The 120,282-nt window shown below is 44.8% G+C and overlaps 6 protein-coding genes across 14 annotated transcripts; 3 read left to right on the top strand and 3 right to left on the bottom strand.

Annotated features, from left to right (window-relative positions):
• Positions 1-1,464: 1,464 nt before the first annotated feature.
• LOC140125765 (tetraspanin-1-like) lies at positions 1,465-19,482 on the top strand. Its single transcript, XM_072144636.1, has 8 exons — positions 1,465-1,627; positions 5,676-5,740; positions 8,096-8,302; positions 13,311-13,385; positions 13,635-13,742; positions 15,383-15,517; positions 18,704-18,787; positions 19,042-19,482. Exons 2-8 carry the CDS (start codon positions 5,684-5,686, stop codon positions 19,093-19,095), a joined length of 720 nt encoding a protein of 239 aa, XP_072000737.1. The 5' UTR covers positions 1,465-1,627; positions 5,676-5,683; the 3' UTR covers positions 19,096-19,482.
• Positions 19,483-21,353: 1,871 nt separating this feature from the next.
• KLF1 (KLF transcription factor 1) lies at positions 21,354-54,495 on the bottom strand. Of its 4 annotated transcripts, none has more exons than XM_072149571.1 (4): positions 52,236-52,338; positions 40,642-40,764; positions 29,786-30,530; positions 21,354-21,816 (listed from the first exon to the last, which is right to left on the bottom strand). In XM_072149571.1, the coding sequence occupies exons 2-4, from the start codon at positions 40,693-40,695 to the stop codon at positions 21,626-21,628; spliced, it is 990 nt and encodes a 329-aa protein (XP_072005672.1). In that variant the 5' UTR covers positions 40,696-40,764; positions 52,236-52,338; the 3' UTR covers positions 21,354-21,625. The 4 variants fall into 4 exon arrangements, with proteins under 4 accessions (XP_072005672.1, XP_072005674.1, XP_072005676.1 ...); XM_072149573.1 differs by lacking the exon at positions 52,236-52,338 and adding an exon at positions 46,358-46,479; XM_072149575.1 differs by lacking the exons at positions 40,642-40,764; positions 52,236-52,338 and adding an exon at positions 54,461-54,495.
• On the top strand, positions 54,492-63,753 carry GCDH (glutaryl-CoA dehydrogenase). Of its 5 annotated transcripts, none has more exons than XM_072149566.1 (12): positions 54,492-54,640; positions 56,877-56,983; positions 57,595-57,630; positions 58,286-58,426; positions 58,507-58,569; positions 58,642-58,812; positions 60,721-60,850; positions 60,923-61,139; positions 61,211-61,314; positions 62,842-62,967; positions 63,078-63,238; positions 63,329-63,753. In XM_072149566.1, the coding sequence occupies exons 2-12, from the start codon at positions 56,884-56,886 to the stop codon at positions 63,400-63,402; spliced, it is 1,323 nt and encodes a 440-aa protein (XP_072005667.1). In that variant the 5' UTR covers positions 54,492-54,640; positions 56,877-56,883; the 3' UTR covers positions 63,403-63,753. The 5 variants fall into 5 exon arrangements, with proteins under 5 accessions (XP_072005667.1, XP_072005670.1, XP_072005669.1 ...); XM_072149568.1 differs by lacking the exon at positions 54,492-54,640 and adding an exon at positions 54,674-54,693; XM_072149567.1 differs by lacking the exon at positions 54,492-54,640 and adding an exon at positions 56,606-56,690.
• Positions 63,754-66,040: 2,287 nt separating this feature from the next.
• SYCE2 (synaptonemal complex central element protein 2) lies at positions 66,041-75,928 on the bottom strand. Of its 2 annotated transcripts, none has more exons than XM_072144638.1 (4): positions 75,710-75,928; positions 73,687-73,828; positions 67,849-68,059; positions 66,041-66,424 (listed from the first exon to the last, which is right to left on the bottom strand). In XM_072144638.1, the coding sequence occupies exons 2-4, from the start codon at positions 73,782-73,784 to the stop codon at positions 66,233-66,235; spliced, it is 501 nt and encodes a 166-aa protein (XP_072000739.1). In that variant the 5' UTR covers positions 73,785-73,828; positions 75,710-75,928; the 3' UTR covers positions 66,041-66,232. The 2 variants fall into 2 exon arrangements, with proteins under 2 accessions (XP_072000739.1, XP_072000738.1); XM_072144637.1 differs by lacking the exon at positions 75,710-75,928 and adding an exon at positions 75,571-75,703.
• Positions 75,929-77,610: 1,682 nt separating this feature from the next.
• Positions 77,611-80,978, top strand: SMIM44 (small integral membrane protein 44). The gene is made up of 3 exons (XM_072149576.1): positions 77,611-77,765; positions 78,616-78,859; positions 80,245-80,978. Exons 2-3 carry the CDS (start codon positions 78,619-78,621, stop codon positions 80,478-80,480), a joined length of 477 nt encoding a protein of 158 aa, XP_072005677.1. The 5' UTR covers positions 77,611-77,765; positions 78,616-78,618; the 3' UTR covers positions 80,481-80,978.
• Positions 80,979-81,614: 636 nt separating this feature from the next.
• Positions 81,615-90,895, bottom strand: FARSA (phenylalanyl-tRNA synthetase subunit alpha). Its single transcript, XM_072149577.1, has 13 exons — positions 90,692-90,895; positions 89,864-90,001; positions 89,315-89,413; positions 88,895-89,013; positions 87,499-87,591; positions 87,270-87,398; positions 87,071-87,186; positions 86,703-86,787; positions 86,180-86,279; positions 85,913-86,081; positions 85,101-85,178; positions 82,559-82,673; positions 81,615-82,118 (listed from the first exon to the last, which is right to left on the bottom strand). The coding sequence occupies exons 1-13, from the start codon at positions 90,839-90,841 to the stop codon at positions 82,013-82,015; spliced, it is 1,497 nt and encodes a 498-aa protein (XP_072005678.1). The 5' UTR covers positions 90,842-90,895; the 3' UTR covers positions 81,615-82,012.
• Positions 90,896-120,282: the final 29,387 nt, after the last annotated feature.

The raw sequence follows: 120,282 nt of genomic DNA on the forward strand, positions 1-120,282 counted from the left end.
CCCAGTTGTTATATGATGTACTACACCCAGGGAGACACCTAGTGGTTATATGATGTACTACACCCAGGGAGACACCTAGTGGTTATATGATGTACTACACCCAGGGAGACACCTAGTGGTTATATGATGTACTGCACCCAGGGAGACACCTAGTGGTTATATGATGTACTACACCCAGGGAGACACCTAGTGGTTATATGATGTACTGCACCCAGGGAGACACCTAGTGGTTATATGATGTACTACACCCAGGTAGACACCTAGTGGTTATATGATGTACTATACCCAGGGAGACACCTAGTGGTTATATGATGTACTACACCCAGGAAGACACCTAGTGTTTATATGATGTACTGCATCCAGGGAGACACATAGTGGTTATATGATGTACTGCACCCAGGGAGACACCCAGTGGTTATAAGATGTACTGCACCCAGGGAGACACCCAGTGGTTATATGATGTACTACACCCAGGGAGACACCTAGTGGTTATATCATGTACTACACCCAGTGAGACACCTAGTGGTAATATGATGCACTGCATCTTGGGAGGCACCTAGTGGTTATATCATGTACTACACCCAGGAAGACATCTAGTGGTTATATCATGTACTGCACCCAGGGAGACACCTAGTGGTTATATCATGTACTACACCCAGTGAGACACCTAGTGGTTATATGATGTACTGCACCCAGGAAGACACCTAGTGGTTATATCATGTACTACACCCAGGAAGACATCTAGTGGTTATATGATGCACTGCACCCAGGGAGACACCTAGTGGTTATATGATGTACTACACCCAGGGAGACACCTAGTGGTTATATCATGTACTACACCCAGGGAGACAACTAGTGGTTATATGATGTACTGCACCCAGGGACACACCTAGTGGTTATATCATGTACTACACCCAGGGAGACAACTAGTGGTTATATGATGTACTGCACCCAGAAAGACACCTATTGGTTCTATGATGTACTACACCAAGGAAGACATCTAGTGGTTATATCATGTACTGCACCCAGGGAGACACTTATTGGTTATATCATTTATATCATGTACTACACCCAGATAGACACCTAGTGGTTATATGATGTACTACATCCAGGGAGACACCTAGTGGTTATATCATGTACTGCACCCATGGAGACACCTAGTGGTTATATCATTTATATCATGTACTACACCCAGATAGACACCTAGTGGTTATATGATGTTTTCCCCCTAAAATACAGTGGCCTTGCAGCATATAAAATAAATGCTTATATAATGGATCATGAAAGGTACTTATGGGTATAAGAAAAAGTTCCACTGAGGCCTCACAAACTTTACACAGATTTAATATGTCTGACTCTGACCTTAGGTTATTACTTGTATTATCTCTGTACCGGGTTTCAGACTATAACAGAGTAGATGGACCGCGCTCGTAGTTGCCATGTCGCCCTTGTCTGCAGCTTTCGTGTATGCAGGGATTGCCAGGAATACAATGTCCCTCCCAGCAGGCAGCTCCCAGGTGAGCAGCTCAGGTGTTCAGCCAGCGGCAGTCTCCGAGAGGAATCAGAGCAAGTCACAGTCACCTGAGAGGCGCCAGCAACAAACAGGACTCCAGGAACATCACCCCAGGTAAGGACCACTCCTCACCTCTCACCCCACATCATGGGGACCCTCTTGTCACTGCTTTTGCTCTGATCCACAATGTTTTGCCCCTTGTTTGTAGCCTATATAGATCTGACAATAGTAATAATAATAATAAAAAAGGTTTATTTATAGAGCATTATCATATTCTGCAGCGCTGTACGGATCATGGGGTGTCTATACTAACAAAACATTACAGAGCAATAACACAATCTGATCAAACAATAGGAGTTAGGGCCCTGGTCACAAGAGCTTACAATCTATGATTTGATCATGTATATCTTCTTGTGGGCCCCTACATAGGACATTACCCTTTCTCTTATATATAGCAGCTGTGATCCAGTACAATGGCTTCAGAGAGGTCATTTTTATACAAATTGTTTAGAGATTGAACAACACTCAATAATATGCAGGGTTCCCCTATGTATATAGTATAAGTGAAGTGATAAGAGAAGGGCTGGTTAGGATATAGGTGCAATAAAATGCTCTTTGATGGGGAAAAATGGGGGCGTATTGTATATATGGGTAGAACTGTGTGGGATTGGAGAAAGGGGCTGCAGTGTATAAATGGTAAAATTGGGGATGGATGGGAGGGTGTATAGTATAAGTGGAGAGAAATGCTGGGTAAATTGGAGGTTGGTAATATTATGGGTGCAAATGGGATTAAAGGCCTGGGATCGGACAGGAGTGTAATGGGTGGGGGATTGTGAGAATGGGTGCAATGTGTGGATATGGGTGGTGATGTTTAGCATAAATGTAGTGAAATGTGTATGGATATGAATTTTTTCTGTTTGTTTTTACTGCAAAATTTGAGGTTCGTGGAAATCTCAATGCATTGCATTATCTGTCTGGTTCATATGAAAGCTCCTGCGCTCAAACTACTAGGGGATGATAAGAGTTGTAGTTCTATATCTAAGATATATAACAGTAGAGAGATTTGAGTGAAACGTGTCGGATGTATCAGCATAAGACACAGGAACAAGATTAAACCTTCTTAAAACAGAAACCAGTAACGGAGATAGAAATAATCCTGGAATATTCCAAGTATTTACACAAAAACTGGAAGATCAAGAAACACGTCACGTTATTAGACATCTGCTTAGTGTATAAATATTAGGCGCTCTCCTCAGCCAAGATCCAAGGCAGAACACAGCGGCCTCTGTGACGTCTCGGAGAGTCACTTTTTAGGTGCGGTCCCTTATACTGCCTCCATTTTGCATATTTATGGGGTAATTTGCCTTTTCGAAAAGTTTCAGTAACCTAAAATTTTCATATTCTTTATCCTTCACACAAAGTGGAAATATTTCCATGATGCCCTTCTGGACCCCGGGTAATATTACACCCTGCTGCAGGTGGCATCCAGTGGTCACATATTTACCAGGGTCCTCCATGGGTTACATATTCTGTGTTTGGGCCGTCAATGATTCAGAGGGGTCCGTTAATCATAAACTGTGTGGTCCAGTATTCAGATGACGGTGGGTGGGTTTAAATTCAAGGTGGTGCCCCATAAATTCAGAAAATTCAGCCATGGTACCCCAAATAAAGGGGTATTATTTGGCTCTAGTCACAATGACTGGACCCACCGATGACCACGGAAATGGAAATACACTGTAGTGTATGTGCAACCACTTTACACAGTGCTAGTCATAGTTCCACAAGACACATAGGGGGTCATTTACTAAGGGCCCGATTCGGGTTTTCCCGACGTGTTACCCGAATATTTCCGATTTGCTCTGATTTTACCTGTATTGCCCCTATATTGGATTGTGGCGCATCGGCGCTGGCATGCACGCGATGGAAATCGGGGGGCATGGCCGAACGCAAACCTGACGGATTTGGAAAAACCGCCGCATTTTTTAAAAAAAACTGTTGCGGGACTCGCGCTTACCTTCACCAGGAATAGGCCGATGAACTTCAGTGCATTCCGGCGGGCCTCGGGGGAACTTTAGCGCAGCAGCGCCACCTGGTGGACGTCGGAGGAACTACCTTAGTGAATCCCGGCTGGACCCGAATCCACCGCAGAGAATGCGCCGCTGGATCGCGAATGGACTGGGTAAGTAAATCTGCCCCACACTTCCTTGTACCAACCAATCTGAAAGGTGGTGGAGGTCAGGGTTCCCCATCATCAAATATTTGTAGTTTCACTTTTTTCACAAAAGTGCTTGATAGTTACAATCTCATACACAAGACACAGCCACTTAGTGGTTGCAGTTCAATCGTTTTACAGAAAATACTGTGTTTTCATTTGACTCTAGGTGGCGCTAATACTCACTTTATACACACCTTAGCTGCTGGAGAACCTCATAATACATACCTCAGCCGCTGCAGAACCTCATAATAAATACCTCAGCTGCTGCAGAGCCTCATAATACACACCTCATCTGCTGTAGAACCTCATCATACAAACCTCAGATGCTGGAGAACCTCATAATACATACCTCAGCTGCTGCAGAGCCTCATAATACACACCTCAGCTGCTGGAGAACCTCATCATACAAACCTCAGCTGCTGCAGAACCCCATAATAAATACCTCAGCTGCTGCAGAGCCTCATCATACAAACCTCAGCTGCTGTAGAACCTCATCATACAAACCTCAGCTGCTGTAGAACCTCATAATACACACCTCAGCTGCTGGGGAACCTCATAATACACACCTCAGCTGCTGGAGAACCTCATCATACACACCTCAGCTGCAGTAGAACCTCATCATACACACCTCAGCTGCTGGAGAACCTCATCATACAAACCTCAGCTGCAGTAGAACCTCATCATACACACCTCAGCTGCTGGAGAACCTCATCATACAAACCTCAGCTGCAGTAGAACCTCATCATACACACCTCAGCTGCTGGAGAACCTCATCATACACACCTCAGCTGCTGGAGAACCTCATCATACACACCTCAGCTGCTGGAGAACCTCATCATACAAACCATACAAATGGCTTCCGTTACTCTGACGACTTTGACGTAATGGACACAGTAATATTATAGTTTCAGTCGTTATGACCGAGATGGAAATAACACAAACTTTTCCATGTGATAGAATATCCAAAAAGTCGGCACCACGCACAGAGGTGTAATATTAATTAATCTTTCTATCTCCTCCAGCAATAAAAAGGCTCATAAAGCTTAAACATGGTTGTGTTGCTGAAGCTAATAAAAGGATGAATAACACATGTAGCGTATTATAAGCAGATTTGCTGTACGGAGAAGTCTCTTTCACACTGTTGCAGTCAGTCCATGAATCACAGACTGTGGCACGTACAGGGGTAGCAGCCATAACATTTGCTATGGGGCCCGCAGTGTCAGGGGGCTCTGGCATTTGACCTGCCACACTAAAGAATGGAGCATGTGTGCCATTATATACATATTATCCTGCATACTGTACACCATAAGGGTATTTGACTCAGCTATGGGGCAAAGATGGGAACAAGTTAGTCTCCGCCCACTTCTCTGCTATTGAGAAAGATTTCTGACAAGTAGCTTCAGAACAGAAAAATGTTATAACTCTGGAAAAAGAAAAAGTTGAGCAGCACAATATGGGCAGTACAGTGGCGTTACTACAGTGGTAGCAGCCATAGCAGCTGCTATGGGGCCGGCAGTGTTAGGGGGTCCTGTCATCCGACCTGACACACTAAAGAGTGCAGGATGTGCATAATATGTATATAACAGTGTATAAATATATGTATAAATGTGTGAACATATAAATATGCATATTTTTTGAGGGGATGGGGGGGGGGGCATTTACAAGTCTGCTATGGGCCCTGCCTTTCTTAGTTACGCCCCTGAGGCAGCATTCTGTTATGGAAGGGTGAATCACAATTTGGTAAAACTCATTATGAAATCAGAGTTAAAGGACCAGCGATGTAATAACATGCACAACCATGAATAAGAGTGGCGCTATTACTGCATAAGCAGAAACTAAAAAATTCACGATCCTTCAATGTCGCTGGAATCCTTGAAATGTGAGATGTTTGATTTCTCATCATAAGACTTAATATTCAGCTGAAATCAATTTATTTTTTACTTCTAGTTCTCAAAATGAGCTGCTTTTCGTTCCTAAAAACTATGATGTTCATATTCAACGGGATTATCTTTGTAAGTATCTTATAACTGAATAAAAAGATGAAAAATACATTGTGGAAACCATCAACAAGCAGGCTGACTGCTCATGATAGAGCAAATTATGGTTTATTATATGAGATATACAGAAGATATAGGTGAGGCTACCTGTTCTATCCCACTTTCTATGAGCCACTATAGTCCACCTGTTACAAATTTCCCAGGGCAGCCATTAGGGGGGGGCGGGGTTATTGTGACCGTTTTCAGGGGGCCCCAAGAAGGAGAAGGGGCCCTAAGTCACAGAAAACCCTCCCCCCTTTCCAGATGCAGGGAACTCACAGTGTACACAGTGGTAAATGATCAATCTGTGGGGGGCCCACAAAATTTGCCAGTCAGGGGCCCCAAACTTCCTAGTGGTGCCTGAGAGCATTCAAGTTACTTATAGTGGAATTATAATATCATCATATTCCATAATCTAAGCATCCAGGCTAAAGATAACCATTCACATGTTAACATATAAGGAATTTCTTAAAACTATTTGTGGAGCTAAGTTGTTAGATGGTATTGGAGGTGTCCTAGAATGTCTATTCTTAGATAAGGTCATAGGCCAAAGTTACTGACACAGGTCAATACTTGTGTTCATATCCATTTATTACATTTAGTCTGTGTCTGCAGTTGTAGACTCTTCTGGCTGTGCTGCCCGTCATCCCATTGACGCCTGACCTAATGGCTTGGGGGTAGCTGGATTCCTCTGGTACCTGAGTGGCTGGCTTTAGTGCGGCCTAGCTCTAGACTAGTCACAGTCACTTGGTCCAGGTGGAACAGGCCTCATCCACGCCGCGCGGGTCCAGTGAGGTGATTACAAGAAGAGGCCATAGTAGTGAGATGGAGGTTTCACCTCGGGTCACTCCCGGTGTATGCGTGTGTTAGGGATCCCCAGTTAGAGGGGAGACCCATGATGTTAGTGGCTGCCAGGGGTCACACATGAAGACAAGATGTAGAACATCAACTTGCAGTTTCTTTATTCCAGAACTTCAATGCAACAACAATAACAGACTGAGGTAGTATTCTATCTGCCAATGTCCAAGGTAGCTGGTTGGATGTAGTCTGGAATAGAAGTTCACAGCCCAGATTCAGGAACTTGGGGCTGGAGAAGGTAGAAGCAGCTTTGGCAGCAATCTTAGACAGGCTATGTATAGGTGCTGGGCTGCAGCAAGCCTGATGGAGGGCGATTACCTTCAGGCGAGACAGCAGCAGCAGTAGTGGCAAATATACAAGGGACTTAGTCCGGAAACACCTAGATCTGTACAATGGAATTGGCCAGATCGCATAAAATTTTCAGGGACCAAACAAGTTAAACTGTGTAATGACTGCATTGGCAGGGCCATTACACTTATATCTATGAAACCATAGCTTGTTTACTGATAAAATTCTACAGATTCTACAAATTCTACTCCTGGAGGGGCTCAAATCGGACAAAAGTGTAGGGTCATGTGATGCTGTGTGTAGATAGCAGGAGAACCTTGTGTCTGCAGCTTTGTGGATACTGAAGCCTCCTGCAAAGAATAGTGAGGTAGAAGGACTCCCTTCTTTCCTATCAGTCCCTTCACAGAACCTTCTCTGTCTTTCTCTGGACCTCGAAGTTCTGTCATAGACTCCACTGCCACCTCCACTCCCACCCTCAGCTCTCTGGACACTATCTACACAGCAGGGAGCCCTTAGTGCTCACACAACACAGACTATACAGCTGTTTCACTTCTGGTTTCTACTACTTATTGCATACTAAAAATGTGCACCAAAAGACGTTGTGTTAGTGCTCAGTCGGAGTTATTAGTAATGTGCACAATAATTCTGCCGGTGACAATTCTGCAGCATGAACAAAGTGCACCAAAAAATGGCGCATTCTGCACACTACACAGAACAAACTGCACATGGTACGGACTGCACTAGTTGTGATAAATGTGGCCCTATGCTTAGAACAGAAAAAATGTCCTAACCATGAAAAGAAAAATGAAAGGGGGAATCACATATTAACAAATTGGTAAATATCATTATGAAATTGGATTTATATTTAAGACTATATTGGAGGTAAAAGTATCTCTCTTTTTTCTAGAACAGAATATAAAAACAATATTATTTGTATATATTGTTATATATTAAAAAAAATAATATACCGTATACATATATATATACAGAGAGACACATTTATTTTCATTTTATTATGTTCACTGTATTGGGTCATTAAAGACATGGAAATGTTTCTTGTTTTTTTGTGGAGGGTATGTTTGTTTTTTTTATTTTAAGTTTTTTAAATAAAAAGTTTATTGTTTTTAAAAAATATTATAGTTTTGTAAATTTAATGTGTTAATTGACTCCATCCTCTCCCTGCAGCTCGGGGGCATTGCTGTCCTAGGTATTGGGGTCTGGGTAAAGGTGGATGGAGGGTCTTTCCTGAAGATCCTTGGCTCAGCCGCACCACAGCTCATGCAAGTCGTGAATGTAGGTTACCTGTGCATGGCTGTGGGGGGATTCCTAATATTAATGGGGTTCCTTGGCTGCTGTGGAGCTGTGAAAGAAAGCAGATGCCTACTAATGCTGGTAAGTACAAGGTTATCTCCATATATCCTCCCTATATCTCCTCCTATTACTCCATATATCCTCCCTATATCTCCTCCTATTACTCCATATATCCTCCCTATATCTCCTCCTATTACTCCATATATCCTCCCTATATCTCCTCCTATTACTCCATATATCCTCCCCTATATCTCCTCCTATTACTCCATATATCCTCCCTATATCTCCTCCTATCACTCCATATATCCTCTCCTATATCTCCTCCTATTACTCCATATATCCTCCCTATATCTCCTCCTATTACTCCATATATCCTCCCTATATCTCCTCCTATTACTCCATATATCCTCCCTATATCTCCTCCTATTACTCCATATATCCTCCCTATATCTCCTCCTATTACTCCATGTATCCTCATATATCTCCTCCTATTACTCCATATATCCTCCCCTATATCTCCTCCTATTACTCCATATATCCTCCTATATCTCCTCCTATTACTCCATATATCCTTCATATATCTCCTCCTATTACTCCATATATCCTCCCTATATCTCCTCCTATTACTCCATATATCCTCCCTATATCTCCTCCTATTACTCCATATATCCTCCCCTATATCTCCTCCTATTACTCCATATGTCCTCCCTATATCTCCCCCTATTACTCCATATATCCTCCTATATCTCCTCCTATTACTCCATATATCCTCCCTATATCTCCTCCTATTACCCCATATATCCTCCTTATTTCTCCTCCTATTACTCCATATATCCTCCCTATATCTCCTCCTATTACTCCATATATCCTCCCTATATCCCCTCCTATTACTCCATATATCCTCCTATATCTCCTCCTATTACTCCATATATCCTCCCTATATCTCCTCCTATTACTCCATATATCCTCCCTATATCTCCTCCTATTACTCCATATATCCTCCCTATATCTCCTCCTATTACTCCATATATCCTCTCCTATATCTCCTCCTATTACTCCATATATCCTCTCCTATATCTCCTCCTATTACTACATATATCCTCCCTATATCTCCTCCTATTACTCCATATATCCTCCCTATATCTCCTCCTATTACTCCATATATCCTCCCCTATATCTCCTCCTATTACTCCATATATCCTCCCTATATCTCCTCCTATTACTCCATATATCCTCCTATATCTCCTCCTATTACTCCATATATCCTCCCTATATCTCCTCCTATTACTTCATATATCCTCCCTATATCTCCTCCTATTACTCCATATATCCTCCTTATATATGCTCCTATTACTCCATATATCCTCCTATATCTCCTCCTATTACTCCATATATCCTCCTTATATATGCTCCTATTACTCCATATATCCTTCTATATCTCCTCCTATTACTCCATATATCCTCCTTATATATGCTCCTATTACTCCATATATCCTCCCTATATCTCCTCCTATTACTCCATATATCCTCCCTATATCTCCTCCTATTACTCCATGTATCCTCCCTATATCTCCTCCTATTACTCCATATATCCTCCTTATATATGCTCCTATTACTCCATATATCCTCCTATATCTCCTCCTATTACTCCATATATCCTCCCTATATCTCCTCCTATTACTCCATATATCCTCCCTATATCCCCTCCTATTTCTCCATATATCCTCCTATATCTCCTCCTATTACTCCATATATCCTCCCTATATCTCCTCCTATTACTCCATATATCCTCTCTATATCTCCTCCTATTACTCCATATATCATCCCTATATCTCCTCCTATTACTCCATATATCCTCCCTATATCTCCTCCTATTACTCCATATATCCTCCATATATCTCCTCCTATTACTTCATATATCCTCCCTATATCTCCTCCTATTACTACATATATCCTCCCTATATCTCCTCCTATTACTCCATATATCCTCCCTATATCTCCTCCTATTACTCCATATATCCTCCCTATATCTCCTCCTATTACTCCATATATCCTCCCTATATCTCCTCCTATTACTCCATATATCCTCCCCTATATCTCCTCCTATTACTCCATATATCCTCCTATATCTCCTCCTATTACTCCATATATCCTTCATATATCTCCTCCTATTACTCCATATATCCTTCTATATCTCCTCCTATTACTCCATATATCCTCCCCTATATCTGCTCCTATTACTCCATATATCCTCCCCTATATCTCGTCCTATTACTCCATATATCCTCAATATATCTCCTCCTATTACTCCATATATCCTCCCTATATCTCATCCTATTACTCCATGTATCCTCCTATATCTCCTCCTATTACTCCATATATCCTACCTATATCTCCTCCTATTACTCCATATATCCTCCCTATATCTCCTCCTATTACTCCATATATCCTCCCTATATCTCCTCCTATTACTCCATATATCCTCCCTATATCTCCTCCTATTACTCCATATATCCTCCCTATATCTCCTCCTATTACTCCATATATCCTCCCTATATCTCCTCCTATTACTCCATATATCATCCCTATATCTCCTTCTAATACACCATATATCCTCCCCTATATCTCCTCCTATTACTCCATATATCCTCCTATATCTCCTCCTATTACTCCATATATCCTCCCTATATCTCCTCCTACTACTCCATATATCCTCCCTATATCTCCTCCTATTACTCCATATATCCTCCCTATATCTCCGCCTATTACTCCATATATCCTCCCTATATCTCCTCCTATTACTCCATATATCCTCCCCTATATCTCCTCCTATTACTCCATATATCCTCCCTATATCTCCTCCCATTACTCCATATATCCTCCCTATATCCCCTCCTATTACTCCATATATTCTCCCTATATCTCCTCCTATTACTCCATATATCCTCCCTATATCTCCTCCTACTACTCCATACATCCTCCTATATCTCCTCCTGTTACTCCATATATACTCCTATATCTCATCCTATTACTCCATATATCCTCCCTATATCTCCTCCTATTACTCCATATATCCTCTCCTATATCTCCTCCTATTACTCCATATATCCTCCCTATATCTCCTCCTATTACTCCATATATCCTCCCCTATATCTCCTCCTATTACTCCATATATCCTCCCTATATCTCCTCCCATTACTCCATATATCCTCCCTATATCCCCTCCTATTACTCCATATATTCTCCCTATATCTCCTCCTATTACTCCATATATCCTCCCTATATCTGCTCCTACTACTCCATACATCCTCCTATATCTCCTCCTATTACTCCATATATACTCCTATATCTCATCCTATTACTCCATATATCCTCCCTATATCTCCTCCTATTACTCCATATATCCTCTCCTATATCTCCTCCTATTACTCCATATATCCTCCCTATATCTCCTCCTATTACTCCATATATACTCCTATATCTCATCCTATTACTCCATATATCCTCCCTATATCTCCTCCTATTACTCTATATATCCTCCCTATATCTCCTACTACTACTCCATATATCCTCCCTATATCTCCTCCTATTACTCCATATATCCTCCTATTACTCTATATATCCTCCCTATATCTCCTCCTATTACTCCATATATCCCCCCTATATCTCCTCCTATTACTCCATATATCCTCCCTATATCCCCTCCTATTACTCCATATATCCTCCCTATATCTCCTCCTATTACTCCACATATCCTCCCTATATCTCCTCCTATTACTCCATATATCCTCCCTATATCTCCTCCTATTACTCCATATATCCTCCTATTACTCCATATATCCTCTATATATCTCCTCATATTACTCCATATATCCTCCTATATCTCCTCCTATTACTCCATATATCCTCCCTATATCTCCTCCTATTACTCCATATATCCTCCCTATATCTCCTCCTATTACTCCATATATCCTCCCTATATCTCCTCCTATTACTCCATATATCCTCCTATATCTCCTCCTATTACTCCATATATCCTCTCTATATCTCCTCCTATTACTCCATATATCCTCCCTATATCTCCTCCTATTACTCCATATATCCCCCCTATATCTCATCCTATTACTCCATATATCCTCCCATATCTCCTCCTATTACTCCATATATCCTCCCTATATCTCCTCCTATTACTCCATATATCCTCCCTATATCTCCTCCTATTACTTCATATATCCTCCCTATATCTCCTCCTATTACTTCATATATCCTCTCTATATCTCCTCCTATTACTCCATATATCCTCCCTATATCTCCTCCTATTACTCCATATATCCTCCCTATATCTCCTCCTATTACTCCATATATCCTCCCTATATCTCCTCCTATTACTCCATATATCCTCCCTATATCTCCTCCTATTACTCCATATATCCTCCCTATATCTCCTCCTATTACTTCATATATCCTCCCTATATCTCCTCCTATTACTTCATATATCCTCTCTATATCTCCTCCTATTACTCCATATATCCTCCCTATATCTCCTCCTATTACTCCATATATCCTCCCTATATCTCCTCCTATTACTCCATATATCCTCCCTATATCTCCTCCTATTACTACATATATCCTCCCCTATATCTCTGCCTATTACTCCATATATCCTCCTATATCGCCTCCTATTACTCCATATATCCTCCCTATATCTCCTCCTATTACTCCATATATCCTCCTATATCTCCTCCTATTACTCCATATATCCTCCCTATATCTCCTCCTATTACTCCATATATCCTCCCTATATCTCCTCCTATTACTCCATATATCCTCCCCTATATCTCTGCCTATTACTCCATATATCCTCCTATATCGCCTCCTATTACTCCATATATCCTCCCTATATCTCCTCCTATTACTCCATATATCCTCCCTATATCGCCTCCTATTACTCCATATATCCTCCCTATATCTCCTCCTATTACTCCATATATCCTCCCTATATCTCCTCCTATTACTCCATATATCCTCTCCTAGATCTTTCATTATTACTCTGATTAAAAGTAATATTGTTTCTTGTCTTTTGTTTTAGTTTTTCATCATCATCCTAATAATTTTCATAGCAGAAATTGCAGGAGCTGTAGTAGTTCTGGCCTTCTCTTCTTTGGTAAGAGTCTAGTTTATTATGTGCTAGCCATGATTTGTAAAGCGATGCGTAATATGATGGAGCTTTATAAATAAAGATTGTTATAATATATTGATACTATTATTATGTGTGCACAGTGATAGTATATGAACCAGGTAGTCAATTCCAATTCTAGGAGGAAACCCCCTTTAAGGGGTGATCATGGGTCACAGTTTAATATGATTGTTGAAGACATTGACATTATAAGTCCTGTGCCTTTTTCTCTTTCAGTCTAAAATCTTCATCGAGTACCTCGGTAATGTGGCGGTGAAATATCTGCGGGAAGATTATGGCAATAGCAATGAGCTGACAACAGTATGGAACACAACCATGAAGGAGGTAAGAGGGGGAAGACCCCACTGTAGCCATTGTCTGATGCAACTGATATGGCCAGCTTAAAGGATGTTAAGGATGTAAACTGATAATAGATGTGCTTTAAAGGGCTTGTCCACTTTCAGAAAATAATTGATATAATTTGTGTATTGAAAAATGTAACAAATTTACAATATACTTAGTATATATAGTATCAATTCCTTGCGAATTACTAGATCTCCGATTGTTGTCCTTCAACAGGAAGCTTCTTTGTTCACTTCCTGTGGATAGAAAACGATCCATGGTCATGTGATGTCACACAGGTGCACGGCTCTTTATATCCCTGGTCATGTGACGTCACACAGGTGCTCGCCTCGTTATATTCCTTGTCACGTCATGTCACATAGGTACCCAGTACCTTAGTATCACAGAGAGTCATCAAAGCTGTATATAACGAGTCTGCACCTGCGTGGCATCACATGACCAAATTTATAACGAACTGGGCACTGTGTGGCATATTATGACCAGGAATATAACAAGCCATGCACCTGTGTGACATAACATGACCAGGAATATAATTGCAACATCCCCCACCGGGGCCTAGCCTTTCTTCGGTGGGCCCAGAATACAAGAGTGGCTGGCTTATGCGGCCTTGGGTACGATATAGTCACAGTGCTTGGTTATGGGACCGGAGGACGAGCCTACAACTCATGGTTCTTTATTTTAGCTGGAACAGCAGGCAATGGCCTAACATCAGCAGGCTGGAAAGCTGGTAGGAGATAGTTGGTCCACAGGGAGGGTTTCTCACAGCCTGATAATAGTTTCAGGCTGGGCTGGTAGATGGAGCCGAGTCCGGACAGTGGACCTCTGCTCTGGGGCTTAGTCTCCTGACTTGCCCAAGGTGTCAGGTAGTCGACCCGAGACACCTCTGCATCCTGGTAATGTGTCTGGATGGCAGCTCTGCAGGAGCTGCACACTGGACTTGTTTCTGTTTGTGCAGGACTGACTGAGTCTGGCGATGTGCTACCGCCCACCAGGGGTTTTTATACTCCCCTGGTAAGGTGGCAGCACTGTCCAATCGGCTTCCATCTTACTTTACAGTTGTACAAAGGATATCATTGGTTAATAATATTTCACATGTTAATTCTTGCCTTACCAGGCAGTGGCTACAGATGCAATTAAAAAGTTTAGGAGGGCAGTAGCCTCTGAATGAGTTGTACAGGCTCACCAGACAGCTCCTGACAAGGAGAGGGCACTATTTGCAACAGCCACCTAGCCTATGCATTGGCAGGGGTGTTGCATAATGATCTATGCACCTTTGTGACATCACATGACCAGGGATATAACAAGTCATGCACCTGTGTGACATGACAACAAACTGTAGTTTATCTACTGTAGGTAAACAATAAAGCTTCCTTCAGAATGACAACAAGCAGAGATCTAGAGAACCATGAGGAATTGATACAGAAAGCATATTGGAGAATTGTAATCATTTTCATTACAAAAACAATATGAATTATTTGCTGGAAGTGGACAACCCCTTTAAGGGCCTGCATTCTAGATTAGAGTATGGCACAGTGTACATTCTCTAGTACAAGTAAATGTCAGCTGATTTATGACTGGTTCCTTGCTTGTCACCATATAACATGTCTGTCTCACCTTCTTAGCTGAAATGCTGCGGGTTTCACGGTTATGAAGATTTCAACAACTCCACCTACTACCGAAATCACCAGCAATACCCCTCAGTGTGCTGCGCCAATGTCAGCCCCTGCCAGCAGTACAATGTCAGCTCTGAGGTCAAGGTATGAGGGTCCAACAAATCCTGAGGGGGTCAAAAACGTCTAGACGTCTATTGCCTGGGGGGTAAAAATGGCAATCCTGTGGGGTAATATCTATACCTGGCGATCCTGTGGTGTAATATCTATACCTGGCGATCCTGTGGTGTCATATCTACACCTGGTGATACTGTGGTGTCATATCTACACCTGGCGATCCTGTGGGGTAATATCTATACCTGGCGATCCTGTGGTGTCATATCTATACCTGGCGATCCTGTGGTGTCATATCTATACCTGGCGATCCTGTGGTGTAATATCTATACCTGGCGATCCTGTGGGGTAATATCTATACCTGGCGATCCTGTGGTGTCATATCTATACCTGGCGATCCTGTGGTGTCATATCTATACCTGATGATCCTGTGGTGTCATATCTATACCTGGCGATCCTGTGGTGTCATATCTATACCTGGCGATCCTGTGGTGTCATATCTATACCTGGCGATCCTGTGGTGTCATATCTATACCTGGCGATCCTGTGGTGTCATATCTATACCTGGCGATCCTGTGGGGTAATATCTATACCTGGCGATCCTGTGGTGTCATATCTACACCTGGCGATCCTGTGGTGTCATATCTATACCTGGCGATCCTGTGGTGTCATATCTATACCTGGCGATCCTGTGGTGTCATATCTATACCTGGCGATCCTGTGGTGTCATATCTACACCTGGCGATCCTGTGGGGTAATATCTACACCTGGCGATCCTGCGGTGTCATATCTATACCTGGCGATCCTGCGGTGTCATATCTATACCTGGCGATCCTGTGGTGTAATATCTATACCTGGCGATCCTGTGGTGTCATATCTATACCTGGTGATACTGTGGTGTCATATCTACACCTGGCGATCCTGTGGTGTCATATCTATACCTGGCGATCCTGTGGTGTCATATCTACACCTGGCGATCCTGTGGTGTCATATCTATACCTGGCGATCCTGTGGTGTCATATCTATACCTGGCGATCCTGTGGTGTCATATCTATACCTGGCGATCCTGTGGTGTCATATCTATACCTGGCGATCCTGTGGTGTCATATCTATACCTGGCGACCCTGTGGTGTCATATCTACACCTGGCGATCCTGTGGTGTCATATCTATACCTGGCGATCCTGTGGTGTCATATCTATACCTGGCGATCCTGTGGTGTCATATCTATACCTGGCGATCCTGTGGTGTCATATCTATACCTGGCGATCCTGTGGTGTCATATCTATACCTGGCGACCCTGTGGTGTCATATCTATACCTGGTGATACTGTGGTGTCATATCTATACCTGGCGATCCTGTGGGGTCATATCTATACCTGGCGATCCTGTGGTGTCATATCTATACCTGGCGATCCTGTGGTGTCATATCTACACCTGGCGATCCTGTGGTGTCATATCTATACCTGGCGATCCTGTGGTGTCATATCTATACCTGGCTATCCTGTGGTGTCATATCTACACCTGGCGATCCTGTGGTGTCATATCTACACCTGGCGATCCTGTGGTGTCATATCTACACCTGGCGATCCTGTGGTGTCATATCTACACCTGGCGATCCTGTGGTGTCATATCTACACCTGGCGATCCTGTGGTGTCATATCTACACCTGGCGATCCTGTGGTGTCATATCTACACCTGGCGATCCTGTGGTGTCATATCTACACCTGGCGATCCTGTGGTGTCATATCTACACCTGGCGATCCTGTGGTGTCATATCTACACCTGGCGATCCTGTGGTGTCATATCTACACCTGGCGATCCTGTGGTGTCATATCTACACCTGGCGATCCTGTGGTGTCATATCTACACCTGGCGATCATGTGGTGTCATATCTACACCTGGCGATCCTGTGGTGTCATATCTATACCTGGCGATCCTGTGGTGTCATATCTATACCTGGCGATCCTGTGGTGTCATATCTATACCTGGCGATCCTGTGGTGTCATATCTATACCTGGCGATCCTGTGGTGTCATATCTATACCTGGCGATCCTGTGGTGTCATATCTATACCTGGCGATCCTGTGGTGTCATATCTATACCTGGCGATCCTGTGGTGTCATATCTACACCTGGCGATCCTGTGGTGTCATATCTATATCTGGCGATCCTGTGGTGTCATATCTATACCTGGCGATCCTGTGGTGTCATATCTACACCTGGCGATCCTGTGGTGTCATATCTATACCTGGCGATCCTGTGGTGTCATATCTACACCTGGCGATCATGTGGTGTCATATCTACACCTGGCGATCCTGTGGTGTCATATCTACACCTGGCGATCCTGTGGTGTCATATCTACACCTGGCGATCCTGTGGTGTCATATCTACACCTGGCGATCCTGTGGTGTCATATCTACACCTGGCGATCCTGTGGTGTCATATCTACACCTGGCGATCCTGTGGTGTCATATCTACACCTGGCGATCCTGTGGTGTCATATCTACACCTGGCGATCATGTGGTGTCATATCTACACCTGGCGATCCTGTGGTGTCATATCTATACCTGGCGATCCTGTGGTGTCATATCTATACCTGGCGATCCTGTGGTGTCATATCTATACCTGGCGATCCTGTGGTGTCATATCTATACCTGGCGATCCTGTGGTGTCATATCTATACCTGGCGATCCTGTGGTGTCATATCTATACCTGGCGATCCTGTGGTGTCATATCTATACCTGGCGATCCTGTGGTGTCATATCTACACCTGGCGATCCTGTGGTGTCATATCTATATCTGGCGATCCTGTGGTGTCATATCTATACCTGGCGATCCTGTGGTGTCATATCTACACCTGGCGATCCTGTGGTGTCATATCTGATGCTGTGGTTAAACAGCTACACTAATAATAGTATTACATAGTTTAAATTCTATACTTTGTGAACCACTAATTGTTTTAGTAGCTGCTACTAAGAATTCTAATTTATACTAGTAGTTTAGTATCTATATCTGATGATTTGGTGGGTTACTAACTATAATTGGTGATTTAGTGGATCAGACGTTTGTAGTTGCGCAGCTATTCTTGGGAAGTCATCTGTCTACTAACTATACTCTCTAATGAGTATTATTATCTGTTAGGTTGGAATTATCCTTAAGGCAAGAATATATTTTAAGACCTACAAATCAATTATTTTTTTTGCTTTTACTTCCATTTTTAGGGCTGCTTTAAAGCCTTTGAACATTTTCTGTCTCAAAATGGAAAGATTGTGGGCGGTGTAGCTCTGGGAATCTGTGGCCTAGAGGTAAGTTACTGACCTGCATCCTATACCTCCATTCAACACATTGGTCATATGCTGTCCTCTACCATCTACTGCTTTAGACTGCAGAATCAGACTACACAAGGTGTTTTTGTAGTCTGTAACTATGGAGACACATGGATCTGCATATGAGGTGTATACATAAAACGGTGTTGCTGTGAAATGTTGCTACATTTTTTTTATGCACTTGGAAATATTATATAATACGTCCCCCATCAACTTCTGTCTCCTCTTTCCAGCTTGCGGCCATGATCGTCTCCCTCGTGCTATTTTGCCAGATTGGTGACAAATAGCCTCATCCAACGCTTCAGGATTTCATGGCTGTGATAGAATGACTTACATGGGTGCAGACCTAAACGACCTACTACACCTGCAATCCTACTGTCACTACTTTCCCATCATCTTCCTGTGGACTTGGCATAAACGGAACGTACCACGACCCAGCAGTTTCGCCCCGGCGTTCGCTGTCCTGGTTCGGTAGAGATGAAGTTTATCTAGAATATACATAAAATCTATTTTCTTACTGCCATGAGGGGTAGCACATCCCCCATCATCCTCCTCATGATCCCCATCAGTGCTACACCCTGCTTCTCGTAGTAGTATGTATAAATATTGTACATAGAGGACATGATTATTATAATGTGTAAATTCTGGATAATAAAATTGGTTTAAATTCTTTACATCGAGTCAATTTATTATAAGAGGGGTCAGATAAATCTTTAGTTTGACCATATCACTATGATATGATACTCAAGACTAGTAAAGACTGTAGACTAGTGATGATATTATCCCCTAGACCACCAGGGACAATATTGTGAACCAGGATCATCATATAAAGCGATATATAAATAATATATATATATCTCCCAATAAACAATCAAATACATATCTTACTATTATCTCACTGGACTATTGGGATGTTATACATGAAGCCACTGGACCACCAGGGATATAAGCTGTTAGTCCAATTGTAAAATGAATTGAATACCTAAAGAAGTGATACATTTCTATGTCTGGTCATGTGTGTTACCATTCTTGTGATGGGTGAAGATCCAACCACTCGGCACCCAATCTTATCTCATACAACCACTTTACCACCAGGTCACAGGAAGTCATAGAGATGAGGTCAGGACTATTTTCTCATTAGCCCGGAGGGGAATATGGCCTTGGATACAGTACAATACAGTCAGGGCGAGGAGTTGAGGGTTGGTCCCCGAGGACATTGCTCCTCCATGACGCAGGCTGTACACATGGCTCCGTACATCGTGGCCGCGCTGCTGATTGACAGCTCATTGGCCGTTATATCCCAGAAGACTTACAATGTAATTGCCAAGAAGTGTTTATAAGACGGGTGACTCTCCAGAAAGGGGAAATATCCATGTTATGATATGTTATACACCAACATATCTACAAACAGAGCATGGCAACCATGTCAGGAGCATCACAGGTCAAATACCTGCATCACAACTTACTAAGACATAAAAGGGAACCTGTCAAACCATTTTGCACAGATACAGCTAGTGACGGGTTCCCTAAATATCACCTTTTTTTTTAACTAAATCTTGTGTACCTCACATCCCCATAAAATCAACTTTGTTATCTTACCTGGTATCGACACCGAGTCAGAGTGTCCAGTAACTCCTCCTTATGCTTCCTTGTAAACATTTAGCACTTCATGTCATGTGATCAAGGTGATGTCATCTGAGTATGTTTCCATGGACTCTCACTCCTTCCCTTGCCTCCATTACAGCATGCTGTGATTTCATGAGATCAGATACATACATGGAGTAGATTTTGCAAATTTTAGCTAAGGATTTTAGGTGACATGACCACATGAGAAGCAACTGGACTCAATGGAGTGGGACCCACCATCCCTCTGCCAATTTTTATATAAAAGAAGGGCGCCGTTTAGTTAATAGGGTTCTATGGGAACATGGCTGCATTTGTGAAAAATTTGGTGACAAGTTCTCTTTAAAGTGAGTCTAACATCTCCACTGAGCATACTGATCTGTTGGCAGCATGTTGTACTGAAATTGATTTCCAACATACCTTTATTACTCCAAAATATTCCCACTTTATTCTGTATGCTAATGAGGTAGTTAGTGCACTTGGGCATGTCTTCGACACCTGGAGCATTGTTATTCCTGCCTGGACCACTACCTTCTCCATCCGGTTAGCAGGAGACTTGAGGCTCATGGAACAACACTGTGCCTCAGAGTTCATGGTGCTGAGGACACCAACTGGGTGCCCCAACTGCCTCATTAGCATACGGATTTAAATAGCAATATTTCGGGAATGTGCAAAATGAATACAAATAATAAAAGTATCATGGAAATCACAATATATATATATATATATATATATATATATATATATATATATATATATATATCCCTTCAACATGCTATCAGTCTATTATATCCCTTGTTGGAGGTGGTAGACTCCCTTTACGGCCTATCCCCCTCCATCTAGTGGTTGACCACCAATATATTCTCTTAATTTGGAGGGAAATCGAAGTTGGGACAATGTGTAGATGTACATTAATCAAGAAAACAGAACAATATAAAGGTTTTATTATTTCAGAAAAAAAAACCCACAAAAACACAACTACACAGAATATAAAGTGTAAAACAAATGCTGTTTCCCTTAATGGCGAGTCTGGACTTTTACTCAATAGTAATAATAATTACAAAATAGATGAGAGTATAATTTTTTTATATTCCCCTGGACAGATTAAATATACACATCGGAATGTTACAGAAAGTGCTGTAATAACTTAAGACCTGGAAATTTAAAAAAATGTTTTTTCTCTTCTGGAGCTCTTTATAATGTCCCCTTATTTATGTGTCTTTTCATATGGAGAGCAAGATGGTCAGAGCGGGCAAAAGTTCTGTCACACATGAAACACTGGAAAGGGCGGACACCGGTATGCTTCCGAATATGACGGGTGAGTTCATCAGAGCGAGCAAACTTCCAGCCACAGCCCTCCCACTCACATACATAAGGCTTCTCTCCTGCAAAGATGTATAAAAAAAATTAGTCTTTCATATAAAAACTTCTCTATTACTTTTATAAAATCCTAAAACGTAGCAGCATTAGGAGCCGGGTAACTGTAATAAGATGTTACAGGGGTAATAAGAGGATCAGGAGCCGGGTTACTGTAATAAGATGTTACAGGGGTAATAGGAGGATCAGGAGCCGGGTTACTGTAATAAGATGTTACAGGGGTAATAAGAGGATCAGGAGCCGGGTTACTGTAATAAGATGTTACAGGGGTAATAAGAGGATCAGGAGCCGGGTTACTGTAATAAGATGTTACAGGGGTAATAAGAGGATCAGGAGCCGGGTTACTGTAATAAGATGTTACAGGGGTAATAAGAGGATCAGGAGCAGGTTACTGTAATAAGAGGTTACAGGGGTAATAAGAGGATCAGGAGCCGGGTTACTGTAATAAGATGTTACAGGGGTAATAAGAGGATCAGGAGCAGGTTACTGTAATAAGAGGTTACAGGGGTAATAAGAGGATCAGAAGCCGGGTTACTGTAATAAGATGTTACAGGGGTAATAAGGGGATCAGGAGCCGGGTTACTGTAATAAGAGGTTACAGGGGTAATAAGGGGATCAGGAGCCGGGTTACTGTAATAAGATGTTACAGGGGTAATAAGAGGATCAGGAGCCGGGTTACTGTAATAAGATGTTACAGGGGTAATAAGAGGATCAGGAGCCGGGTTACTGTAATAATATGTTACAGGGGTAATAGGAGGATCAGGAGCCGGGTTACTGTAATAAGATGTTACAGGGGTAATAAGAGGATCAGGAGCCGGGTTACTGTAATAAGATGTTACAGGGGTAATAAGGGGATCAGGAGCCGGGTTACTGTAATAAGATGTTACAGGGGTAATAAGAGGATGAGGAGCCGGGTGACTGTAATAAGATGTTACAGGGGTAATAAGAGGATGAGGAGCCGGGTGACTGTAATAAGATGTTACAGGGGTAATAAGGGGATCACGAGCTGGGTTACTGTAATAAGAGGTTACAGGAGTAATAAGAGGATCAGGAGCCGGGTTACTGTAATAAGAGGTTACAGGGGAAATAAGAGGATCAGGAGCCGGGTTACTGTAATAAGATGTTACAGGGGTAATAAGAGGATCAGGAGCCGGGTTACTGTAATAAGATGTTAGAGGGGTAATAAGAGGATGAGGAGCCGGGTTACTGTAATAAGATGTTACAGGGTTAATAAGAGGATCAGGAGCCGGGTTACTGTAATAAGATGTTACCGGGGTAATAGGAGGATCAGGAGCCGGGTTACTGTAATAAGATGTTACAGGGGTAATAAGGGGATCAGGAGCCGGGTTACTGTAATAAGATGTTACAGGGGTAATAAGGGGATCAGGAGCCGGGTTACTGTAATAAGAGGTTACAGGGGTAATAAGAGGATCAGGAGCCGGGTGACTGTAATAAGATGTTACAGGGGTAATAAGAGGATCAGGAGCCGGGTTACTGTAATAAGATGTTACAGGGGTAATAAGAGGATCAGGAGCCGGGTTACTGTAATAAGATGTTACAGGGGTAATAAGAGGATCAGGAGCAGGTTACTGTAATAAGAGGTTACAGGGGTAATAAGAGGATCAGAAGCCGGGTTACTGTAATAAGATGTTACAGGGGTAATAAGGGGATCAGGAGCCGGGTTACTGTAATAAGAGGTTACAGGGGTAATAAGGGGATCAGGAGCCGGGTTACTGTAATAAGATGTTACAGGGGTAATAAGAGGATCAGGAGCCGGGTTACTGTAATAAGATGTTACAGGGGTAATAAGAGGATCAGGAGCCGGGTTACTGTAATAAGATGTTACAGGGGTAATAAGAGGATCAGGAGCCGGGTTACTGTAATAATATGTTACAGGGGTAATAGGAGGATCAGGAGCCGGGTTACTGTAATAAGATGTTACAGGGGTAATAAGAGGATCAGGAGCCGGGTTACTGTAATAAGAGGTTACAGGGGAAATAAGAGGATCAGGAGCCGGGTTACTGTAATAAGATGTTACAGGGGTAATAAGAGGATCAGGAGCCGGGTTACTGTAATAAGATGTTAGAGGGGTAATAAGAGGATGAGGAGCCGGGTTACTGTAATAAGATGTTACAGGGTTAATAAGAGGATCAGGAGCCGGGTTACAGTAATAAGATGTTACCGGGGTAATAGGAGGATCAGGAGCCGGGTTACTGTAATAAGATGTTACAGGGGTAATAAGGGGATCAGGAGCCGGGTTACTGTAATAAGATGTTACAGGGGTAATAAGGGGATCAGGAGCCGGGTTACTGTAATAAGAGGTTACAGGGGTAATAAGAGGATCAGGAGCCGGGTGACTGTAATAAGATGTTACAGGGGTAATAAGAGGATCAGGAGCCGGGTGACTGTAATAAGATGTTACAGGGGTAATAAGAGGATCAGGAGCCGGGTTACTGTAATAAGATGTTACAGGGTAATAAGAGGATCAGGAGCCGGGTTACTGTAATAAGATGTTACAGAGGTAATAAGAGGATCAGGAGCCGGGTTACTGTAATAAGATGTTACAGAGGTAATAAGAGGATCGGGAGCCGGGTTACTGTAATAAGATGTTACAGGGGTAATAAGAGGATCAGGAGCCGGGTGTAATAAGAGGATCAGGAGCAGGTTACTGTAATAAGATGTTACAGGGGTAATAAGAGGATCAGAAGCCGGGTTACTGTAATAAGATGTTACAGGGGTAATAAGGGGATCAGGAGCCGGGTTACTGTAATAAGAGGTTACAGGGGTAATAAGGGGATCAGGAGCCGGGTTACTATAATAAGAGGTTACAGGGGTAATAAGAGGATCAGGAGCCGGGTTACTGTAATAAGATGTTACAGGGGTAATAAGAGGATCAGGAGCCGGGTTACTGTAATAAGATGTTACAGGGGTAATAAGAGGATCAGGAGCCGGGTTACTGTAATAATATGTTACAGGGGTAATAAGAGGACCAGGAGCCGGGTTACTGTAATAAGATGTTACAGGGGTAATAAGAGGATCAGGAGCCGGGTTACTGTAATAAGATGTTACAGGGGTAATAAGGGGATCAGGAGCCGGGTTACTGTAATAAGATGTTACAGGAGTAATAAGAGGATCAGGAGCCGGGTTACTGTAATAAGATGTTACAGGGTAATAAGGGGATCAGGAGCCGGGTTACTGTAATAAGATGTTACAGGGGTAATAAGGGGATCAGGAGCCGGGTTACTGTAATAAGAGGTTACAGGGGTAATAAGAGGATCAGGAGCCGGGTGACTGTAATAAGATGTTACAGGGGTAATAAGAGGATCAGGAGCCGGGTGACTGTAATAAGATGTTACAGGGGTAATAGGAGGATCAGGAGCCGGGTTACTGTAATAAGATGTTACAGGGGTAATAAGGGGATCAGGAGCCGGGTTACTGTAATAAGATGTTACAGGGGTAATAAGGGGATCAGGAGCCGGGTTACTGTAATAAGAGGTTACAGGGGTAATAAGATGATCAGGAGCCCGGTGACTGTAATAAGATGTTACAGGGGTAATAAGAGGATGAGGAGCCGGGTGACTGTAATAAGATGTTACAGGGGTAATAAGGGGATCAGGAGCCGGGTTACTGTAATAAGATGTTACAGGAGTAATAAGAGGATCAGGAGCAGGGTTACTGTAATAAGAGGTTACAGGGGTAATAAGAGGATCAGGAGCCGGGTTACTGTAATAAGATGTTACAGGGGTAATAAGAGGATCAGGAGCCGGGTTACTGTAATAAGATATTACAGGGGTAATAGGAGGATCAGGAGCCGGGTTACTGTAATAAGATGTTACAGAATAACAAGAGCATCAGGAGCCGGGTTACTGTAATAAGATGTTACAGGGGTAATAAGAGGATCAGGAGCCGGGTTACTGTAATAAGATGTTACAGGGTAATAAAGGGATCAGGAGCCGGGTTACTGTAATAAGATGTTACAGGGGTAATAAGGGGATCAGGAGCCGGGTTACTGTAATAAGATGTTACCGGGGTAATAAGAGGATCAGGAGCCGGGTTACTGTAATAAGATGTTACAGGGGTAATAAGAGGATCAGGAGCCGGGTTACTGTAATAATATATTACAGGGGGTAATAAGAGGATGAGGAGCCGGGTTACTGTAATGAGATGTTACAGGGGTAATAAGGGGATCAGGAGCCGGGTTACTGTAATAAGATGTTACAGGGGTAATAAGATGATCAGGAGCCGGGTTACTGTAATACGATATTACAGGGGGTAATAAGAGGATGAGGAGCCGGGTTACTGTAATAAGATGTTACAGGGGGTAAAAAGAGGATCAGGAGCCGGGTTACTGTAATAAGATGTTACAGGGGGTAATAAGAGGATGAGGAGCCGGGTTACTTTAAAAAGATGTTACAGGGTAATAAGAGGATCAGGAGCCGGGTTACTGTAATAAGATGTTACAGGGGTAGTAAGAGGATCAGGAGCCGGGTTACTGTAATAAGATGTTACAGGGGTAATAAGAGGATCAGGAGCCGGGTTACTGTAATAACATGTTACAGGGGTAATAAGACAATCAGGAGCCGGGTTACTGTAATAAGATGTTACAGGGGTAATAAGAGGATCAGGAGCTGGGTTACTGTAAAAAGATGTTACAGGGGTAATTAGGGGATCAGGAACCGGGTTACTGTAATAAGATGCTACAAAGGCAATAAGGGATCAGGAGCCGGGTTACTGTAATAAGATGTTACAGGGGTAATAAGGGGATCAGGAGCCGGTTACTGTAATAAGATGTTACAGGGGTAATAAGAGGATCAGGAGCCGGGTTACTGTAATAAGATGTTACAGGGGTAATAAGAGGATCTGGAGCCGGGTTACTGTAATAAGATGTTACAGGGGTAATAAGAGGATCAGGAGCCGGGTTACTTTAAAAAGATGTTACAGGGTAATAAGAGGATCAGGAGCCGGGTTACTGTAATAAGATATTACAGGGGGTAATAAGAGGATGAGGAGCCGGGTTACTGTAATAAGATGTTACAGGGGTAATAAGGGGATCAGGAGCCGGGTTACTGTAATAAGATGTTACCGGGGTAATAAGAGGATCAGGAGCCGGGTTACTGTAATAAGATGTTACAGGGGTAATAAGAGGATCAGGAGCCGGGTTACTGTAATAAGAGGTTACAGGGGGTAATAAGAGGATGAGGAGCCGGGTTACTGTAATGAGATGTTACAGGGGTAATAAGAGGATCAGGAGCCGGGTTACTGTAATAAGATGTTACAGGGGTAATAAGATGATTAGGAGCCGGGTTACTGTAATACGATATTACAGGGGTAATAAGAGGATGAGGAGCCGGGTTACTGTAATAAGATGTTACAGGGTAATAAGAGCATCAGGAGCCGGGTTACTGTAATAAGATGTTACAGGGTAGTAAGAGGATCAGGAGCCGGGTTACTTTAAAAAGATGTTACAGGGTAATAAGAGCATCAGGAGCCGGGTTACTGTAATAAGATGTTACAGGGTAGTAAGAGGATCAGGAGCCGGGTTACTGTAATAACATGTTACAGGGGTAATAAGGGGATCAGGAGCCGGGTTACTGTAATAAGATGTTGCAGGGGTAATAAGAGGATCAGGAGCCGGGATACTGTAATAAGATGTAACAGGGGTAATAAGGGGATCAGGAGCCGGTTACTGTAATAAGATGTTACAGGGGTAATAAGAGGATCAGGAGCCGGGTTACTGTAATAAGATGTTACAGGGGTAATAAGAGGATCTGGAGCCGGGTTACTTTAAAAAGATGTTACAGGGTAATAAGAGGATCAGGAGCCGGGTTACTGTAATAAGATATTACAGGGGGTAATAAGAGGATGAGGAGCCGGGTTACTGTAATAAGATGTTACAGGGGTAATAAGAGGATAAGGAGCCGGGTTACTGTAATAAGATGTTACAGGGGTAATAAGAGGATCAGGAGCCGGGTTACTGTAATAAGATGTTACAGGGGTAATAAGAGGATCAGGAGCCGGGTTACTGTAATAAGATGTTACAGGGGTAATAAGAGGATCAGGAGCCGGGTTACTGTAATAACATGTTACAGGGGTAATAAGAGGATCAGGAGCCGGGTTACTGTAATACGATGTTACAGGGGTAATAAGAGGATGAGGAGCCGGGTTACTGTAATGAGATGTTACAGGGGTAATAGGAGGATCAGGAGCCGGGTTACTGTAATAAGATGTTACAGGGTAATAAGAGGATCAGGAGCCGGGTTACTGTAATAAGATGTTACAGGGGTAATAAGAGGATCAGGAGCGGGGTTACTGTAATAAGATGTTACAGGGGTAATAAGAGGATCAGGAGCCGGGTTACTGTAATAAGATGTTACAGGGGTAATAAGAGGATCAGGAGCCGGGTTACTGTAATAAGATGTTACAGGGGTAATAAGAGGATCAGGAGCCGGGTTACTGTAATTAGAGGTTACAGGGGTAATAAGAGGATCAGGAGCCGGGTTACTGTAATAAGATGTTACAGGGGTAATAAGAGGATCAGGAGCCGGGTTACTGTAATAAGATGTTACAGGGGTAATAAGAGGATCAGGAGCCGGGTTACTGTAATAAGATGTTACAGGGTAATAAGAGGATCAGGAGCCGGGTTACTGTAATAAGATGTTACCGGGGGATAAGGAGCCGGGTTACTGTAATAAGATGTTACAGGGGTAATAAGAGGATCAGGAGCCGGGTTACTGTAATAAGATGTTACAGGGTAATAAGGGGATCAGGAGCCGGGTTACTGTAATAAGATGTTACAGGGGTAATCAGAGGATCAGGGGCCGGGTTACTGTAATAAGATGTTACAGGGGTAATAAGAGGATCAGGAGCCGGGTTACTGTAATAAGATGTTACAGGGGTAATAAGAGGATCAGGGGCCGGGTTACTGTAATAAGATGTTACAGGGTAATAAGAGGATCAGGAGCCGGGTTACTGTAATAAGATGTTACAGGGGTAATAAGAGGATCAGGAGCCGGGTTACTGTAATAAGATGTTACAGGGGTAATAAGAGGATCAGGAGCCGGGTTACTGTAATAAGATGTTACAGGGGTAATAAGAGGATCAGGAGCCGGGTTACTGTAATAAGATGTTACCGGGGGATAAGGGGATCAGGAGCCGGGTTACTGTAATAAGATGTTACCGGGGGATAAGGGGATCAGGAGCCGGGTTACTGTAATAAGATGTTACCGGGGGATAAGGGGATCAGGAGCCGGGTTACTGTAATAAGATGTTACAGGGGTAATAAGAGGATCAGGAGCCGGGTTACTGTAATAAGATGTTACAGGGGTAATAAGAGGATCAGGAGCCGGGTTACTGTAATAAGATGTTACCGGGGGATAAGGAGCCGGGTTACTGTAATAAGATGTTACAGGGGTAATAAGGGGATCAGGGGCCGGGTTACTGTAATAAGATGTTACAGGGGTAATAAGAGGATCAGGAGCCGGGTTACTGTAATAAGATGTTACAGGGGTAATAAGAGGATCAGGGGCCGGGTTACTGTAATAAGATGTTACAGGGTAATAAGAGGATCAGGAGCCGGGTTACTGTAATAAGATGTTACAGGGGTAATAAGAGGATCAGGAGCCGGGTTACTGTAATAAGATGTTACAGGGGTAATAAGAGGATCAGGAGCCGGGTTACTGTAATAAGATGTTACAGGGGTAATAAGAGGATCAGGAGCCGGGTTACTGTAATAAGATGTTACAGGGGTAATAAGAGGATGAGGAGCCGGGTTACTGTAATAAGATGTTACCGGGGGATAAGGGGATCAGGAGCCGGGTTACTGTAATAAGATGTTACCGGGGGATAAGGGGATCAGGAGCCGGGTTACTGTAATAAGATGTTACCGGGGGATAAGGGGATCAGGAGCCGGGTTACTGTAATAAGATGTTACCGGGGGATAAGGGGATCAGGACGTGCACCTCTTTATCCTCCTCTTACCCGTGTGTGTACGTAGATGAGCTTTGAGATGGGAGCTCTTGGTGTAGGTCTTGTCGCATCCATCGTGGGTACAGCTGTGGCAGGTGATGGTTCTGTTGGATGTGCGTCGCCCTTGCTTGCGTTTCTTCCCCTTCAGGGTATAGGCCATGGTCACGGCCTGTGTGCTGTTGGACGTCTGTGGTAATATATAGTAGGACGTTGCTGAGGTGAAGGACGGGTAGGACTGACCCCCGGGAACACTATATGATGTCCTTGGTAAGATGGGCATAGGGTGTGTTGAGAAGTGTGTGCCGGGAATCCCTGGTGGCATGAGGTCTTGATGAGGTGGTGGGGGGTACATATACCCCATAGGTTGGGGTGCGGGGTAGGTAGCATGGTGTATGTGCTGGTTGGATTGGTTGATGTTGGTGGATGCCGCAGTCTGAGGTGCCACCACTGAATGTCCATGGTATGAGGCCGGATCCATGAGACTATCACCAGAGGGCAGGGGCAGCGTGCCGGGGCTGTCAGACTGGAACACGTCTAAGACCGCCATTAGGTCGCCCTCGGTCACGGCTGTTTGTGAGGAACAGGCGACATCTACCGACGCATCTAGAAGGTTCTTTTTCAGGAAGTCCAGGTCCCAGTAGATATCTTCTTCTTTTATTTGACAGGCCGTAAAATCTGCAGGCGTGGAGTGTGAATACTGAGCACCAGGGGGCGGTGTAAACTCTTCTGCACCGCTCTGTACCGCACAATTCCATATCTGAGGATAAGAAACCATCGTGTTATCATGGACGGTCCTGTGCGATTATCAGGCTCATCCTAACTCCAGTACCTACCGTATAATGTCCAGTCACACAGCGTATAACTACTGAATAAACCTCCCATACCACTGCCTACATTATACTGCTCTATGAGGATGAGGGGGTGACACAAGAGCTTACAGTCTATGAGGATGAGGGGTGACACAAGAGCTTACAGTCTATGAGGATGAAGGGGTGACACAAGAGCTTACAGTCTATGAGGATGAGGGGGTGACACAAGAGCTTACAATCTATGAGGATGAGGGGGTGACACAAGAGCTTACAGTCTATGAGGATGAGGGGGAGACAAGAGCTTACAGTCTATGAGGATGAGGGGGTGACACAAGAGCTTACAGTCCATGAGGATGAGGGAGTGACACAAGAGCTTACAGTCTATGAGGATGTGGGGGTGACACAAGAGCTTACAGTCTATGAGGATGAGGGGGTGACACAAGAGCTTACAGTCTATGAGGATGAGGGGGTGACACAAGAGCTTACAGTCTATGAGGATGAGGGGGTGACACAAGAGCTTACAGTCTATGAGGATGAGGGGAGACACAAGAGCTTACAGTCTATGAGGATGAGGGGGTGACACAAGAGCTTACAGTCTATGAGTATGAGGGGGACACAAGAGCTTACAGTCTATGAGGATGAGGAGAGACACAAGAGCTTACAGTCTATGAGGATGAGGGGGTGACACAAGAGCTTACAGTCTATGAGTATGAGGGGGACACAAGAGCTTACAGTCTATGAGGATGAGGAGAGACACAAGAGCTTACAGTCTATGAGGATGAGGGGGTGACACAAGAGCTTACAGTCTATGAGGATGAGGGGTGACACAAGAGCTTACAGTCTATGAGGATGAAGGGGTGACACAAGAGCTTACAGTCTATGAGGATGAGGGGGTGACACAAGAGCTTACAATCTATGAGGATGAGGGGGTGACACAAGAGCTTACAGTCTATGAGGATGAGGGGGAGACAAGAGCTTACAGTCTATGAGGATGAGGGGGTGACACAAGAGCTTACAGTCCATGAGGATGAGGGAGTGACACAAGAGCTTACAGTCTATGAGGATGTGGGGGTGACACAAGAGCTTACAGTCTATGAGGATGAGGGGAGACACAAGAGCTTACAGTCTATGAGGATGAGGGGGTGACACAAGAGCTTACAGTCTATGAGGATGAGGGGGTGACACAAGAGCTTACAGTCTATGAGGATGAGGGGAGACACAAGAGCTTACAGTCTATGAGGATGAGGGGGTGACACAAGAGCTTACAGTCTATGAGGATGAGGGGGACACAAGAGCTTACAGTCTATGAGGATGAGGAGAGACACAAGAGCTTACAGTCTATGAGGATGAGGGGGTGACACAAGAGCTTACAGTCTATGAGGATGAGGGGGACACAAGAGCTTACAGTCTATGAGAAGGAGGAGGTGACACAAGAGCTTACAGTCTATGAGGATAAGCGGGTGACACAAGAGCTTACAGTCTATGAGGATGAGGGGGTGACACAAGAGCTTACAGTCTATGAGGATGAGGGGGTGACACAAGAGCTTACAGTCTATGAGGATGAGGAGGTGACACAAGAACTTACAGTCTATGAGGATGAGGGGGTGACACAAGAGCTTACAGTTTATGAGGATGAGGGGGTGACACAAGAGCTTACAGTCTATGAGGATGAGGAGGTGACACAAGAGCTTACAGTCTATGAGGATGAGGAGGTGACACAAGAGCTTACAGTCTATGAGGATGAGGGGGTGACACAAGAGCTTACAGTCTATGAGGATGAGGAGGTGACACAAGAACTTACAGTCTATGAGGATGAGGGGTGACACAAGAGCTTACAGTTTATGAGGATGAGGGGGACACAAGAGGTTATAGTCTATGAGGATGAGGGGGTGACACAAGAGCTTACAGTCTATGAGGATGAGGGGGAGACACAAGAGCTTACAGTCCATGAGGATGAGGGGGACACAAGAGCTTACAGTCTATGAGGATGAGGGGGTGACACAAGATCTTACAGTCTATGAGGATGAGGGTGTAACACAAGAGCTTACAGTCTATGAGGATGAGGGGGTGACAAGAGCGTACAGTCTATGAGGATGAGGGGGACACAAGAGCTTACAGTCTATGAGGATGAGGGGTAACACAAGAACTTACAGTCTATGAGGATGAGGGGGTGACACAAGAGCTTACAGTTTATGCGGATGAGGGGGTGACACAAGAGCTTACAGTCTATGAGGATGAGGGGGTGACACTAGAGCTTACAGTCTATGAGGATGAGGAGGTGACACAAGAACTTACAGTCTATGAGGATGAGGGGTGACACAAGAGCTTACAGTCTATGAGGATGAGGTGGAGACACAAGAGCTTACAGTCCATGAGGATGAGGGGGACACAAGAGCTTACAGTCTATGAGGATGAGGGGGTGACACAAGATCTTACAGTCTATGAGGATGAGGGTGTAACACAAGAGCTTACAGTCTATGAGGATGAGGGGGTGACAAGAGCGTACAGTCTATGAGGATGAGGGGGACACGAGCTTACAGTCTATGAGGATGAGGGGTGACACAAGAGCTTACAGTCTATGAGGATGAGGGGGTAACACAAGATCTTACAGTCTATGAGGATGAGGGGGTAGCACAAGATCTTACAGTCTATGAGGATGAGGGGGTAACACAAGATCTTACAGTCTATGAGGATGAGGGGGTAACACAAGAGCTTACAGTCCATGAGGATGAGGGGGACACAAAAGCTTACAGTCTATGAGGATGAGGGGGTGACACAAGATCTTACAGTTTATGCGGATGAGGGGGTGACACAAGAGCTTACAGTCTATGAGGATGAGGGGGTGACACTAGAGCTTACAGTCTATGAGGATGAGGAGGTGACACAAGAACTTACAGTCTATGAGGATGAGGGGTGACACAAGAGCTTACAGTCTATGAGGATGAGGTGGAGACACAAGAGCTTACAGTCCATGAGGATGAGGGGGACACAAGAGCTTACAGTCTATGAGGATGAGGGGGTGACACAAGATCTTACAGTCTATGAGGATGAGGGTGTAACACAAGAGCTTACAGTCTATGAGGATGAGGGGGTGACAAGAGCGTACAGTCTATGAGGATGAGGGGGACACGAGCTTACAGTCTATGAGGATGAGGGGTGACACAAGAGCTTACAGTCTATGAGGATGAGGGGGTAACACAAGATCTTACAGTCTATGAGGATGAGGGGGTAGCACAAGATCTTACAGTCTATGAGGATGAGGGGGTAACACAAGATCTTACAGTCTATGAGGATGAGGGGGTAACACAAGAGCTTACAGTCCATGAGGATGAGGGGGACACAAAAGCTTACAGTCTATGAGGATGAGGGGGTGACACAAGATCTTACAGTCTATGAGGATGAGGTGGTGACACAAGATCTTACAGTCTATGAGGATGAGGGTGACACAAGAGCTTACAGTCTATGAGGATGAGGGGGTGACACAAGAGCTTACAGTCTATGAGGATGAGGGGGAGACACAAGATCTTACAGTCTATGGGGATGAGGGGGTGACACAAGAGCTTACAGCCTATGAGGATGAGGGGTGACACAAGAGCTTACAGTCTATGAGGATGAGGGGTGACACAAGAGCTTACAGTCTATGAGGATGAGGGGGTGACACAAGAGCTTACAGTCTATGAGGATGAGGGGGTGACACAAGAGCTTACAGTCTATGAGGATGAGGGGGTGACACCAGAGCTTACAGTCTATGAGGATGAGGGGGTGACACAAGAGCTTACAGTCTATGAGGATGAGGGGGTGACACAAGAGCTTACAGTCTATGAGGATGAGGGGGAGACACAAGAGCTTACAGTCTATGAGGATGAGGGGGTGACACAAGAGCTTACAGTCTATGAGGATGAGGGGGTGACATAAGAGCTTACAGTCTATGAGGATGAGGGGGTGACACAAGAGCTTACAGTCTATGAGGATGAGGGGGTGACACAAGAGCTTACAGTCTATGAGGGGGAGACACAAGAGCTTACAGTCTATGAGGATGAGGGGGTGACACAAGAGCTTACAGTCTATGAGGATGAGGGGGTGACACAAGAGCTTACAGTCTATGAGGATGAGGGGAGACACAAGAGCTTACAGTCTATGAGGATGAGGGGGTGACACAAGAGCTTACAGTCTATGAGGATGAGGGGGACACAAGAGCTTACAGTCTATGAGGATGAGGAGAGACACAAGAGCTTACAGTCTATGAGGATGAGGGGGTGACACAAGAGCTTACAGTCTATGAGGATGAGGGGGACACAAGAGCTTACAGTCTATGAGAAGGAGGAGGTGACACAAGAGCTTACAGTCTATGAGGATAAGCGGGTGACACAAGAGCTTACAGTCTATGAGGATGAGGGGGTGACACAAGAGCTTACAGTCTATGAGGATGAGGGGGTGACACAAGAGCTTACAGTCTATGAGGATGAGGAGGTGACACAAGAACTTACAGTCTATGAGGATGAGGGGGTGACACAAGAGCTTACAGTTTATGAGGATGAGGGGGTGACACAAGAGCTTACAGTCTATGAGGATGAGGAGGTGACACAAGAGCTTACAGTCTATGAGGATGAGGAGGTGACACAAGAGCTTACAGTCTATGAGGATGAGGGGGTGACACAAGAGCTTACAGTCTATGAGGATGAGGAGGTGACACAAGAACTTACAGTCTATGAGGATGAGGGGTGACACAAGAGCTTACAGTTTATGAGGATGAGGGGGACACAAGAGGTTATAGTCTATGAGGATGAGGGGGTGACACAAGAGCTTACAGTCTATGAGGATGAGGGGGAGACACAAGAGCTTACAGTCCATGAGGATGAGGGGGACACAAGAGCTTACAGTCTATGAGGATGAGGGGGTGACACAAGATCTTACAGTCTATGAGGATGAGGGTGTAACACAAGAGCTTACAGTCTATGAGGATGAGGGGGTGACAAGAGCGTACAGTCTATGAGGATGAGGGGGACACAAGAGCTTACAGTCTATGAGGATGAGGGGTAACACAAGAACTTACAGTCTATGAGGATGAGGGGGTGACACAAGAGCTTACAGTTTATGCGGATGAGGGGGTGACACAAGAGCTTACAGTCTATGAGGATGAGGGGGTGACACTAGAGCTTACAGTCTATGAGGATGAGGAGGTGACACAAGAACTTACAGTCTATGAGGATGAGGGGTGACACAAGAGCTTACAGTCTATGAGGATGAGGTGGAGACACAAGAGCTTACAGTCCATGAGGATGAGGGGGACACAAGAGCTTACAGTCTATGAGGATGAGGGGGTGACACAAGATCTTACAGTCTATGAGGATGAGGGTGTAACACAAGAGCTTACAGTCTATGAGGATGAGGGGGTGACAAGAGCGTACAGTCTATGAGGATGAGGGGGACACGAGCTTACAGTCTATGAGGATGAGGGGTGACACAAGAGCTTACAGTCTATGAGGATGAGGGGGTAACACAAGATCTTACAGTCTATGAGGATGAGGGGGTAGCACAAGATCTTACAGTCTATGAGGATGAGGGGGTAACACAAGATCTTACAGTCTATGAGGATGAGGGGGTAACACAAGAGCTTACAGTCCATGAGGATGAGGGGGACACAAAAGCTTACAGTCTATGAGGATGAGGGGGTGACACAAGATCTTACAGTTTATGCGGATGAGGGGGTGACACAAGAGCTTACAGTCTATGAGGATGAGGGGGTGACACTAGAGCTTACAGTCTATGAGGATGAGGAGGTGACACAAGAACTTACAGTCTATGAGGATGAGGGGTGACACAAGAGCTTACAGTCTATGAGGATGAGGTGGAGACACAAGAGCTTACAGTCCATGAGGATGAGGGGGACACAAGAGCTTACAGTCTATGAGGATGAGGGGGTGACACAAGATCTTACAGTCTATGAGGATGAGGGTGTAACACAAGAGCTTACAGTCTATGAGGATGAGGGGGTGACAAGAGCGTACAGTCTATGAGGATGAGGGGGACACGAGCTTACAGTCTATGAGGATGAGGGGTGACACAAGAGCTTACAGTCTATGAGGATGAGGGGGTAACACAAGATCTTACAGTCTATGAGGATGAGGGGGTAGCACAAGATCTTACAGTCTATGAGGATGAGGGGGTAACACAAGATCTTACAGTCTATGAGGATGAGGGGGTAACACAAGAGCTTACAGTCCATGAGGATGAGGGGGACACAAAAGCTTACAGTCTATGAGGATGAGGGGGTGACACAAGATCTTACAGTCTATGAGGATGAGGTGGTGACACAAGATCTTACAGTCTATGAGGATGAGGGTGACACAAGAGCTTACAGTCTATGAGGATGAGGGGGTGACACAAGAGCTTACAGTCTATGAGGATGAGGGGGAGACACAAGATCTTACAGTCTATGGGGATGAGGGGGTGACACAAGAGCTTACAGCCTATGAGGATGAGGGGTGACACAAGAGCTTACAGTCTATGAGGATGAGGGGTGACACAAGAGCTTACAGTCTATGAGGATGAGGGGGTGACACAAGAGCTTACAGTCTATGAGGATGAGGGGGTGACACAAGAGCTTACAGTCTATGAGGATGAGGGGGTGACACCAGAGCTTACAGTCTATGAGGATGAGGGGGTGACACAAGAGCTTACAGTCTATGAGGATGAGGGGGTGACACAAGAGCTTACAGTCTATGAGGATGAGGGGGAGACACAAGAGCTTACAGTCTATGAGGATGAGGGGGTGACACAAGAGCTTACAGTCTATGAGGATGAGGGGGTGACATAAGAGCTTACAGTCTATGAGGATGAGGGGGTGACACAAGAGCTTACAGTCTATGAGGATGAGGGGGTGACACAAGAGCTTACAGTCTATGAGGGGGAGACACAAGAGCTTACAGTCTATGAGGATGAGGGGGTGACACAAGAGCTTACAGTCTATGAGGATGAGGGGGTGACACTAGAGCTTACAGTCTATGAGGATGAGGGGGTGACACAAGAGCTTACAGTCTATGAGGATGAGGGGGTGACACAAGAGCTTACAGTCTATGAGGATGAGGGGGTGACACAAGAGCTTACAGTCTATGAGGATGAGGGGGTGACACAAGAGCTTACAGTCTATGAGGATGAGGGGGTGACACAAGAGCTTACAGTCTATGAGGATGAGGGGGTGACACCAGAGCTTACAGTCTATGAGGATGAGGGGGTGACACAAGAGCTTACAGTCTATGAGGATGAGGGGGTGACACAAGAGCTTACAGTCTATGAGGATGAGGGGGAGACACAAGAGCTTACAGTCTATGAGGATGAGGGGGTGACACAAGAGCTTACAGTCTATGAGGATGAGGGGGTGACACAAGAGCTTACAGTCTATGAGGATGAGGGGGTGACACAAGAGCTTACAGTCTATGAGGATGAGGGGGAGACACAAGAGCTTACAGTCTATGAGGATGAGGGGGTGACACAAGAGCTTACAGTCTATGAGGATGAGGGGGTGACACAAGAGCTTACAGTCTATGAGGATGAGGGGGTGACACAAGAGCTTACAGTCTATGAGGATGAGGGGGTGACACAAGAGCTTACAGTCTATGAGGATGAGGGGGTTACACAAGAGGTATAAAAGCTTGTATAAGGTTCCAGCCATTCTTTATAAGGGAACAAATTAAAATATTTTAATAAAAATGCTGCTTGAACCATCTTATATACAAGGTGAAATTGAAGCCTGGAGCTTGATATATATCTGGTGTTTGCTGGATGACAGACTGGGAAATAGAACACAGGATGGATTAGTAAAGAGAAAGTTGACATTTCATGCAGTTAGCGAGTGTTTTAGGCCTAAAGAGATGGGTTTTGAGACCATGTTTGAAGCTTTGGAGGTTGGGTATTAGTCTGATAGTCCGGGGAAGGTCATTCCAGTGAATTAGTGCAGCTCTGGAGAACTAATATTCAATGGGTCAGATGTATCACTCATTTTATCTGTTGTTTTGCGCCTTCTCATACTGGCACACCGTTTTTGCGCCATTTTGCGACTAAACACCAAAATAGCCAAGCAGCAAAAATAACCATGTTTCCTTCATTGATCCTATTAATCCAGCTGTTTTATATATAATAATATTCATAACTTGCGACTTTTCATTCAGGCGCAAAAACGGGCACAAAAACACTCCAACCCGAAGGTGGCGTTAACTGAGAAGTGACTGTGAGCCCCTGTGCAGAGCATCTCATCCCCAGCAGCAGAGCTCAGCCAGAGAGCTAGTAGAGATAATACAGACACTACATGCAGCCTCTGTTTACAGTTCATCACCTTCTATTTACAAACAATCTGCAGAAGCCACAGCTCAGAGCAGGACAGGAGAGTTTGCAGGATTTTGCAGATTCTACAGAGAAGTGTCCCCCGTGTAGCAGGATGACCCCACTGGGATAGCGGCCAGAATTACAGGGGTGCAGCAGGAGACCAGCACTGGGGGATCCCCTCCAGGAGAAGCCCCTGCTGAGGAGGTCACTGGGTGCTGGGTGTCACACACCTGGGTGCTGCTGTGAGTGTTATCTTCATTCTGGGCTGTGGGAGAAGCAGAGAGGAGCTTGTAGCAGGATCACATGTAACTGCCCGAATCTAACATTGCGCCTAAACTGCGCCAAAATTGCGCCTAAACTGTGTTAAAGTAAAGTGATTAATAAGAGGCAGAAAATATACTTATCACAGATGGTTGTAGCTCGTGATAATTCTGGCAAAACAGTGCGCCCGACTTTAGGCGCAACTACTACACTTAGACGCACAAAAGTGATACATCTGGTCCAATGTGTAATAAAATACACCAATATACTGCAAAAAATTAAGTTATTATGTTTCGTAGTGTTAGAAGCAGTGCCGTACAATGACGTGCGTAAATACCACCATATACTTCACCAGGGTGAAGAACTGTATAACCAGCACACTGACATACTGGTGTGCCCCCCCCCACCCCTCTAGCAGGATCCACTCTTCTTTAAGTTTCATTTTGTCCATGTTTTTAAGAAAAAAGGCTTGAAAAATTATGCAAATGAGCCTGAGGGGCTTAAGGCTCCATTAACTTCTATGTAGCCCAGAGCCCCTCAGGTTCATTTGCATAACTTTAAAGGCTTTTTTTTTTGCAAAAACCAGGGTATAAGAAGCTAAGAGAAGAGCGGATCCTGCCAGAGGGGGCGCACACCAGTATGTCAGTGTGCTGGGCTTGCAAACCTTAAACAGCACACTGGTCGTAGATTTCCTTTAAGTAACAACGCCATATTTTTTGAAAAATTTTAGAAAAATAACAGGTGATATATAGCCTGAGTATATGTACTAAAATAATATAATATATATATGTCTAAATAAATACCGCCATATATTGCCAAAATAGAAGGTGTTATAAAGTTTAAGTAGAAGTACAAGCAGTCCCCTACTTAAGAACACCCAACTTACAGACGACCCCTAGTTACAAACGGACCACCGGGTGTTGGTAATTTACTCTACTTTAGCCTTAGGCTGCAATAACTAGCTGTAACAATTATCACAGGCGTCTGTAATGAAGCTTTATGCTTAATCCTGGTTCTTATGACAACCCAACATTTTTAAAATCCAATTGTCACAGAGACCAAAAACATTTGTCTGGGGGTTACAATGATAAAGTATACAGTTCCGACTTACATACAAATTCAAATGAAGAACAAACCTACAGAACCGATCCTGTACGTAACCTGGGGACTGCTTGAACTGCAAAATGCTTAAGAAAATACCGCCATACACTAAGAAGAATAAACGGTGCTATACAGCTTATGTAGATGTACTGTACAATGTCTAGGTAAATGCCGCCATATACTGCAAAAAATAAAGTGCACCAAAGACTGCAAAAGTAAAAAGCGGTTTTGTGCCTTTTTGTATATATATATATATATGTAAAGTATATACTGCCATATAGTACTCACGTTATGCTACCATATACCCAGGTAGCTGACACTTCTATAGTGTATATATATATATACACTAGTATAATATAGAGGGAAGTCACTTACCTGACTATTATCGTATATACACTGACTCTGGTAGTCACACGAGGCCCGCGCCATGCTCCCTGTATACAGTGTATATATATATATCTCCTATAGACTCCTACAGCTGCATCTCCTTCATTCAGTCTGGCATGAGATAACAGGGAAGGAAAAATACTGGGTTTTAAATTTTTTTAATTTTTTGCAGTTTTTTTTTCCCCTTCTAGAAATTTGGTGGTTTCAAAGGCGCCTTCTGATTGGTGGGAAGGTAGAGAAAGACACGCCCCTCTGTTTTGCTGTGTCATCAAATTAAAGTGAAGAAATAGCGATGTGTGTGTGTGTGGTGGAGATGATAGCAGGTATACGGTCTGTATACAGGCATAGATTATACAGTATATAATACAGAACACAACAGTTTTAGACATAATTTTTGGGGAACTATACAGCATATAAAAGCACACAACAAACATAACAAAAAGACAAAGTAACTAAACTGAACATAATTATTACATGGATGTAGAAGCCTCAGTAATTCTCCCTCCCCCAGACCTGACTGGTCCAGGTATCACATCATAGATACCCTAGAGCCCGGGATGATCACTGCCCTGGGCACCGGGATGTACGAGTATTACAGACCCTACAAGTCTGGGGTCACTTACTACATATAAGACTGTAATCAGCTTTTTGGGGAATGGAGGATAGGTCCCTTTGGAGGACCCATGTACAAGGATCACACAGTGATGTAACAGTACATGAATAATACACACAGTGATGTCACAGTACAGAGATAATACACACAGTGATGTAACAGTACATGAATAATACACACAGTGATGTCACAGTACAGAGATAATACACACAGTGATGTAACAGTACATGAATAATACACACAGTGATGTCACAGTACAGAGATAATACACACAGTGATGTAACAGTACATGAATAATACACACAGTGATGTCACAGTACAGAGATAATACACACAGTGATGTCACAGTACAGGGATAATACACACAGTGATGTCACAGTATAGGGATAATACACACAGTGATGTCACAGTGCAGGGATACTACACACAGTGATGTCACAGTACAGGGATAATACACACAGTGATGTCACAGTACAGGGATAATACACACAGTGATGTCACAGTACATGGATAATACACACAGTGATGTCACAGTACAGGGGATAATACACACAGTGATGTCACAGTACAGAGATAATACACACAGTGATGTCACAGTACAGGGATAATACACACAGTGATGTCACAGTACAGGGATAATATACACAGTAATGTCACAGTACAGGGATAATACACACAGTGATGTCACAGTACAGAAATAATACACACAGTGATGTCACAGTACAGGGATAATACACACAGTGATGTCACAGTGCAGGAATAATATACACAGTGATGTCACAGTACAGGGGATAATACACACAGTGATGTCACAGTACAGGGATAATACACACAGTGATGTCACAGTACAGGGATAATACACACAGTGATGTCACAGTACAGTATAATACACACAGTGATGTCACAGTACAGGGATAATACACACAGTGATGTCACAGTACAGTATAATACACACAGTGATGTCACAGTACAGGGATAATACACACAGTGATGTCACAGTACAGGGATAATACACACAGTGATGTCACAGTACAGGGATAAAACACACAGTGATGTCACAGTACAGGGATACTACACACAGTGATGTCACAGTACAGGGGATAATACACACAGTGATGTCACAGTACAGAGATAATACACACAGTGATGTCACAGTACAGGGATAATACACACAGTGATGTCACAGTACAGGGGATAATACACACAGTGATGTCACAGTACAGAGATAATACACACAGTGATGTCACAGTACAGGGATAATACACACAGTGATGTCACAGTACAGGGATAATATACACAGTAATGTCACAGTACAGGGATAATACACACAGTGATGTCACAGTACAGAGATAATACACACAGTGATGTCACAGTACAGGGATAATACACACAGTGATGTCACAGTGCAGGAATAATATACACAGTGATGTCACAGTACAGGGGATAATACACACAGTGATGTCACAGTACAGGGATAATATACACAGTGATGTCACAGTACAGAGATAATACACACAGTGATGTCACAGTACAGGGAGAATACACACAGTGATGTCACAGTACAGGGATAATACACACAGTGATGTCACAGTACAGGGATAATACACACAGTGATGTCACAGTACAGTATAATACACACAGTGATGTCACAGTACAGGGATAATACACACAGTGATGTCACAGTACAGGGATAATACACACAGTGATGTCACAGTACAGGGATAAAACACACAGTGATGTCACAGTACAGGGATACTACACACAGTGATGTCACAGTACAGGGATAATATACACAGTGATTTCACAGTACAGGGATAATACACACAGTGATGTCACAGTACAGGGATAATACACACAGTGATGTCACAGTACAGGGATAATACACACAGTGATGTCACAGTACAGGGACAATACACACAGTGATGTCACAGTACAGGGATAATACACACAGTGATGTAACAGTACAGGGATAATACACACAGTGATGTCACAGTACAGGGATAATACACACAGTGATGTCACAGTACAGGGATAATATACACAGTGATGTCACAGTACAGAGATAATACACACAGTGATGTCACAACACAGGGATAATACACACAGTGATGCCACAGTACAGAGATAATACACACAGTGATGTCACAACACAGGGATAATACACACAGTGATGTCACAGTACAGGGATAATACACAGTGATGTCACAGTACATGGATAATACACACAGTGATGTCACAGTACAGGGATAATACACACTGTGATGTCACAGTACATGGATAACACACACAGTGATGTCACAGCACAGATATAATACACACTGTGATGTCACAGTACATGGATAACACACACAGTGATGTCACAGCACAGATATAATACACACAGTGATGTCACAGTACAGGGATAACATAACATACACAGTGATGTCACAGTACAGGGATAATAAACAGAGTGATGTCACAGTACAGGGATAATACACACAGTGATGTCACAGTACAGGGATAATAAACACAGTGATGTCACAGTACAGGGATAATACACACAGTGATGTCACAGTACAGGGATAGTACACGCAGTGATGTCACAGTACATGGATAATACACACAGTGATGTCACAGTACAGTATAATACACACAGTGATGTCACAGTACAGGGATAATACACACAGTGATGTCACAGTACAGGGATAATAAACACAGTGATGTCACAGTACAGGGATAATACACACAGCGATGTCACAGTACAGGGATAGTACACGCAGTGATGTCACAACACAGGGATAATAAACACAGTGATGTCACAGTACATGGATAATACACACAGTGATGTCACAGTGCAGGGGATAATACACACTGTGATGTCACAGTACAGGGATAATACACACAGTGATGTCACAGTACAGAGATAATACACACAGTGATGTCGAAGTACAGGGATAACATAACATACACAGTGATGTCACAGTACAGGGATAATACACACAGTGATGTCACAGTACAGGGATAATAAACACAGTGATGTCACAGTACAGGGATAATACACACAGTGATGTCACCGTACAGGGATAATGCACACAGTGATGTCACAGTACAGAGATAATACACACAGTGATGTCACAGTACAGGGATAATACACACAGTGATGTCACAGTACAGGGATAGTACACGCAGTGATGTCACAACACAGGGATAATACACACAGTGATGTCACAGTACATGGATAATACACACAGTGATGTCACAGTACAGAGATAATACACACAGTAATGTCACAGTACAGGGATAATACACACAGTGATGTCACAGTACATGGATAATACACACAGTGATGTCACAGTACAGGGATAATACACACAGTAATGTCACAGTACAGGGATAATACACACAGTGATGTCACAGTACATGGATAATACACACAGTGATGTCACAGTACAGAGATAATACACACAGTAATGTCACAGTACAGGGATAATACACACAGTGATGTCACAGTACATGGATAATACACACAGTGATGTCACAGTACAGGGATAATACACACAGTAATGTCACAGTACAGGGATAATACACACAGTGATGTCACAGTACATGGATAATACACACAGTGATGTCACAGTGCAGGGATAATGCACACAGTGATGTCACAGTACAGGGATAATACACGCAGTGATGTCACAGTACAGGGATAATACACACAGTGATGTCACAGTACAGGGATAATGCACACAGTGATGTCACAGTACATGGATAATACACACAGTGATGTCACAGTACAGGGATAATACACCCAGTGATGTCACAGTACAGGGATAATACACCCAGTGATGTCACAGTACAGACATAATACACACAGTGATGTCACAGTACAGGGATAATACACACAGTGATGTCACAGTACAGGGATAATACACACAGTGATGTCACAGTACAGACATAATACACACAGTGATGTCACAGTACAGACATAATACACACAGTGATGTCACAGTACAGGGATAATACACACAGTGATGTCACAGTACAGACATAATACACACAGTGATGTCACAGTACAGGGATAATACACACAGTGATGTGACAGTACAGGGATAATACACACAGTGATGTCACAGTACAGGGATAATACACACAGTGATGTCACAGTACAGAGATAATACACACAGTGATGTCACAGTACAGAGATAATACACACAGTGATGTCACAGTATAGGGATAATACACACAGTGATGTCACAGTACAGACATAATACACACAGTGATGTCACAGTACAGGGATAATACACACTGTGATGTCACAGTACAGGGATAATACACACAGTGATGTCACAGTACAGGGATAATACACCCAGTGATGTCACAGTACAGACATAATACACACAGTGATGTCACTGTACAGGGATAATACACACAGTGATGTCACAGTACAGGGATAATACACACAGTGATGTCACAGTACAGGGATAATACACACAGTGATGTCACAGTACAGGGATAATACACCTAGTGATGTCACAGTACAGACATAATACACACAGTGATGTCACTGTACAGGGATAATACACACAGTGATGTCACAGTACAGGGATAATACACACAGTGATGTCACAGTACAGGGATAATACACACAGTGATGTCACAGTACAGGGATAATACACACAGTGATGTCACAGTACAGACATAATACACCCAGTGATGTCACAGTACAGGGATAATACACACAGTGATGTCACAGTATAGATATAATACACACAGTGATGTCACAGTACAGGGATAATACACCCAGTGATGTCACAGTACAGGGATAATACACACAGTGATGTCACAGTACAGGGATAATACACACAGTGATGTCACAGTACAGGGATAATACACACAGTGATGTCACAGTACAGGGATAATACACACAGTGATGTCACAGTACAGACATAATACACCCAGTGATGTCACAGTACAGGGATAATACACACAGTGATGTCACAGTATAGATATAATACACACAGTGATGTCACAGTACAGGGATAATACACCAAGTGATGTCACAGTACAGGGATAATACACACATGATAAATGAGGGGAGCTCCTTATTATTATTACCTTAATAGGATACTTGAGAACCACAGAGGGACATCTCCAAGAACCTAAACAAGCCTTAATTTGATCATTAAGAATTTTTGGATTGAAATTGGGGTCTGTCCCTAAAAACACATGACAGATGTAAATTCCCTTTGAGCATTTCCTCTATATCTCTGTGCGGTGTAAACACGGGGCTTCAGCACAACCTGCTCCCAGAACGCTTGCTGGACAGATTGCAGGGGGAGACTGATAAGGGTCCGGCGTCTTATCTACCGCGCCCCGCTGTCACACATACAGCACATGAAGGCCGATAACGAGGGCTGACGTTACATTTCACCACTGCAACTTATTTTCTTTGAAAAACGACACGACTCAGGCCGATAACTTCAGTGGAGCTGCGGTTATTCTGTCCATGATGTCCTCTGATACTTGGATCTAGTCTCCAACATGGAGGACGGCTCTTTAGGAGGACCATAAGTATTGGGCACTTGGTGAAGTTAGGGCCCATTCCATGCAAAAAGTGAAGGAAGAAACTGGTGGTTTATGGTAGTAGGTGGTGAGTGCTAGAAGGTAGAAGAGTCATGAGCTCCAATACACAACCTAGACCAAGGACCTAGTGCCACAAGGTGTTTTGGTATCTTCTTATGAGGCAATGAGTCCGGTTAGGGCATGTCCTATAGGGCGTGACACACATGGTCCTTTCATAAAAGAGTCACCCAATCACAAAGTAACAAAAGTGGGTTGCAGGTGTCGGAGGGAAAACAACAAGTAGGAACCTGTAGGACCTATAGACCTTGGTTCTCAACCAGGGACTGTTCCTTGGGTCAGGTTGGTCATTTCACATCTTGTTGTGGTCATATGGACAGACACTCCAGTCTCTTCTCGGGTCTCCTGAAGCTCCTCAGACTTACATTTGGTCTATGTGGTGACTCTCTGATGATTACCCTCCCTGCCCGGCCTGAGAGGTTTGGTGGACGTTCCTCTCGAGGTTTGGTGTGGTACCATGTCCTTTCCATTATGGATGTGATGGAGGTCCAGGAGATCGTCAGAGGTTGGGATATTTTTAAATATCCTCACCCTGAAATGTTCTTCACCATAACTTTGTCTCTGACTTTTCTGGAGATCTCCTTGGTCTTCATGGTATTGTTTGGTTAGTGTTGCATCTTGTCTTTGAGAAAAGGTGTGTAGATACTGATAGACCACGTTTCACTTAGATCAGACACAGGAGGACTTCATGTCACGAGACGTGTGACTTCTGAAGAGAGTTGGTTGCACAGACAGATCCTGCGGTCTGTAGGATTAGATTTGGTCTGTGATGACCCTTTGATCAATGCTCTCCTTGCCTGGTCTGAGAGTTTTGGTGTCCGTCCCAGTTGTGGTACCTCACAAGCCAATGTATACTTGGTACAAGGGGGTGGGTATAGGAAAGAGTAATTAATGGAAGACGAGGGAAGAGGTTGAGGACATATAGACCTTGTTCCCCCAATAGAATATGGGAAATACTGGTAATGGGCAATGCTCCTAGCGGGTGAAGACACCAAGGGCTGGATTATTGGGTGGGCTCCTAGGGCACGCCTGAGGTCCCCACCACTTTTCTCCTAAAGTGGCCCCCAACAACTAATGGTGACACACTGGATTATATTGTGGGTGATTTGGGTGGTCACATGGCGACAGTGGTATCACACACTGCGACGCCCACACCAGATGTCTGACTGACAGAAGGAGCAGGAGGCCACATGTAAAGTTTTATTATTTTGTTTACTGGGGATCTTTATATAGATTCATCATTGGGGGAGCTGTATATAGTCATTACTGGCAACATTTACTGTACTGAAAACAATTGTGATGAGGGCCCCACCAGTTTGTGCCCAGGGCCCTATTAATTCGATCCTGAATACAGCCATGGAATGAGCGACAATCACTGATTAAATCGGAGAACGGTCAATCTGTGGAATAGCCGAGCTCAGGCGCTGGTCACAGCAGGGACAGCAGAGAGCTTCAAGAAGGGTCTAGATGCCGTTTTACACCTAAATAACATGGATTGTTATGTTATATAGAATTGTTTCCCCTAAATCCCTACCTCATCCAATCCCTTCCCTTCCTTGGTTGAACTTGATGGACAAATGTCTTTCTTCAACCGTATAAACTATGATACTAAACAGTTAATCATGTTTCAACATAGGACCCCCACATCTAGACATGTGACCCTGTATGTACCCTGTGATTTACAAAAATTAAAACAGTTGAATATTAATTAGTATTTGCATCTTAATTACCCTTAAAAATCTGGTTTTGGATGATTGTGTAATATTACAAGTTAAAAAGTTCAAAAAGTAAAGAGGCCAAAGGTGAAAAGTTTGGAGGAAGTTCATGGCCGGGGGTTTTCACGTTCCTCTTATTTTTTTCCTACTTTATCATCTTACGGAGGGCACAGTCCCTGCCAGCCAATGACACGTCCTGTAAGATGCAGCGTGTACAGGGGGTTGTGAAACGCGTGAATCGTGCAAGTTCTTTTTATAGAGTTCCTTCTACATAAGGCACGAAGATGTGATGAAAGACGCCAAAGCCGCGTGGTATCATCCTGGAGATCGGCGCTGGATGCAAATCTGAGGGCGGAAATAGTGTAGGACCCCAAACTAATAAACATACATGTACAGCCATAAACAGATGTATGGTTATATACACACCTGTACACAAATGTAACGCTATATACACACATGTACAACAGAATATCTGCTGCTTCACAGCACAAATACACTGATAAAGCAAAGGGGTTTTCTGACTTCATGTCACTTGGTCCATTGCATTAAAGAAAACAGGTATATACATTGGGAGTATATGAATAGATGTCACAGTACAGGATAATACACACAGTGATGTCACAGTACAGGGATAATAATACACACAGTGATGTCACAGTACAGGATAATACACACAGTGATGTCACAGTACAGGGATAATACACACAGTGATGTCACAGTACAGGGATAATACACACAGTGATGTCACAGTACAGGATAATACACACAGTGATGTCACAGTACAGGGATAATACACACAGTGATGTCACAGTACAGGGATAATAATACACACAGTGATGTCACAGTACAGGATAATACACACAGTGATGTCACAGTATAGGAATAATACACACAGTGATGTCACAGTACAGGGATAATAATACACACAGTGATGTCACAGTACAGGGATAATAATACACACAGTGATGTCACAGTACAGGGATAATACACACAGTGATGTCACAGTACAGAGATAATACACATAGTGATGTCACAGTACAGGATAATACACACAGTGATGTCACAGTACAGGGATAATACCCACAGTGATGTCACAGTACAGGGATAATACCCACAGTGATGTCACAGTACAGGATAATACACACAGTGATGTCACAGTACAGGATAATACACACAGTGATGTCACAGTACAGGGATAATACACACAGTGATGTCACAGTACAGGGATAATACACACAGCGATGTCACAGTACAGGGAGAATACACACAGTGATGTCACAGTACAGAGATAATACACATAGTGATGTCACAGTACAGGATAATACACACAGTGATGTCACAGTACAGGGATAATACCCACAGTGATGTCACAGTACAGGGATAATACCCACAGTGATGTCACAGTACAGGATAATACACACAGTGATGTCACAGTACAGGGATAATACACACAGTGATGTCACAGTACCGGGATAATACACACAGTGATGTCACAGTGCAGGGATAATACACACAGTGATGTCACAGTACAGGGATAACACACACAGTGATGTCACAGTACAGGGATAATACACACAGTGATGTCACAGTACAGAGATAATACACACAGCGATGTCACAGTACAGGGAGAATACACACAGTAATGTCACAGTACAGGGATAATACACACAGTGATGTCACAGTACAGAGATAATAAACACAGTGATGTCACAGTAAAGGGATAATACACACAGTGATGTCACAGTACAGGGATAATACACACAGTGATGTCACAGTACAGGGATAATACACACAGTGATGTCACAGTACAGGGATAATAATACACACAGTGATGTCACAGTACAGGATAATACACACAGTGATGTCACAGTACAGGGATAATACACACAGTGATGTCACAGTACAGAGATAATACACATAGTGATGTCACAGTACAGGATAATACACACAGTGATGTCACAGTACAGGGATAATACCCACAGTGATGTCACAGTACAGGGATAATACCCACAGTGATGTCACAGTACAGGATAATACACACAGTGATGTCACAGTACAGGATAATACACACAGTGATGTCACAGTACAGGGATAATACCCACAGTGATGTCACAGTACAGGGATAATACCCACAGTGATGTCACAGTACAGGATAATACACACAGTGATGTCACAGTACAGGATAATACACACAGTGATGTCACAGTACAGGGATAATACACACAGTGATGTCACAGTACAGGGATAATACACACAGCGATGTCACAGTACAGGGAGAATACACACAGTGATGTCACAGTACAGAGATAATACACATAGTGATGTCACAGTACAGGATAATACACACAGTGATGTCACAGTACAGGGATAATACCCACAGTGATGTCACAGTACAGGGATAATACCCACAGTGATGTCACAGTACAGGATAATACACACAGTGATGTCACAGTACAGGGATAATACACACAGTGATGTCACAGTACAGGGATAATACACACAGCGATGTCACAGTACAGGGAGAATACACACAGTGATGTCACAGTACCGGGATAATACACACAGTGATGTCACAGTGCAGGGATAATACATACAGTGATGTCACAGTACAGGGATAACACACACAGTGATGTCACAGTACAGGGATAATACACACAGTGATGTCACAGTACAGAGATAATACACACAGCGATGTCACAGTACAGGGAGAATACACACAGTAATGTCACAGTACAGGGATAATACACACAGTGATGTCACAGTACAGAGATAATAAACACAGTGATGTCACAGTAAAGGGATAATACACACAGTGATGTCACAGTACAGGGATAATACACACAGTGATGTCACAGTACAGGGATAATACACACAGTGATATCACAGTACAGGGATAATACCCAGTGATGTCACAGTACAGGGATAATACACACAGTGATGTCACAGTACAGGGATAATACACACAGTGATGTCACAGTACAGAGATAATACACACAGTGATGTCACAGTACAGGGATAATACACACAGTGATGTCACAGTACAGGGACAATACACACAGTGATGTCACAGTACAGGGATAATACAGTGATGTCACAGTACAGGGATACACACAGTGATGTCACAGTACAGAGATAATACACACAGTGATGTCACAGTACAGGGATAATACACACAGTGATGTCACAGTACAGGGATAATACAGTGATGTCACAGTACAGGAATACACACAGTGATGTCACAGTACAGGGATAATACACACAGTGATGTCACAGTACAGGGATAATACACACAGTGATGTCACAGTACAGGGATAATACACACAGTGATGTCACAGTACAGGGATAGTGCACACAGTGATGTCACAGTACAGGGCTAATACACACAGTGATGTCACAGTACAGGGATAGTGCACACAGTGATGTCATTGAAGTGACAACTCGTAATGACATTGTATATTAAGTTACAGTTGTAAGATATCACATATAGTAGCTTGATACAGTTTGGGGACCACAGATCCACCTTTAGTGGTGTGTGCGTTGAGTGGTGGCTCAGGGTTTATCATTGGTCACAATGCACTTGGTAAACATTTGAGCAGGTATAATATAATATACATAAGGCAGGAGGGTAAAATACACACCTGGAGGCGCATCCTGCAATGCTGCTTCCCCACTGCTTAAAGGGATACACCAACCGCCGCTCCTTCCCACCTGGGCCAGAGATTATTTGGAGCATGCATCGGCCAACAGACATCTATGCAGAGAAAGCTGGCTCTGTGTATGGCCAGATTATGGGATGTGCCTATGAGAATGCCCACTGCTGGGGGCGTTATTTACAGGGGGTGCAAAGTATATGGTACCTCCGGAGCTCAGGAGTCCTAGTCCATAGGAATGTAATGGTAAGTGGACCACGAGGAGGCGCTGTGGTTGCAGTTTGTAAAGGTTTGCCCACATTGCAATATTTTGGTTACACATGGAGGGTCCCCTGTTCATAGTCCCCCATCAGTAAGAGGGATGTGAACTCAGGAGGACTCCATCCATGTATTCCGCTGTAATTCTCCACTTCGCCTGTGGGGGTGCTGCAGGCAGATGTAATTCTTTTTAGCAGCAAATTGTAAGGGGTGTCACCACTTTCAGATACACAATAATGAAAGCAGCAGTGGTTGAGAATATACCATCATAGAAAGGAGAAGCTTGTGGTCACGAGTCTGTAATATTACTTCCTGATAGGACGACTTTAGATTTACCAAACGATACAACCACCGAGGCTGCAATCTGGACAACAATCTGAGGTACCACCCAAAAAGGGGGGGTGTGAAAAGAGGCTGTTTTATAATAATAAATACTCTAGTATTTTTACTTTTAGTTATATATATATATATATATATATATATATATATATATATAAAACGGGTCTTCTGGTTTCCTCCCACACTCCAAAACATACTGGTACATTGATTAGATTGTGAGTTCCATTGGGGACAAAGACTGATCTGGCAAGGTCTGTGCAGCGCTGTGTAATCTGTGTGCTATATAAATAGAGAATTATTATTATAATTATTATTGATGTATTTGTGGTTGCCGCTGCCAGGGACCATAACACCAAGTAGAGGGCATCATGTATAAAGGTTGTCCTGAAACAGCATAAGACCTGATGCCATGCTATACATAGCCGCTAGTGACGGTGGAGCCCCTATACAAAGGCCACATGACTTCACCGAAAAACGAACACTGACATAATCTCATCTTCTGAAATACTTTGTGAACAGTTAGCGCCTCCTGGTGGTTGAGACTTGGAATGACAGAAATGAAAGAAGAAATACTTCTTGAAGGGTTGCTACTGTGTACACCAGGGTACAGCGCCTCCTCTGTATGCACTGCTGTGCCTGGTACTGCAGCCCACCCCATAACCTTGAAAGGGAAGTGCTGCAATATGTGGTTATGTAAAGGGGATGGTGACGCATAGCCATGGACTATTTACACTCCGAGGGACTAATATCTGCACCTGGAAAAGCTGGGTGACAACCAATATATGGCCTCCGCTCTCCTACAGCATCCCCCCATTCTTCCACGAATAAGTGTAGGCTGAGATCTACTTGATTTTTCCCGGTTTGTCTCCAGAATTGTGTACAACTTGTTTTAAAATGTTTGAATAAATTGTTGTTGCTTTAAGAAGATAAAGGTTTCTTGGATCTGGACTTTATCCATTGTGGATTGCGACAGCCAAGATTCCTGGACGCAAATGTATCTAGTGATGTGGTAATACATCCCCTGCTTTGGCATTGTTGCATAACTAAGCAGATTTACATTCAGGATTCAGGAAAAGCTGGATAATGGCAGTCATCTCCCCAGACAATCAGCTGCAGAGTCCTGGAGTATACTGTGGATGTCGTACCCTGTACAATGTTCATCATTGTATGTATATCCTTCATTCTTCAGTGTGTCAGGTCGGATGCCGGGGCCCCGGACACTGCGGGCCCCATAGCAGCTGCTACCCCTGTAGTTACGCCCCTGATGGTAGCCCTAGTCAGCAGTCAACATGGCCACTCTTGGTGTATTATTCTATTTCCATCATATAAACTAGAGACAGGCAGCTCTGAAGCTTTTTTATATATATTTCTCTTAAAGGGGTCATCCATTTATATAGAGTTTTCCTTTAAATCTTGTTAATAGCCATCAATTGTATGAGCCAATCAGAAAACAGATTTCATGTTTCTGTGATTAATTATAAAATGAAATAAGCCATTTGATTGGCCCTTTATTATAAGTCCTCTTATTGGTTGCGATTCAACGTTATTGATTGGTCCTCGCTGACTTCTTTTGTAGCTTTGGACATATCTACCACGTTATTGAGTATAATAATAACCTTCATGTTACGTCCCGCTATCTCCCAGCCCGTGTTCTGTACTCGCCACACTCAACATGGCGTCTTCCTCCTGACAGTGACGTCATTATCCGGCGACGATGCACCTCTGTCCGCCTGGCGGCGCTACTGAGCTGTCAATTTCATAACCAGCCACAGGAACAGTGAAAGCAGCGGAGGACGGTGAGGGTCGTAGTCTGTGTGTTACTGTATGATATAGTGTGTGCCCGGCCCTGGTATGTGACTTTGTATGCCTGTATACAGCTGCTGTAGAACCACTAGTCCCAGCATGGCCTCCAGAAACGTCTTGGACGTGTCCACTCGGCACCCAAGACTTACTGATTATTCTAGACACCCCTTATGTCATCTTCTGACAGGTGTGTAACTACTACTCTCAGCAGGCGTAGAGCCTTGCCCTTTAAGGATTAGATAATGACCCCCATGTGGCGCCTCAGCTCTGCTCCAAAGGTCGGGAGAAAGATTGCAAGATTTTAATTTGGGTCAAAATGTTAAGTAAACAACATTGGGGTAATGATTATATAGTGAGCGGTGTAAGCCGCTTATGTGTCTGCTGGGAATTGTAGTTCTACACTGGCTACATTACATATGGGAAGTTGTGGTGAGAGTTGTAGTGACTATCAGTACGTCTTTATGCTGTGGTACTACAACCCAAAGCGTGCCCTGCCGTATTTGAGACAATAACCCCCTTCATGCCCTGAGCTGTGTAACACTACAACCCCCAGCATGCTGTGACCTATGTGGCACTACAACCCCCAGCATGCCGTGACACTGTCCTGCCTTGCGTAACACTACAACCCCCAGCATTTTCTGCCTTGTGTGACACTACAACCCCCAGCATTTTCTGCCTTGTGTGACACTACAACCCCCAGCATGTCCTGCCTTGTGTGACACTACAACCCCCAGCATGTCCTGCCTTGTGTGACACTACAACCCCCAGCATGTCCTGCCTTGTGTGACACTACAACCCCCAGCATGTCCTGCCTTGTGTGACACTACAACCCCCAGCATGTCCTGCCTTGTGTGACACTACAACCCCCAGCATGTCCTGCCTTGTGTGACACTACAACCCCCAGCATGTCCTGCCTTGTGTGACACTACAACCCCCAGCATGTCCTGCCTTGTGTGACACTACAACCCCCAGCATGTCCTGCCTTGTGTGACACTACAACCCCCAGCATGTCCTGCCTTGTGTGACACTACAACCCCCAGCATGTCCTGCCTTGTGTGACACTACAACCCCCAGCATGTCCTGCCTTGTGTGACACTACAACCCCCAGCATGTCCTGCCTTGTGTGACACTACAACCCCCAGCATGTCCTGCCTTGTGTGACACTACAACCCCCAGCATGTCCTGCCTTGTGTGACACTACAACCCCCAGCATGTCCTGCCTTGTGTGACACTACAACCCCCAGCATGTCCTGCCTTGTGTGACACTACAACCCCCAGCATGTCCTGCCTTGTGTTACACTACAACCCCTAGCATGCCCTGACCTATGTGACACTACAACTCTCAGCATGTCCTGCCTTATGTGACACTACAACTCTCAGCATGTCCTGCCTTATGTGACACTACAACCCCCAGCATGCCCTGCCTTATGTAACACTACAACCCCCAGCATTTCTTGCCTGGTGTGACACTACAACACCCAGCATGTCCTGCCTTTTGTGACACTACAAACCCCAGCATATCCTGCCTTGTGTGACACTACAACCCCCAGCATGTTCTGCCTTTTGTGACACTACAACCCCCAGCATATCCTGCCTTGTGTAACACTACAACCCCCCAGCATGTCCTGCCCTATGTGACACTACAACTTCGAGCATTCCCTAACCTATGTGACACTACAACCCCCAGCAGACCCTGCCTTATGTAACACTACAACCCCCAGCATGCCCTGCCTTACGTAACACTACAACTCCCAACATGTCCTGACCTATGACACACTACAACTTCCAGCATGCCCTGACCTATGACACTCTACAACTCCCAGCATGCCCTGACCTATGTGATACAGACATGCGGAGGCTTCAGCTGTTCTAAGTCGGGACGACTCCTCCTCTCATCTGATTGGCTAGACCAGGGGGTAAGGCTCGGGAGGAGGCATCTGATTGGAGGAGGCTCCTGTCACTTTTTGCTTACAGGGACATGTGATAGTAGTGATGACGCTCACAGGGAAGAGGCACCTTATCAGGACGTATTTACACACTCAGGTTTATTCGTGCACTTTTTGGCTATGATATAGTAGAGGGGGCGATCCTGATTTTAACTTCAAAACTCTGAAAGTTTGCATGCTCCCTGTGCCCGTGTGGGGTTAGAGGTCATATCCCCCTTTCCCCTAAGGTGCAGATACAAGTGATAATTACTTGGATTGTGATGATTTTGTCCATTATTTGCAGGGTCGTCATGTCGCTGTCCGCCACCCCCCTGCGCCTCTTCAGAGCTGCAACACGTGGCCTCAGCATCAGCACAGCGCGGGCGCAGGGCACCGCAGCCAAGCACATAGGTAACGCCTGTCATCCAGAATCACATTTGTGTCAAGTTTTCCTTCCATCCTTCTCACAGCTGAGGGTCCGGTACACTTGTCTAAAGTCGATTAGATCCTCTGTGATGTAAACACAACAGCAGCACAATTCTCCGTTTTGTTACAATGTGTCGGCGCTGATACATTGTACCATTCTGCTTTCCATCTCATTCGCCTTAACGTGGGGTGGATAGCTAGACTGGATACAATTGTAACAGAGCCTCAGCTGTGACAAAACATTAGTTCAGGATGGATTTGTCGTTCCTGGGTGTAATGAATGTGGTGAGTGTAGTTTATATATGCATTAGGGATACATCCTTGCGGCAGTTTTATAGGGTCCATGATTGGAGCATGGGGTCTGGTAGGGGCGCTATGTTCTACCTCTTCTGCTGGGTCCACACCTGCCTCATACCTTCAGAACTCCATATCAGGCTATCCTCAGCTTCCAGGGGCATACAGCTCACATGGCTGCAGTGCACGTCCCTTCCACATGGTGGCAGTAGAGTCCTGCATAGTCCTCAGCACTCCAGTACTGCCCTCATTATTACTACTTATTACTGTGACTTCACCTGAGGTTCTGTTCCTTCTTACAGACCCCAAGGCACAGAATGAACAGAAGTCCACAAAATGTAAGTGATGGTGTAACCTTTGGTACCAGAGCGAGAGGATGCAGAACCTTTCTTCATGTTACCTCTGCCCCTGTATGATCCCATGGGGAGAATCCCTCAAACTTTTCTTCATTCGTTTTTCTTTCTTTCTTCCGATTATTGTCATTTCTTCTCCAGCACATCCTCCCAGGTGGAAGAAATAGAAACTTTTCTTCTATTCAGGTTTCCAAAACTCATCAGTTTTAAAGGGAACCTGTCAGCAGATGTTACCCCATTACACTACCTTGAGCTTTATAGAATTCCCTCTTGTATGTGAAAAGTTACCTGTTTACCTTATCATATGCCAATGAGCAGAGAAGAGTCATATTTCTGGAAATCTGGAGGCGCACATGCCCCGGTTTTATAGTGATCATGCTTCTGGGGTCATATTAACCCCTTCACAGCTGCCATACAGCTGTATACGTCCTATTTGCAGATGCCCCGTGCAGACCGGTGGCACACTGTTACAGATCCTCAGCAAAATCACCATCTACTGCATTACATTTGTATTGTAATATATGGTAGGAACGATCAGACCCCCTATGGTTAAAGTACCCTAGTGGGTCTACAGTATAAAAAAACCCTTAAAATTGAGCCTTATTTGGCTACCTATGACCCTCGTGTGTTGGTCCTGCAGCGCGGGTGCAGTTTGATTGGCGCGATGCCCTCTCCCTGGACTCCCGGCTGACAGAGGACGAGGTCATGATACGGGACAGTTTCCGGTCTTACTGTCAGGAGCGTCTTATGCCACGGATCCTGATGGCAAACCGTCAGGAAGGTAAAAACCATAGTAACTGATCCGCCAGCCCTTCTAGTGACATCTCCTTCCCCTGACTGCACCTCCCTTCTTGTTTGTAGTGTTTGACAGAGAGATTATATCTGAGATGGGAGAACTGGGTGTCCTGGGATCCACCATTAAAGGTAAGTGATCACACGTCTAATCTCTATATTGAGAATGTTCTTGGCCTTGACCACTGCTACATGTTTCCTCAGGGTATGGCTGTGCCGGGACGTCGTATGTGGCCTACGGGCTACTAGCCAGAGAAGTGGAGAGGGTGGACAGCAGCTACCGCTCAGTCATGAGTGTTCAGTCCTCGCTGGTCATGCATCCAATCTACGCCTACGGGACAGAGGAACAGAAGCAGAAATATCTGCCCAGATTAGGTAATGGCCGCCCTGCATCACAGCCTACAGTGAGATTGTTCACTGCAAGTATAGTCATAGATTAGTATGTCACCATGTAGTAGTAGTGCCTGTACTGTAGATGTGTGTCACCATGTAGTAGTAGTGCCTGTACTGTAGATGTGTGTCACCATGTAGTAGTAGTGCCTGTACTGTAGATGAATGTCACCATGTAGTAGTAGTGCCTGTACTGTAGATGAATGTCACCATGTAGTAGTAGTGCCTGTACTGTAGATGAATGTCACCATGTAGTAGTAGTGCCTGTACTGTAGATGAATGTCACCATGTAGTAGTAGTGCCTGTACTTTAGATGAATGTCACCATGTAGTAGTAGTGCCTGTACTGTAGATAAATGTCACCATGTAGTAGTGCCTGTACTGTAGATAAATGTCACCATGTAGTAGTAGTGCCTGTACTGTAGATGGATGTCACCATGTAGTAGTAGTGCCTGTACTGTAGATGGATGTCACCATGTAGTAGTAGTGCCTGTACTGTAGATGGATGTCACCATGTAGTAGTAGTGCCTGTACTGTAGATGATATAACAGTGTAATAGTAGTGCCTGTGCTGTAGATGGTATCGCAGTGTAGTAGTAGTGCCTGTGCTGTAGATGGTATCACAGTGTAGTAGTAGTGCCTGTGCTGTAGATGGATATAACAGTGTAGTAGTAGTGCCTGTGCTGTAGATGGATATAACAGTGTAGTAGTAGTGCCTGTGCTGTAGATGGATATCACAGTGTAGTACTAGTGCCTGTGCTGTAGATGGATGTCACAGTGTAGTACTAGTGCCTGTGCTGTAGATGGATGTCACAGTGTAGTACTAGTGCCTGTGCTGTAGATGGATGTCACAGTGTAGTAGTAGTGCCTGTGCTGTAGATGGATGTCACAGTGTAGTAGTAGTGCCTGTGCTGTAGATGGATGTCACAGTGTAGTAGTAGTGCCTGTGCTGTAGATGGATGTCACAGTGTAGTAGTAGTGCCTGTGCTGTAGATGGATATAACAGTGTAGTAGTAGTGCCTGTGCTGTAGATGGATATAACAGTGTAGTAGTAGTGCCTGTGCTGTAGATGGATATAACAGTGTAGTAGTAGTGCCTGTGCTGTAGATGGATATAACAGTGTAGTAGTAGTGCCTGTGCTGTAGATGGATATAACAGTGTAGTAGTAGTGCCTGTGCTGTAGATGGATATAACAGTGTAGTAGTAGTGCCTGTGCTGTAGATAGATATAACAGTGTAGTAGTAGTGCCTGTGCTGTAGATGGATGTCATAGTGTAGCAGTACTACCTGTGCTGTAGATGAATGTCATAGTGTAGCAGTACTACCTGTGCTGTAGATGAATGTCATAGTGTAGTAGTAATGCCTGTGCTGTAGATGGATATAACAGTGTAGTAGTAGTGCTTGTGCTGTAGATGGATATAACGGTGTAGTAGTAGTGCCTGTGCTGTAGATGGATATAACGGTGTAGTAGTAGTGCCTGTGCTGTAGATGGATATAACGGTGTAGTAGTAGTGCCTGTGCTGTAGATGGATATAACGGTGTAGTAGTAGTGCCTGTGCTGTAGATGGATATAACGGTGTAGTAGTAGTGCCTGTGCTGTAGATGGATATAACGGTGTAGTAGTAGTGCCTGTGCTGTAGATGGATGTCATGGTGTAGTAGTGCCTGTGCTATAGATGGATGTCATAGTGTAGCAGTACTACCTGTGCTGTAGATGGATATAACAGTGTAGTAGTAGTGCCTGTGCTGTAGATGGATATAACAGTGTAGTAGTAGTGCCTGTGCTGTAGACAGATATCGCAGTGTAGTAGTAGTGCCTGTGCTGTAGATGGATATAACAGTGTAGTAGTAGTGCCTGTGCTGTAGATGGATACATGACGTGACATTATCATTGCAGCGAGCGGAGAGCTCCTGGGATGTTTTGGTCTCACAGAACCAAACCACGGCAGTGACCCAGCTGGGATGGAGACCAGAGCTCGCTACAACCCGACTAGCAAAACCTACACACTGAATGGATCCAAGACCTGGTAAGGTCCTGCTGCCCCCCTGTGTGTCACCAGTAATATCCCAGTAGTGATCCCTGACCTCTGTATCCGTAGGATCACCAACTCTCCCATCGCTGACCTCTGTGTGGTGTGGGCCGTGTGTGAGGACGGCAGAGTCCGAGGCTTCATCATAGAGAGGGGCACCAAAGGGCTGTCCACCCCCAAAATAGAGGGCAAGTTCTCCCTACGGGCATCCGCCACCGGGATGATCTTAATGGAAGATGTTGAGATTCCGGAGGAAAACCTCCTGCCCAAAGTGTCCGGGATGGGGGTGAGAGTGCGCTGTGTAACCTCTCTGTGCACCTCATTGTATCGCTCTGTGTAATACTCTGTTGTTTACAGGGGCCCTTTGGTTGTCTGAACAATGCCCGCTACGGGATCGCCTGGGGGGCACTGGGCGCGGCAGAGTTCTGCTTCCATGCGGCGCGGCAGTACACACTGGATAGGTAAGTCCTGTACTGCAGCCATATATAGTCTCTACATGTTACACGTACAGCGGCTACGGAAAGTATCCAGCCCAGGATATCTCTGTACTTGGCGGTAATCATCTCTCCTTCCATTACAACCAGTGGTCCTGTCCCTGCCCCCATAGCCTGCCCCCTATGTGTCACTGCTGGGATTGTATTTGGCAGGTAATGAGCAGCGTCAGGTTTTCTCTTAACACCAGAAAGTTCAATCCACGTCTCATCAGAGCAGAGAATCTTCTTCCTCATGGTCTGGGATCCCTCATGTGTTTTGCACTCTATGCGGCTTTCATATGTCTTGTACTGAGGAGAAGCTTCCAGACTCTGCCATAAAGCCCCAACTGCTGGAGGCTGCAGTGATAGGTGACTCCCATCTCCCTCCTGCATCTCTGGAGCTCAGCCACAGGGATCTTGGAGATCTTCTTTATCTCTCACCAAAGCTCTTTTCACACAATTTCCTAGTTTTACTGGGCAGCCAGGTCGAGGAAGAGTTGTGGTTGACCCAAACTTCACCCATTTAAGAATTATGGAGGCCACTGTGCTCTTACGAACCTTGAGTGCTGCAGACGTTCTTTTGTAACCTTGACCAGATCTGTGTCTTGCCACAATTCTGTCTCTGAGCTCCTTGGGCAGTTCCTTAGACCTCATGATTCACACTGTGAGCTGTGAGGTCTTATGTAGACAGGTGTGAGCCTTTCCTAATCAAGTCCAATCAGTATAATTAAACACAACTGGACTCAGATGAAGGAGTAGAACCATCTCAAGGAGGATCAGAAGGAAATGGACAGCATGTGAGTTAAATATGAGAGTCACAGCAAAGGGCCTGAATACTTATGACCAAGTGACATTTCAGTTTTTCATGTTTGAAGGAATTCACCAGTATGAAAAATACTCACTGCTCCTCTTCAGCTTGATCCCAGCACTTGTCTTCGCTGGTTTTGACACGCCAGGATCACCTAGAAAAGAGACTTCTAAAAAGCAGGTTGGAGCGCATGGACCAGATGTCTGGTGCTCTGGGCTGCTAATTATGCACACCCCCTGTGTGACATCATCTCCCCTCCCAGCATGGGAGAGGGAGGTACAGGAGGTGTGCATAATTAGCAGCCCGCAGCACCGGACATCTCGTCCACACGTTCCAACCTGCTCTTTAGAAGTCTCTTTTCTAGATGATCCCGGCGTGTCAAGACTAGAGAAAACAAGGGCTCGGATTAAGAGGAGTGGAGGTGAGTATTTTTAGTGATATTTTTTTTACTTTTTCATACTGGTTGATTTCCTTTTATAAATTAGCTAAATTATCTTTATTTGGTTTTTTTTTCTGTGAAGACGGGGGAAGAATTTACATTAATGTGCAAAAAAAAAAATAACTCTTTTGATCTCAGCATTTGGCTGCAATGAGTGAAGAATTTAAAAAGGTCTGAATACTTTCAGTACCCTCTGTATGTTACTAGTGGTGATGTGACCAGTGTGGCACATGGGACCCCCCATGCCAACCTTCTTTTTGCCTTACAGGGTCCAGTTTGGTGTGCCCCTTGCCAGGAACCAGCTGATACAGAAGAAGCTGGCGGATATGCTGACAGAGATCACCATCGGACTGCAGGCTTGTCTGCAACTTGGGCGTCTAAAGGATGAGGACAAGTAGGTGCCGGATTTGTGGATCGGTACATTTTGGCCACAAATTTATGGAAACCCCTGGAAATGTCAGTGATTCCTTCTATGTGTAGTAGTAACTCATCTTCTCCTTGTAGAGCGACTCCAGAAATGATCTCTCTGCTGAAGAGGAATTCATGTGGGAAGGCTCTGGACATCGCCCGCCAGGCCCGGGATATGCTGGGAGGGAATGGGATTTCGGATGAGTACCACATCATCAGACACGTCATGAATCTGGAGGCAGTGAACACGTATGAGGGTATGTATGTAGCGTGACATCTGCACACAGGGGAGGCCTGTATAGTTGGTCGGGCATTGAGCTGATATTGAATATTCCTCTCCTGTGCAGGCACTCACGATGTCCACGCCTTGATCCTGGGACGAGCCATCACAGGACTTCAGGCCTTCACTGTAAACAAGTAAATGTGTCCTGGATATCCCTGGGGTAGAGGTCGCAGGACATGCTCCGTGTCACACAAGCTATTCAGTATATAAATCTGTGTCCTGCTGCTGCTGCTATAGGTTTGTACATGTGTGAAAATATGGAGACGGACCATCTGCGGTCACTCTTATTATACGACTCCTTCAGCTACCGTCCACACTGGCGTCAGCTCTGAGATGACGGTAACATCCTGCAGATCCCGGTCTTACAGACTATTCATAATCTTACAGATTTTAAAAGTGGCAATGTAGTGGACGGTGCGAGATGTCCGAAAAATTCTCACGGTTCAAATAAAAATCTTTAGTTTTGAAATAAAAGCTGATTTTTTTTTTTTTGTTGTATTTGTTAATGCGAGACCCAAAAGGGTGTTTGGTGACCATAGGTTGATGCTGACCTAAAACTAACTAGCTAACTTGCACTGGTTTAAAGGGACCACTGGGACCACCAGCAATGTGCAGAATAGGGGGACAAACAGCCCCTGTGAATGGAGTACTTCAGGCCTTGTCCACAGTGCACATAAAGCAATATTTACAATGCAGATTTAATGTTAACACAATAAAAACACAACGTGTGGGCGTGCGCAGGGTGTGCACGACTGCCGCTCTATTCACTCCTATGTGGCTGTACAGGGGTGACATCTGACTGCCTCATTAAGCTGCGTTCACACGTTGCGTTTACATTGTGTTAACATTTCATGTGCATTCAAAAAATGTTAGTGTAATGTTAACATAATGGTAAACACAACATATGAACGTGCCCTTAAAATGAGTGAAGTGCTGTCCACACATGCATAATGTCGCTTCATTCACAGTAGGACTTGTCGCCTCCTCTGCTCATGGTCCCAGCATTCAACTCCCATCCAGCAATCACATTACCATTAAACGCGAATGTTAATTAGATTGGAGGTAAATGATTACCACCCTCAGGGCGCGTTCACACGTTGCGTTTTGGTTGCGTTTTCATTGCGTTTGGAACGCATATACAACAGCTGATGTGAGGTAATTTGCCTAATTACATTACCGTTTACGTTTGTAAACGCAATGTTAACGCATGCGTTAACAAAACGCATGCGTTAACGCTTTGTTAACGCATGCGTTAACATCGCGTTTACAATGCGTTTTGTTAACGCATGCGTTAACAGTGATGAAATTAGGCAAATCACCTCTCCTCAGCTGTTGTATATGCGTTTCAAACGCAATGAAAACGCAGGTCAAAACGCAACGTGTGAACGCGCCCTCAGGGTGAAAAACGCATTGGAATAGCTGGAGAGTGATTTGCCTAATTAAACACCTCTTAACACTTGTGTTTACAAAACGCATGCGTTAACCGCGATGTTAACGCATGCGTTAACAATGTGTTAACAACCGCATGCGTTAACCGCGATGTTAACGCATGCGTTAACAATGCGTTAACGGTTGCGTTTTGTAAACACAGGTGTTAGCAGCTGTTTAATTAGGCAAATCACTCTCCAGCTATTGCAATGCGTTTTTAAACGCATGCGGTAAACGCGACGTGTGACAGCACCCTCAATTCCTCCAGTTTGCATTCATTCAATTGATTGCTTTTAGAAGGACACCTAAGGGCTGTTTCACATTAGAACGTGATCAGTCCAACAGTCGGCTCCGCTACATATCAGGTAAGAACTCTGTGCATCATATATCAATGAGTTCCCACCATAGTGATCAGTCTGTGGCACATCACTAGTCACGGAGTGATCACAGACTAATGTGAAACAACCCTAAGGGCGCGGTCCCACGTTGCGTTTGCAAACGCAGACGCAGACCAAACCGCGCCCACCGGGCGGTCCGCGGTCCAATCGCATCGGCGTTTCTCTATGTTTCTATTGAAAACGCCGATGCGATTGGACCGCGGAACGCCCGGTGGGCGCGGTTTGGTCTGCGTCTGCGTTTGCAAACGCAACGTGGGACCGCGCCCTAAGGCTGGGTTTCCTGATATAACAACCATAGGTATACATTTAAAAGGGGTATTCCCACAAAGAAAAGTTAGGCCTTATCCAGTGCTGAGAACCCCACAGATCACAAAAGCGAGGGGTCCGTTGTACTTCCATCGGACCCCTCGTTGCTCTGTCAGATTAATGGAGCAGACGGCCGCGCATGACCGTTAATCTCTATGGAGCTGACGGAAATTGCAGAGCGCTGCGTTTTTGGGATTTGTGGGGGTCTCAGCACTGAGACCCCCACTGATCAGCAAGATGGGCCCTATCCCATGGGTAGGACCTAACTTTTGTTTGTGGGAAAACCCCCTTAGGGCGCTGTCACACGTTGCGTTTGCAGACGCAGACCAAACCGCGCCCACTGGGCGGTCCGCGGTCCAATCGCATCGGCGTTTTCAATAGAAACATAGAGAAACGCCGATGCGATTGGACCGCGGACCGCCCGGTGGGCGCGGTTTGGTCTGCGTCTGCGTTTGCAAACGCAACGTGTGACAGCGCCCTTAAGCTAAAATCTTGCGGTCCAGAGGTAGATTGAAACGCCATTTGTTGGCAAGTGAATGGATTTCCGAAGTGTTACATAAATGAAAACAAATGACTGCACTCTAACACAGACCAAAAACACAGCTCAGTGACTGCATTGGTCTAGTTCCAATAATACGTAAAGCTTTCACCTGGGAGAAACTTTTATTTAAAGATTTTGCTAGTGGAGAGAGAATCTTCTAATTCCTCTTCCTGTTAACACAACACAGAATAATGCAGAACATAAATGGCTGTTTGAAAAGAAAACTCCCAACACCTGTGAAGTAGAAGCCATGTCCGGGTCAATGTAGCCTGCACATGGTGGGGTCCCCGTGCTCTCAGCTGTGCTGTAGGCCCAGGTCTTCGTAGACGGTGACCACGGTGTCACACACTTGCTTGAGCTCGTCCTGCAGCTGCCTGATCCTTTCTATGACCTCGGTGAGCTCCTGCAGCCTGACCTCTAGCTGCGCGTTGTTCTGCTCGTACATCGTGTACATTCTGGTTTCCAGACGCCGGGACACATCTGCCACCTGCCAGACAAAAAGCCACGACTCAACGAGACCCTCACGTGGAAAAGCGCCCACTACTACGTGCTTGGATAATTGTGATTATTTCGAGATTTTCCGCTTTTGCCAGTCACATGCGGTAACTTCCTGGTTTTTGCCAAATTAGAAAATTATCATTCATCAGCGACTGCCAGGAAATCTAATAGTGAGATGCAGATTGTGTTCTGGACTATAGGGATGTTTTGTAGTTTCTCCGTCACAGCTGGAGGTGAAATCACTTTGCTGCGCGCTGTAAGTCACGGCAGAGGATGTTCTGTGCAGCTCTCTAATTGCTCCGGCTACCTGCATCCTCAGGGGATATAATGCGGTGACAATAATGTGCTGAAAGCTGATTACAGAAATATGTTGTGGGGAGGGGACGACTAATCTCTACAATTTAGTTTAAGAGCCCAAAAAGTGATAACGCCCCTAAGGACGTCCATTCATGCTGCATTGTTTTAGAGGATATAGAAATTAATTTCTTTGTATCTGGCTGGCCAGGTCTAGCCTAGTTTTTTGTTAAAACAAAAGTTTGCTGGTTTTGCATTAGAATGCAGGCACGGGGCAGGAACGCCCTGCGCCCGGCCACTCCAACCGCAGCCGTGCCCCTCTATTCCCCTCCATGCCCACATGGATATAACATATTCCTGGGTATGTTGGCAAATCTGCATTAATCTGAATACAGCGATTTTATGCTTCGGCATAGTTTTAGGTTGGGCTTTCTTTCTGCAGAAATCTGTACCCTAAAGGCAGGGAAATGTTATATTTTATTTATATGCAAATGACAATTGGATGCACCGTAACTCACGGCCACGCCCATTGCGCACAGAAATGCAGATTTGCATTTGTTTCTCTGTATATATAAATAATTTATAATCACAAGCCAGGGCCGTCATCATAGCGGTAGCAGCCGCGATGGGGCCTACAGTGTCAGGGGGCCCTAGCATCCGATCTGAGACACTAAAGCCTTACTTTATACATATTCTGCTATCTACAATGTACAGCATAATATGTATATAACAGTGCACAGTACACAGCTGAGCCAGAAGCTCAGATAAGAAATCTTGAAGGAGAACACAGCAGAACGACAGGACCTCTCATCTCTAATTCCTGCCATGTACTACCCCAATGTGCTCAGCAGCTACTGGGACAGATCTGTGTGTATAAATGTATATATCTGTGCATAAATGTCCAAGTATACAAAATATGTATATTTTCTGAGGGTGTAGGGCCCAATTAAGAAGTCTGCTATGGGGCCCTGTCTTCTTACCCCAAATTACTGGACTAGTCTTATTATAGACATGTATATGGGATGTGCTATTTATTATGCTAGGAAACATGGGGGAGTTGTTGTTATAGTGAATTATCTCCATACCTTTTGATCATATAATAATGATAGAAGCCATTACCTTGATATTAAGGTTTGTGTTAAAGTTCTTCATCATGGTTTGGTCCTTTGTGCGTCCTTCATTGATCTTATCAATCAGGGTTTGTGCGCGGCTCTGTAGCACCTCCACACTGGAGTCCAGGGCAGCGAAATAGTTTGTAGTCTTTCCTTCAGAGGTGCCGCTGGTGCCTGCTGCTTCACATCCAGGACTGGGTGTTGAAGGCCCGGCCTTGCTGCCAGATCAATAGAAAATTCCTTAGTGACTAGAGATAGTTTTTATACCATGTAAAATGATGTGAGATTATTTATTTGTAGCATGTGATGTGTACAGGCATGTGACGGCAACAGAGGTGCACAAGGTGTCTATTAGTCGATTCTGATTTCATCTCTACCAGGGATGGCGTCGGGCCCAGTTGTAATGAAAAGCTAAAATGTACAACAATCTTGGTCATTTGCTTTAAATACATCCCTGTAACTTGGCCACAAGGTGGTGCTATTGTTCCATCGTCTCAAAATAATACATTATTATACAGCAGATTGTTATTGCACCTAATTGATGGAAAATAAATGGAAATAGACACCTAATGTATGCAAGAGGAAAACACCCCAGACTTAGGGGGAACCTGTAACCAAATTTTACCCCATTAAACTTCCAGTCCCCTCAGGTAGGGGATGAAATGTCCTTTCTAAAATTCCCTGTTTTATGTAAAATCTCGCCTGTTGAGCAGAGAAGAGTCATATTTGCTTGAGAAGAGTCATGCTTAGAGGCTTCAGGGGGAGGGTCACTTCAGACACCCCTATCTTCCATTCTATGGGACCTAGAAATATGTTGTCATATTAAAGATAAGAATTATTTTAAGCTAGCAGAACCGATCTGATCTGAAAGACAAGATTCTTATGTTTAATATGACACCAACACTATGTTTCTGGGTATTGAAGAAACAAAGATAGAGGTATCTGAAGTGACGCTCCTGCTGCTGCATCAAAACTTGACTCATCTCAAGCAAATATGACTCTTCTCTGCTCATTTTCACTTGACTTTGGAGAATTCTTGTTCATAGGCAAAACATTTCACATAAAAGAGGGATGTCTAGAAAGGACATTTCACACTCAACTTCAGAGGGCTAGTACTTTAATAGGGTAAAATCTGGTGACAGGTTCCCTTTAACCCATATGGTATGGACCTCAAAGCCAGGGTCACATATAGTGAAAACATTCCTCAGTCCTAAAAGCTGTGAGTCACGGATTGTGCGATGGACGGATGTCACAGACTGGACATAGTGCTGAGGAAGGAACATATACTACAGTATATAAAGATAAAATATACACTGTGATGCTTGGAGTCTCTACTCAGCACTGTTTGGTTTGTGGAATTGGAAAAGTGTACGGTCCGTGATTTATGGACCAATCACGGTTGTGTATTTTTAGCCTTAGGATATAAAAATCTGCTGATAAAACACATCAAAGACGCTACAAGTAAAGGAATTCAGACAACTCTAATACTAATATTACCGGTCTGTCCTATACGCACAAAACCCAACCTAATCCTCGTCATGGAGATGATGACCTACGAGGCTTCTAGTCCGGGTCTTTTAACCTCTTGGTCAGGTCACATTTACAGATGCAATTAAGCCTTTTTTTCAAACCGGTTTCTTTTTAAGCTTTTTTTTCTGTATTGATAATTTTTAAAAATGTAAAACACTCTCTCTTTGTTGTGGTGACAACTCGCAGGCGTTTTGCCCAATGGGTTTGTAATAAGTTTCAAAACTAGGTGTATATCCAGAGACAAGTCAGGTTAAGGCCTCTTTCACACTAATGTGTGAGGGACTGATATCCAGCTGCACAGTTTGGTGCAGGATATCGATCCGCAGAAGCCAGGGTGAAGACACACGTGGCGTTTTTAGGCCGTTTTTAGTTAGTGCGTTTTCAAATCGTAAAAAAACGTATGCGTTAAAAATCGCATGCGTTTTTGACAGGTTTGACCAATTATCTCAAACTGGTCAAAAACGCACGTGTTTTTTTCCGATCCGAAACCGCTGTGGGATGGAGCACGTGGTGTTCTGAACACGTTTTTGGGCCGTTTTTGAGCAGTCCGTTTTTGAAAAAACGCCACATGTGCCATCACCCTAAGGCCGGTGCCACACGCACCGCTTTGTCTGCGTTTGAAAACGCAGACAAAGCTGCGCCCACGGTGGCGGGCCTCGGTTCTATAGAACCGCCTGCAGTCGGGAACGAGCCGCCGGTGTTTTGTGTTAATTTCAAAACACCAGCGGCTCGTTCCCTATAGCAGGCGTTTCCATAGAAACGCCGATGGGATTGGGCCGAGGCAAACGCAGACAAAGCGGTGCGTGTGGCACCGGCCTAGGGCTCCCGGCCATGGTATGGAGACCCCGCAGTGGTGTAACTGCACTGTGCACATCCACTGAAAAGCTATAGAGCACACTATCTTTTCCCATATGTACGGCCGGGCACCATGTATGCAGTGATCACGCCTCCTCTCTCCAGTGCGCAGCTGTATGCTCGCTAGGGCTAAGGCCGCATTCATATATACATCGGATGTACATCCCCCACAGGCCAGCAATGAGCGCACAGCACCATATGGAGTGGTACGGTGCAGCACAAATGCAGCACGTTACCATTCCGTAGCTGGGGAAAAGATAGGACATGTCCTATCTTTCCCTGGAATATGGCGCAGTTTGCCATGTTTCTCTATGGAGAGGGGTGGGAGTATGCAACGCCCACCCACTCCTCCTCTCCCTGGCGGCGAATGGTCTGAATTTAGCCTAAGGCCCAGGTGAGCAAATGTTAGTCTGAAACACACCTTAACCTGACATATTTTGTCCCTGGATACAGACCTGATAGTAAACATTGTTAACAGAATTAACTTGGCAGTAGTTCATTAATTGAAATAAAAGTCCTTTCTAATTAATGAAATCCTGTGTAATCCAGTGAGGAAATTAGCACTAAATACTTTGGTGTTTACCTCCCTGACAAATAGGTCACTGTGGCATGAAAAGGGTCAGATTTCGGTCGGTTTTAGCTTCAGTATTTTTGCTGTTATTCTATAGGAGTGGTTCTCAACCTGTGTATCTCGACCCCTTTGGGGTTGAATGTCCCTTTCACAGAGGTCGCCGGAGACCGCGGTCACACGTTCCGCTTGGGGCCCGTCATAATGTGACGCTAGCGCACAGGGGGAGGTCGACACGTACACACATGCGTTTCCAGGGAAACGCATGCGATTGATAAGCCGATCACACGCTAGCGTGGCGTTATGAACGGACGCCTAGCGGTACGTGTGACCGCGGTCTAAGACATATTTCCAGAAAGCGCGTATTTCCAATGGTCTTAAAGAAACCTGAACCAAGTGGTAGAAGTAATCAATCAATCGCTACACCATCCCCCAGCTGTTGTATATGAGTCATCCAGCACAGGTTGATTGGTCCTGTCTGGACAGTTCAGGAAGCTCCATGTATATTGGGGGACATTTACTTAAAGTGTCGGTGTCTGCATTGGCTTTGTTACCGACCTGCTCTCGGAAAGAAGACACACATTTAATATTGTAGAGCTGTGCAGAGACATTTCTGGCCCCGAGACCATTTTCTGTCCCCGAGACCATTTTCTGTCCCTGGGACCAAAATCTGTCCCGAGCACCAGAAATGTGTCCAACAGTCCCTGCTAGACCAGTTTTCTTTTGGTCTACTTTCCGCCAGTTTACAGCGCCCAAAAATGACTGTGACACATATTAATTCTGTCTGAGTTTCCACTCTGCCAAAGCCACGCCCCTTTTCGGAGAAGAGTCGGAGCAGACGGAAAAAGTCATTTTTTCTGTCCCCGACAGCTAATAAATAGGTCTGAGAGCAGAACATGCGGTGAAAGCGCCACAAAACTGGCGGAAACACCATAGTAAATGTCCCCCAATGTGTTTATGTAGGCACCCAGCTTTCCCAATGTCCTGAATTTTATAATTGTTTTTGAGCAAAACCAGGGATTAAACAAGATATGTTTCTGCATCAGTGTTGCTACACTATTCTCCAGTTATGTTTGGTTCACAAAGCATAAAAACTAATGGTAATTTCCTAAGAACCAGGACTCCACTCCAGAGCCACACTGACACCAAGAGGCTAGATCAGCTTCCTCTTACGGTCTCCCATGGTCTACTTCCTATCATGGTCTATCCTGTTTCATATCCACTTGTCCTAGATCCGTCCTGCCCCCAGTGTAAGACTGGTGCCAGCAATATGCAGCAAACTCCTGTGCTATATGGAGATGACTCAGCCTGTGATCCCTCTTTATAATCCCCTAGCAGCACACTGACGTACAGTAGTTTGTGGCAAGGGGTTAAGATAGGTCAGCAATCTTAAAGGGGTTTTTCCAAGAATCTTGGAGGTAATGCTGTTTTTGAATTGCGCTTTTAGACACAATTTAGTCACTGGGGAGGAGTTACTGCCAATCACGGATGAGTTTATGATTATGAGTTGTTTCATAACTGTAGCCACGAAAATAATTTAATGGTTGGGGGTCACCACAACATGTTGTACAGGCGGTCCCCTACTTAAGAACTCCCGACTTACAGATGACCCCTAGTTACAAAAGGACCTCTGGATGTTTGCAATTTACTGCACCTTAGCCATAGGTGCAGGACTGCCTGTACTGTATAAAAGGCTTGCAGAATCATGAAGGTTAAGAACGCTGCTCCATAAAAACCCGTGCACTGCATTTTTTCTGTTTTGGAGATGACAGGATCAATGCTATGGACCTTCAGCTCTTAACCAATCATTGGGTTGGCCTCATTGCAAAAAGTAAATGTCCAAGATTGAATCGAGGACACCGAAGTACCACCAATAAACTTAGGGCTCATTCAGATGCATGTGAATCCGCATAAAATGTGGACGTGTGATATCAGTGTTGATTCAAGGTACACAATTTGTGTGTCTAGCTCACGAACCCCATGAGGCCATTACACTGTCATGGTGTCTGTGTTAAAGGACACCTACCATGTGATTTGATGCATTATGAAGCAAACATACCTTGAGAACGCTGTAGCTACACTGATGCAGAAGCATATCTTGTTTAATCCCTGAGCTGAGTGGTTTTGATGAGAAAACAATTATACAATTATAAATGATAAAGCTCTGTCACTTATGGGCCTTGCTCCGCGCTTCTCCTCTTAAATTAAAAAAAAAACACACTAGGAGCCGCTTACTAAAGTAAGCGGCTCCTAGCTTTACCACATTTTTAGCAGTATTGAACTGCTAGCATTATCAGAACCTTCCGATAAAGCTAGCAAACACTGCACTGCCATACCTTTGGGGCGCCGGACCATGCTCACAGCGGTCCAGCGTATTCATGAGGGGGCGGTTTGAGGAGGTGTCTGCCGCATGAAGCCTGGCAGTCACCGCCGGCCTATGGCATTGTATGGGCTGTCCGGGAAAGAAGCAGTGCCTCGGACCGCCCCCTCATGAATATGCCGGACCACTGTGAGCATGGTCCAGCGTTCCGAGAACGATGTAATCACTGTGTTGTGCCTGACAGGCAGAAGTAATCAATCGCTGCACCATCCCTCAGCTGCTGTGTATATATTATCTAGCTCAGGTTGATTAGTCTGTATAGTGTGTTAGCCAGTATGCAATCCAGCTTTCACAAAATCCTGAATGTTATTGTTTTTTTTAGCAAAACAACTCAACTCAGGGATAAAACAAGATATGTGTCTGCATCAGTGTAGCTACAGCATTCTCAAGGTATGTTTGCTTCATAATGAAATCAAATGGTAGGTTTCCTTTAATCAGGAGTGCGCTCTGTACCCTGGTAACCATGGCATGAATACTTTCTAGGGATGTGTTCTTCAATGAGCAGATCTCACCTAGTAGAGGCCTGACTATCAGATGGGCCGGCCCGCTCGGCACCTGAATTTACGGATTCTTCACGTATTTCTCTCTGACCCATCTCTTTGTCTGCCATTTAGATCGTCAGGAACAGTCACCAGAGGGGAAAATGTAAGAGAACTGGAGAAGAAAAATAAAATAATGTTACCTTCTATGGTCAATTTTTACATTTAAGTAACGTGGTAAAAAAGAAATAAAGGACATGTCCTACATACATCCCCCTAAGATCGTGTGAATGAGGCCTAACTCGCATGCGTCTACACCGAAACGCTTGCAATTGGGATTGAGCATCGTGTGTTTTTCCAGTTAACATGTGTTACTAGTTTAACTACTCCCCGATTGCGCTGGAATTTAGTTTTCAAAGCATAGCTCAAGCGCAGCGTGTGAACACGGCCTTCAGATGTGACAGTCAGTAGCACCTAGGGCATCTGCGCAATGGCGTATAATCTCCCCTTTTACATATGCAACATGTTTGAGTGGCGAGGGGGGATGTCAAGATGTTTAGTGGATTTCATCGGGAGAAACTCTTCCTCTTGACCAAAACTCCTCCCCATGTTCCGAACGCAAGCATTGTAGTCAGAGCAGATACGTGTTCTGTGGTGGGGGGGAGTTTCACTCGCATTTCAATACACAATCTTTATCCTTAAAGTGGGTGCCCCATGAAGGTAACCCACAGTAGTGGATCATGACATAGTCCTCCATGATCCCGATTGCTGGTGATCACAGGAGTCGCATCCTGAGAAATCTGTAAATTATCATCTCTATCCTGTGGAGAGCAGATAAGTTACTTTCATTGGACAATCCCTTTAAGGGAAATCTACTGTCAAAATCCAGCCTGATAATCCACGGGACACTTACTCATAGATCCAGGCACTGTGACTGTGAAATCTACTTATATTTGTTATCCATGGCCTTCTTCCTTCTAATATCAACTTTTAAAATTATGCTAATGAGCCAGAAGGTCTCCCGGAGCCCCTCCATGCACTGGCTAGACAGGCTGTTACACTGTGCGTCTTCCCCTCTGCTCCCTCAGCATTTCTCCCTACCTCTGCCTGATGTAATCTCACAACAGGACAGTGGGATGGAGAAGTGCCCCTGTGCAGTGTACCAGCCTGTGAAGCTAAAGCAGTGGCTCTGGTTACACTTCCCAGAGCTCTTTAGCATAATTGTAAAAGTTGATTTTAGAAGGGAGGAGGCCGTGTATAACACATATAAGAAGATTACTACAGTCACATTGCCTGGATCTATGAGTAATGTCCCTGGTTTATCATGGTGGATCCTGATGGTAGATTGTGACCACCGCTTCCATCTCCCAAATTACCTTAGTGACCGATGTAAAAGCCGTATTGGAGATCACTCAGAAGTATACATAACATTTTTATTGCTATTGCTGCAAGGGGAACTTTAAATGTCCCAATATTTATCCACCATGGACATCATAATTTACAAAATAATGCCACCTCGCCCCCAAAAAAGGAATAAATAATCAAAAAATTAAAAAGTGTTTGTACCCTAGAAAAACTAAAGCCCACCCTGAAAAAAAGAAACAAAAACCCTTCAATAAAATGTAAAAAAAAATAAAAGTCATTAATATTTACATTTCATTATTTTCAGATTTGGAGATTATGATAAAAAAAAAAAAACCTTTTTAATTAGATCAAAAATATACATTTTATAGTTGTAGTGTCAATGGTAAATACATATTGTTCTTATTATAGTTTTATACCACAAAAAAACCTTGTTTTATCTATAAAATATACGTATTTAATTATTTTCTGATGTTATAAGATGATGTAATATTTGGGGCTCCTCTAATCTGTCACACAGGGTAATAACAAATGTAACCCACACATGACACCTACACAATGACTTTTTAAAGCAGTGAAAAAGCAAAATAATTTCCCCAGGTGACAGAGAAGAGCTGTACAGCTCCCTTCACTTTCTTCATGAACAATTAAACATGGCGGCCGCTGTTTCTTGTATACATCACAATTTCCTCACAGAGTCAGGAGGCGGGAAAGCAGAAGGGGCGGAGCTTCATTTTCAAAATGACCGCGGAGCCGGCGGGAACGAATCAGAAAGAATCCTAAAGGGGCGTGGCTTCACATACTCCGGGGATCCTCGCTGTAGAAGCGAGGGGGCGTGGCTCAACGCGGTCTCCGTCCCGACTTCAATTATATCGGCGTTCTCAGGACGGAGAAAGAGTTGAGTGCACTGGTGACTCAGGAAGCCGTCAGCTCTCTACATTATCATTTTGCATTGGCTGTGCAGCACAGAGGCCGGCAGGCGCGAGGTGATGCCGTCATCGGACCTGCCGGCTTCGGAGCTCCGCATGGACGCAGCAGAGAAGAAAGCAGGACTTCTGCACAAACTATGGATGCGTCATGATTACTTAAAAACTTAAAAAAGGGAGCATTTTGGTATCTGTATTATTGTGTAAGACAACTGTCAGGTTACCAAATTTCAAAGGGATTTTCACTGGAAAATCATTCTTTGTGGACCTCTCCTTCATCTGTGTGTCCTATATAAATAAAGGAATTATTATTATTACACATTGGGGCTCATTTACTAAGGGTCTGCAGACCACACTATCGTCGGATATTCCGATGCATTTAGCAGGGGGTTTTGGTGTACACGATCGGATTTTGGCGCAGGGGCGTCGGCTTTCATGCGACACAAATCGGGGGGCAGGCCGTCGGACGATCCGACAGATGTGGACTGAGCGCGGGATTTAACGTTTAAATTGTGTCACAAGCCATGCACTTACATACACTGGGAAGAAAAAGGAGAACTCCGGCGGACCTAAACAGGGGGCGACTAATGCAGGATATCGGGCGCACAATGTAAGTGAATTGCGGCACAGTGAATTATCGCCAGACGATGCACCTCGGGGAACGCACAGGGACGGGTAAGTAAATGTGCACCATTGTGTAAACTCAACCTCAAAGTGGGTGCCCCATGAAGGTAACCCACATTGTATTACATGGAGATGGTGGCCATTAACGAATTGGGCACCACCCTATCACCTTTAATTGTTATTCCCTGCGACGTCATTGGGGAACAGCCATCAGATGCCCTCACAGCAGACTCCAGGACCTGTCATTGCTGCAGATCTGTAACAGTGCGCCAGCGGTACAATTACTATTTGTTATGCAGAAAACAAGTCCACATACAGCTCTGTACGAGGAAACATAAAAAAAAGTTCTAGATTTTTTGCAGGATGGGAGTGAAAAATGGAAACGCAAAAACCAAAAAGGGCCAAGTTGTTAAGGGGTTAAGAGGAATGCGTGACTGTGTTGGGTCCTGTGCACACCGTCCTTGTTCCACAAACGGAGATCACCTCCGTCTGGAGGCTAATAGAGCGTCATGGCACACACTCAGCCCGTCGCTCCATTTATTATTGGGAAAGAGACCTGCAGTTGCGTTATCCGTGGGGTCCCAGCAGTCGGACCCCATCAATCAGCATATTATCCCCCATCCTACGAGAAAGACCGAACACCGAATCTTGGGGAAACCACTTTAAGTGAATTTCAGGTTCTATTCTGGGGTCCGAATTATGAGATTAAAATTTCAGAGCCGGAGCTGGAGCCGGTTGCGTCCTAATCATGGAGTCTATTTGGGGTCTAGTTCTGATTTTCCAGACTGAGGCCACTGTCACCAGGAGTCCATTGTGTTTCAGCACGAGAATGATAACACTCCTCTATGCAGCTACAATGTAAACGCAGCCCTAAAATCTGACCTAAGCCTAGGTCAGAGGTTACATTGAAGCATATGGAGTTCAGTAATAAGTAGAAAATGTAGGAAAGAAGACAAGAACAACACATGATATGAGGAATAATGAGAACATATTGGGATGTGACGTAGGGATTAAGCTGTGCTAGCAGTTGGCATCATCTCCCCGGGAGGGTAATCTGGGGTTATGTCACAAGCCGAGCTGTGCCAGTAGCACACAGTGATGCGGAGGGAGTCACTATCAGGCTGTGCGGAGGGCACACACATCCACCATTCTACTGCGGAGACCACCAGCAACCTACCTGCAGAGCATAACAGCTGAAAAGTGAGTATTATTCTTCATATACAGAGGAGCTATAGCGCGTAGAGAGCTTAAAGGCGTATACCTAAAATTTTCTAAATTAAAGGGGCTTCAGACTTTACCCCATTAAACTACCAGCCCCCTCAGGCAGTGATTTAAATGTAATTTCTAGAATTCCCTCTTTTATGTGAAATCTCGTCCATTTACCTATTAAAAATCTTCTCCAAAATCATGTGGAAATGAGCAGAGAAAAGTGCTTCTTTTTTGGACTCTTTAGCATTTAGATCCATGTTTCTGTTGTCATTTTAAAGATAAGCAGAAGATATACAACCTTAGTTAGGAATAAAGATAGAGATCCCAATTCTCCACAAAATTTAACTGCCTGTAACTTTTTTTATAACACATAGATGTGCTGGTCTTTAATGGGGGTTATCCCCTATCCCCAGAAGGGAATGCTGGTGATACCCCAGCGCTGTGCTAAGCAATTTCTGAGAGATTCCGGCACTGGGCTCCCAGTCTCATCAGTTACATGTCCATGAATCTACTGATTGGCCCAGTAAAGGATGGAGTGGACCCTGCTGGTACAGGGGTGTCCTTTACACTTCATATTTTAATAGGGCTATTGACTGCCTGATAAATTCGGAACAACCTAGGATTACTCCTTTAAGTTTCCCTCTAGACTCCAGATGTGGATCTGAGCTTACAGCAGGTATAGTTGCCTGAAGAGCTTACAGTCTTATGTTAGTCTGTGATATGTAGCTGGTAGTCCTAGAAGAGTGAACACCGTGTAGTATTATATATAGTATAAATATAATACCGCCAGTACTACGACCCTGAATAGACTCATATTAAGACATTGCAACCTTCTCTTCAGGAAATGGAGGTTGAGCCCGGATCAACCCTGAACCTCACCGTCAGCCGCACTCAGCAACAGGCGTCTTACCAATACTCTGTGTCCAATGACAACCCCACGTATGCCGATTACAAGCCGATGGAAATGGAGCTCATCCCTCTGCCCCGAGCTGTCATCTATCTGCTCATGGCCGGGGTGGTGGTGGTAGCTGCCGCATACGCCATAGTGGGGCATCTCATCAAAGACCTAGCACATGACATAGCAGGTAAGGCTGAGCTGAAGCTGTGTTTTACTGTAGTGGATCATCTTAAAGGGGTTGGCCACTTTACCTCATGTTTTTGTAATGTTAATAAGTGTTGGGGGCAGGATATCAGGTAATTTACCAATATCCATCTACTAATAGTTTTGCTCTGCTTTCTTGATATGTAAAGTGAAGCCTCATGTCTTTCCCCTCATCAGCCAGAGATTCCTGACCATAAAATGTCCGCAGATAGAGGGTCATGTGATTTCTATCTGTCCATGAGCAATCACACTGCCAGGACCTTAAGACGGTATCATGAATATAAGACTACGGTCCTGGCAGGGAGATTGCTCATAGACAGTTAGAGATCACATGACCCTTCATCTGCGGCCATTTTATGGACAGGAGTCTCTGGCTGATGAGGTAAAATGATGAGGTAAAATGATGAGGTAAGAGACAGGAGGCTTCACTTTACATATCAAGAAAGTGAAGCAGGACTATTAATAGATGAATATTGGTAAATTACTTCCTATCCTGCCCCCACACACATTACAATAAACATGAGGTAAAGTGGCCAACCCCTTTAACGTTATAGTCACCAAAACAAATTGATTTTGGGCCATTTCTATGGACGTAAGCTATCACCAACAGGGAGGTAACCAAATGGTCCAAGTTTAGGTGATGGACAGCCTTGGACTGGTGTGAAGCACCAGGGCTCGGGCAACAGGCCAAGGTCCACATACAGAGTTCCCGAGAATCAGGACGTGGGTGGCGATAGGTAGGACAGATGCATTGTCAAATGGCAGACGATGCCACGACAGGAGATCAGAAGGTCAAGGGGGAATTTTGGAGAAGTTTGTATACAGAAACCCTTGAAGCATGTTCTAGGAACCTTGTGAGTGAAGGTAGAACTTTTTTTCCGGAGATACAAGCTGCCATTGTCTAGTAGAGAGAGAGGACCCACAATGTTTACGTTCAGGTTTGGCCTGCACAACCTGGACATGTTGCCAATCCCTCAAATTGATGCCCCTAGCCATGGCTATGATTGTCCCCTGGACCAGGCATATCCAAGGATAGTAGCAAGGGGTATCAAAATGCTGAATCGGCTTTTCTGCTGCCAATATATCTGGGTCTTGTAGGACAAACTGAAACATCTCTAGTGTCGAGCAGTGACCTCTCTATCGTTATCACATGCACTCAAGGCTTTGCTAAGGAAGTAAATGGAGGGGAAGGGCAATTGGGAATATCCTTTGGCTTGGCTAGGTGTATGGCCATTAGGAGTATCTCTTGACTTGGCCTGGTGTAGAAGTTACAAGCCAAGATTCTGTTCCCAACTCACTAGTCCAGGGTCTGTTCCTTTCCCTAAAAGGCATGCATGTATTTAGATCTTGACCTGGTCTCTTCCCCAGACTGCATCCTGGGCCCAGAGAAAGAAGGCAAGGCGTACCCAGTACATGACGTGCCACCCATGAGGAAGTGTCTCCTGCCCCTGTCTACAGACAGGATGAACATATACTGCGTGCCGGACCACCCCCAGGTGTGCGTGCCTATGGGTGCAAGCCAGGAGATTCCTACTAACCTCTCATACCTACCCACATACGGCAGAGACTGCGGCCAGAGGAAAGCCTCCCTGCAAAGCGTCTGAGCCCAGGAGAGAGGAAACAATTTATTTACTATTCTAAGCTGGTGACATTACCTGGCAGTACCTGTGCCCTACAATCCGGACAACCTGTGGCACCCCGGGCTCAAAGCCCAACCCCAACTCTCAGGTACAAGAAGTGTAAAGTGTGAATGAGGCCTTATGACATTGCAGCAATAGACCCATGGGCAGGCGGCCATGTTTTTCCAATGGTCCCAAGTTCCTTGTTTCCTGTAGCCGATCCGTCAGCCCATAGACACTACCTCTCCAGTTATCTCCCATCTAGAAGACCCAGAACTTTCTCCAAAACCTGTGGAATTTTCACGTCCCTCATTGCTGTGATCTTTGGTGCTGTCCGGATACATGGACAAGACCTTTGTATAAAGAAGCATCTATGTGGGTTCAGATTAATGAGTAGCGCCCCTTACAGGCAGTAAATAGAACTATGCGACTCTCTAACCATGAGGCTTCTCTGTTTAACTACTATTAAAATTCATTTTCTTATTTTGTGTCCCTCTTTTGTATTATTTTACATCAGAAAGACCAAGGTGGAGGGGGTAAGGGGGGGGGCACATGCACCTTTGTCCTTGTGGCTTTTTATCCACTGGTCAGATGCGTCTTTGCCTTTGTAATACAGTGATTTTGCGATTTATTGAACATTCCAGAACACCAGACAATGGTAAAAAGTTGCACATGGAAAATTAAAGCCACAAAGAAAATTAAATTCAAAAAGAGGAGAGAAAGTGCAGACCTCACTTAGCTCCTCCCCTGTGTCACCCTATGGTGGGAGGAGTATATTCTATGTCATATAGCTCCTCCCTTTAGTTGGGGTGGGGAAGATTCTATATCACATAGTTCCCTCCATATCTGCCTTCTTGTGGGAGAAGCATACCCCCTTGTTACATAGCTCCCCCTCCAGGATCTGTGACACCCTATTGAGTCGCCGCCTTCCTGCCATTTATGTATCTATTACAGGAGGAATGTTATACAGTTCTACAATCCCATCTGTCACCCTGCTGTGGGAGGGGCAGACTGACACAAAGCTCCTCCCTTCTGTGTCACCCAGTGGTAGGAGGAGTCACGTGTAGAGGATCTTCTATTCACACAATTGTGTCTGAGCAAGAATAAACAAAAAAAAAATTCAATAAACGTCAGCAATGTATTTATTTCCAGTAGAACATGATAATCTGCGCTGCGGTGGTTACATCCTCGTCCCTGCAATATTTCTAACACACCTATATAAATAAATATCCTGCACCCGGGACCGATACAACTGGTTACATTAAAAAAATGCTGCTATTTCAGAGCCTTCTCTTAAAGGAACACTCCTAAAGGGGCGGAGTATGACTCATCTCTGAATCAGGGTCATGCCCCGCCCCCAGTGCACAAGCTTTTCCCAATGTGTTCCTTGAAAATAGACATATAATTCTATGTATACAAAATTCTGGACAACTGTGCAAGTCCCAGGGCCCAGTACCAGGAGAAAGAGCCATCGGCATGGAGCGGCCCATACTGGCAGAACCCTCAGGCTCCTCTCATTAGGAGTCCAGGCGGCAGATAGGGCTGTCGTACACCATCTGCAGGTTAACCTTGTGTCCCACCAGCTCCCGGATGTTATTAATCCCGTACTTTATCATCGTCGGCCTGGAAACAAAACAATAGCACTATCATTATCCGGGAATGGGAGGAGTCATACTAACATAAAATGTTATTTTTTTTTTTAAATTTCATATTTGAAAATGTCTGTCTCCATGGTAACAGACTACAAACAAACTGTGTGTAGTCTGATCCGTTAATAACAAGCAGCAAGAAGAAACTATGGAGAATCAGACACCAGAGGTTAGTTTGAAGTACGTCTTCTTGGTCTAAGAGGCTCGTCAGCCCCCGGCGCTGACCCAATCTTAACCTGACAGCCTGTTTACGTGTCAGGAGGTGAGACATATGGCGGCAGACAGCGGACACTAACAGGATCACATCATGGAGATTAACATGGGAACAGCTAATCACCAAGGAGGTAGAGATCAGGGTAACCCACGCGTCTGTCTGCCGCAGGTAAACACCTTATATTATTAACCCCTTCTTACCTCTCCAGTGACAGACCCCACGCAATGACGGAGACATCCTCAGGCAGACCCATAGGCAGCAGCATTTCTGGACGGAAAACCCCAGAGTTTCCAACTTCTACCCACTTCTTTAACCCTGTAATAGAAGAAGTCACATGTGGATTGTGCTCAATCTAGGCCCAACACCATTATCCAGAATTCCCTGCCTTTTCCAACTACAGTAACAACGTGGAGTATATTGAACAGAGCAAAATCCCTTCTCTACTGAAGTATTGCACTTACTATTTAAGTCTATAATCAACTTCTAGTGATGTTAAGAGAATGGAACAGACAACTAATAGAAATGATAGGATATTAGTCATACGACCTCTATAAAAGGAGGGTTCTGTAGGTGGAGATCACAGACCATTTTCTCTGTTCTCATCTGTTTTGCCTGTTGCTTTGGTCACTTTTGCATTTTGTCATTGCTCTCATTGCACATCAATGTGAGCTGTGGCAAGAAGGTTTGCAGAGTTCAAAATGGAGCAGATACCAATAGACAGGAGACGTGGAGGGGGTAATAGGAGGAAGCACTTCCAGTAGGACATCTACTTCCCACTTTGTGCAAAAAAGAACAGTAGAAGCAGTGCCAGAACCCTGCACAAGGACCTCCTGCAGCCACTAATAACCATGTATCTGTCAGAAACGGACTCCATGAAGGTGGTATGAGGGCCCGATATCCACAAGTCAAAGAAAGTTGGAAAAAGTCAGAGAGATGACACTGGCGCCCTGTGCCCTGAGTGCAGGATCGCACTGAGAATGTGTCCAGAGTCCAGAGATGTTGTGGAGGACGACGTCCCAATACCGGAATCATCCTCCGGCATGACCAGTTTTGCAGTGGGTCAGTAATGGTGTAAGGAGGAATTTCTTAGCCCCCCCAATCTGCAAGCCAAAAGGTAGCCTGACTGCCATCAGGTCCTGGGATGGGATCTTCAGAACCATATGCAGGTGCAGTGGGCCCTGGGTTACTTCTGATGACTTATGTGTATGTATTGTGTAAGCAGTTTCTGCATGATGAAGGCATTGATGCTATGGGCTGGACTGCCCATTCCCCCAGACGTGAATCCTATCAAGCATCACCTGGGACATCATGTCTGATAGATTCCTCAGTAGAACATCTGCCGCTTCAAGTCTAGGTATTGTAGGGAGGTCATACAGGCACGAGGAGGCAACACAAACTACTGAGGCTCATAAGGGACATGCACAGGCATTGTAGAGGGTTTAAAAAGGCATGAAGAGGGGTTATACAAGCATGTGGAAGCCACACATCAGAGACATGCTCATGCATTGTAGGGGAGGTCATACAGGCACAGGGAGTCCACACACACTACTGAGGCTCATCAGGGGCATGCCCAAGCATTGTAGGGAGGTCATACAGGCACAGGGAGGCCACACACACTACTGAGCCTCATCAGGAGCATGCCCAGGCATTGTAGGGAGGTCATACAGGCACAGGGAGGCCACACACACTACTGAGCCTCATCAGGAGCATGCCCAGGCATTGTAGGGAGGTCATACAGGCATAGGGAGGCCACACACAATACTGAGCCTCATCAGGAGCATGCCCAGGCATTGTAGGGAGGCCACACACAATACTGAGCCTCATCAGGAGCATGCCCAGGCATTGTAGGGAGGCCACACACAATACTGAGCCTCATTAGGAGCATGCCCAGGCATTGTAGGGAGGTCTTACAGGCACAGGGAGGCCACACACACTACTGAGCCTCATCAGGCACATGCCCAGGCATTGTAGGGAGGTCATACAGGCAAAGGGAGGCCACACACACTACTGAGCCTCATCAGGCACATGCCCAGGCATTGTAGGGAGGTCATACAGGAACGTGAAGGCCACACATACTACTGGAGGCTTATATCCTTGTCTTAAGATATTTCCACTACAATTTCAGTTTTCCACTTTAATTTTGAGTATCACTGCAAAACCTTGAAACGTTCATTGTGATTTTCAATCATTCAAATCATGTGTATGTTTTTATGTTCTCAATGCATCCACTATATATAAATAGAATATGGAATATTTCATTCATTGAGGTCTAGGATTTGGGATTGAAGTGTTCCCTGAATTACCTGGGAGAGGGGCACAGGGCAGCAATGGCCATTACCGTGCTGTATACTAAGGCCGCCTCACATGTGGATAAACCCAAGTAATGACTCCATGTTTATAGATTCAAGGCAGATCCTGGGGTTTCCCAGCTGTTATTTGTTGTAAGCGGCTTTGTATTATGTAACGGGATTAATCCCCCAATTACAGATGATGGGGGGGCAGCGAGCATATTGCCTCTAGCATGAGTATCATCATCAGGGGATTAGACAGATGTGACTTATGTAATGTGCATTGGTAATGGAGATCAAACACATATTTACATATCTGCTGGTAACATGTAACACAACAGCTGCTGCAGAACCTCTTATTTAATTGCTTAAAAACCCAGTTTTAGATTTTTCATTAATGTGTGCTAGATTATTGTGTTATACGGATACAGAGAAGCCATTAATGAGTTCTCACCTTCATGATAGCTGAAGACCTCCATACTGGGCTCTGTGTAGGGATTATACGCCGGCTTGAAACGAAGTTTAGTGATTCCTAAATGAAAACCGCAAATAATCTAAGACACTAATGCAGGGAAAAACATCTGTTCACAATAGTAGCAGGGGAGAGGAGTATACTATTACTGTAATAAAACATATACATATACATATATTCTTGTACATAGGGGGCAGTATTATAGTAGTTATATTCTTGTACATAGGAGGCAGTATTATAGTAGTTATATTCTTGTACATAGGGGGCAGTATTATAGTAGTTATATTCTTGTACATAGGGGGCAGTATTATAGTAGTTATATTCTTGTACATAGGGGGCAGTATTATAGTAGTTATATTCCTGTACATAGGGGGCAGTATTATAGTAGTTATATTCCTGTACATAGGGGGCAGTATTATAGTAGTTATATTCCTGTACATAGGGGGCAGTATTATAGTAGTTATATTCTTGTACATAGGGGGCAGTATTATAGTAGTTATATTCCTGTACATAGGGGGCAGTATTATAGTAGTTATATTCTTGTACATAGGGGGCAGTATTATAGTAGTTATATTCTTGTACATAGGGGGCAGTATTATAGTAGTTATATTCCTGTACATAGGGGGCAGTATTATAGTAGTTATATTCTTGTACATAGGGGGCAGTATTATAGTAGTTATATTCTTGTACATAGGGGGCAGTATTATAGAAGTTATATTCTTGTATATAGGGGGCAGTAGTATTATAGCAGTTAGAGGGTAGAGTATTTTAGTGAGTGCAAGTCCTCTACATACCAAGCTTGTTGAAGAATTCCTTGAGGACACCCATAAGATCCCCTAGGGTGAGTCCATAGTCGGCCACCACTCCTTCAATCTGATGAAATTCTGCCAGATGAGTGGCATCCAGAGTCTCGTTCCTGAATACTCGGTCAATGGAGAAATATTTTACTGGTGTGAACTCCTTCTACATAAGGGAGAGAGAGCACAGATTTATCCAGATACATACCTGGAGCAGCATTAACCCTTAATATCACTGGTCACTGACAATAGTCCTCCACTTACCTGCTGAGCAAGCTTGTAGAGCATCCGAGCACTGACCGCTGTGGTGTGTGTCCGCAGGAGGTTCTTCTTGGCCTCATTTATGCTCCAATCATATTTATACCTGCAGGGGGTTAATACATGATATATGGAGGGATGACACTATACATTGTCTGCTCCTTCCATTAAATAGCAAAACAGACAGAAGGAACTAAACATTTAATCTGAAGCTTTTGCAATTGTGCGACTTAGACAGAAAGGAGGAGCTATGTCACATGCATGAGACTCCTCCCACTATAGGTCAGCAGACAGGAGGGAGGAGCTATGCACCATAGAATCTGCTCCTCCCACTGCAGGCAGGTGAAAGAAGCCATGCAACATGCAGGAGACTCCTCCCACTATAGGTTAGCATAGACAGGAAGGAGGAGCTATGCAACATGGAGTAGTCTACGTCCATTGTACGGCAATAAGTGGGAGGAGCTACGCAAAATGAGGTCCTCCCGATGCTCCTCCCACCCCACTACAATAACACTTCTCGATCTCTCACCCTTGTGATCCATATCCGCCCTCAGAATGAACTTTTTTCACGCGTTCCAAATAATCCATAGGAAATTCTGAAGCCATCGCTGGGTCTAAAAGAATTAAGGTCACAAAATTACCAAATGGAACACATGCGCAGTTTTTAGTACATAAAGAAATCCTATAGTAACATAACATAGGGTCAATATTGGAGGTTAGAGGTCTCCCTTATATAGACTACAATGTAAGGGACTACAGTGGTGGCAGCAGATGCTGCAGTTAAAGGGGTTGTCGGGCCATACTTATGACCTATTCCATGCATAGGAGGGCTCCAAAACCCCCTTTAAGGTGCCATAGCAGAGGTTAGAACCTGCTCTGGAGGACACACATACGGACCCTGCATGAAGAAGGTGTCGTGCTGGTCTCTGGCCGGATGCTGCTGCGGCTGGAACAAGGCGTCAAAGTTCCAGAAGGAGCTCTCTACAAAGTTATTGGTCGGCATCTCCGAAAATCTGCAGGAAAGACCGGAAAATGACATCTCCGGATACATGGACCATCAAATATGGAAGATGATCGAGGACAAGGCAGCACTCACCCCATCTCCAAGAAGATCTGTCTGAACTGTGTGCGCACCTTCATCAGGGGGTGCAGGTGCCCACATTCGGGCATCACCCCCAGCGCATTGAAGTTATAGGCCTTGAACTTCTTGTCTCTCCAAGAACCACTGGAAATGGTAAAAAAAGGAAAGAAATATGTGACAAAAGAAGAAGGAAAAGAAAGGGGGGGGGGATAGTGAGGAAACCTCCAGGACAGGAGCAGATTACCTGGCGATCATCTCTGGAGTCAGATCCGTCTCCTGCTTTGTGATGCTGGTGCTGAAGCCTTTACCCTTCGTCACCCAGTAGGTTTTAATTGTCCTGAACACAGATAATAATAATTCCTTTATTTATATAGTACACACAGATTACGCAGCGCTGCACAGAACTTGTCACATCAGTCCCGGTCCCCAATGGGGCTCACAATCTAATCACCTACCAGTATGTTTTGGATAAAAATATAAAGATCGCCTCACTGTCCTGAGATAGTACATAGGAATAAGCAGGTCAGTGGGAGTACAAGTCCCAGCAGAACCTGCTCCTGCATGCATGTATTTTATTAAAGTACAAGTTTACATTTACAAAAGGCAATTACTTTACATACAGAGATCCAGGACACCGCTGATAAGGCAAGATACGGAGTAATGGAAAGTACAAAGCTGCCCCCTGGTGTATAAACTCAAGAATGCAGACATAGAACTACATAGATCCAATATTTAGATTTTAGATCACAAATCAACCTTACAGTTTACATAAAGAATTTATCTACATTGATCCTGAGTTACATCCTGTATTATACTCCAGGGCTGCACTCACTATTCTGCTGCTGGAGCAGTCACTGTGTACATACATGACATTATACTTATCCTGTACTGATCCTGAGTTACATCCTGTATTATACTCCAGGGCTGCACTCACTATTCTGCTGCTGGTGCAGTCACTGTGTACATACATGACATTACTTATCCTGTACTGATCCTGAGTTATATCCTGTATTATACTCCAGGGCTGCACTCACTATTCTGCTGCTGGTGCAGTCACTGTGTACATACATGACATTACTTATCCTGTACTGATCCTGACTTACATCCTGTATTATACTCCAGGGCTGCACTCACTATTCTGCTGCTGGTGCAGTCACTGTGTACATACATGACATTACTTATCCTGTACTGATCCTGAGTTACATCCTGTATTATACTCCAGAGCTGCACTCACTATTCTGCTGCTGGTGCAGTCACTGTGTACATGCATGACATTACTTATCCTGTACTAATCCTGAGTTACATCCAGTATTATACCCAGAGCTGCACTCACTATTCTGCTGCTGGTGCAGTCACTGTGTACATACATGACATTACTTATCCTGTACTGATCCTGATTTACATCCTGTATTATACCCCACAGCTGCACTCACTATTCTGCTGCTGGTGGAGTCACTGTGTACATACATGACATTACTTATCCTGTACTGATCCTGAGTTACATCCTGTATTATACCCCACAGCTGCACTCACTATTCTGCTGCTGGTGCAGTCACTGTGTACATACATGACATTACTTGTTTACACACTGGCAGATCTGCAGTATACAGGCAATCATACACTCTTGTCCTGGCTCTTACACTTCATTGAGAAGTTTCCTCTTCTTCAGCTCGTTCTTGTCCTTTTCGTTCACACTGTCAGACTTTCCTTTTACGATGAGCTGCAGCTTCTCCTTCACCGTGTCCTCCACTGCATCTACCTGAGAAGCAATAACATAATACTGCCACATGGTGCTTACACTCCACTACAGACCAGTTAGTAGAACCTTACACCCAGTAGTCATTATGATTTTGGAATAGGTCCCTTAATCTGAGATCACATCAGAAACGTAAAGGATTCCTCCAGATAAAACATGGCCTCCTCTTTTCCCTGAAACTTATTCATTGTAATTTCCCTCTAAATTTAGAGCCCTCTGCAGTCTCTTACTCATGTATTATAGAGCAGGAAGATCCTCCACTTACATATAAGTACATACATAGATGAAGATTTTGTCAACTCACCGTTCCGAAAACCCGAGGTCCTCCTTCTGCCCCCTTATCCAGCCGGATCCAGCGATTGGACATGGCCTTACTGAAGCCCACCTTCGCTATGGGGAGTTTCTGTAGGAAACACATATTATACAGTGTATGGGAAAGATCATGTCACCTCCTAGAACACTTTCTATGTAAATTGAGCCGAGGACTTAAAGGGATATAACACCACTGATAAGGTTGTGATAACTGCATTTCTAGCAGGGGGCTCAGAGTCCTATCCTCAGGACTGGAAGTCAATACCAGATCTGTGGGGATCTGATACTCTCCAGCCCCATTGTTCAGCTGCTCCTTCAGATGTAAATGGCGTCTCCATCTCTTCCCAAGGACAGCGCCATACACTGTATAGTGGTCATGCCTGGTACTGCAGCTCACATCCATCCACTTGAATGAGACTGAGCTGCACAGATCACGTAATCGTTGGATGTAACAGCACAGGGTGGGGATGTTTTGTTCCCAGAAGACCCTGGCAGGGTCCTTCTGTGCATTACACGTATGTGCGGAGGAAGCCGTACTCACCATCAGCTCACTCTGCAGAAGACCCTCCTTGGGTAAACTGTGGAAGACCCTGACCTCGTGACTGCCGCTGTCAGCGATCTCCTGCCCCTCAGCACTCAGCTCCCACTTCTTACTGGATCTCTGCTCTGCCTCAATCATCTGAAGGGGAAAAATACATCATTAGCATCGCCCCTTAATATAGCCTCCTGAAACCCTGGATAGCTGGGTGACATCGACCAATCAGTCTACACCCCTGTACAACAAATCTATTTAGTTAAGCAGTGAAAGGGACTGGGGGGATAGAGATTGGGGTAGGTTTATTGACTAGTAGAGATGAGTGGACCTGCTCAGTCAGTACCGGTGCCCCCCTGACCAATCATAGACACGTCTAATTGGCAAGGGCATCAATTTGCTTGATTGACTGATCAGGTCCACTCATCTCTACCCATCAGTAGTTGGGATAAGCTGGGTGCCCACCACTTCAGTTTGTCAGGTGCAGGAAGGTTCTTGACCTTATATAACCCAGGATAAGCAGCACCCCGCATATCTCACAGCCACCTAGCTCCATCTTCCCGAATGACAGTCATAGATGTGTGGTGCACTTTACAATGCAATGTAGGACTACAAGTCCCAGCAGTCCCTGCTGGTTGGGACTTGTAGTCTCGCACCACATATGCAACCCGCCTTGCATAGGGTCTGTTATAAACTGATCTCCTGTTATTAGTTCTAAAAATGATGTAGAACTACAAGTCCCAGCACTCCCGGTCATACAGAGAGCTGAGGTGCATGCTGGGACATGTAGTCTCACATATGTGTGCCAGTGTGATTGCATCACCCGCCCCGGCTCACCTCTCCCAGGGACTGCAGACTCTTGACGGCGCCCACCACCTGCTGGTGATCCACCCCCAGGACCCCCGCCAGCTCCAGGCTGTCCAGACCCCCGCAGCCGCCATCCTGCAGCTTCTGGAGGAGCAGCTCCGCCACTGTGTTATCAGCCATGCTGCCGGCTTCACTACTGCGCAGGCGCCGGAAGCGGCCGTCAGCCCATCCACAATGCTTTGCGACTTAGCTCCATCTTGGTACTCCTTACTATAACGCATGATACTCATTGTCCACCATCTTACTCCTCTCACTATAGTTCTACGTCTCCAAAGAGTGTAAGTAATACGATAAGTATAGATGTAGGCGTAGTGCTCCCTCTACCGGCCCTAGCGCGGAACTGACGTAGATTATAATAGTTGGAACTTATTATCAGGCTTTAGAATAATTCTCAGCCTCTGCTTGCTGTCACTGAATGAAGTAACCAGGTCATCTTTCTCAAGGATGGAGTCCCACAGCAGGCTGCAGGTATTAAAATGACCAGCCATCATACATCATGGCTTGGAGGGCTCTTTACCGATTCTCACCCTGTCCCCCTCATCTACATTGATTTCTATAGGAGAAACCAAAACCGCTTCTTGTCTGCTCAAAGTACTCCGACATTGCTGGGATATTTTAATAAAAAATTTAGCAACCCCTGATGGGGCTCACATCTATAAGATATTTCTAGCACAGCCTCATGATGTAGACAGAAATCCCCCTTGAAGGGAACCTATAACCAGGTGTCACCCCATCTACCAGCGCTCTCAGGTAATAGAATCCCAAAGAGAGAAGAGTCATATTTTACCTGAGATGAGGCAAGTTTAGAGGCTGCAGGGGGGGTCACACTTATTAGGGGTTGTATGACTCTGGCGTACAATTCCTGAAATCGGCATTTCCAGGAATTGCACCTTTCCTGGTAATCCTCAGGCAGCACAGAATGGGTTAAGTTTACATCTCCTGTTGGACAGAAGTTAACAATTAATTTACAATAGTGATTGGCAGGCTGACCCCATATAAGATACCCCCAAGTGTTTTTTTCTTCTGTGGATAACATGAAGATGTGGTGGTTGATCTTGCAGGGGGTGTCTGCCTTGCTGTCTGCTGTTTCATACACCTCAGGCAAGTGTTTCCTGTGCTCCCCGCTCTGTTTGTTTTTCCACGGCTTACGGCCTGGGTGGTTACCATGGCGCTCCCGTCGTGGTTCCGGCATTGCTGTGGGCTTCCTGCGCAGGCGCGGACAGGAGGTGTGTCTGAGTTCTAGCTGTGTCTACCCCAGCGCCTGTACATTGTCCCGCCGGCACCAGCATCCTCTGCGCATGTCCTCCTGTTCTCACAGTATCTCCCTACTTAAACAAACATGACACGCAGCATAGGTAGCTTCCCCGGGCAGCTGAGCCTAGCCAATGGAAGTGTAAGTGCAACACCCCTGCCAACGCATAGGCAAGGTGGTAGTTGCGAATAGGGCCCTCTCCATGTCAGGACACTGATCACCTTATTAGGAGGTCTCTAAGTACTGCCTGGTAAGTGCCACTGCCTGGTAAGGCAAGAGTTAACAATGCTAAATGTTATTGTCCAATGGTGTTTCTTGTAATACTGTAAAGCAAGCTGGAAGCTGATTGGAGAGTGCTAATACCTGACCAAGGGAGTATGTAAACCCCTGGTGGGCAGGCGCACATGGTCTGTCTGAGCAATCGGAGTGAGAGACTCCATTTTGGAGCACATGTCAGCTCCAGTAAGAAGAGGAGAGAGCAGCTCCTGCATAGCTGCACCGACCCCTGTCTTAATACCGGGAAACAGAAGTGTCCAGGAAAGCTGCCTGACACAGTAAGGCAAGTCAGGAGATTTAAGCCCCAAAGCAGAGGTCCCTCATCTGGACACGGCTCCATCTCTAGCAGCCCAGCCCGAAGCTACTACCAGGCCCCGGTAGGGGATGTTGCATAAGTCTCAAACTCTGATGTTCTCTGGCCCTGTATGCTGTGTATGCTCTGTTGGGGGTAGTATTTTTTACTCATGTCTGTGTCTTGCAGATACCTGATGGAAGAAAGTGCTGCAATGCCTGCCAGATGACCTTGAAGCAGAGTTATGTGAGGGATGTACCCCATGTCCGGAAGAGTCGAGCTTACAATCAGAGTCTAGGATGTTCTATTCTTGGTTTAAACCAAACATTTCTCAAGCAGTGTCAGAAGCCTCTCACTCTCAGGCCTGTAGGAGGAAAAAACCCATCAGTTTTTCCAGGTCCCTCAAGCCAAGTGGACTACACGTCCAATGGAGAACTGAGCTCTAAAGATGAGGCAGACACAGCTCCAGATGACTTCTACCTCCTCAATAAGTTGGGGATTTCAAAGCTGGTTGAGTCTGATAAAGATATTGAAGATTTTTCCAAAAAAGAAGATCTGCATTCCTAAGTCCAAGTTCTTTCCTTGTCACCCAGATTTAAAGAATCTAGTTGAATCTGCATAGAAAACGACGGACAAGAATCTGAATCCTGGTGTCACATCTGTCTATAAGTTAGATCCTGACCCGACAGCTGAATGGGAGTCTCTTCCTAAAGTGAATCTATCATTGTCCACACTAGCACTGAATTCTGTCTTTCCTGCTGAAGAGTCGGCACTTCTGAGAACCTATTGTTAAAAAAAATGGACTCTTCTATAAGGCGTCCTTATGCCCATAGTGTAAATTTGTGTAAGTCAGCCTTGGCTTTTCCTGTGGCAGGAGCCGTAAGGATTTGACTCAATTCAGCCACGACATACAAGATGGGGTAGAAAGAAAGACAATGGGGATTATTTACTAAGGGTCCCACGACCGCATTTTCATCATTTTTTTGTTCCACCTGATGACATCATACAATGTGCATGTGCAGAGACGTATCTGTGCGCTCTGCCCTCACACACTGTACAAGGCAGCGGTGGTGCCACCTGATGACATCATACAATGTGCGTGTGCAGAGACGTATCTGTGCGCTGTGCCCTCACACACTGTACAAGGCAGTGGTGGCGCCATCTGATGACATCATACAATGTGCGGGGGCAGAGACGTATCTGTGCGCTCTGCCCTCACACACTGTACAAGGCAGTGGTGGCGCCACCTGATGACATCATACAATGTGCGTGTGCAGAGACGTATCTGTGCGCTCTGCCCTCACACACTGTACAAGGCAGCGGTGGCGCCACCTGATGACATCATACAATGTGCGTGTGCAGAGACGTATCTGTGCGCTGTGCCCTCACACACTGTACAAGGCAGCGGTGGTGCCACCTGATGACATCATACAATGTGCGTGTGCAGAGACGTATCTGTGCGCTGTGCCCTCACACACTGTACAAGGCAATGGTGGCGCCATCTGATGACATCATACAATGTGCGGGGGCAGAGACGTATCTGTGCGCTCTGCCCTCACACACTGTACAAGGCAGTGGTGGCGCCACCTGATGACATCATACAATGTGCGTGTGCAGAGACGTATCTGTGCGCTGTTCCCTCACACACTGTACAAGGCAGCGGTGGCGCCACCTGATGACATCATACAATGTGCGGGGGCAGAGACGTATCTGTGCGCTGTGCCCTCACACACTGTACAAGGCAGCGGTGGTGCCACCTGATGACATCATACAATGTGCGTGTGCAGAGACGTATCTGTGCGCTGTGCCCTCACACACTGTACAAGGCAGTGGTGGCACCATCTGATGACATCATACAATGTGCGGGGGCAGAGACGTATCTGTGCGCTCTGCCCTCACACACTGTACAAGGCAGTGGTGGCGCCACCTGATGACATCATACAATGTGCGTGTGCAGAGACGTATCTGTGCGCTCTGCCCTCACACACTGTACAAGGCAGCGGTGGCGCCACCTGATGACATCATACAATGTGCGGGGGCAGAGACGTATCTGTGCGCTGTGCCCTCACACACTGTACAAGGCAGCGGTGGCGCAACCTGATGACATCATACAATGTGCGTGCGCAGAGACGTATCTGTGCGCTGTGCCCTCACACACTGTACAAGGCAGCGGTGGCGCAACCTGATGACATCATACAATGTGCGTGTGCAGAGACGTATCTGTGCGCTCTGCCCTCACACACTGTACAAGGCAGCGGTGGTGCCACCTGATGACATCATACAATGTGCGGGGGCAGAGACGTATCTGTGCGCTGTGCCCTCACATACTGTACAAGGCACTAGTGGTGCCACCTGATGACATCATACAATGTGCGGGGGCAGAGACATGTCTGTGCGCTCTGCCCTCACACACTGTACAAGGTAGCGGTGGTGCCACCGGATGACATCATACAATGTGTGGGGGCAGAGACGTATCTGTGCGCTGTGCCCTCACACACTGTACAACAGTGATGGGCAACCTTTTGAGCTTGGTGTGTCAAAATTCGCCAAAAAACCGAGCATAACTCGGGTGATGTGTCACCTTGACAAAGAAACATAATTTTGTGATATTTATCGTTTAAATAACAAATATGTATACTATTTAACTTCTAGGGTACTTTAACCGTAGGTTGTCTGATTGATCCTACCATGTACTGCAATACTACAGTATACTACAGTATGGCAGTATATGGGGATTTTCCCAATCATCTATTACTATGTGCAAATCGCACATTGTAATAGATCGGTTACAATCAGACAGGTGTGGAATTGCTTAGTAACCTGTAAACTTTCAGTCATGAAAGTTCACAGGTTATAGCGAGGGCGCAGGCACCGCTGTCTGCATCTCCCTCATGCCCTCTTGGCATGGAGAAGGTGTGAGGAGCAAAAAAATCGCAATGTCTGGCGTTGCGATTATTTCAGGGCTTGTACATCACAAAACTGACGCACAAGCCCTGATGACCGTCTTCTATCATACAGTGCACTGACCTTACTTACTATATGATGAGAGTTGTTGTCCTCCCTTGCCCCTGCTGTGGAGATGGTCAGTGTAGAGGTGGCAGAGGTACAGTGACCTTACTCACTGTATGATGGGAGTGGTTGTCTTCCCTGGCCCCTGCTGTGGAGATGGTCAGTGTAGAGGTGGCAGCTGCTGGGACATCACACCAGGCAGCAGTGATGTGACCTCTGACTGTGCTGCCATCCTCCCCCCACCACAACTATCAGGAGCTGCAGAGGAGCCTCCTGGGTGTATGGCCGGGTCACCTCTCCTGCTGTGCCCCATGCTGATACCTGTGCTGACTGGAGACACTAGGCACAGCTCACACATGGGGAGGCGCCGGCCCGGGGGAGGAGGAGGTGGGGGGAGTGCTGGAAGCTCAGTGCAATCTCTCAGCCTCCCGGCTACAGCACCTGGTCATGTAGGATGAAACTTAACACTCAGGCAGCCGTGTGTCAGTGAAAATGGCTACACGTGTCAGCACTGACACGCGTGTCATAGGTTAGCCATCACTGCTGTACAAGGCAGCGGTGGTGCCTCCTGATGACATCATACAATGTGCATGTGCAGAGACGTATCTGTGCGCTGTTCCCTCACACACTGTACAAGGCAGCGGTTGCGCCACCTGATGACATCATACAATGTGCGTGTGCAGAGACGTATCTGTGCGCTCTGCCCTCACACACTGTACAAGGCAGCGGTGGCGCCACCTGATGACATCATACAATGTGCGTGTGCAGAGACGTATCTGTGCGCTGTGCCCTCACACACTATACAAGGCAGCGGTGGCGCCACCTGATGACATCATACAATGTGCGTGTGCAGAGACGTATCTGTGCGCTGTGCCCTCACACACTGTACAAGGCAGCGGTGGCGCCACCTGATGACATCATACAATGTGCGTGTGCAGAGACGTATCTGTGCGCTGTGCCCTCACACACTGTACAAGGCAGCGGTGGTGCCTCCTGATGACATCATACAATGGGCAGGGACAGAGACGTATCTGTGCGCTCTGCCCTCACACACTGTACAAGGCAGTGGTGGTGCCACCTGATGACATCATACAATGTGCATGTGCAGAGACGTATCTGTGCGCTGTTCCCTCACACACTGTACAAGGCAGCGGTTGCGCCACCTGATGACATCATACAATGTGCGTGTGCAGAGACGTATCTGTGCGCTGTGCCCTCACACACTGTACAAGGCAGCGGTGGTGCCACCTGATGACATCATACAATGTGCGTGTGCAGAGACGTATCTGTGCGCTCTGCCCTCACACACTGTACAAGGCAGCGGTGGCGCCACCTGATGACATCATACAATGTGCGGGGGCAGAGACGTATCTGTGCGCTCTGCCCTCACACACTGTACAAGGCAGCGGTGGCGCAACCTGATGACATCATACAATGTGAGGGGGCAGAGACGTATCTGTGCGCTGTGCCCTCACACACTGTACAAGGCAGCGGTGGCGCAACCTGATGACATCATACAATGTGAGGGGGCAGAGACGTATCTGTGCGCTGTGCCCTCACACACTGTACAAGGCAGCGGTGGCGCAACCTGATGACATCATACAATGTGCGTGTGCAGAGACGTATCTGTGCGCTGTGCCCTCACACACTGTACAAGGCAGCGGTGGTGCCTCCTGATGACATCATACAATGGGCAGGGACAGAGACGTATCTGTGCGCTCTGCCCTCACACACTGTACAAGGCAGTGGTGGTGCCACCTGATGACATCATACAATGTGCATGTGCAGAGACGTATCTGTGCGCTGTTCCCTCACACACTGTACAAGGCAGCGGTTGCGCCACCTGATGACATCATACAATGTGCGTGTGCAGAGACGTATCTGTGCGCTCTGCCCTCACACACTGTACAAGGCAGCGGTGGTGCCACCTGATGACATCATACAATGTGCGTGTGCAGAGACGTATCTGTGCGCTCTGCCCTCACACACTGTACAAGGCAGCGGTGGCGCCACCTGATGACATCATACAATGTGCGGGGGCAGAGACGTATCTGTGCGCTCTGCCCTCACACACTGTACAAGGCAGCGGTGGCGCCACCTGATGACATCATACAATGTGCGGGGGCAGAGACGTATCTGTGCGCTCTGCCCTCACACACTGTACAAGGCAGCGGTGGCGCAACCTGATGACATCATACAATGTGAGGGGGCAGAGACGTATCTGTGCGCTGTGCCCTCACACACTGTACAAGGCAGCGGTGGCGCAACCTGATGACATCATACAATGTGCGTGTGCAGAGACGTATCTGTGCGCTGTACCCTCACACACTGTACAAGGCAGCGGTGGCGCCACCTGATGACATCATACAATGTGCGGGGGCAGAGCGCACAGACATGTCTCTGTTTGCATGGGAATCTGTGGAGAGAAGAGGAAGACTGCACGGGAGGTAGAATTATTTTTTTATATGGTGAGGGTCTCTATCTCTGCTGGATTACAATTTATCAGTGGGGGAGGCTGTTGCTGAATATTTTATTGAAGGGAACTGCTGGACATTTTATTAATGAGGGGGGTGGGGGCTGTATATGAGTAAGGTACCAGTAGTCTGTGTAGTATATTTGTGTAATGTGGGGGACAGGAGTGGCAGCATGAGTTTAGGCATATGGGGGCCCCGATCCAAATTTTGCATCAGGCCCCACTGGTGTCTTGTTATGTGTCTGGTGAAGACCTTTTTGTTTACCTGCCTGGATCTCCATACACTCCCTGAGTGGGACAGTAGTTAAATGGGATAAATTCTGCTAACAGGTTCCCTTCAAGCTTGTTGCCCTTAGTCTGACAAACTTACTCCACACGGGATATACCAGCCCGAATCTAGAATCCCTGACTGAGCTCATCATGTCTGCTCCGTGCTGTGATTCCTGGTGTGGAGGGAGCTAGCGGATGTGGAAGCTGCAGATATGTGATGCACACTAGCAGCAGGTGGGTGAGATTTCCAGGGCACATCAGGTCACAGTGACATATACTACTAGGTGACAGTAATATGATCAGCATGTTATGACCACATGTGACCACCAGATGTCGCCGTGCTGCCTCTATACCTCCTCCTGCCATCCGCCTCTCCTCTAATTTACCTTCACCAAATCTAGGAGATTCCCATAATGGTGGGAGAACCATCAGTGTCAGAAAATCACAAACAACTAATGAAAGTAATGTAGACAGAGGCTCAGTCCACCCAGTATGTAATCTGAATACTTCTCTTGTGTTATCCTGTCTTGTGACATCACTATGTGTATTATCCCTGTTCTGTGACATCACTGTGTGTATTATCCCTGTACTGTGACATCACTGTGTGTATTATCTCTGTACTGTGACATCACTGTGTGTATTATTATCCCTGTACTGTGACATCACTGTGTGTATTATTATCCCTGTACTGTGACATCACTGTGTGTATTATTATCCCTGTACTGGAAGCATTACGGTGGCTCGGTGGTTAGCATTACAGCCTTGCAGCGCTGGAGTCCTGGGTTCTAGTCCCACCCAACATCTGCAAAGAGTTTGTATGTTCTCTCCGTGTTTGCGTGGGTTTCCTCTGGGTACTCCGGTTTCCTCCTACACTCCAAAACATGCTGATAGGTTGATTAGATAGTGAGCCCCATTGGGGACAGGGACTGATCTGGCAATCTCCTTGCAGCGCTGCGTGTGCGTTATATAAATAAAGAATTATTATTAGAAGGATAAACAGACCAAATCCACACTGTTGTGCAGGTATGAGGTGTATATATATATATATATATATATATATATATATATATATATATATATATCATGATGCTAGTTACTGTGGAGGTCTCCTGCTGCCATCCAGTGATAAGAAGAACACACTAGGTTCCAGCAGGGTTATATAGAAGCGTGTTTAATCCTTAAGTTTGCTGGATTCCTGTTTGTTGGCTTCTTAACACTGGATGGCAGCAGGAGACCTCCATAATAAGGAACAGGACTTGTTATTCTACTTATAAATAAACCCATTACCTGCAGCCTCAGGGCCCGGAGCCGCGGATCTGTGTGGAGATGTGGTCATACACGACTCCATCCAGTGACATTTATTCTTTTGTCTCCCAGTGCCGGGGAGAGGAGGAGGGGGAGAGCGACGCTCACCCCCCTCCATAGCCTAACATAGAGCATGGCGCCGAATTCTGTTGAAAGATAGGACATGTCCTATCTTTGTACGGGGTATGGAGTGATACAGTGCCGCACTTGTGCTTCATCGTACTGCTCCCGTACGGCGCTGGGAGGCCATTGCAATGTATGGGGGACGTATATACATCGGCCGTATATATACACTCACCGGCCACTTTATTAGGTACACCATGCTAGTAACGGGTTGGACCCCCTTTTGCCTTCAGAACTGCCTCAATTCTTCGTGGCATAGATACAACAAGGTGCTGGAAGCTCCTCAGAGATTTTGGTCCATATTGACATGATGGCATCACACAGTTGCCGCAGATTTGTCGGCTGCACATCCATGATGCGAATCTCCCGTTCCACCACATCCCAAAGATGCTCTATTGGATTGAGATCTGGTGACTGTGGAGGCCATTTGTGTCCAGTGACCTCATTGTCATGTTCAAGAAACCAGTCTGAGATGATTCCAGCTTTATGACATGGCGCATTATCCTGCTGAAAGTAGCCATCAGATGTTACAGGGTACATTGTGCTCATAAAGGGATGGACATGGTCAGCAACAATACTCAGGTAGGCTGCGGCGTTGTACCAAGGGGCCCAAAGAGTGCCAAGAAAATATTCCCCACACCATGACACCACCACCACCAGCCTGACCCGCTGATACAAGGCAGGATGGATCCATGACACCACCACCACCAGCCTGAACCGCTGATACAAGGCAGGATGGATCCATGCTTTCATGTTGTTGACGCCAAATTCTGATCCTACCATCCGAATGTCGCAGCAGAAATCGAGACTCATCAGACCAGGCAACGTTTTTCCAATCTTCTACTGTCCAATTTCGATGAGCTTGTGCAAATTGTAGCCTCAGTTTCCTGTCCTTAGCTGAAAGGAGTGGCACCCGGTGTGGTCTTCTGCTGCTGTAGCCCATCTGCCTCAAAGTTGGACGTACTGTGCGTTCAGAGATGCTCTTCTGCCTACCTTGGTTGTAACGGGTGGCGATTTGAGTCACTGTTGCCTTTCTATCAGCTCGAACCAGTCTGCCCATTCTCCTCTGACCTCTGGCATCAACAAGGCATTTCCGCCCACAGAACTGCCACTCACTGGATGTTTTTTCTTTTTCGGACCATTCTCTGTAAACCCTAGAGATGGTTGTGTGTGAAAATCCCAGTAGATCAGCAGTTTCTGAAATACTCAGACCAGCCCTTCTGGCACCAACAACCATGCCACGTTCAAAGGCCACAAATCACCTTTCTTCCCCATACTGATGCTCGGTTTGAACTGCAGGAGATTGTCTTGACCATGTCTACATGCCTAAATGCACTGAGTTGCCGCCATGTGATTGGCTGATTAGAAATTCCCTTGACAAAGACCTGCTGCGATTGAAACGCGCGTCGGGGTGCACGCCAGGTAATATCATGTCCTCCTCTTGGTCACACTAGCTTCCACTCATTTTGCACTATTTGTATGTGTTTTTCCATGTTTATCATTTGGCGTCTGTGACCTCTGTTATTATTACAGTATACCTGCTAGCTATATAAGGGCTCTACCTCATTATCACTTTGCACCCATTGTCGTTCATTACATGTTTGGGTCCCTTATATTGTACATTTTACATTTGTTCATGTATTTTAGGACATATTACCTGGCGTGCTTTTTTGTATCTTTTCTGAGATGCTTCTCAGTCTATTTTATGCATTCCCATTGTTGTTTACTAAATAAAGATTTTCCCTTTTATGTTGTTGCATTGAAGCCTTGTCCTTTCCTCTTGTTTTTATTTATTTGGTATTTTGTTGATTAGAAATTAAGTGTTAACGAGCAGTTGGACAGGTGTACCTAATAAAGTGGCCGGTGAGTGTATGTCCCCCATACGTTCGTGTGAATTGTATCCTAACGTTATTGTATCCGAACATGAGTAATATTTCAGTATTTTATTACTGTTACTGCTCGTTACTGTAGATTTCAGCCTGACATGGCTTCACCCCTACCCTTGGGTTGTATATCTGTATATACCCATTGCCCCAAATTATCCCTAAAGCAGAAATGAATATAGAGGTCCATATTTATTAAAGTGTCTGCGCCAGTATTATGTCGAGGCTACACTGTGTCTGCCGCGCCACAAAATTCTGCACCTATAGGGGCGGCTCTGTGTTAAAGGTGCACCAAAAAAAAAAGTTGTTGCCCACTTCCCGAGCAATGCTGGGGGCGCCGGATAATAGAAGAGCGTGCGCCGAATATCCAATAATCTGCCTCACTCTGCACATAGCACAGACTGTTTTGATAAATCTGGGCCGTTGTGATGGTTCTCGCTCGTCTGACTCTACTACGATATTTGTGAATATTCTTCCAGGGTGATGTTGACCAAGTACATATTTATTCGAGACAATGGCTGGCGCTGTTCTCAGTGTCAATAATCCAGGCTTGGCCCGGATCCCCAGTATAAACACCAGGCAGCCGACTGCTCACATCCAGATCTAGAATTGCGTAGAAAAAATGAATGAATTGTTCTCTGTTAGCAGCCAGTTAAGATGATCACTTAAAGGGACACTCCAACCAATATCAATCTCCATTCTGTGATCTAAAGTGCAATATATCTTCATTGTCCCAGCACTGTGTACGTCCATTGTTCTTCTATACATTATACAATAGGAATTCAGCCCGAGTTCGACCACTTCCACTAAAATCCTTTTTATCAAGGACATGTCAGTCTGTCAGTGAAGCCCAGGGTCGGGGTGACAGACTCAGCGCTGTATCCGGACTTTTAATACTAAATGCAAGATTTTAATGTTTTAAATGTGAGTACAATTTTAATAAAATGAGTTACTTTTTATCGCAGTTACCCGCACTATGTTATATCCTTCTAGTGTCATGGAACATCGGTGTCCGGATTGTTAATTATCGGCACAAAGACACGAGGTGAAGGAGGAGAAACGCTGGGGCAGGAACATAGAGCTATTTGATTCTCACTATTCCCTAGTAGTTTTGGGGAACAGGAAGAACTACTTTATCCTTGATAAAAAGGATTTTTACTGGAAGAGGTGGAGCTCGGGCGGAATTCCGATTGTATAACGTTTGTTCGGAGAATAGTGGGACTTTCTCTATTTTTTAGGTCGGAGGATACTTCATGCTAAACCAGCTGCATGTTCTCTCTCCTAGCTTTCTCTTGGAGCCTGGAGGCAGCCGGGGCCCAGAATACCGGAGTGGTTGGCTATAGGGCGCGCTGATGTCACGGTGCTTGGTATGGGGACCGGAGGGCTGTCCTACAGCCTGGCAGGTCTCCAGCAGGTGGTGTGTGCAAGAAATAAGGAGGGAGAGGCTGTGGTACTGGTTCTCCCTAGGGCAACCCCTGAGGTGTCTGAAGGATGAGTCCCTGGGTGATGGATGGGTGTTACCCATGGTGGTAACAGCCGTATCCAGGGATCAGACAGAGGCAACGTTGTGCAAATCAACTTAAAGATCTATAATGAACAGAAGGCAACAGCCAAACGATTAAAAGCAGGATTCAGCAGCAGATTTGACAAGCTGGAGAGTCATGGAAAGCCGGTCCACATGAAGGTTACACACAGCCTGGTAGTAGATTCAGGCTGGGCTGATAGAGATGGAGCTGAATCCGGGTGGTAGATCTTGGCTCTGGGCTCAAGTCTCCGGACTTACCCTGGGTACTAGGCAATGGCCTGAGGCACCTGTGGTTCCTAGTATTAGGACACTTGCTATCGCAGACAGACCATGAGGTCTTCTCCTCCTGACAGCTCTCTGCAGACGGAGACCATGTGCCACGGCCCCTTGGCCAAGTGGTAGCACTCCTCCACTCAGCTTCCAGCTTGCTTTACAAGAACATCAATGGACAGTAACATCTCACAGTGATAACCCGTGCCTTACCAGGCAGTGGCTACAGCTACAACTACTAAGTTCTCCATTACTTAGAGACCTACTAGAGAGGTGATCAGTCTCCCCAACAGCTCCTGATATGGATGTGTTGCAGAATGTGCATTAGATCACCATGTGTTGGTCTCTTGGACTCTCGTTGCTGGAGTGGAGACAGAGGTGTGATGTCCGCTCCAGACCAAAGCTTCCATGTTCAAATGGGTCTAATGATGCACCAGGTGTGCAACCCCTTAAAGAAGGGTGTGGAGCAGTCAGAAGGGGCTCTCTACCTGGAGACACAGAAGCTGGAGGGTGTGAGAGCCACACGTGAGTGACACGGGGTTACTGAACGTATGTTTCATGCTGGCAGGGAGAAGCCTCCAGAGGATAGTGAGGGCCGCCAAGTGTTTAGTTACAGCCGGACAGGCAAGGGTTTTGTTAGATGTTTTGTTTGATACTGGTGTTTTTCTGGAATAAATGCTCAGTTTCAACTTGAATCCTGCTGTCCATGAGAGCTTTGTCATTGCCGACCCCCACGTTTGAGCTGAACCCCTACAATATATATCTTCCTCTTTCCTGAGATAAAAAGGTTTATCAACTTCTCCTATTTCCTGATGGCTTCTGACATCTCAGCATCTGCTCTCTTGTAGTAATGGTCGTCATTACATCATGGCAGCAGTTACAGAGGTTATTAGGAAAAGAGGCTGAGAATGTATTGTGTAACTGCATCAGGAAGCCCCCAACCTTCTGTATACTGATTACCCCAGTGCCCCCCTCCCCAAGGAGATCATACTCCCCTTACCCAACACCAGTCACAACGGTTTATTGATGGTCAAAATAGTATTAATATAACAACAGCTATCAGCAACCTAGTACAATAAACCTGAACATGCAATACACAATAATTACTATAACACTGCCCCTATATGTACAAGAATATAACTACTATAATACTGCACCCTTTGTACAAGAATATAACTACTATAATACTGCCCCCTATGTACAAGAATATAACTACTATAATACTGCCTCCTATGTACAGGAATATAACTACTATAATACTGCCCCCTATGTACAGGAATATAACTACTATAATACTGCCCCCTATGTACAGGGATATAACTACTATAATACTGCCCCCTATGAACAAGGATATAACTACTATAATACTGCCCCCTATGTACAGGAATATAACTACTATAATACTGTCCCCTATGTACAAGAATATAACTACTATAATACTGCCCCCTATGTACAAGAATATAACTACTATAATACTGCCACCTATGTACAAGAATATAACTACTATAATACTCCCCCCTATGTACAAGAATATAACTACTATAATACTCCCCCCTATGTACAAGAATATAACTACTATAATACTGCCCCTATGTACAGGAATATAACTACTATAATACTGCCCCCTATGTACAAGAATATAACTACTATAATACTGCCCCCTATGTACAAGAATATAACCACTATAATACTGCCCCCTATGTACAGGGATATAACTACTATAATACTGCCCCCTATGAACAAGGATATAACTACTATAATACTGCCCCCTATGTACAGGAATATAACTACTATAATACTGTCCCCTATGTACAAGAATATAACTACTATAATACTGCCCCCTATGTACAAGAATATAACTACTATAATACTGCCACCTATGTACAAGAATATAACTACTATAATACTCCCCCCTATGTACAAGAATATAACTACTATAATACTGCCCCTATGTACAGGAATATAACTACTATAATACTGCCCCCTATGTACAAGAATATAACTACTATAATACTGCCCCCTATGTACAAGAATATAACTACTATAATACTGCCTCCTATGTACAAGAATATAACTACTATAATACTGCTCCCTATGTACAAGTATATAACTACTATAATACTGCCCCCTATGTACAAGAATATAACTACTATAATACTGCCACCTATGTACAAGAATATAACTACTATAATACTGCCACCTATGTACAAGAATATAACTACTATAATACTCCCCCCTATGTACAAGAATATAACTACTATAATACTGCCCCTATGTACAGGAATATAACTACTATAATACTGCCCCCTATGTACAAGAATATAACTACTATAATACTGCCCCCTATGTACAAGAATATAACTACTATAATACTGCCCCCTATGTACAAGAATATAACTACTATAATACTGCCTCCTATGTACAAGAATATAACTACTATAATACTGCCCCCTATGTACAGGAATATAACTACTATAATACTGCTTGTGATGAAGTTTATTTGTGCATATAATAACTCCCTCTGTGCAGCCATTTTTAACTTAATGGGCCAAAAATGAGTCTCTCTCTATGCATCTTACAAGGAGTATCTATAAGATAACACGTCTGTTGAGAACAGTTAGATAGTACTTGTTGATAAGGCTGCACTATAGATACAGAGGCCTCACCAGCCCCCATGAGAGAGACATCAGGCCGTGACTGGACGTGCACCTGATAGAGGATTTCCAACACACACTTACTACATATATATATATATTTTACACACACACAGTATCCATAGCTCCCTTCCAAGAATTGTAGGTTCAGCTCTTAGGCCCCTCATGCATAATATGTATTGGGGCCCCCCTATTACGTAGAAGAGGGGCCCCTGCAGCACGCGGGCACAGATGTGAATACTACCAGGATGGTGTGTGAGGAAGTAGCGGCTCCCGGTACGCTGCTGCCCCCAGGCACACGCTCCGCGGGTTGTGTACACACTGTCACTTGTGTAAAGATTATATGTTTGCTACAGGGAACAAGGAACTGCAGCAGATCATCTCCCTGACATTGTGCAAGCTGCAGAGCATTGCACATAACACGGCCACAACTAATAGGAAATGTAACGGAGAAGCTTCCGGAAGTCAGAGGGACTCCGGAGGATGAGGCAGCTGTAGGGTTACATAAGAACACCCATCATTCTCAATTGCAATGATAAAAGTCGTATTGGGCAACACAGGGGTTGGCATGTTTGGTTGGTCGATAACAATCATCTTCACTGAGCCTGAAAGACACATTGGGGCACATTTACTTACCCGGCCCATTCGCGATCCAGCGGCGCGTTCTCTGCACAGGATTCGGGTCCGGCTGGGATTTAAGATGGTAGTACCTCCGCCGTCCACCAGGTGGCGCTGCAGCGCCGAAAATAATCTTAACGCCCCGGAATGCACCATCCCATAGAAGGTGAAGGTGAGCGCTCCCCAAGCGACACATTTCAGTTTTTAAATGCGGCGGTTTTTCCGAATACGTCGCCCCGATTTCTGTCGCGCGCATGCCGGCCCCGATGCGCCACAATCCGATCGCGTGCGCCAAAAAACCGGGGCAATTCATGTACAAGCGGCGCAAATCAGAAATATTCGGGTAACACGTCGGGAAAACGCGAATCGGGCCCTTAGTAAATGACCCCCACTATGTTATTGCACACGGGTTTTAGGCCACTAAGCAATTATTTCTCGTTAAATTCGGGCCCAGATATTCCAGAAGTAATGTTACAACTACTACAACTGTGGTTTCTATAAATGCTCTGTAATATGACCACAGAGGGGACACACATGCTCAGGCTTGCCTTGCCTTCTCAATATGTACCACAGCGGGATGTGGAATGTGAAGCCGGCGTAGTACATCTCGTCATAGGTGCGGTGCATGCGCAATGAAGCTTGAGTGTACTACATCGGCTTCACTAAAATATATATAACAGGATTCGGAGATGATTTTGTGGCATCTTATTGGACTTGTTTCCATGTAAATATAGACATTTGGGGTTTTTTTTGCCACAAACCTAGCAAATTTGGGACAGTTCTGATAAATATCACATCTATCTAGAGGAGGTATATACTGTACATGTGTACACACATTCACCCACAGGTTACATAAGTCTGGCAGTGTCAACTCTCAGTGTAGACTTGCTGAGCCTCCTCTTGTAGTTCAGAGTTATCCATATTCATAAATTCCAGCACAACTCTAATATCAAAATGGCCCGCTGATAATAGTCCAGGTAAGTGGGGGTCCTTCATGTCCTGTGGACCCCTTAATACAACTAACTGTGGTGTATAATATGCTGTTAGGATCTGCTCCCCCCTTAAAAGAAAACCAAAAATGTTGTCAACTTCAAATCAGGCATTGACCCCAGTGATGGCCAAGAGGCATTTAGCTGCGCCCTCCTCTGTAGTGGATGGCTGTGGATTCAGGGGGTTAAGAAAACTAATAGCCACATTCATTCACCATTGAACTCTTAGGGGAAGGGAGACCTAGTCACACCCGGAGTATGTTCTTATAATAAAAACAGTGACCTATAGACACAGCAAAACACAAATTTAATACATAAGAATGTGTACTGTGATAACAGCCCGGACATGCGACTGGGCAAATAAAACTCCTCGTAAATGGCGGGAGGAGAGGGTGTGAAAGTGAAGTGTGTGGAAAAGTGTCCTCCCTCAGTTGGCTCCACATCAAGTGAGTTTCAGCACATCATGGACAATGCACCCACATAGACTTCCTATGACTCATCTGGCTTCGACCCGGCGGCTGCTGGTCACCTATGAGGCATAGTCACCCCATTAAAGCATGCCCCAAGCACCGTCATCCCCCACCACTATGTTACTGGCTTCGACCTGGCGGCTGCTGGTCACCTATAAGAAGCACATTTAGTCATGCCCCAAGCACCATCATCCCCACCACTATGTTGGTCCTCATTCCTCAAGTTGGTTCTGGTGTTGACTTCTGATAAGAACGGGAAATGTATAGGATCTTAGTCAAGAGGCTGGTGAGGAATAGAAGAGGATCGCCAATAAGGGCAGGTACTACACTTACCCAAAGGCCTATATTCTCTCGTAGGCGCTTCCCTCTGTGATGTTACACATATCTCAATGGTTGTCGGCCCACTTCCTCAGACAGGAAGATCAATCTTGGTGCAACCACCTTGGGGACCTCAGAGGGCCTCCTCCTACTCTATGATGGAGTCCTAACTAGGGAATTGTTGCAATCATGAAATTAACAAGTCGCTCCTCTATTGGTTAGTAGATTCGGGGCCAGTAGCAAAACAAAAGTAAGAACCTTGAAAGGGAATGCCGGTTCGGCTCATCTCTAGTCCCGAACCATACTTGGTTCATGGCAACACACATCCCCAATCCCCATGAGCTTTAATGGTTACATCTAGTGCAGCATATCTCCCATACAATCGCAAAGGATAGTGCACTATTTATGGGCCCCTCTCGGACCTTGGACTAAAGCCATCCGAGTAATGCAGGAGTCGAAGGACTTTGAAATATTATCTCATTCTCTGGTTAGGCCTTATCAACATTTCTTTAGAAAATTCTGTTGCATTTTTAAGGGTGGGTCTGAAATCCTTTAGTCGGGGGGGGGGGGGGTTTAAACTTTAGAGGAGTGATTTTTAAAAATATTTTACATATAGCATCAGAATGATGATGGGGGTCTGCAACCTTGGCAAGTGGTGGCATAATTTGGGTAGCAGTAGTGTTTATCTGCAATTGTTGGGAGTCTCTTCTGGTAACTGTTGGGATAAGTAATGCATGTTCTTTGTTAGACAACTCCTTTAAAAAGGAACACGAGGCTACAATCTAAAGTAGAGTGTGATACGTGGATTGTGGTACACGAGTCTACACCTCATTAAAGTTTCCCTGCAGAGAACAGGATAACAGGGATAGAGGGCTTGTATGCATGGTCAAGCATTGTGCACGCTTCACCTCTCGGGTCTGACGGAGATAGTCACATCTGAAGTTTGATAAAGTGGACCAAAAGGGGGCATGGCCTGACCTATGATGTGACCGGATGTTTACCGAGAGAGCTCCGATGCACTATACTGCAAGAATCCTTATTCCTGGTGCCAGATTCTGGGAAACATCGAGCAGCTCGGCCCCACAGTGCCCAGTACCCAGCCCACAACTTGATGCCATTCCAAGCCGTTGTGACACACAGCAAAGGAGAGAAAGAGGGGAGGCAAATGGAGGGGGCAGCCAAGATGGCGCCGGCGCGCAATTCAACACTTAAGCAAAGGAGTGAGCAAGCAGTGGCGTAGTATGACAAGTTTTCTCGTACTCCCCCACAAGCTGCACCACGGGCAGGTATGGCCTCTGCCAGCTCCAGCCCTGTAGCCAGTGACTACATGACAGATATAGAGCCCTCTACTGCTAACAGGCACCCTCTCCGGTGCCAGCACAGGGAAAGTTAACCCCTGGTTAAGGCTGCAGCTGATAATGGCTGCTCCTTCCCCATCCCACCAGATGCAACTACAGACGAGCAGGAGCAGCCAACCCCTGAACCCACATTGCAGGAGGTCCTATCTGCGGTGGCTCTCTGCAATTCTCACCTCACCCTGCACATGGGAGCAAGAACTCACGCTCATGAGGCATAATATGCATGAGATCAATGAGAGAGTTAAAGAGATGGAAGGAAGGATTAGTACAGTAGAAGATGTGGTTCCTCCCGTATTAGAAGATGCCATCAGGATGTTTGTGTACTATTTTACAAAACTGCCAACCCGGAGAAAAGGCTCCTGGAGGAAGAACGTCCTACTGGTCGGAGTACCGGAGAAAGCTGAAGAGATGTGCAGTTGATTTCTTTGAACAGTGGTTGCTCTCCATATTTGGTTGCACCGCCTGACACCCCTGTGCACCACCGAAAGAGTCCATAGTGTCCCCACCAGGCCACTACCAGCTGGGTCCTCTGTCTGTGCTCCTACTGTTGTTTTGTTGCCAGGAGCTCACCCCTGGACATTGTTTTACTACCTAAAAACTCTCACCGTTATGGGGTTCAGGATGTTAGAGATACCCCAGTGTCCAATATAGTTTCTTTATAAATTCATCAAGGTATTCTAGATCTCTTCTAGGTACTGTGACGGACACACAGGAGCTGTTATTATCACTCGGCTCTGATTACTCTCTGATAATAACTGATCCTGCACCTGCGTGTCCATAACATGGCCAGGGACAGATTTCCATCCACTGGAAGTAAACACAGAAGCTTTCTATAAAAGGATAACAAGCAGAGATCTAGAAAACCGTGAGGAATTACACAAACCATATAAATTATTTTCGGAAAGTGGACAAACCCTTTAAATCCTTTCTTAGACAAGCTACATCAGGGTAATACCGCTGAATTCGCTCCTTCCACCTCTTTGGACAGGTTGTTATTGGAAGTGGGACTAGTAGATAGCTTGAGATATCACAACCCCACTGCCAGAGTGTACTCCTGTTACTCAACCTCTTATTAACTTTATCCAGAATAGATATGGCACTAGGGTTGGAACACAAGGGGGAACATGTAGCATAAGTCAGGCTTTGTGCTCCCGCTTTTTGAGACTTTTCTAGGCTTTTCTGCTGGATAGATGTATCTTAGCGGGTTTTCCTTATTGATAAATGTGGCGTTTGGTCTATAGTGAATTTGCGACTTTTTGGAACAAAAGTCACAATCTAATTTCTACGCCTGGTCAGGGGCAGCCTTAGACTTGCGGCAAAATTTGAAACTTTTTAAAAAGTCTCAATTTTCACATCTGGATTCAGGTGATAACTCAGGTAACACTGCAGAAATAGGAGTCCACGTCCAAGGAATTATCTGTGGAACTGGAAAGGCGAGTAGGTGACACAAAGAGAGGCTTTATTGAATGTCGGATGAAAACTCCAGAGCTCAGACCTTCTATAAAGATCATATACTGGACAGGACTAGAAATAGTGCGATTGGACCCTCTAAGCTATCTAAGCTCTAAGACCCTTCCAAATGATTAGGTCGCAGGGATGGATGGGTTTTTAGGGGAATTTTTCCAGAAGTATCAGAACTTCTTGTTGCCCCTGTGTTTGAGAGGGCAGTGGAAGAGGGTAAGCTCCCTGCGTCCACACCTTAGGTCAAAGTGGTGGTACTGCCGAAACTGGGCAAAGATGTGGAACAACCCGAATCATATAGGTCTTGATACATATATAGGATATATGATATAAATATAAGATTTGATACATCCGGATCAGTCCGCATTTGTGCATAACTGCTTTACATCCATTAATATACGTATATAATTCACTGCTGTACAGGTTTCCTTTCCTGGACACCAGGACGATGGAGAACCGCTCCCCCGATGCTGCCAAAGCCTTTGACAGCGTCGGGTGAGAATTTTTGTGGGCGAAACTGTCCAAAATGTGTTTGCGTGGGTTTGCTCCGGGTCCCCTGGTTTCCTCCCACACTCCAAAACATACTGGTAGGTTGATTAGATTGTGAGCCCCATTAGGGACAGTGATTGATTTGGCAAACTTTGTACAGCGCTGCGTAATCTGTGTGCGCTATATAAATAAACGGATTATTATTATAATAGAATGGGCCTAAATTCATTGCAGTGGTTCAGCTTTTATAAGCAGAGCTTCGAGCACGTATTAGGGCAAATGGAAGACTATCTGATAGATTTGTACTAGAGTGGGAGACAAGGCAAGGCTGCACTCTGTCCTCCCTCCTCTTTGCGCTGGCAATAAAGCCCCTAGCTCGCCAGATTAGAGGGGCCCCCAATATTGTATGCCGAGGAGGAGTGTATCCTCCTGCTCCTACTTTTGCATCTTAACCCCTTATCACCGACACTAGTTTTCAGCTCAATGACCAGACTCGATTTTTCAAATCTGCCCTGTCTCACGATAATTGGTTATAACTTCGGAACGCTTTAACATATCCTGGTGATTTTGAGAATGTTTTCTCGTGATACATTGTACTTCATGTTAGTTATAAAATTTAAGTGATACGTTTTACGATTCGTTCTGAAAAAAAGTGAAAATTTGGCAAAAGTTTGTAAAAATTCTTCATTTTCCAAGTTTGAAATGTTCTGCTTTCCAGACAGGAAGTAAAACTACCCAAAAAGCTTGATAATTAACATTTACAGAATATCTGCTTTATGTTGAGATGATATTTTATGCATCCTCTCATTTTTCTAGGATGTTATGAGGTGCAGAACTTTAGGTGCGATTTTTCTCATTATCATGAAAATTGCCAAAACTCACATTTTGAGGGAAAACTCAGCTTTCAGGTGACTTTGTAAGGCCTAAGTAATAGTAAAACCCCATAAATTCCCCCACTATAGAAACTTCACCCCTCAACGTATGTAAAACAACTTCTATTAAGTCCATTAACCCTTTAAGTGTTTCACATGGGTTAAAACAATATGGACCTGCGATTTAGAAACTATGGAATTTTTTTGGAAAATACATTCATTTAGGCCAAACTGACAGTTTCAGAATAAATTAAATGATGAAACGCACTGCAACGCTTGATGCCCAATTCCTCCCGAGTGTGCTGATACCCCATATGTGGTGGTAAACTTCTGTACGGGCGCACGGCCGAGTATAGAATGAATGGAGGCGCCATTCACAGCAGATTTGTATTGTCACATTGTACAACCTATACATTTTTATTTTTTTTTGGTAATGCGAACATATGAGGGCTTATTATGTACGGGATGAGATACAATGTATAGATAATTCATTTAGGGGGGTCTATAGCTTATTCATGAGATTTTATTAACTATTTCAAGGGGGACACAAACAAAATCATCCATTTTTATTTTGGATTTTTAGCATTTTTTTCCCCGCTCACCGTAACGTAAAAATAATCTTTATTCTCTGGTTCACTACGATTGCGGTGATACCTCATTTATATAGTTTTTCTTATCTTTGCTCAATTTTCCTGAGCAAAACCAATATTGGAGAATATCGCATTGTTTTTACTATTGACAACTTTTTAGGGCCATAATTTCAGTATTTTTCTGTTGTCAGATCCGGTTGAGGGCTTATTTTTTGCGAAAAGAGTTGTTCTTTTCAGTCGTATCATATTAGGGAACGTAGCTTTTTTTAATCACTTTTTAGAACATTTTTTGTGATGGTGTTTGATTAAAAATTGTATATTACGGGAAGTTTTTCGTAGTTTTTGTTTTCATCGTTCACCGAGCGGGTTCAATATTGATTTAGATTTATTGTACAGATTAATACGGACGCGGTGATACCAAATATGTACATTTTTCGTGTGTTTTTGTGTTTTATATACTGTATTTGCATTATATGTGTAACTGGGGAGATTATGGGACTTTATTTAATTATTATTATAAAACGATTTAATCTTTTTTTTAACTTTCACATATTTTCAACCTTTTGGCTTGAATAAGCGATCAGCCGATCGCTTATTCAAGCCTCTACACTGCAATACACTTGTATTGCAGTGTATACTGTAAGTAACTGAGCATGCCGCGCATGCTCAGTTACTTACAGCCGGGTCCTGCCAGGAAGGCAGAACCCGGCACAGAGAGGAGCCGACAGCCGCGGGTCACTCGTCGGGACCCGGGGCAGAGGCAGGAGGGATCGGATCCCCGGGTAAGCGCACCGGGGGGGGGGGGGGTGTCCGATCCACGGGGGGGACACATGCACGCCACGGTCATGCTTGACCGCGGCGTGTAAGGGGTTAAACACCCGGTATCGGAGTTTTTCCGATCCCGGGTGTTAGTGCCGGGTCTGGGCTGTGATATCACAGCCCGACACCGGCACTATACTGACCCGATGTCCCGAAATCTTCTTCTGACGCGGCCCCGTAGAAAGGCGTCGCGTCAGAAGAAGTACCCTTAATGACCGACGTAGATTCCCGATAGGGCGGTCATTAAGGGGTTAATGTCAAAATCAACTGGGACAAGTCAGTCTTACTCCCGGTGGATGGACTTAACCCCGATACGCCACTTGACCTGTTGTCCCTCAAAGCGGTCGACAAATTCAAATACCTGGGGTTGTAGTATTTGGCAGACCACAGGACACAGGACATGTACAAAAGGACTATGCTTCTGCTCTGGAAGAAATGTCACCCCAGAATTAAATTGGAATCCCTTCAGAGAGGCAAACGGACTGGGGGACTCGCAGTACCAAACCCCGGGATCTATTACATTGACTCACAGCTACATCAGTTTTGGGGATGGGGTAGGAGAGAAGGACTCAGAGCAGAATGGTGGATGATAGTGATGCCAGAGGAGAGAGGGCAAGGCCGGTATTGGCTTGTATTACATTACCCCCCCCCCCCCCCCTCCATAAAACGTTTTTGCATTACCTGGTTGCCTCCCAATGGATCCGTCACAGTGAATATGTAAACGGAAGGAACTGAGTCTGTTAAAGACTTCCTTGTTTTCCAAGACACTGTTTACATTATTTTTTTTATACAGCATTTTTATTTACTGCCAATTTGCCCATTTACTGCCTTCGCCTCTCCCAACCCAAAGTCACTAGTATATTGATCCATTCATCTTTGTCATCAGAATATGTGGACTGCTACAGTGATGATGAGGGCAGATACTCAGGGGCAGATTCCTTCTCATTAGCACACCCCTGCTTCTCTATACGTACCAAACGAGCAACTTATTGCCACATGGCGCAACGTTTGGTTCTTATCCTTCTCCTTCTACTCTTCGTTGAACAATGTGTGCTCCCACTTGGATTACTTTTGTGTTCAAAAGTCAAAATGTCTTCATTTTCTAATAGTATGTACACCATACATTCATTCTTCTCCAGATCTACCTTCCCTCCTGTCATTCCAAAGCAATGGTACCTGAACTCTTCCCTCCTCAAAAACCTGCCAAATCTTTGCTGAGGTCTGAACAATGATGAAAGACATGGACCCTCACTTTTTCTGATTTTTTTCACGGTCCGATATTTTTTTATGACTCATTGGGGGTCATTTACTAAGGGCCCGATCCGCGTTTTCCCGATGTGTTACCCGAATATTTCCGATTTGCGCCGATTTTCCATGAATTGCCCCGGGTTTTTGGCGCACGCGATCGGATTGTGGCGCATCGGCGCTGGCATGCACGCGACGGAAATTGGGGGGAGTGGCCGAACGAAAACCAGACGGATTCGGAAAAACCGCCGCATTTAAAACAAAAAAATGGTTGCATGGGCCATACTCACATGCACCAGGAAGAGATCAGTGAACTCCGACGCAACTCGGCGCAGCAGCGACACCTGGTGGACATCGGGCGCAGGACCTTCATGAATCGCCGGAAGACCCGAACGCTCGTCCGAGAAGCCGCCGCTGGAACGCGAATGGACCGGGTAAGTCAATGTGCCCCAATGTCTCTTGTTTAAAAATTGGAGGGAGGCCTCTGATAATCGCCGGGACTGGGGAAGTGCTTTAAAGCTTGGCCCCCCATTAGGCTAATTACAATGAGGCTGGGGGACGCAAGGCATATGGGTGGCCATCCGCAGATTCCATGTGCTGGCAATGTGATGCCACTTTCTGGGAATGTCTGTCCCTCTTGACCTATCGGGGTGTACTCTGCTCTGTTTTATGGATCTCTGCTTAGTAGTATAAATGTTCTCTATAAAGATTCTTAGTAACTGTGACCAGAGCCTGCATTGCTCCGGTGTGGAAATGGACCAAACATCCTATTTTGGCAATGTGGATTCTAAAGGTCCACCTTACCTTCTCTCTGAACCACTCCTATGATAAGTTTTATCGCACCTGGTCCCCTGGAAACAATTTTCAGGGTGCACCTTTTAACTGGGAACCTTTTAAGACCTTTTGCGTACTTATGCTCTCTATATATATATGCCATCTGGATTACCTACCTCTACCCTCTCTCTTCTCCCCTCCCCCATTTGTTGTGCTTATTTTCTAACACACCCATTTTTTTAGGTTTATACAGAAAAGTTTAGGTTCCGACCCCGGGTATGAGTCTCTGGCCAGTCGAGTTTTATTCCACTTTCAAAATGACCTTTTTCGTAAAGGTTAATAAGGATGGATAACCCGACCTTCTCTCTAAACGACTTCTATTATAGAATTTACAGCAACTGCTCCCCTAGATGACTTTTCAGAACAATCCATAGTACGGAGAACATTTGCAGACCACTCTGTTGGATAGATGATCCCTGCGTGAGCTTCTATGGATGGGTTACGTTCTCTTTGGATTTGAGATTATCGAGTCTCTTCTGAACCCCTAATTCATTTGATCCCTGGAGATTTCAGTAGTGCGAGCCGCTGCAAATAGAGGTTAAGTGGTATGCTCCTATTTACCCCAAGCCTAGGGAACATTATTGTGTTGTGACCCCATGGCATGGTAGTGCTAAGACTGGTCTATCTAGTCTTCTTCAGGTTTGTTCATTGTTTGTGCTCTCCTTGTTTACTGATGGCAGATCTTATAACGTGTTCCTAAGTTGTCACTGCCTGTACACTGGAGGTCAAGATTTCAGAAATTATGTTCTCTAATGTAGTGCTAAACATTTAATGGATTCTGTAAGGGTCCACCAGGTCACTAGAACAGTGTTTTACAAAATTACCAAAGTATCAATATAATCCTGAAGATGATAATTGGAGAAAAGCAAAGACTGGAACACAGAGAACGAATATAAATACATTTTCTTAAGGTTTCGCAGGACCTCCAGTCAGCAGGGAGAGCGCAGGACCTCCAGTCAGCAGGGAGAGCGCAGGACCTCCAGTCAGCAGGGAGAGCGCAGGACCTCCAGTCAGCAGGGAGAGCGCAGGACCTCCAGTCAGCAGGGAGAGCGCAGGACCTTAGCACCGGCCGCAGGACCTCACTAGTTCTCACACGGTTCCGCTGGGATTCTGCTTCTGTGACTTTTGTTGGTATCTTTGCCATAACTTTGTCACCTGGGATTTCTCAGAGGTTTCCTATTGGGTTTAGATCAGGACTCTGGGCTGAAGCCGCTTCATTGTTTCTATGTTTTCTGTTTCAAGGAAATGTTTTACTCGTTTTGCTGTGCACCAGTAGGAATTCTCCTGAATGAAAATTGCTGGATGATTGAAGGAAGGAGGGAACAATGTACTGTTGAGTAAAGTTCTGATACGCACTTGCATTCACATGCATGCAGAAAACATTCCCCAAACCATGACACTTCCTCCATTACTTTTCATTGACTTTTTTGCACATTTTTGGTTCAGTCTTTCCCCGATTTGTTTGACAGACATAATGTTTCCCATCAGATCCAAATAAAATAAACTTGCTTCAACACTAAATTGACCTGTGGACCACTTTTCCACAGTCCACACAACAGGCTTCTCAGCAAAGACGAGTCTCAGTTTTTGAGTCTTTCTGTTACTGTCCATAATTGGCAAAACAGCTGCATTTTATCTGCCTGGGAAGAGACGGTTTACATGTTAACCAATAATAAGTTGCTTTTCCCCATTGTCAATCCTGTTCTGCTCGGAGGTTCCTAATTGGTGGGTGGCTGAAACTTTGCCCAGAATGGAAGTCAACTTATACTCCATTTGGCTGGAAGTTCCAGAAGAATCTTAGAAGGGTCTAGGAGACCTGTGTAACCAGACACGTGGCCTGCTGCTTCTGTCTCCATCTGAGGTTAATCTCCCTCCATCAGGCCTGCAGGATTCAGATCCCTTACAGAGCCTGCCCTACGATTCCTACCAAAGCAGCTTCTATCTCATCCAGACTCAAATTCTTGAAATTGGACTGTGAGCTTCTCTACCAGCCTGCATCAAACCAGCTGCCGCGTACAAAGCCAGATAGGACCCTTAGCATGAACTGACAGCAATGATCGAACATTTACCCATGGAGATTCTCTGCATCATCCTGTCCTCTCTTGAATTTGCCTTTCAAGTGCAACCAGCCGCCTTCCAAGGGGACTTAAACTAGTTTTCTATCTGTTCTCTAATTTTGATCAGTGTCTTTAACAATTATGTCATTTAATTTTTTATTTTGTGCTTTTTAGAAAATATACAATATATAAAAATAAACATAAAATACTGATATATAACTCATGATAGGATATAATCACATAGGACGACACGATGACAGCGACATTTATGTAATTGTCTGCTCTCTGGAATTTTGATCTCCAGGGGGCGCCCATGTTGTTTCCTGTACTTAAAAAGATCTTAAGAATACAACCAAAACCTATCGGTCCAGCATGAAAAAAAAAAATGTTTTTTAAAATCTAAACATTAAATTATAAAATTGTCTGCCCGCTGTAGATACTCCATAGTGTGCAAAGCCAGAAGAAGGCTGAAAGATGACTAGTCACCAGAGGCCGCACACAATGGGATGGATGTGCTTGATATCCACCCCCTGGTAGCATTGACCTGAGGACACTTACCTGGCAACAAGCTGCTAGTATCCATTGTCACTTACCACATGTGAAGGCCATATAATATGTAAGAAGGCCGGGAGCTGTGAGCAATGCGGCATCACAGCACAGAGATAATAGGATCCAGTAATTACTGATTATATACAATAGAATGCGAGTCACAGATTACAATATACCCCCCCCCCCCCTCCTCCACACCAGCGGGATTATCAGCACATTCACTTATGTAAACAGACAGCACCGAGGGATTATGTATTACTAACACTCACTGCTTATTACCTGTAATTACCCACTGCTGTCACTAGGGAGGAAACACTGTATATCACCGGCTCTGCCACAATCCACTGTAACTAGTACTAGTATACTGCCCCCTATGTACAAGAATATAACTACTATAATACTGCCCCCTATGTACAAGAATATAACTACTATAATACTGCCCCCTATGTACAAGAATATAACTACCATAATACTGCCCCCTATGTACAAGACTATAACTACTATAATACTGCCCCCTATGTACAAGAATATAACTACTATAATACTGCCCCCTATGTACAAGAATATAACTACTATAATACTGCCCCTATGTACAAGAATATAACTACTATAATACTGCCCCCTATGTACAAGAATATAACTACTATAATCCTGCCCCCTATGTACAAGAACATAACTACTATAATGCTGCCCCCTGTGTACAAGAACATAACTACTATAATGCTGCCCCCTATGTACAGGAATATAACTACTATAATACTGCCCCCTATGTACAAGAATATAACTACTATAATCCTGCCCCCTATGTACAAGAATATAACTACTATAATACTGCCCCCTATGTACAAGAATATAACTACTATAATCCTGCCCCCTATGTACAAGAACATAACTACTATAATCCTGCCCCCTATGTACAAGAACATAACTACTATAATGCTGCCCCCTGTGTACAAGAACATAACTACTATAATACTGCCCCCTGTGTACAAGAACATAACTACTATAATGCTGCCCCCTGTGTACAAGAACATAACTACTATAATACTGCCCCCTGTGTACAAGAACATAACTACTATAATACTGCCCCCTATGTACAGGAATATAACTACTATAATACTGCCCCCTATGTACAAGAATATAACTACTATAATACTGTCACCTATGTACAAGAATATAACTACTATAATACTGCCCCCTATGTACAAGAATATAACTACTATAATACTTCCCCCTATGTACAGGAATATAACTACTATAATACTGCCCCCTATGTACAGGAATATAACTACTATAATACTGCCTCCTATGTACAAGAATATAACTACTATAATACTGCCCCCTATGTACAAGAATATAACTACTATAATACTGCCCCCTATGTACAAGAATATAACTACCATAATACTGCCCCCTATGTACAAGACTATAACTACTATAATACTGCCCCCTATGTACAAGAATATAACTACTATAATACTGCCCCCTATGTACAAGAATATAACTACTATAATACTGCCCCTATGTACAAGAATATAACTACTATAATACTGCCCCCTA

This window comes from Engystomops pustulosus, chromosome 4 (genome assembly GCF_040894005.1).
Source record: "Engystomops pustulosus chromosome 4, aEngPut4.maternal, whole genome shotgun sequence".
In the NCBI taxonomy this organism is placed as follows: Eukaryota; Metazoa; Chordata; class Amphibia; order Anura; family Leptodactylidae; genus Engystomops; species Engystomops pustulosus.

Bases quoted from the DNA above. Each gene is read 5' to 3' on its own strand.
- LOC140125765 (XM_072144636.1), top strand. From the start codon at position 5,684: ATGAGCTGCTTTTCGTTCCTAAAAACTATGATGTTCATATTCAACGGG. The intron at 8,303-13,310 runs GTAAGTACAAGG...CTTTTGTTTTAG, and splicing joins GCAGATGCCTACTAATGCTG to TTTTTCATCATCATCCTAAT. The intron at 13,743-15,382 runs GTAAGAGGGGGA...TCACCTTCTTAG, and splicing joins GGAACACAACCATGAAGGAG to CTGAAATGCTGCGGGTTTCA.
- KLF1 (XM_072149571.1), bottom strand. From the start codon at position 40,695: ATGGCGCGGGCCTCGTGTGACTACCAGAGTCAGTGTATATACGATAAT. The intron at 30,531-40,641 runs GTAAGTGACTTC...TCTTATCCTCAG, and splicing joins GTATATACGATAATAGTCAG to ATATGGAATTGTGCGGTACA. The intron at 21,817-29,785 runs GTAAGAGGAGGA...ACATCTTTGCAG, and splicing joins TCATCTACGTACACACACGG to GAGAGAAGCCTTATGTATGT.
- GCDH (XM_072149566.1), top strand. From the start codon at position 56,884: ATGTCGCTGTCCGCCACCCCCCTGCGCCTCTTCAGAGCTGCAACACGT. The intron at 57,631-58,285 runs GTAAGTGATGGT...TTGGTCCTGCAG, and splicing joins TGAACAGAAGTCCACAAAAT to CGCGGGTGCAGTTTGATTGG. The intron at 61,315-62,841 runs GTAAGTCCTGTA...TTTGCCTTACAG, and splicing joins CGGCAGTACACACTGGATAG to GGTCCAGTTTGGTGTGCCCC.
- SYCE2 (XM_072144638.1), bottom strand. From the start codon at position 73,784: ATGGCAGACAAAGAGATGGGTCAGAGAGAAATACGTGAAGAATCCGTA. The intron at 68,060-73,686 runs GTGAGATCTGCT...TTGATCTGGCAG, and splicing joins GATAGTCAGGCCTCTACTAG to CAAGGCCGGGCCTTCAACAC. The intron at 66,425-67,848 runs GTAATGGCTTCT...TTTGTCTGGCAG, and splicing joins ACACAAACCTTAATATCAAG to GTGGCAGATGTGTCCCGGCG.
- SMIM44 (XM_072149576.1), top strand. From the start codon at position 78,619: ATGGAGGTTGAGCCCGGATCAACCCTGAACCTCACCGTCAGCCGCACT. The intron at 78,860-80,244 runs GTAAGGCTGAGC...TCTCTTCCCCAG, and splicing joins CCTAGCACATGACATAGCAG to ACTGCATCCTGGGCCCAGAG.
- FARSA (XM_072149577.1), bottom strand. From the start codon at position 90,841: ATGGCTGATAACACAGTGGCGGAGCTGCTCCTCCAGAAGCTGCAGGAT. The intron at 86,082-86,179 runs GTAAGTGGAGGA...TCCCTTATGTAG, and splicing joins TCTACAAGCTTGCTCAGCAG to AAGGAGTTCACACCAGTAAA. The intron at 82,119-82,558 runs GTAAGAAGGGGT...TTTTGTTTCCAG, and splicing joins TGGGGTCTGTCACTGGAGAG to GCCGACGATGATAAAGTACG.